At 38.3% G+C, this 140,067-nt stretch overlaps 12 protein-coding genes and 1 long non-coding RNA gene across 26 annotated transcripts in view; 9 read left to right on the top strand and 4 right to left on the bottom strand.

Moving 5' to 3' along the window:
- Positions 1-5,744, bottom strand: part of LOC113638136 (CUB and peptidase domain-containing protein 2-like) — a 9,149-nt gene extending 3,405 nt beyond the window's left edge. Inside the window, exons 1-8 of the mRNA XM_047801140.1 lie at positions 5,331-5,744; positions 4,524-4,544; positions 3,944-4,106; positions 3,480-3,748; positions 3,092-3,231; positions 2,740-2,996; positions 1,898-1,979; positions 1-63 (exon numbers count right to left, since the gene is read on the bottom strand). The exon at positions 1-63 is cut by the window's left edge and continues 13 nt beyond it. Of these exons, the coding sequence (XP_047657096.1) occupies positions 1-63; positions 1,898-1,979; positions 2,740-2,996; positions 3,092-3,231; positions 3,480-3,748; positions 3,944-4,106; positions 4,524-4,544; positions 5,331-5,391 (1,056 nt within the window). The 5' untranslated portion in view covers positions 5,392-5,744. The remainder of the gene's footprint in view (positions 64-1,897; positions 1,980-2,739; positions 2,997-3,091; positions 3,232-3,479; positions 3,749-3,943; positions 4,107-4,523; positions 4,545-5,330) is intronic.
- A 2,403-nt stretch (positions 5,745-8,147) lies between these two features.
- On the bottom strand, positions 8,148-12,677 carry LOC113639621 (dual specificity tyrosine-phosphorylation-regulated kinase 4-like). 2 transcript variants are annotated; one of them, XM_047800534.1, is made up of 12 exons: positions 12,444-12,677; positions 11,964-11,990; positions 11,547-11,586; positions 11,071-11,202; positions 10,820-10,958; positions 10,054-10,185; positions 9,515-9,644; positions 9,318-9,390; positions 9,042-9,211; positions 8,887-8,947; positions 8,657-8,786; positions 8,148-8,392 (listed from the first exon to the last, which is right to left on the bottom strand). In XM_047800534.1, exons 1-12 carry the CDS (start codon positions 12,477-12,479, stop codon positions 8,323-8,325), a joined length of 1,140 nt encoding a protein of 379 aa, XP_047656490.1. In that variant the 5' UTR covers positions 12,480-12,677; the 3' UTR covers positions 8,148-8,322. The 2 variants fall into 2 exon arrangements, with proteins under 2 accessions (XP_047656490.1, XP_047656489.1); XM_047800533.1 differs by having other exon boundaries at positions 11,964-11,993; positions 12,444-12,673.
- A 405-nt stretch (positions 12,678-13,082) lies between these two features.
- LOC113639622 (serine protease 27-like) lies at positions 13,083-18,669 on the bottom strand. The gene is made up of 6 exons (XM_027141608.2): positions 18,510-18,669; positions 16,944-16,964; positions 14,949-15,111; positions 14,427-14,698; positions 14,011-14,156; positions 13,083-13,913 (listed from the first exon to the last, which is right to left on the bottom strand). The coding sequence occupies exons 1-6, from the start codon at positions 18,568-18,570 to the stop codon at positions 13,647-13,649; spliced, it is 930 nt and encodes a 309-aa protein (XP_026997409.1). The 5' UTR covers positions 18,571-18,669; the 3' UTR covers positions 13,083-13,646.
- A 2,851-nt stretch (positions 18,670-21,520) lies between these two features.
- taok2a (TAO kinase 2a) lies at positions 21,521-40,341 on the top strand. 2 transcript variants are annotated; one of them, XM_027141499.2, is made up of 20 exons: positions 21,521-22,059; positions 29,111-29,251; positions 29,400-29,471; positions 29,844-29,945; positions 30,043-30,088; positions 30,318-30,414; positions 30,527-30,640; positions 31,376-31,467; positions 31,736-31,829; positions 32,907-32,988; positions 33,407-33,574; positions 33,707-33,913; positions 34,085-34,228; positions 34,413-34,649; positions 34,783-34,911; positions 35,419-35,622; positions 35,769-36,008; positions 36,305-36,517; positions 36,840-37,022; positions 37,123-40,341. In XM_027141499.2, exons 2-20 carry the CDS (start codon positions 29,120-29,122, stop codon positions 38,059-38,061), a joined length of 3,495 nt encoding a protein of 1,164 aa, XP_026997300.1. In that variant the 5' UTR covers positions 21,521-22,059; positions 29,111-29,119; the 3' UTR covers positions 38,062-40,341. The 2 variants fall into 2 exon arrangements, with proteins under 2 accessions (XP_026997300.1, XP_026997299.1); XM_027141498.2 differs by having other exon boundaries at positions 36,305-36,526.
- A 1,594-nt stretch (positions 40,342-41,935) lies between these two features.
- cdipt (CDP-diacylglycerol--inositol 3-phosphatidyltransferase (phosphatidylinositol synthase)) lies at positions 41,936-46,118 on the top strand. Its single transcript, XM_027141363.2, has 6 exons — positions 41,936-42,186; positions 42,512-42,646; positions 43,651-43,804; positions 43,922-44,003; positions 44,374-44,455; positions 44,972-46,118. Exons 1-6 carry the CDS (start codon positions 42,144-42,146, stop codon positions 45,115-45,117), a joined length of 642 nt encoding a protein of 213 aa, XP_026997164.2. The 5' UTR covers positions 41,936-42,143; the 3' UTR covers positions 45,118-46,118.
- nlk1 (nemo-like kinase, type 1) lies at positions 45,297-63,276 on the top strand. Its single transcript, XM_027141362.2, has 12 exons — positions 45,297-45,434; positions 55,871-56,391; positions 56,500-56,629; positions 57,263-57,318; positions 57,439-57,545; positions 57,975-58,060; positions 58,455-58,664; positions 59,863-59,964; positions 60,369-60,455; positions 60,630-60,828; positions 61,015-61,108; positions 61,200-63,276. The coding sequence occupies exons 2-12, from the start codon at positions 56,081-56,083 to the stop codon at positions 61,246-61,248; spliced, it is 1,431 nt and encodes a 476-aa protein (XP_026997163.1). The 5' UTR covers positions 45,297-45,434; positions 55,871-56,080; the 3' UTR covers positions 61,249-63,276.
- On the top strand, positions 47,292-54,203 carry LOC113639494 (myc-associated zinc finger protein). Of its 7 annotated transcripts, none has more exons than XM_027141356.2 (9): positions 47,292-48,488; positions 48,613-48,769; positions 49,683-50,065; positions 50,278-50,343; positions 50,429-50,763; positions 51,550-51,613; positions 52,023-52,194; positions 52,567-52,923; positions 53,090-54,203. In XM_027141356.2, exons 1-8 carry the CDS (start codon positions 48,456-48,458, stop codon positions 52,896-52,898), a joined length of 1,542 nt encoding a protein of 513 aa, XP_026997157.1. In that variant the 5' UTR covers positions 47,292-48,455; the 3' UTR covers positions 52,899-52,923; positions 53,090-54,203. The 7 variants fall into 7 exon arrangements, with proteins under 7 accessions (XP_026997157.1, XP_026997159.1, XP_026997155.1 ...); XM_027141358.2 differs by having other exon boundaries at positions 47,293-48,488; positions 48,628-48,769; positions 52,567-52,965; XM_027141354.2 differs by having other exon boundaries at positions 47,293-48,488; positions 52,567-52,965.
- A 3,563-nt stretch (positions 63,277-66,839) lies between the features above and the next one.
- Positions 66,840-78,455, top strand: tlcd3ba (TLC domain containing 3Ba). Of its 4 annotated transcripts, XM_027141287.2 has the most exons (9): positions 69,029-69,046; positions 69,141-69,228; positions 69,870-69,994; positions 71,127-71,287; positions 72,039-72,122; positions 72,822-73,038; positions 74,475-74,570; positions 75,237-75,346; positions 75,694-78,455. In XM_027141287.2, exons 4-9 carry the CDS (start codon positions 71,163-71,165, stop codon positions 75,944-75,946), a joined length of 885 nt encoding a protein of 294 aa, XP_026997088.2. In that variant the 5' UTR covers positions 69,029-69,046; positions 69,141-69,228; positions 69,870-69,994; positions 71,127-71,162; the 3' UTR covers positions 75,947-78,455. The 4 variants fall into 4 exon arrangements, with proteins under 4 accessions (XP_026997086.2, XP_026997085.2, XP_026997088.2 ...); XM_027141285.2 differs by lacking the exons at positions 69,029-69,046; positions 69,141-69,228 and adding an exon at positions 66,840-66,911; XM_027141284.2 differs by lacking the exons at positions 69,029-69,046; positions 69,141-69,228 and adding an exon at positions 68,779-68,966.
- A 1,625-nt stretch (positions 78,456-80,080) lies between these two features.
- Positions 80,081-96,519, top strand: rundc3aa (RUN domain containing 3Aa). Its single transcript, XM_047801291.1, has 11 exons — positions 80,081-80,522; positions 91,374-91,489; positions 91,593-91,726; positions 91,983-92,068; positions 92,801-92,890; positions 92,999-93,079; positions 94,093-94,258; positions 94,474-94,631; positions 95,276-95,395; positions 95,486-95,592; positions 95,788-96,519. Exons 1-11 carry the CDS (start codon positions 80,416-80,418, stop codon positions 95,928-95,930), a joined length of 1,308 nt encoding a protein of 435 aa, XP_047657247.1. The 5' UTR covers positions 80,081-80,415; the 3' UTR covers positions 95,931-96,519.
- LOC113639704 lies at positions 84,122-88,436 on the bottom strand. Its single transcript, XR_003439871.2, has 2 exons — positions 88,165-88,436; positions 84,122-86,032 (listed from the first exon to the last, which is right to left on the bottom strand). It is a non-coding gene; the product is annotated as an uncharacterized LOC113639704 (long non-coding RNA).
- A 1,719-nt stretch (positions 96,520-98,238) lies between the features above and the next one.
- fam117aa (family with sequence similarity 117 member Aa) lies at positions 98,239-113,737 on the top strand. Its single transcript, XM_027141664.2, has 9 exons — positions 98,239-98,388; positions 98,673-98,801; positions 102,448-102,596; positions 105,904-105,999; positions 106,931-107,050; positions 109,658-109,774; positions 110,037-110,157; positions 110,795-110,948; positions 111,906-113,737. The coding sequence occupies exons 2-9, from the start codon at positions 98,687-98,689 to the stop codon at positions 112,159-112,161; spliced, it is 1,128 nt and encodes a 375-aa protein (XP_026997465.1). The 5' UTR covers positions 98,239-98,388; positions 98,673-98,686; the 3' UTR covers positions 112,162-113,737.
- A 679-nt stretch (positions 113,738-114,416) lies between these two features.
- slc35b1 (solute carrier family 35 member B1) lies at positions 114,417-123,189 on the top strand. The gene is made up of 9 exons (XM_027141744.2): positions 114,417-114,939; positions 116,903-117,006; positions 117,100-117,230; positions 118,000-118,030; positions 118,157-118,317; positions 119,590-119,716; positions 121,272-121,378; positions 121,479-121,632; positions 122,549-123,189. Exons 1-9 carry the CDS (start codon positions 114,818-114,820, stop codon positions 122,599-122,601), a joined length of 990 nt encoding a protein of 329 aa, XP_026997545.1. The 5' UTR covers positions 114,417-114,817; the 3' UTR covers positions 122,602-123,189.
- Positions 123,190-125,384: 2,195 nt separating this feature from the next.
- ndufa4a (NDUFA4 mitochondrial complex associated a) lies at positions 125,385-129,348 on the top strand. Of its 3 annotated transcripts, none has more exons than XM_047801292.1 (4): positions 125,385-125,417; positions 127,943-128,031; positions 128,442-128,502; positions 129,046-129,348. In XM_047801292.1, exons 1-4 carry the CDS (start codon positions 125,400-125,402, stop codon positions 129,100-129,102), a joined length of 225 nt encoding a protein of 74 aa, XP_047657248.1. In that variant the 5' UTR covers positions 125,385-125,399; the 3' UTR covers positions 129,103-129,348. The 3 variants fall into 3 exon arrangements, with proteins under 3 accessions (XP_047657248.1, XP_026997556.1, XP_026997557.1); XM_027141755.2 differs by lacking the exon at positions 125,385-125,417 and adding an exon at positions 125,825-125,983; XM_027141756.2 differs by lacking the exon at positions 125,385-125,417 and adding an exon at positions 127,643-127,696.
- The last annotated feature ends 10,719 nt before the right edge of the window (positions 129,349-140,067 follow it).

The raw sequence follows: 140,067 nt of genomic DNA, 5'->3' as shown, positions 1-140,067 counted from the left end.
GAGTAGTGTGAATACAACGCACAGAACTTTTGACAAGTAAATATCCATCACCTCCTGTGTCCTCTTGTGTCAGGTAATCATATGTCTATGAATATCCTGTGCATGTAAATCTACTCTTTTTACCCCTATGTAAAGGGTAACCTCCCCAAACTACGTCATCTGTTTGTTTCCTCAAAAGACTTTATTTTCTGTGTTGATCTAGAACTGGTTCTCTAGGTGAAGGCATCACTTGAGACATGAGTGGCTCTTTAAAAAAAGATATTTGATCAAACAATCAGTGTAACATATGCAGTTAAGTCCAAAGGTTTGCATACATCCATGCTAAAGACATTCGATGTAACTCAACATGTCTCATTTTATCACATAATTACATACAGTACAGTGTATATAACAAGTCTACAGACCCCTGTTAAAATGGCAGATTGTTGCTGTGTAAAAAATAAAACAAAGATAAATTATGTCAGAGCCTTTTATAACTTTTATGAGAAATTGCAACCAATATATTAAAGTGGAAAATAATAAGAATAATTTTAGGAGAAATAAAATTAAAAATTAAAAATTAAAAATGAACTGGTTTATCTTTTTTCCCTAAATGATTCTTATTGTTTTTCAATTTAATATATAGTTTGAAATTTTACAGTAAATGTTCGAAAAGTTTCTGACGATTTATCTTGGCTGTTTTTTTTTTTTTGTTTTTTTAATTATCACAAAACATGTCATGTTAATAGGGATGTGTCTTTTTATATCCACTGAAAGAGTTAAATTTGAAATATTAGCTAACAGTCTGATTTATTTAAGCTGAGATTTTAAATAATGTTTCAATGGGTCAGAACCTTTTATGCACTTTGTGCATATTTGTAATGCACATTAGATTTATCACATTAGTTGACTTGAATTTAAAAATATCAGTTTAATTAATTTCTTTTGGGGAAGTAAGAAAAGAACACAGACAACATAGTTTTTACTAAACCAAGTGCAAATACAAGTACATTATTTGGATGCCTTGCTTTTTTAATTTGTTCAACTTGGATCAAACACTTGTTTTTGCACATTTCTTTTGGCAGTACTCAGTCGGTTCACAGTTTTACTCTGGGTTTCAGGTCAAGGCTTTGTCAAAGACATTTTAGTAATTTCACATTGATGTCCTTAAACCATTTTTGTTACTCTGGAGTAATCCTTTTTGTCCTGTTCAAAGTGCAAAATGTTCCCCCTGTTCTTTAAACCATAGCAATTACAAAACTTAAAAAAGCATTTTTTGTTTCACCTGACCAGCAGACACTCCTGCAGCAGGCTAGGTCTTTGTCCTGCTGATTGCCTGCAAACTTTAGTCTGGTTTTATTTTGGCCATTTTTGACTAGGAGAAACATTTTTGTGCAATACCCTTTTAGGCCATGGCATCGGGACCCTAATGGTATACGTACTGTACATACTTTGGGACCTGATGCCTCAAAAGAAAGATGTCACCGTTCTGTGCCATTTGATTTAACTGCACTTGATCTAATGGCGCATTCTCTGTTGCTGCTCAGAGAGGGATACGATGAGTCTTCTCAAAGCTTCTGAATCTCTTTAAGCTCTTGCTTCGGTTAGTTTTTGTTCCAGATAGACAAAAACTCTGGAGGTCTAAGTTTTACTGCAGGGCACAAATTGGGCACAATGAGAAATACTCTGCTGGTTTGCCTTCATGTAATATATCACGGTCAGTTAATTGGTGTGGTTTAAGCACCAGTTTGCTAAAACATTTCTATAAAAATAGGTCATATGAGCAAAAACCCCAGGTTGAACCACAACCACCCCAGAGTTTTCACGGAGAGAGCGCCCAGGAAGGAGGTTTCAGCTGAGTACTTCCCATCAAGTCTCCATTTGCAAACAGGGCAGCAGTACATCCACAAATTCATACAGCCAACAGTTGTAGCACCAGTGTAGCAGAGTTATACTCTGCAAGATTCTTATCTGTTCTGGCGCCTAGGTAATGGAATGAACTGAAAAGCTGAGTCACAGGGAAACAACCCGATGTTCCAGACAAATGTAGAACCTTTGCCAAGGTACATTGATGACTCTCTCATGACTCATGGTGCTTTTATGCTTCTATGCTTCTATTACGACTTCTATTTATTTGCCAAATGTATATACATCTGAGTTTCATTATCAGATGTCCACAAACCTTTGGACATTCACTGTATATATGTTTAAGCTCAAAATACATGTGTTACTAAATTATGCAATTATTGCTTTTTCCATGCTAATGAGATTATTCATGTGTATTGTAAAAAATCACATACAATGTAATACTTTATAAAATTAGATACAAAACTGAATTACATGATCAAAATTCATTTAATAATGGCATTTTGACATTATTATTTTATTAGACTTGGTTGTTCGGTTACATAAAGCTTATCATTGTAAATTGCTACAGTGGCTACAAGGAACAACTATAAAACTGATTAAAAAAAATAAAACAAAAAATAAAACAAATGCTATAACACATCAGATTGCAGAATTGCAAGCTCGAAACCTGGTGTTGTAACAGCCATTACCAGGAGTGCAGAAAAAGGAAATTTTTGTGATCTATAGATAACTTTTTCAATTACATGTTATTAAAAAGGAATTTAACTACAGTAAACATGGCGAGTTCTGTTTTGATCAGTAAAGAAGGCAAAATGGACAGAGTAAGAGCTAAGTATGCATCTACTGTAAGACAGTAATATGTGCATATATGATTAATTTGACTGACATGACTAGAAGTTGCAGAGGAAAAAGATGAAAAAGAAAAAAAGGATTAGACAGAAGAGGTTAGGGGAGCCACAAGTGCTATTTGATGTAACAAATCCAATATTGTTGCTGCCGATGTTGCTGTTAATCCAGTCTTGGTACTGAGACACCCTGGTGTACACACCGGGAATATTGGGTAAAGCGCAGCCATGGCCAAAGCTCACAATCCCAGCCTGAACCCAAACTCCATTCCTTTTGACCACCAGTGGGCCTCCAGAATCACCCTGCATGGACAACAAGCTGGTAGCTACATATCTATTTGCTCTGTTTTGTATAACACCGACCTGTGAGCAGAAATACTATGAGTTGGGTTTCTTACCTGGCATGAGTCTTTTCCTCCCTGAGCTAAGCCAGCACACAGCATATTGTCTGTGATAGAACTATATTTTGTTGCACAGTCACTGTTACTGACAATTGGCACCTGCACCTCCTGCAAGGTTTGAGGGGACGGCAGACTCACTGTGAATGTCAATGATGAACATTTTATCTTTTTATATAAATGTACAATCCACCAAAACACAGTAGGTATTTCCCAGTATATATATATATATATATATATATATATATATATATATATATATATATATATATATATATATATATATATATATATATCAAAACAATATTATATATATATGTCAAAACAAATTAATACATTAAATTAAATTACTTTAACGTGCAATCCATAGGGTTTTGGGCATTTTTACCTTCAGAAGCAATAGTACCCCATCCTGTGACCCAGACTTCAGTACCAGCAGGAAAAGAACTGCTGCTTGCTGCGAGGCACACCGGCTGGATATAATTATTGAATGTCACTGAAGAAGAGAGCTGGACCAGTGCAATGTCATTGTCTTTTGTAGTAGAATCATAATTTTGGTTGATGATAATACTACTAGCACTTCTTTGCTGCTGATTAGAGTTAGTTAACTCCAGACTTTCCATTCCTAATTTGATTGTGATACCAGATGTTGAGGAGCTGAAATTAAAAGGAAAAGATGTCGAGACTGATATTATGATGTACTTTTGTCACTCCCCATCCCAAGTTATTTACAATAAAACAGTAATAACTTACTTACAGATATTTATGAAATACATATGAAATATGTGTTGTACCTACATTATTATTGTTTTATTATTCTAGCACAGCTAGAGCACAGCAAAGCACAGCTACCTTTGGAAACAGTGAGCAGCTGATAAGACCCAGTTCGCATTGATCAGGCTGCCACCACAGAAATGGCTGCCACCTGATTGAATGCTGACCTGCCAAGGCCAGGATCCAGGAGAGGCATCTGCACCACCCACAATCTTGTTGTTCAGTGGAGGCCGACCACAAACTGGAAGAAAAGAAAGAGATCACAGAAACAAACATACTCATTCTAACATTAAGAACAACAACCATTATTACCATGAATTGAAAGTAATTTTATTTATATTTATTTAAAATACTTTAAATATTTTCAGACCACTGACATTAGTAGCCATTACATGTAGACTTTTTAAGCAATTTGTGCTACACCTGATCTCTCACAGTACCCACAGTAAATTATTTTTGCAAGACAAGTTGCTTTGTGTATGTATCAGCACTATGCTCTAAACTCTGACTCTTTTACTGTGGTAATCATCTTTAAGCTTAATACTGAGGTAAGGATTTTAGTTCACTTGGATATCAAGTTATCACAAACGTGCTAGTGGACAAACTGGTCAATCTAGTATGCAGCCTTTATTTTAAAAACAATGAATCAAGAACTTACCATCCTGCTGGGCAAATGAGTCTAATACAGAAAGAAGAGAGAAGCACAGTTTCTAAATACATGAATATAAATAAGCAACATAAAGATTATAATTTATTTTTATTTAATTTATTATTAAAAAATCTAGATAAAGCTTTTTTTCTGACATTCTGAGATTAGAAAAACATCTCAGAAATGATGGTTTGGAAGGTTGGAGGATGATTATTAAGCAGATGAACTGATTGAGCTCACTAAAAGATTTGGAGATACTGTTACTGCACCAGTCAAACAGGTTCAGTGCCAAACAAGTCTGAAATGTTTGATTTCTTTTCATCAGTAACTTCCTTAATATCTAAAATATATTTTAAAGTTAGTTTGCTTTTTAAAAATGACATCTTTGCAAGTGAATATATTAAATGTAGTATAGCCAATTACAAAAATTACAATGTAATAAAATTTTAATTTTGTACATGTAGGTATACAGATATAGATATAGCAGTCTAAATAATGTATTTTTTTTAATATCTAGAACCAAATCAATGTAATGAGATTTTCAGCTAACTGCTCTGTATAGTATGTGTCATGTGAGTGTTCAACATCAGAACACCAGCTTTTTGGCTTTATTACATATGCAAAGTTGTCAGTGTTTAATTAAGGCATAAAAAATACAACTAACTAGTAACTATGATATTTCCACTTTTAAAAAATGAACCTATTCACTTGTAACATCTTGAATTAATTGCAATACATTGATTATATAACAGATTGAATGCAATATTCACCAGCACCTGTACAACATAAAAGGACCTACACAACCAATTCACTTACCTGTAGAATTAAGGACTACAGCAAACACAACACACAAGACCTTCCACAAATGAATCCCCATTCTCTTGTGTCTGCTTCGGTTTCAGGATGTCTTCTGTGTCTTGATGTTATGTGTCTGTAAATGTTTTGTAGTATATGCAAAGCAGATGAAAACTGTAACCACCTCTAGATTTATGATTTGTTACATACACTCATGAGGGGTTACTTAGAACACTGATAAAGAGCTAGTACTTCTACCAACATCTTTAACTCAATGAAAGCAAAACTGACTTGATATCTGCATTAAAAACAACATACCATCCATACAGTGCATACCAGGGAGTGGTTCGTCGAGTGTCAGGAGAATGGCTGTAGTCAAAAGCATTTAATAACATGCTTAGAATTCAATTGTAATGAACTTGTGAGACAAGTAGCTTATGTTAAATGTATACAGTCATAAAAGTCTCTCTAGAAATATTCTTGAGTCACATTTCTTTCACATTTAAATTCACAAGTTTTAAAATAATTTATTGACCAATCTCATCTCTGAATGACAGACAACATGGATGCAAGTATGCCTTCTGTACATGCTTCACTGATACTTTTTAATATGTAGAGCTCTAATGATCTGCAAATGTCCCATTAGAATGAACAGGTTGTTAGTAAATTTTTCATTATTCTCTTTGATAAACATTTTCACTCTACAATCTAAATCTCAGGATTTTTTAAGCATGCTCTTGTAAGTTTACATTTTCTGCTGCTCAAAAAGAGGTTTAAATTGAGTTATGGCTTCTCAAAGTGTCTACATTTGGATTTCTGTAACATTAAATACAGATAAGAAAGAAAGCGTTTGTGTGTTGTTCAGTCTGCCACACCCAGTCACTGAAACTTTTACACTTTAAACTTTTAGCTCACTCATACCAAAAACATATGCTAGTGATAGGACTAGTTAACAGGAGCTTATTGATGATCTGCAGAATTCTCACCTAGACAAACTGTTTGAGAGGGCTGAATGTGCTGGAGCTTGTTTACACAAACATCCCTGACGCCTACTGTGCAGAGCCCTACACCATCTCGGCTACTCAGACCACATTTCTGACCACTTTTACCATCTCTGTTCTACAGCACTGTTTTGAGCACAGTGACTCATGTTCAGGGAAGCTGCAACAGACAGCAATTCCACCGACTTGGAGGAATACACAGCATCAGTGACCAGCTACATTGGCGAGTGATGACAAGAACTTTACACAGAATTAACCAACAGTAAGCTGCTGGACCAGACAATGTACCGGGGAATGTGCTGACCAGCTAGCAGATGTCTTCCCAGTTGCTGTTCATATACTTTACTTCAGCATTTAACACAATCATCCCTCAGCACATGACTGAACTCCCTCTGCAAGAATTTTTGCACATTATAATTTTTATAATTGCTACTACAATTATTTTAAATATGCTATTCCAATGCTGATATAAACTGCTGCTGTCACACTTTTGCATATGTTTATTTGCACTAAAAAACATATAGTATAATGGTCTGCACTGCTTGGCTTTATGTATCTGTATTGTCTGCACTTTCTCTTGTCCTTTTGCATTTACAGTATTTGTCAGACACCCTTATCCAGAGTGATGTACAAAAGTGCTTTTAAGTGTCCGGCACTGAATACATTAACTCTGGTTCACTACGTTACAGACTTAAGACAACATGAGCCTACAACACTGTTCAAAGTTTTTTTTTAATACACACATATAACAATAATGGCCGAATCCTTCTAATGTTGTGGAGAAGAAACCAACATGAGCGACATTAGCAACATGAAAGGAAAAGGACAGTTGATTGTCCATAGTTACCCCAAGGTTGCGAGTTGTGGTTGAAGGGGAGATCAGATCGTTGTGCTGGGATATATTGTAGCAAGGTCATGACCTGAGGCCAGTTGTTCAAAAAATTTAATCTGGATCAAAATGATCCGGATTTGGAAATCCCAATTTTTTCTATTCAGGATCAGGTAATCCGTCTTAATTTTACGTCGGTTTTTCAAAGCAACATTGGATTGGATCACCCGGATCCACATACACCGTTTTCAAGATGACCAAATCCGGATTACCTGTGCTCTAAATGGGACAACATATCATAACGTAGGCTACCAGCTATGTGAAGAACAGGTAGAAGAGCCAACATAGGGTCACCGTAAGAGTTTTTTATTTTGAGACAAAACCCAAAAATAACAAACATCCACTTCCATTCATAATTTCTTTTATGACCCCTCATCTGAGTCATAAAAAATAAATATACATTAACCAATACATTGTGGATATTTTGAAAACATCTTAAAAAAAAATAAAATGGCTAAATGTCCAATAGTTAACAAAATAAAGAATGTTCAGGGTTCTTTTTCATCTGAGGAGGAGAGACCAGCATTTCCAAGCTCTGCTTTTAGGAGGTGGATCTGAAGCTTTGTTTTGAAGTTTTACTACATTTTCCTCCTGGAATCCACCTTGAAATCCTACCCCCTGTTGGGATCAGGATAATCCTGGGTTTTTTTGGATCAAAGTTATCCGAATCCTTCTGACAAGTTTTGAACAACACAAACTGAAGGTTTGATCCAGATTAAAACTAGGATTGGATTTCGTAATCTAATCGTATTTCAGATTCCTTCTTTCCCTTTCGAACAACCCATTTTCAAGATTTGATCCAATCTGAAAACCAAAATCCAATCAGCTTACCTTTGAACAACTGGCCCGATATGTTATAAAGAGATGTATCATGCGTCTGACATCCTTCCCTTTCATTTAGTTGATGTAGTTGGTTTAGATGAAGACAATGTTGATTTTTCCAAAACGTCCACTTGAGAAAGTTATTTGTTTTTATTTTTTATTATCTGTGGTTTTGAATCAAACAGATAAATTAAGTAGTTTGTTTGTCCAAGCCATGTCTTTATTACTCAAGGGTCTTAAAGGTAACTTGAGAGGCTTGGTAACTGCACTACATTAGGGCTCCTTTCCCGGTGCTACACCTCTAACTTTTACTCTGAAGCCACGGGTGCTTCATAGCCTCTGATGGAGTGAGGCGCTTCGCAGGGTTCCAGCTGTTGGGATAAGTTATTAACAGGTGTTAAAATAGGCTATTAACATTTGATAACAAATTTAGCTTAATACAGTAATGCCTGAACACACAACACACTGGAATTTGTATCAAGTTCCACAATATGTGTCACCATAACAAGAACTACACAACCAATGCCTACATCTTGGTACATGCCCCTGTAGTCTGAAAAGTCAAGACTCCTCTAAAGGTCAACAACGTTTTTTTAAAACATTTAATCATTTGGTATTTGTAAGCGGTTGCATACCTTAGGCAGCGTTGGATAAAGTCTAAGAACTGAAGATCACCAGTACCCAGAATTTTCTGAAGATTCTTAGAACCAGGCTTTATCAGCACGTTGTTTACGTCATAGAAATCCCTCCATTGTCCTTTATCGTCTGTATGAAAATACAAGACATATTTCGGGTGAATTTATTTTGCAATATATTTTTATTTTGCATTGTATTACAAATCACATTTGTCACATGGAGCACTTACCATAGAAATAATTCCAGGTATTTTTGTCCTTAAAAAAATCAGCTGGAGGCTTTCCAAGCACCTGTCCCATTACATCAAAATTATATGCAGTTATATTGATATGTTTATATAATGTGTTAAATGTGTTAAAACAAAAAAAAAACTGAAGGTTATACCTCCATGATGAGGGCTATTTGTTCAGCATCTGCTCCAGAAAAAATATACTGGCCAATGTGGAGCTCAGCCAGAATACAGCCCAGACTCCACATGTCAGTAGCAGTGCTACAAGGATTTTTCAATATCACCTCTGGAGAGCTGTAGGTATAAGTGACAGCCCCAGGGAACTCTGCAGATGAAGAATGATTGGAAGGATGGAAGAAGAGAAGTTTAGAATGGCCTGCATGGTACATAAATATGTTGAAATATGAATGAAAAAATGGAGTTTTGCTCACTTTTCTTCTTCTCAAAGCTGCTGCCTCCAAAATCAATCACCTTGATGCCATTCTTTCCGAGCACTATGTTCCCCTTAGACAAAAAAGAGATAATGTTACCCTTTGAGTTTAACAGATTAACACCCTCATTGAGTACAGGAGAATTATTTTCTTATTTTATTTATTATCTGTATGCATTCTCACTTTGATAGACTCACAGGTTTCAGGTCACCATGGATAATTTTCTCTTTCTCAAGCAAACGCAAACACTTGAGAATATCTTTGCAAATGTGCTGCAGATTAGCACTGCTGAATCTCCGATGTTTTTTTAGCTGATTTAAAGATGGCCTAAATGGAAAAGTAAGAGACATGTTAAGCCGACCATCGATTACTTATCACACATAATAATAATAATAATAATAATAATAATAATAATAATAATAATAATAATAATAAAAAAATGTAATCAGATTGAGTAGATTAGTGATTACATTCAGTTTATATTGACTTTTTATATTGACAGTTTAAATTAAGACTGATTTGTTTATTTGAAATGAAAACCTCCTGTCACATTACATCCCATATTTAATTGTACGTAAAACTGTGTACATAGACTTGTCACTACAAAGATCCTCAAGCATTGAGACTTGAAACTTGACATATATTGGTTACTTTACATATCTTTCAAGTATGTTTTATTTTTAAATAAGACAACCTTGATGAGGTCAGACATGCCCATAGGTTCAAATGCACTCACCCAAGGAGATCATAGACGATGCAGAGTTGTTTGCGGAAGAAAAAGTTGTTCTTCATTAACACAATGTTGTAGGAACCATTTCTGTCCTTTTTCCTCAAATAGTCCATGATTTCCACCTCTTGCCTATAGGATCTGAATGTAAACCAAATCAAATTTATTTTACAACAGTAATTTTACAGTAAATGCTAAAATGTAAGAGCTTGTCTTGTGAATATATGAGCGTACACATTTTAGCAGTTTAGATTTAAAAGATATATAAACAACATATAATATTAGTCAGTTAGATTAAGGGCCTGATGGGGAAAATGACAGGAGTTCACTCGCAACCTGCCCATATATGCTCACAGCAGCAAAAAAAATTCCTAACCTAAGGAAAAACATTAAATCTAATGTTTTAGATTAAATCATTCTAACATTATAAGAAGGGTGTTGTTTCAATTTTGCAATATTTATTTTTCTCATAATCACAGTTCTCTCAAACTCTTCTCAAAACCTAGTACTGTATTTTCATTTTGTTTACCAATCTGCGATTTTTTATCACTCTCACTTTCAAACTTACTGCCTTTATACATTTCACTAATAAATAGATGTAATTATACCACAAATTGTAAATAATTCTGAGTGATCGATGTACTGTACATTACACACTTACATTACACACATTACACTCAATAATTGAAGCCAGTGTTTCTTCCATTCCTAATATAGTAATTCTATGTAAGGCATTTAAAATTATTCATATTAAAGCAAAGTGGAATATTATTACTTAAATTTTTTAATGATCTTCACAGCCACCATCTCATTTGTCTTATGATCCAGACACTTATAAACTGTTCCATAGGATCCTTCTCCGAGCCTTTTCAACAACTCGTAGCGGTACGCAAGGTGATTGTTGGAGACCTGCGAACACACGACACGATGCAAAACCAGAACGTTAATGATGCTTCACTGATACAACGAAAAAAATGTTACTCAACTATTCATTAGGTTAAAAATACAGCCAGATAGTTACCTACATGTTGTCGTTACTTGATATATCATGGTGATTGGAGCTATCAATTTCCTTACCCAAGTACCAGAGCTCACGGTAGGAACTCATCTCTTTCACATTGGAATGAGTCAACCTGTCCCCAAACTGCCTGACCACCTCTGGGACACACAGAAGGTAAATAATTTGTCATTTTTTAGTATTTTTTACTGGTAATTTAATTTTACTAATCAATAGATGAATACTTAAACTTCTGTGAAATTTCACAATACTTGTTATTCCATCCCAGTTCATTGATAGCTAGAATAAGGCTTAAGACAGAATAAGATTTTTAGTTATGTTTTAAATTTAGCCTAATTAATAGGAACTAGGCTGCATCAAATAATCCAGTGCCTCAGCTGGGTTTGTTTGTTTCTTTGTTTCTTTGTTTCTTTGTTTGTTTTCTAAATCATGGTCATTGATAAAACTATCAAATACTTTCCTTTACTCTGAGAAAATTTTGTACCTGCGGGGGTCATGGGAAACCGAGGTCTCTCTTTGTGCTCCTGTTGGTTGAAATACAGTAAATGGCATTTATTAGATATGCAATACATGAAATATCTGCAGTGTAAATTTATGGAAAGCATCAATGAAATCTTTATAGAGTTTAAGATTATCTAAAGCATATAACATTAATAAAGAGCCTAAATAATGACACTATTTTGCATGCTTAACACGTATGTATGGAAGACTCTGGACCATATCCCTAGTTAACCTTTCTTTTCTATCTCTTTTTTGCTCTGCCTGATTTAGAATTTAGAGTCAATCACTGAATCAAACTCAAACGTACACTACAGGAACCTCATTCATATTGTGGGTACACAAGCTTTTATAAATCAGATTTTGTGTGGAAAATATATATATACTTGACAGAAATACTCACATGACCATTCTCCAGGCAGACTCCAACCTTCTTTTTAGAGTGTTGTATACATGGAATTATACATGGAAAAACATGACAACTGAACTCATTTCACATTTCATTAACACTTAACACTTCTATAACACACAACCATACATACTCATCACACATTTATAATGAATAATTAGTTACTACATATACAGTATACAGATGCTGGTCATATAATTAGAATATCAAAAAGTTGATTTACTTCACTAATTCCATTCAAAAAGTGAAACCTGTATGTTATATTCATTCATTGCACACAGACTGATATATTTCAAATGTTTATTTCTTTTAATTTTGATTAAAACTGACTTTATAACTGACAACTAAGGAAAATCCCAAATTCAGTATCTCAGAAATTAGAATATTGTGAAAAGGTTCAATATTGAAGACACCTGGTGCCACACTCTAATCAGCCAATTGACTCAAATCAGCTATAGTTAGTTCTCCACTTACCCTGCTTTTAAACTTCTTAAACATTTTTATGATCATTAAACTACAACTATCATGCAGGAATAACTAAATTGCAGCATTGCTTCTGTAACTGTAAATTCTAGAATCTCTGTATTGTGTTCTGTTGTGAAATAATTCTGTTCTGATGACTTCTGTTGAACAGCTTTACTGAGATCCCATACAACACTTTAATGTTGGTCATTATAACACACTGGACTGAAATTTCTTTAAATCACCAATGGGAAGCGGAAATATTCTGAGATAGTGGTTATATCTGATCAGGTATTCATTTGTATGTATATATATATATATATATATATATATATATATATATATATATATATATATATATATATGTATATATATATATATATATATATACTCTTGCCTTCATCCTATGATGAAACATTTCTCCTGATGCTTCGAATATAATACAAATCATAATGCATGGCCCTCACAGTCATCAGACTTCAACCAATGGAACACTATTTGGGGATTTCAGGCCTCACACTCCAACACCATTATAAAAACATACTAGCAGATGAAATAATGATGTTCTTCCCTCCAGTGGAGTCCAGCAACATGTAGAATCTTTCTCATGGTGTACTGATGTTGGGTCATGGTGCTCCAATAATAAGACACTTTATGTTAGTTTTGTTTATTTGTTTTCTTTTAATTTGCCATATATGTGTATGGACTTCATATTCTATACAAAAATGCTGATTTACTCAAAGTAAGTACTTAAGGTAAATTGGTAAATGTTAGCAATGTATTGCTCGTATGTAGGACAGATAAAATGTCTAGCATACAATAAGCTTAGCTAACTTTCTGTTAGATGCTCTTTAAACTTGACTTTAATTTTACTTGATTTTAGGTTTTACTTCTTTTATTCACATACAGTTCAACTGTCCCTTTTTAAAATGTATTGCAGTAAAGAATGTTATGTACTCAAGTAAAAGTTAAATGTGGACATTCTGTAAGACATAGAAGATAATATAACATTCATTCATTCATTCATTTTCTACCGCTTATCCAAACTACCTCGGGTCACAGGGCATCAAGGCAGGATACACCCTGGACAGAGTACCAACCCATCGCAGGGCACACACACATGATAATATAACAGATAAACTATAATAAATAATATACAGTAATGTAAGTTTACTCCTTTCATTTGTGCTTGTGTGTAAAATTTGACTGACATCTCTAGAAGACAGAGAGGAAGGGAAGGAAGGGGATGATAAGAAAAGAAAGGAACAGACAGAAAGGTTTGGGGGAGCCATGACTGTTGTTTGATAAAACAAATCCAGGATTTTTGCCACTGATCTTGCTGTTGATCCAGTCTTGGTACTGAGACACTCTGGTGTACACACTTGGGGAATTAGGTTTAGCACAGCCATTGCCAAAGCTCACAATCCCAGCCTGAACCCAGGTTGTGTTTTGCTTGACCACCAGTGGACCTCCATCATCACCCTGCATGGACAATAAACTGTTAGCAAGATGTCTGCTATGCAACTCCATTAGACTGTCCCTTGTCCCAAATTAACATGGCAGGTTTTAGATTTCTTACCTGGCATGAGTCTTTTCCTCCCTTAGATAGGCCAGCACATATCATATTGTCTAAGATAATATTCGATCCATATACCTTTGTACAGTCACTGTTACTGACAATAGGCACCTGCACCTCCTGCAGGGTTTGAGGGTATGGCAGACTCACTGTGAATATCCATGATTAAGTTTTACCAACATGCTTTTACATAACTTCCTTAGTCATGTCTATGATGTTACATTAGTTGCAGCAGTTCAGAAACAGTGAAAGATCTTGTACTTGATTGATCAGCTTGGATTGAAATGGCTGGCCCATACTGGATTTTTCTAGCAAGGAATGATTCATTTGCTTCCTGGATTTATTTTCAAATAAACTTGACACGTTGATATAAACTAAATAAATAAGCAGGTGGCTTTGTGTCACTATGTGTCACTCACCATTAGAAGCAACTTGACCGTATCCTGTGATCCAGACTTCAGTACCTCCAGGAAAAGAACTTTTGCTTGCTGCGAGGCACACTGGCATGATATAATTATTGAATGTCACTGAAGAGGAGAGTTGGACCAGTGCAATGTCGTTGTAAAGGGTAATGTTATAGTTATAGCCTTCGTGGTTGATAATTTTACTAGCGTTTCTCTGCTGAATATTAGGGTTAGTCCCCTGCACATTTGCCAGTCCTAGCAGGACTTTGACATTAGATGCAGTAATACTGAAAATGAAAGGAAGAGATATTGAGACATAATAGGAAGAGATATTGAGACATAATAGGTTTATCATTTAATTTGTCACTCCATATCCAAAATCTGTATATGTTTTACATTAACAATAAACAATAATAATTTACTTACTGTAAACTATGAGATACCTTATGTGTTGTAGACTATGAAAATGCAAGTACCTACAGTACATTATTATTGTGTTGTTATTCTAGACTTTCTAAAGCACAGCTCTGTATATACCTTTGGAAACAGTGAGCAGCTGATAAGACCCAGATCTCATTGATCAGGCTGCCACCACAGAAATGGCTGCCACCTGATTGAAAGCTGACCTGCCAAGGCCAGGATCCAGGAGAGGCATCTGCACCACCCACAATCCTGTTGTTCAATGGAGGCCGACCACAAACTGGGAGAAAAGAAAAAGATCACAAACATCCTTATTCTATCTGAAATGTTACTGTACTTTAAGAAGAACAACCATCATTACATTATACCACAGACACCGGATTGTAGTGAAAGACACTTTATTTGAAAATATTTTCCGGCCACTGACAAATTTGGTCATTGTGTGTGTGTGTGTGTGTGTGTGTGTGTGTGTGTGTGTGTGTGTGTGTGTGTGTGTGTGTGTGTGTGTGTGTGTGTGTGTGTGTGTGTGTGTTCTGTGTCATCCTGTTGGTCTGGCATTCTGCTATATAGTTGTCGACTATATTATGCACTTCTCGGATATTTTGGACGCTTCCCTAACAGACCAGCAGAGGGCAACCTTGCACGTTTAAGTCTTTTTTGTTGTATGTTTCATACATAGTTCAGTTTTAGTAATTAGTCATGTAGTTAATAAGTTACCTAATTTAATCATTATTGTGCTTTGTTTCTGTTAAATATAGATCTAGTTCTTGAGTAGTTGTGTGTTAGTGTTTTGTTTTCTCAAACACAGTTCCTATTAGTAGTTTCTTTAGCACTGCAGTAAAGGAAATGTTGCAATAGCATCCAAATATTAGCAATGCTAAAATCAGCTAAGCTCTGAAATAGCTAAAATTTCACTGAGGCATAGTGACATAGTAAGATTTAAAACCATTTTTAAAAAATCCAGAAAACAGATTAATATACACAGTGTAATATTACACATCACAGCTACATTACATTCTAATGACACTACAGGATGGACTTATTAAAAAGTCTTAAAGCCTGTGTTGTACAGTTATATACACATTTTAACCATATTTATTCAAATAAATATATAATGCCAATGTTTCCACTGAAGAAAAACAAGAACAAAAGAGAATTATGTGTTATCTGTTAAAATGTCAGGCTAACTAGCAACCATGAGAACCTTTGCTAGGCTAACAATGGCTAAATTTACCTCCGGTTTAACCTTGAAGCACTGACCTGCTTAGTAAAATAATTTAAACTAAGCTTTTTAGCACAACTTATGTTAACAAAATGATGGAAAAAAATTGCCAATACAATATTTGTTTTCTGCTTTAGCTAAATGCCTCTGGTTAGTATTTTGGTTAAATTAAATCCATTACTAAGCCATATGTTTTTTCTGTTTTCTTCCTATTTCTTTTGATTTAAACTTCTGTTTTTTACGTTTGTCTGTGTCCCTTATTTGGATTGTGTATCTTTCTTGTGTAACACTAGATTTGGATACCAAACATAATTTCTAAAAGATGTAAATACATACACAAATCACAATATAATAACATATATTCATATAACAATGTAATAATGTACTACGTTAGTGTATTTATATGTTTCACTGTTTCCAGTTTTGGAGATGTGAAAAGTGAGGAAGAGAATGAATCAATTATCTCAAGTATTTCACAAAATAATTCTTCATTTTTATCAATATTTAGATTGCAGCCATTTGATTTCCAGAATGCTTATGGTCCAGATAAGAGCATGTACACTATGTGGTACTTTTTCATAGTCTTATACTGTCTCAATGTTTGTTTTGTGCTGTTTGTTCATTACAGGGATGCACTGTTCATTTATTTACTTTATTATTGAGTTAAAACAGTGAGACTGGCAATATATAAACCCTGTGAAAGTTACAGAAAACTGACCATGTGTGATGAATTAGCACTGTTCTGCAAACTCTGACTCTTTCACTGAGGTAATTAACTTTAAGATTAATTATATGATACTTTCATGTTACTTTATTGCAGATGTGCTAGTTAACAAACTGGTAAATATAGTATGTAACCTTTGTTTAAAAATGATAAATCAAGAACTTACCATCCAGCTGGGCGAGTGAGCCTAATAGAAAAGGAAGAGAGAAGAACATTGCTCAAAGCTAAATAAAAGATGTCAGAGAGTTTAACAACTGTATATTTAGCTTTTGTTTTCTAAATACCTCATTAGCTAACATAAGTAAAAAATATCATTAATAATAGCAAAATAACATTAGTAATAGTTTATGGTGGTAAATAAACCAGAATCATTAATTACTGCCTAGGATAGTTTGTGTAAAGAACAAAGTGCAACATCACTGACATAATAAGAAAAGTATTGTGTTCTCTATAGGGTAATGTTATTTTTGCAGTTGATTATTTGCCACAGTTTTTAGTTCTCTTCATGATTAAAACAAATAATCAATTTATTATGGTAAATTTAACAAATTCCATTTACATTTAAACATCTATAGAGTACAACTACTTTGATTTAGTTTTTTATATTAAAAATAAATTATACAAAGGGGGAAAAAGAGAATATGGAGCGAAAACAAAATACATCAAGTAAAGACACTCTGTGTACAGTATCTCAACAAGAGTTAGGCCTTTATTTTGATCTTAGTTCTAAAGAAGTTTATAGTTTTTGCTACCACTAAGTGGTACCAACTGATAAGGCTGACCAGGCTCAAAATTACAGCAAGATCAGGTGTCTCAAATATCTGAAACTTTTTTCTTTAATTGCTTCCTTCCTCTTTGAAGTATATTTTAATGGTATTTCATGCTGCAAAAAAGATTCAAAAAATCTTTGCTAGTGAATCAAATAGAGTAAATTACAGTTTTCAAGTTAACTAGTATTTTCATTTATAATAAACCATTCATTCATTCATTCATTCATTCATTCATTCATTCATTTTCTACCGCTTATCTGAACTACCTCAGGTCACGGGGAGCCTGTGTCTATCTCAGGCGTCATCGGGCATCGAGGCAGGATACACCCTGGACGGAGTGCCAACCCATCGCAGGGCACACACACATTCTCATTCACTCGTGCAATCACACCCTACTGACAATTTTCCAGAGATGCCAATCAAACTACCATGCATGTCTTTGGATCGGAGGAGGAAACCGGAGTACCCGGAGGAAACCCCCGAGGCACGTGGAGAACATGCAAACTCCACACACACAAGGCCGAGGCGGTATAATAAACCAAATATAAGATAATGTAAGACATTTTTTTAAAGTAGAAGCATAAGAAAAAGAAGAAGAAGAAGAAGAAACATTGTCTGTCAATATCTATTCCTATTTTCACTTTCCAAGATTTCTTTTTGCATTGTAGTTATGCTACTAAGTAGATGGCTTAAAGTGGAAGAATTTAAACCATATTGTTTTAACAGAATCATCTTTCTCAAAATTCCAATTTTTAACATCAAAACAGTTGTATTAAGTATGCAAAGTTAACAGTATTTAATTAGATATTATTGAATTAGATTACTTGTTTGTATAAAAAATGTTTTATATTGTAATTTCTAGTACAAAATTACAACAAACAAGTCTTTGATATATTTACAGGTTGATCATATGATAGATTAAATGGAATATTCATCAGAACCTGCATTTTCTATTCACTTACCTGTTGAATTAAGGAGTACAGCTAACACAACACACACAACATTCCACAAATGAATCCCCATGGTCTTGTGTCTGCTAAGGTTTCAGGATGTCTTCTGTGTCTTGATTTTATGTCTGCATATGTCTTGTATTATATGCAAAGCACATGTGAACGAACTGTATCCACCCCATTACTGTATTTGTCACTTGTTACACACCCTCATGAGAACTAGAACTAGTTCCCCTACCCACATCTTTAACCTATAATCACTTGATGAAAGCAATACAATACAATCTGCATTAAAAAACAACATACAATCCACACAGTCATTCAATATATTACATAACAGGGAGTGGTTCCTCAAGTGTCAGTTGAATTTGTGTTTAGCTGCTTTATGAAAATTTCTGTAGTCAAAAGCATTTAATAACTCACTTAGAATTAAATTGTAATGAACTTGTGAGACAGGCAGTTTATATTAAATGTATACCGTCATATAAAGTCTCTCTAGAAATATTCTTGAGTCACATTTCTTTCACCTTCAATTTCACAAGTTTTAAAATAATTTACTGACCAATCTAATTTGTGAATGACAGACAGCATGGATGTAAGTATGTCTGCTGTACATGCTTTACTGAGACTTTTTAATATGTAAGAAAATTAGACCTCTAACTATCTGTGTAATTCTCATCAAAAATAATGGGTGTTTTCCATAAAGGTTTCTTTTAATAAACAATAAATGATCATATTTTTACTAACGTCCCATTCTCTCTCTCAGAGGGTAAGAATGAAATTTTTTTTTGTGTGTTGTTCGTTCTGCCACACCCGTTGAGAGTAACAGAATGAGTATTCAGAGTATCACTGAATTGTTTTTAAGTGAGCTCATTCATAGGACAATAGGACAAGTTAACACTACTTCAATTTCATTGTTACTGCCTAATAATTCATAACTGCTAAATTTTGCAAAGTTTCTACTGTTAATTTACTGCATGGCTCATTCTATGCTAAATACCATCAGTAAAGCGTTACTGTATATATCATTTTATGGTAATAGAAGTCTCTTGAGCAAATGAAAACAACTAAACAATTTAAAATTTCCTCATAAATTGTCTATGTAAACAAAACAAAGTTTAACTTGCTTCTTTCAGTTTAGCCACTGTCACATTTCTGTCATACAGTCATCTTTAGCTTTAAACTTCTCATTTAATTATTGACTTGTTGGTACTTTTAACTGAATTACAAAGCACTCTGGATGTCTGTGTAGCAGTGTAGGGTACAAACCATAAGATCACCCCAAAGTCATTTGAACCTTAATGCTTACAAGGTGAGGTTATCATTGAAGCTTTCAGTTCTCTCATGCCTTTTGCTGAACTTAGCAAAAATACAACCCTAGAGATCCATTTGGCTATTTGTGTAGGCCCTTAACACACTCCAGGGACCTTAAGAGACTCCAGGACAAGGTGGAGAGCCCATTTTGTGTAGATAGGGACTTGCCACTGTTTAGCATTCTCTGGAGAGAGGTTGGTATTTTGGGTATCAGATCAGAATCAGAATCAAAAAGAGCTTTAAGTAAGCTTAAAGTATGCTTGCACATACAAGGAATTTGTTTTAGTGTCATACGCAGTACAGAGACAAGATGAGAATGCCAAAAAAATAAATATATGTAAAAAAAATAATAAAATAAACAATTTTTAAATAAATTTTATGTACAGTTGTGCTATAGATGGTAGAATGGAACAGAATAGAATGAGATGCAGGAGTGTACTTGGATGGAGGTGGTAACAATTAAATGTAAGTTTATTGCACTGATATTGCATAATGGGGGAACATTATGATAGTGCACCAGATCCAGTCAACTGGGTGCACGCCATTTCTGGAACAGCTTCTATGTGAGAGTATTATACAAGGGCCATGTGCAGGAGTGTTCAGAAGTGTTCCTGGATCGTTAGCCCACAGTACACCATCAGTATGCACTTTGTGCAGTCTGTTGTCTGGTTCCACAAAAGGAGAACCACAATCTGCATCACAGAAAAGGTCCAAATGCACTTACACCATTTCTGGGTGCCAATTGTTCTAACAGCTCAAGAGCATCATTGAATTACGTCAATGAATGTCACAGACTAATATTATCTTGAAATTAAAGAACAAGAATTCAATTTTATTTACCTCTGGGAATAATACTGGCGCTTAACCTGCTCCAGTTTGGGGAAAAAAGTGTTTATTTTAATTGCAGACATTTAGTTTCAAAATCAAACTGCACCTATAAATATGCATAAAGGAAATTTGTTTTAATTAGTCCATAGATGTTAGTTGTTTCTGCATCTACCATGGCTCATGCCATCAGAAGCTGGTGAAACTTTCTGACGTCTTATTAAAGCGCCTGTCTGTGTGCGCATGCGCAAAATCCCGTTTATTTGAAATCACCATGTGGCAATACGACACTTTATTATTTTTATTTGTATTAATATTAAATAAGACAAAAATTAAAGTCCAGTACTTTTTTCAATGTAAAGCTACTTGGGTTTATGATGTTTATTATTTAACACCTTAGGCGTTAGGAAACCTGTATAAACTGTAAAAACATAAATACGTGTAAAGTTTAAAAACATGTTACATATTATAAAAAAAGAAAAGAAAAAAGTATATAAAATTTTGTAAAAGTTAATTAAATGATGCAATCAGCTTTTTTATTTTTCATTCAGATCTCTGCGTCCCTTAAAATATAATATAATATTATTATTACAACTATTATTATTATTATTATTATAAATGGATTAAATAGAGCTAGTAAAATAAATAAATGAACACATCATTAACACGCTCCTTCAAAAGCAAATCCGTCTTTCTGCCTTTCTTAAAATGGCAAGTTTTATGGCACGTCGAGGCCCAAATGCCACATTTTTCCTTAAATAGACACCACGTCTATTATCATAGATATCTATGGTCTATTATGAGATGGTGTCGTGCGCTATCTAGTGTACTATCTATCTGTTTGGGATTCAGCCCCACAGGAAGTAAATGTTTGAGAGCGTGACCTCGCGAACCTTCTTCCGGTTGCCTCCCGCCCCACGTAGCCATCTTCGTTTCCTGAACAAAAAAGGGGCGAGATTTTGGTTAGACAATCAAATAGAGAGAGTCACTCGGTCTAACATGATACAAAGCACTCGGGAACACGGCTGTAACTGTACAATATGATAGGAGACGGAGTGGGTGAAGAGGAAAACCAGCCGTGTTGAGACTGGAAACCGTTAGCTAGCTAAGCAAAACTGCTAGCTAGCTAGCTAACGGACAGTTAGTAACGTCACAGTGGGATCAGGATTAGCTTAGCTAGCTGGCTAACTAGCTAGCTTGTTTAGACCACCAAAGCAAGACGCAAGGCGTTAGCTAGCCAGCTGGCTAAGTGTTTAGCTAACGCATAGTTGGGAAAAGGGAAGCACACGTTAGCTAGTTTAGAGATTATGGGTGATATTTTCATGTGAGTCATTCCAAGCAGCACTAAAAACAACACTGCTGCTGTTTTGAAGGGAGACGAATAAGGATTTATTTTGTACGACGGGATCAACTGTAAGCCGTGGTAAGCTACATTGTGGTTTTGTTTCTTGTTTTTAACCCCCGCAGCTTTTCCAGCTCGCGTGTTGACAGGACGTTCAGTAAGATGAATTTGCAGGATTCCATCTCAGGAAAGTTGCACACGGGTTTGTTATCAGACTTTACCAGGAAGGATGACATTAGTTTGCAAAATAGGGTTTATAGGAAGTGTGTCAGCTTGGGATCTTCTTACTAAAAGCCAGGTCCAGACAGCTGTGTCTCCAGCTTCAATGCAGTGAATGTTTTTGTTTGATTTGTGGCTTTGACCAACCAGTACTACTTAAACAAACTTGGGCATAAAAATAAAAATAGGAACGTTATTTAAAAGTATTCAGTAATATATAGTACCTGTTTATTGGAATCACTGATTATTTATATATATATATATATATATATATATATATATATATATATATATATATATACACACACACACACACACACACACATTTTTCTTTATTAATATTTCTGACATTTTCAGAGAAAATTGGTACCTTTTTGTTTATTCCTGGCTTAGTATTTTAAAGGGTTCTCGGTTTGTCATGTCTTGCCTAAAAAATTGCATGTAAAAGTTCTATTTAAAATACGAGTACATTTATGCACTCAAATCATTTTAAAGCCATACTGTGTTCATATTTACATGCAAAAAAAGTACAAAATATTATAAGCACAATTGATTGTATCACCTAAGCTACAGAAAGGAATAAAAATGTTTTATGAGCCAATAACAGTTTGGGAAAAACCCAGGTAGCATTTGATGTTACAGCGTTGGTGGTCCTTGCCTGAACCGACTTTTTTGCTCCTTCTAAAGTACCAGATGTGCTTTCTTTTCTATCAGCTTCGGTACAACGATCGTTTCTGGTAGCATTTGAAGTTTGATTTGGCAGCACGAGACAGAATGGGCTGTTGACTGGGGTGCCAGCTTTCCATTTTTAATGGAGGAAGGGGTTATTTTAAAAGTGTGCTTCCTTCCAATGACTCCAGTAAGAGAGATGAACACATGTTGGTTTGTCTGGGACCAATCAGCATCAAACCCACAGGAAAAAAAACCCTGTGGTGGATCCAGACGTCAGTGGAAAACACATGGAAGCTGGAATTACGCTCTCCTAATTGCACATGTGCAGAATGTAGGGTATGAATTATAACTTCTGTACCATACAGCGTTATTTGGGACTATGCTGGTAGTGTTCATATAGATTACTGAGCCTCTTTATAAAGGTCACATGACAATAAGTACATAATAGAAAGAGGTTGAACACAGGCAAGCAGCTCCTATTGTGTAGGCCTTTGACTTCGTTTCCCTCTCATGTCATGAAGCCCAGTACAGGAAATAACTTGCATCCTTTAACATTTAACATGTTTGCTTTTTTGTAGGTCATTCCAAGCCTTTTAATACTGCTTTGTGCTGTCATAGACTGGGCACATTGTTGTAATTCTGATAACTTGGCTTCCTGGATATGTGTATTGGCTGTGGCGGTAGGAGACAAAATTTGCATGTGAACTGCCTTTAGATCTTGTGAATGGATGTGAATAGAGGGCTATATCACAGTGGCCCATCCCCACGCTATTGACTGCACTTTTAGCTGCTTTTCACAATCCTGATTATTCACACTTGACCCACTTATACTCACATGAAACAATAAAAAAAAACAAGAAGTTACAATAGTTATTAGTGTATTACGAAAGTTATTAGTGTATTACACTTTGAGTTTTCGGTCTTAGGCTGTTTACAAAAATAAAGTGAAGTGACGTGACATACGGCTAAGTATGGTGACCCATACTCAGAATTCATTCTCTGCATTTAACCCATCCAAAGTGCACACGCACAGCAGTGAACACACGCACACCGTGAACACACACCCGGTGCAGTGGGCAGCCAAGGGCACCTCAGTCGTGTCCGGCCCAAGACTCGAACCCACAACCTTATGGGTTAAGAGTCAGTCTCTCTAACCATTAGGCCACTGAATGACTGAATTCAGGTTTTTCACAATTGCACTCATTTTGCTTGCAGTTTGTTACCCAACCTGTATATCCCAGTACATTGTGTGTATCCTAGAACTGCAATATGGTATTTCTGCCATGTCTCCAACTCATAGTCATAGTACACATCACATCGCCATAAAAAAAAATCACTATTTCAGCATACAGACATGTATGTAAAATAGCAGAAGTATTCAAGTGAAATTTTGGAGGTTTGTTGGTGTAAAAATTTAGATCTCACACACTGTATATGATCCTTACAGGAAAGGAGTTCAAAATGCGGATTGTGTAATGTGCTTCAAATTGATATGATTTTATTTTATAATCACAATATAAAAATAATTCATGCCATGTTCTTTTAGTTCTGAAATTGACCCATGTTCTTATATCAGGAGGAGACAGATTACATGAAATCAGGAAGCTCTGGGGATTGTATTTTTGGCACAGGTTTTTTTTTTTTTTTTGCTGTCTGATTCAGCCTGGGTGTCATTTATGACGGAAATGTGTCCCACTGATGATTAACATAAAAGCTCTTACAGCCTTCACAAAAGTCTTGTTTAGCATGGGCTCTCATGGGAAAGCAGTGTGGAATTGCCTTCCCCAGAACATTTTTGCTGTTGTATCTTTGAAACTTCCACTAAAATGCCTCTCCCAGTGGACTGTCCTGGAACTGGCTCATTTAGCCTCTCTTCCTGTTTTATGCCCTGTTGTGGAGATTGTGCTATTTCTGTCTTTTGTTTGTGGTTCAGTGTCTTTTCTTTTGTCATGTGTCCTGTACCAAAATGGGACTGTATTAGTACATTTGCTACAAAAAATTAGATAATTCATAAAAATATAAGACTTTTTTTTTTCCTCCCAAGAGTTGGGCTTGAATTAAGTAGGTGGATATTAATGATTTTTTTTATTATTATTATTTATTCCTGAATGTGTTCACAAATCTCTGCTCCCAGGATTGACTGTGACATGTAAAGTGTCTGTAAAATGATAGAGGAGCCTCAGTTTTAATCAAGATACTGACAAATAATGAGCGTGCCAGCGTCAAATTTACCATTTCATCTGTCACACCTGTTGAGTAATTCCGACTGCCAAATTACTCATTAATCAAGTCAACTGTCTTTTAAACATGTACCAAGTTAAATGTAGAGCAAATAAAGGAACTAGCTAAACCTGATTCTTTTTACGTGAGATGTGAAACATTACTGGGAGAGAAAAAAACGACAACTCCGTCAAGACAGAAAACGGGTGAGTCACGGTGAAGCGTTTCAAAATGAGTCTGACGCCTTTATTGTTACTCACCTGATCGCAAAATCTTTCTCTCTTGGCCACTGACTTATTTGTGTAGGATATCATGTGAGTATGCATTGTACTTTCCTCTGAGGCTAAATACCTTCACTAGCCATTAGTGTTTGACTGTCGTTAAGTGACGCTTTTAGTTTGACAAGGACAAGAATCTACACTACTGGTAAAGAAGTAAAAAATGACCTTATGCTGACACTTTGGATGAAAACATCCACAAACCCAATACAGCATAGCTGTTGATATGCAATACTGTCTCTGAAATGCCCTTTCAATGTAGAATTTCTGGTAATAATGTCTGATAATAATGAAGCGACTCTTAAGCAAATTAGTTAAGTTTATACCTCATGACTTGAATAAGTATACCCCAGGGTTAAAATCCTATACAAGGTTGCCATGTCCGGTAATGAGAGAGAATCTAATTTAATAAAATAAATTAAAAAATAAATAAAGATCCTCACCCATCATAGCAGTGCAAACTTGTCTGTTTAAGTCCCAGAAGACGACTTTGTTTTTGTGGAGAACAGTGCTGCAATCGTGACCCCAGACGTAACTCTGAAACGTTGGGTGAAAGACGGATCATTTACCATTTGTTTGAGGCTGTTTGTGTGTCTGAAATCTTTTTGAAACCCACTTAAATACAGAACACATTTTTGATTTATGATAGGATTTCTTCCATAACATCCGTGTGCTTGAAGATTTCACCCATGTCAGTAACTACTCCTTAACTTCCTAATAGCTTCCAGCATTTCTGGCCTTACAGTTAATTAAGCAAAAATACAGATTGTAGATACAGCCAGCTATCGTTTGGTATTTTGTATGTAAATATTGGTAAGTTTTCCTGATATAAAGATGTAACGTGCGTGATGTGTTGCATATATCTACAGACGGAGACACAATGCTAATTTACACACAACCTCACAGGCCTGCTGATGATTATACAGTACAATTAGTAAGCATAGGGAGATGATGTTCCTAGAGTTTTATCATGATCGTGACGAGCAGCTGTTTCCCGATCAAATACACAGAAGTAGATCTCCATGTTTGAAAGCACTTATGTACATGAACAACTGTGGTCCTTAATGAAGCTGAATACAGTTGACCGATGGGAGCATATAGATGGTGCTTAGACGGTAATATCTCTCACTGGCCAAGACCTTTCTTGTAAGAGCCATTTACTGCTTTATGTGGATGACAGTGCAATTAAAATGGGTTACTTGTGCAGAGGAATACTCATTATAACCACAATCCCACCTTCTTTTGGCTCATCCACTGAAATGGCGATAGTCTGATTTTTACACCTGGTGTCTGTTGGAGCAGCATTTATCATATCTTTAAGAAGACTCCTTTTAATAAACTTTTAATAAACAGCCCAAACTGAGGTTATCCAAACACTATGAATATTTTACAAAAGAAAACTACACGTAGCCTATTAGCATTTGTAGTCTGTTAGAGCTAGAGTTAGGTCAGTGGTGGCTCAAACGGTTAAGGCTCTTGGCTGTTGATGTGAAGTTCGGGGATTCAAGCCTCCATACCACCGAGGTGCCACTGTTAGGCCCTTGATCCAGGTCCTTCAATTTCTCTGCTCCATGGTACTGTATCATGGCTGACCTTGCACCATGACTCCAACTTCCTAACCTGGGACAGGCAAAGAAAAGTATTTCACCGTGCTGTAAGGTATTTGTGATAGACTAATTCTTCATCTTTACTTTCCATCAGACTCAGGAGAGGCCAAAGTTATACTAAGGCCAAAGTTATGCTATCATTTAGGTGTGCAACACAAATGCTACGCCTTTCATACTTTCATTTGATGTGTCTATTGTTCACATAAAAATTACTTTTTATGTGCATCATGGTAGGTAGGTGCTGCTCCTACTCTTTTATGGTTGTAGACTTGACTGCATTCATGTAGGCATTAGTTTCACCTTAGGAAGTGGGATAATCTTATCACAGGAGTAGTCTCCACCTCAGAGGTCTTCCCCCCCACGCATGTCTAATATCTTTTGTACACTTCTCTGGCCAAAACCTTCTCAATGTTAAAGATTGTAATCTCTCAGCACTGCTATACAAGAGATTCCAGGTGGAAAACATTTGAAAAGTCTTGACACAACCAGCATTTTCACAGCTAGATAAAGTGACTGGACTGAAAAAGGGGTCTTGAGTGAATGTTAGTGGAGACAAAGCAAGTTAATCTTATGTGCCTGCTGACAGATTATGGGAAACCTTCTGTGGCTGGCAGATAAGTTTACGGTATGGACGCAATATTGACTGCTTCTGAAGCCATGTGCTTTATAACGCAGTATAGACCTTCAAAGGGACTTTTGTCAGATGAGCGAAATATCTGGTACCTTTAGGAAGCCTATTGTGTTTTAGATTTAGAGCAAATGCTGCTTATCCTGTTCAAATGGGTCACACTGATTGCAGGTGATATTTGTACCAGATGAGATTTCAGACAGTTTAGACTGCAACAAAAATAATACAACTAATTATTGTGTAGCACCAGTTACAGGGCACACACATTTTCTAAATTCCTGGTAGATCTCCTGGCAGGCATTTTTCAAAAGTTAAAGTAAAAAGCAAGCACACATTCAGGCACCGACTGAAAATCTACCATTGTAGACTAATTCTATCACGGAGAGAATCATACCAGAAAGAGGACAGGTGGTCCTCGGTCAGTCCCTAGTGTATAATTTTGGAGGTTTAAACACACAAAGTGGGTCATGGTCGCATACCGAAAGAGAATGATGATTTTTGATGTGGTGTCCTGCCAGGGCAAAATGAATGTAGCAGAAATGCTGTCCCTATGAAGGAGCCTGTCAGGTAGGGCAGAGACATTTTTGGTAGCCCAGCTGGAAGACACAACAGTAGTGTCAGGCTAGCGATTTTGCTGATTTAAGTCATTATGTCTATTGCTTACAATTTGTTCCTGTACTTTAGTACGAAGATATTGTAATATCAGCCTTTGCAGCCTTGATGTCATTGACAAAATTGAAACCATTAACCCTTAATCCATTCGTTCCATTCTTTTGTGTCCTGCAAACATCCTTTCATAATCTCAGTTGTCTAAACACAGTGTGTGTGTGGGGGGGGGGGGACAGCAAATGAATGGTTTTCCTAGAACTGATGCAGTATTTTTAGAGCAAAGGTACAAGGAGATCTGTCAGAAGTCATTTCGTATGTTATTTAGTACGTCACTCAGGCCTGATTATCACCTCAAGTATGCATTAGGTCAGTGTAAGATGTAGAGAGGGCTGAGCCTGTGTATGGCATTTAAAAAATTAGCTTTACTGAGGGCATGTCTTTCCGTAGCTTACAAAAACATGGGCAAATATGGGAGCAGCTTCGCTAAAATAGACCATCATAAAACTGTGTTTGAATAAGGCATTTGTTCTTGTTCATACCATGCGACCTGCCTCGGGCACTAATGCATCATCTGCACCAGATCAGAATGAAGATCGGACCAATGTATTCATCTCTTGTCCAGTAGAATTCTTTGAATTATTATTTTACCCTTTACAATCTGTTAAATAATCTTCACTGATTATTTAACAGATTACTTGATTTAACACTGATATTACTTGTTTTTATCCTCATGCATTATATAAAGACTTATTAGACAGTCTCGCTTTTTTAATCCTATTAAAACTATTGATATATGAAGAATGATCAAAGTTTTGATGTATACACAATGTACACAAAATACAATATGATTTTAACAATGCTTCATGATTTCTTTTATGCATTTTCATGTGTTTCTTTAGGAGCTGGCCATGCCTGCGAGTGTCCGTGCCGGGAGTCTGAAAGACCCTGAGGTAGCAGATCTCTTCTACAAGGATGACCCCGAGAAACTCTTTACTGACCTCCGTGAGATCGGCCATGGAAGCTTCGGAGCTGTGTATTTTGTAAGAGCAAGAAACATAGTGAAATGTGTTGGTACATTCAGTAATCTTTAATAAGTTGCACAAAGTGCTATAACAGTAGGTCTGTGATGTTAAGTCGGTGTGTGTTGTCTTGGTATTGTAGTCTTCATTTAACTTTTTTGTCTGCTAGGCACGAGATGTTCGCTCCAACGAGGTGGTTGCAATCAAAAAAATGTCTTACAGTGGCAAACAGTCTAATGAGGTGAGCGGCTAATGCTACATATTAGCATTTTATTCAATGACGATCTTCCATCTGTATAACTGAATGGCATTTTATCAAATGCCAACAGTCTAATAACTGAACAGGGATAAAGCCAAACTGTAGGCATCTGTGAATACATTTATGACCAATTATATTATCACCTAATGCAAACAATCTGATTTATAGAAGTAAAAAAACTGCAGAAATGTCAAAGCTTAATTAGATGCAAAAGTTTTATCAGTACCAAGCAAACAAAATATTTCAGCCATCAAACTGAGAAATCAACAACTATTAAGTTAGCCCTTTTGTTCAACTTTTTGTCCTACCCTAAGCAGTTGTTTTTACTCGTCATCTGTCTGTATTTCTTTGTAGAAATGGCAGGACATCATTAAAGAGGTGAAGTTCCTTCAGAAACTTCGACACCCCAACACTATTGAGTACAAAGGCTGCTACCTGAGGGAGCACACAGCATGGGTAAGTGTACACATGCAAGTTTTTCCAGTTGTGTGTAATTCAGTGTATAGGTTTTGACCTGTTTTTCTCTCTATTCTTTGGTCTTTCTCCCTCATAGCTGGTGATGGAGTATTGCTTGGGTTCTGCCTCTGATCTTTTAGAGGGTGAGTAGAGATTTCTTTCTTCCATATGTTAATTCTTTCTTCCACATTTTCTCTTCTCTCTGATTTGCCTGTCTGTCCAGTTTCCTGTCTCTCCTGTGTTCTTCTTGCCATCCATCTTATTACACTTGGAACTCTGAATGACTGCCACTGTTCTCTCTCTCTCTCACTCATATATTCAGTATATGTTTGTGTGTGTTAATATAATTTCTTAATCTGTTTATATCTGCAGTCCATAAGAAGCCCCTACAGGAAGTGGAAATTGCTGCTATTACCCATGGTGCACTGCAGGGTCTGGCCTACCTTCACTCCCATAATATGATCCACAGGTGCGCTATTACTCAAGATACAGACAAATGACTACACACTTTGATGATTTTTGTAGGTTGAATTGTTGTGAATGCATCGGAAAACAATAAACTCTCACTATCTCTCTCACAGGGATGTGAAAGCAGGAAATATTTTGCTAACTGAGCCGGGTCAGGTGAAGCTTGGAGATTTTGGCTCTGCCTCCATCGTGGCTCCAGCCAACTCTTTTGTGGGCACACCATACTGGTGAGACACATTTCTGCACATAGCTCAAAATTATTCAAATTTATTTGTATAGCACTTTGAACAGTTGACATTGTCTCAAAGCATCTTTACAGAACATAAACAGAAAACCAACAATTGATATAAAGATTAATATAAAGATGAATGTTGGATATACTTAAAGGTATTTGTATTTATCCCCAATGAGCAAGTCTGAGGTGACAAGATTTCCAAACTGTCATTTGTTAGATGCTATAAACTATATAATGAAACTAAGTGTGAAGTTAATCCATGTTTGTGTGTGTCTGTGGAACCAGAACAGCCAACAAGGTCAAAATCATACTGAAGGCTTAGAAAATGTCTATTTGAAACAGAAAAGCTTTTATTTGAAGGCTTGCCCAAGAGGTGCTCTGGGCCCTATAAATAAACTTGTTGAAAGTCCACACCCTGTCTCAGACTGCAGCACCCACAAATAATTACTGCTTCCTCTTCCAAAGCAGACTTGTGAGCCATCTTTATGCGAATTCTATAGGCTAAACATTAGGTCTCCTCATGCTGCCTAGCCTTGTGTCTTTTCTCAAATATGCATATACAGATAGTTTTACCTTCTCTTGTTATATTTTTGCATTGCAGTTCTAGTCAATTATTATATAATCCACATGCACTCAGTATAGCTTAGCTCTGGCAGGATCTCTCACTGTGACATTGCAGTATGATTTCCAGCAGTGTGACATTTTCCCTTTGCACCCTAATTTACAGGATGGCCCCAGAAGTGATTCTAGCGATGGATGAGGGTCAGTATGATGGCAAAGTTGATGTCTGGTCTCTAGGAATCACCTGTATAGAGCTGGGTGAGTGCAGCTAATGTAACACACAGTACTACAACACATACTGTGGGTGTTCGTCTTTATAGACATTAAGGGCAGTAGGGTGGCGTGCAAGACATTGTGCCTGAGAGGCATCTTGCAGAGAAGGATTTGCCATTCTGGCAAGCTCAATCCTCTCCCTCACTTTTTGTATGTCTCTTCAGTTTGCCTTTTTTTTTTCTCCTATTGTATTCTCTTATGCATTGTTGTGTTCTCTTTTTTTAATTCTGTTGCTATGATTTTATCCCTCTAGCGGAGCGGAAGCCTCCCCTGTTTAATATGAACGCTATGAGTGCCTTATATCACATTGCTCAGAACGAGAGCCCCATCCTGGCGTCAAATCACTGGTGAGCACCCCTTCATACATCTCTGTATTTCTCGTCATGAGTCTCTCCTGTTGTCTATTTATTCATAGGGCTGATTTCTCTGCTTATTCCAAACCATTTACTATTTTATTGATCACATACCAGTAAAATTAAACTGGGGGTCGGCAACCCGCGAGTTGCAAATGGCTCTTTCATCCCTCTGCTGCAGCTCCCTGTAGATTTGAAAGATAAATATTTAAGTTTTTAATTTTAGTTAGTTAGTTTTTAAAAAAAAAAAAATTAAATTCTAAGATTATGATGCTCTTGTAACATTAAAATAAACTGTGTTTAATTTTTTTGTCGCTCAAAATATGCGTCATAACTGCCGACTTGCGAAAACCGACACACAGAAACACACATTTTTGGTTTGCTGCAGCCGGCAAGTTAAAATTTTGATGTCATGAATACGGAGAGGACTCAATTAGACATTGAACATTTTATTTGACAGTAACATTCAACCCAGCATCTTTTTTGTTAAGGTTAGTTCCAACTGTTCAAAATATTTGTTTGCTTGCAGAAATAAAATTGATTTCATAAATGCAACACACTACAGTTTTTTCTATACTTTCCATAAAGGTAAAAAAATGATATATGCAGTGTTATCTTCATTTTAGATATCAAAAGGGTTTTGTGGCTCCCTGTGTTTTTTTTTTTTCTGTGGGAAACAGGTCCAAATGGCTCTTTGAGTGTTTAAGGTTGCCGGCTCCTGAATTAGACTGATCCAGTGTTTATTGACTAATTATTTTTGATGAAATGTTTAGTGAAAGAACACCCAGTTCAGTCATGTTTTTGTCAAATGTTCTAGAATATTTATACCGTGTCCTGAATTTGACACTTGTCACATTTAATGAAATTTGATTATTTTAACAAAAGGCTTTAGTGTGTAAGATTGTTTGTTTTTAAAATCAATTTGTCATTCAAATCAGACACCTTGGATTCAGGTCTGTTGGTTGTATTGATCCATAATCCACACTAACAAAAGAAGAAAGGTCCCACAAAAGGGACCCCCAAATTCCAGTTGCTGGCTAATTGTCACTATTGTTTGTGCACTTTTTTTAGGTCAGATTATTTCCGTAACTTTGTAGACTCTTGTCTACAGAAGATTCCTCAGGACAGGCCTACCTCTGATGTGCTGCTCAATGTAAGACACATTTCTCAGAACACTTAATGGCTTTTGCTAATGGACCATTAGTGACTTTCTTCAGTCTGACCTTCTACATTTGTTGAAGTTTAATTCTCTTCTGTTTTGCTTTATGATCATTTTAATCAGTTATATTATTTGGGTGCCATAAACCCGCCTGTCCACACGCATGTTTGAAAATATGCTGTTGTTGAAAGGCTTGAAATTAACTCTGATTTACAATATACACACCCTAGGTTTTATTTGTTTTGTTTTTTTATTCTTGTTACGTACGTCATTGATTTAAAGTGCAATGTTTTTTGGTTTGTCACATCTGTGACACCTTTCTAATAATGATTTCTTTTGTCAGTCAATATAATTAAAATTATGAATGTCAGTTATTTGGTAGACAAACCTGTTGGATATTCTGTGCCTGCAGCATCGGTTCCTGTGCAGAGAGCGCCCCCTGTCTGTGGTGATGGACCTTATAGTGCGTACAAAAGATGCCGTAAGGGAACTGGACAACTTGCAGTACAGAAAGATGAAGAAGATCCTCTTCCAAGAAACGCACAATGGCCCTGCACAAGATGGAGGCGAAGAGGAGGAGGCATGTCTTTCGAGCAAATATAATATATCTATCTATCTATCTCTATCTATCTATTTATTTATTTATTTATTTTTGTCTCTTTTTTGTTTCATGAGAACCTGGTTTGGTTACTTCTCTGCTGTGTATGTATAGGATGTGGATCAGTATTTGCTGCGGATGGGCACAGTCAACAGCATGGAGAGCTCTCACTCTGTCCCCTCCATGTCTATCAGTGCCAGCTCCCAAAGCTCGTCGGTTAACAGCCTGGCTGACGGCTCGGATGATAGCGCTGAAATGGCCATGATGGGGGAAGGCGAACACACCGTAACTTCCAACAGCTCCATCATACATCGGCCAACTGTGAGTATATCTGTATGTGTGCGCGTGTATGTGAGTTTATTTATTTTAGCTGTCTGGTGTCTAAGCATGTGGGAATGTGCACTGATTACATGCCTGTTTTTGAATGTCAAAGCACAAGGGTAATTTCCTATGTGTCCATTGTGTTCCTGTGTGCGCGCGTGTGAATCGCAGGGTCCTGATAATATATACGATGACCCATACCAGCCGGAAATTGACTCCCAGCAGCCGCAGCAACAACAGGTGACGTCCGCAGCACGCAGGAGAGCACACTACCGAAACCGTGACCACTTTGCTACCATTCGCACAGCTTCACTGGTGAGAAACTTGACATTCTCGTGATTTTTACCTAACTTAACATTAGATTGTCCCAGTGCTTGCAGATGTTTAACTTTTCACTGTTAATAATATATGTTTGCTAGAGCTTGTTTTTAAAGTTACTTTTTAATATTGCCATTTTATACTGATAATCTGTCTGCCGTCTCTCTCGTTTCCGTCTTAGGTGACACGGCAGATCCAGGAACACGAACAGGGCTCAGCACTGCGTGAACAGATGACCGGCTATAAGCGCATGAGGCGACAGCATCAGAAGCAGTTGCTGGCATTAGAAAACAAACTCAAGACTGAGATGGATGAGCACCAACTGAGGCTGGACAAAGAGCTGGAGAGCCAGAGGAACAGCTTCAGCAGTGAGGCTGACAAATTGTCCAAGAAGCACCAGGCTATACTGGAGAAAGAGGTGAGCGGTTACGCAGGATTAAATGGAGGCTTGGAAGAAGCTGTCTTGAGAGAAATTCTTAAACATTTTAGACAGGGACGAGAGTAAAATTTTTCAGAACTAAATTGCTGTATGTTGTTGTTCTCACCCTCAGACTAAAGCTGCACAGGCTGAAGAAAAGAAGTTCCAGCAGCACATTTTGGGTCAGCAGAAGAAGGAGCTCACCAACCTGCTGGAGGCACAGAAACGCCAGTACAGGCAGCGCAAGGAGCAGCTTAAAGAGGTAGGGTTAACCCTTGTGTGATTGACAAGAAATTAGAATTTCTAGGTATCGGCTGATAATTGAAAGAAATCTGATACTGATATGAAGCCTATAACCATGCCGGCTTTCTGCAAGCTTCTGTGGCAGCAAACTAAGACAAAGACTAATTGTCCATGGTTGCTTGATCAAAAATATAGCAAATTTGAACCTAAATTGATCCAGCATTTCAGTCCAGTATCACATTGATACTGATGTTTAGTATGGAATAAGTACCTACACACTGTAGTGTTTCTTGTATTTAACAGGTAATTAAGCGATTATTTGTGCACATACTTAGTAGCAAACATTTATGTGGTGATTTTGAAAAAAAATGACTTATTATACAAAAGTTATATCTGGTCCAGTAATTTGATTAAACAATCGTCATGTTATATTGAGTATAACAGAGCTTTTACCAAACTGATTTTGCTTGTGTGATATTGATTAATTATATATAATTTTTTCACATTTGGTCTTGTGTGTGTTCAGGAGCTGAATGAGAACCAGTCCACCCCTAAGCGGGAGAAGCAAGAATGGCTGGTGAGGCAGAAGGAGTGCCTCCAGCAGTTCCAGGCGGAGGAGGAGGCTAGTTTACTGCGGCGCCAGAGACAGTATTATGAGCTCCAGTGCCGACAGTATAAGAGGAAGATGCTGCTAGCACGACACAACCTGGAACAGGATCTACTCCGAGAGGTGAGACATGGCCTAAGTTAAGATCACAAGGTTGACCTGTTTTATCTGAAAGATGCTAAACAGCATACCAGGCATCTCCTGTGAAATACAACATGTGGGCATTGCTTCCTCCCTTTATCTCTGTTCCACCTTGTGTCTCCCTGTAGGAGCTGAATAAGCGGCAGACTCAGAAGGATCTGGAGTGCGCCATGTTGCTGCGGCATCATGAGTCCACTCAGGAGCTGGAATTCCGTCAGCTGGGCCTGGTGCAGCAAACACGGGCCGACCTTATCCGCACACAGCACCAGAGTGAGCTGGCCAATCAGATGGACTACAATAAGCGGCGTGAGCAGGAACTGCGGCAGAAACACAGCATGGAGGTTCGTCAGCAGCCTAAAAGTCTGAAGGTAAGAGAGCAATGACTCTTCAGAATGCACATGCAGCAGGTTTTTATTGTTTCTTTGTGTATATGTGAGACTTTTTTTTTTGTTTTGCTTTGTTTTGCAGCAATGATTTTCTGATTAGCAAATCATAAAATAAAAGGGCCTGTTGTCTCTTACTGTGCAAAGGTTAAGTGTACCTAGGAAGGGGGTGAATACATGTAATCTTATTAGGGTAACAATGGCCTGTTATGTTTTGCAAATTAAGTCCTATCATCCTTATTGTCCCCCTCTCACACTGTCACTTTTATATCCTTTTACAGACTAAGGAGCTCCAGATCAAGCGTCAGTTTCAGGACACATGTAAAATCCAGACCCGACAGTACAAGGCCCTACGAAACCACCTGCTGGAGACTACACCCAAGTCTGAGCATAAAGCTGTGCTGAAAAGGCTGAAGGAAGAACAAACACGAAAGTTAGCAATCCTCGCTGAGCAGTATGACCACTCCATAAATGACATGCTGTCCACACAGGCTGTGAGTAAGGCAAGGAGATACCACTTCTTAACATATATACTACATAACACATCAGAAAAAAGCCCAGTTATTTTCATTATAAGTGAGTTTTTATATATTTTGAAAAGGGGAAGTGACCTACTTTTTGCTGGTGCTGGAGAAAAGTGGTATAAGCAGCTATTATAATTCGTTGAGTTATACCTTGGTTGATATTCCTGTCAATTACAGTAGCTATTGACTGAGCAATAGGGTCACCACAGATAACTACATTTTCCACACCTTGCTACTTCTGGCTTCAGAATTTGTCTCTACTGACTTCCTTCTCTTGGGATCACTTTTGCAGTTGCGGCTGGATGAGACGCAGGAGGCGGAGTATCAGGTGCTGCGAATGCAACTGCAGCAGGAGCTGGAACTACTGAATGCATACCAGAGTAAGATCAAAATGCACACAGATACACAGCACGAGAGGGAAGTTAAAGACCTGGAGCAGAGAGTATCCATTCGCAGAGCACTGCTTGAGCAAAGGGTGAGTTGAACAGATAAGCACAGTCATGTTTTTTATATTGCAATTTAAAACTTAAATATTAAGAAATCAGTGATTGATTTAACGTCATATTTCTTTTTAGATTGAGGAGGAGATGCTATCCCTCCAGAACGACCGATCAGAGCGAATCCGAACGCTGCTAGAGCGCCAGGCTCGAGAAATTGAGGCCTTTGACTCTGAGAGTATGCGTCTGGGCTTCAGCAACATGGCGCTAACAGGAATCCCAGCTGAGGCCTACAGCCAGGGCTACGCTAACCCACCCTCATCAGGTTCAGGTGGGTGGCCGTCACGCCCTGTACCCCGCTCAGGCAGTCACTGGACCCACGGCGTCCAAAACTCTGGAGCACCGCCATCCTGGAGAAGCCAGAACAGCACTCCAGCATTCAGCCGAGGGGAGTCAATATCGATCTCAAGCCGTGAGCACGAAAGGGATGGACATAGGGATTTTGACACTCCAGTATCACGTGGCCTACCCAGTTCTCTGTCATCTGCCTCTTCTTCATCGTCCTCGTCCTCTTCTTCTCATCATCGCCTTCATTACCTTGCACAGCAGTACCACCATCAGAGCACGCCGCACCTGTACCGTGAGCGAGAGCGAGAGAGAGAAAGGGAGAGAGAGAGGGAGCGGGAACGGGAGCGTGAAAGGGAGTGGGGGGGCAATGGAGGGGGAAGCCACCGCTCATCCTCTTATGCCCATGCTCACTCACGCCATCTCTCCAGCCATGCATCTTCACAGTCTCTGGCTCTGCTCCCTCCTCCTCCACCACCCCCACCAGTCTCTTTTTCACCCTCGTCCCCACCATCATCATCTTCCTCCTCTTCTTCTCAGGGTGGCTACGGGGGAAGGAATGAGGGTTTGGTAGTGAGGGGCCCTAGTTTAATGGCCCTGAGGAACAGCCCAGGCCCACTAAGGCGGACGGCTTCAGGAGGAGGGCCTGGTGGATCCGGCGATGCAGGCTTGAGCCGCAGCACCTCCGTCACCTCCCACATCTCCAATGGCTCACATCTCTCCTACTCTTAAAGCATGTAGGCATCATGACACATTGAGCTTAATCAACAAGAGACATGCTGGAGTTGTATTTTTAGTATTTAGAAGGCTGATTACTCCTTTGGGTAGTGTTTTAGTGTGGAATTAGTGATCTTTATTCCACGCCTTTAACTGTAATCAGGTAGCTATACCCTGAGGCTGTGACTTTGGCTCTGAGTAGTGTTTCATACAGCATATGGCAGACATCACCTATACTCTTTTGGTAGATTGGTAGATCTCTCAGGGTTACCAATGGACAGGTTGGGGATGAAGAATAGCAAGAAAGATAAGTGTGGCAAAATAAGAGAGGAATGGTAGGTGCTTGAGAATCTGTAATAGAACGTGAGTATGTGAGCAGTGCCAATACTGTAGGGCTGGGTAGCCATAAAGTGGCTCTGCTAAGGGATGTTTGTAGTCCTGGAATCAGAAATTTCAACACACTACCTCCGTTTTTTTTTTTTTTTGTTTTTTTCTGCTTGATTTGCTTACTCTGTAGTGGTAGCACACCTTCATAACTAAAACAACACTAGTAATGAACTGTCAAGCTCCACAGGATCTACATAACAGTAACTGTTACATTTTACAATACTAACGTCTCTTCAACACTTGAGCAGGTGGAGAATTTCTATTAGGCTTCATCAGCAAATAAAGCTTCAAACAGAAATTGCTGCAACACCAGTTTTTGGTACTGCAGCTGTAGACACTACACCACCACCACCACAGGTACTACAGAGCAAATTCTGGTGCTGTGATGGTGCTGTTTCAGCAGTTTCTGCTTGGAGACTTTATGGTCCAGGAATTTATACCAGAACTATTTAATGTGAGCTTTACTATTAAAGGAGAGGCATTAGTGTCATAATTCACACAGTGTTGGTTTAAAGACTAACCTGAAACTGGGAGGGTGCTTAAAAAGTATGCCATGTAGTTATGTATATAACAAAACTATACTAAAACTTTACTAAAAACATACTGGTCCATTAAAATGCACATTTGTAATAGGGACAAGGAGATTTAAATTTTTTGATTTGTTGTATTTTTTTATACCATGCTCACTTCGCACACTGCCATCCAGAGGCCTGACTAACCTAAAGCTACTCTGCCTGCTGTCCTTATATAGACATGCTGCCAGTTTCATTAGCTCTGGCTGAGCAATAACTGTCAATGACTTTTTTTTTTCTCTCCATGGTTGTATTACATAGTAATACACACCTACGGTGTTAGTATATTGGAAAGAGCAGTATATAACAACAGTCAATGCATCTCCTTGTCTCTGTTTACAAAGGCAAATGTATATTTGATGTACATGTCCATAAGAGAGCTGATTGCAGTTCAGTGCATCAAACACTAATGTACAGAGGCCATTTGTATACAAACGTACACATTGCACATTTATATATGAGTGAGTATCTATGTGTATTATACCTGTCAGATTTGACAGCCAGGTTTAAGATTGTTCACTGTTCAACACTTTTGACCTATATTGTACTTATATAATGTGTGTGTACATAAAAGCACTAACTCAAAACTCTTGTATAGGATAATCATAGTTTTGCTATGGAAACTAGTAATTGGAAAGTAAGAGATGGATAAATACTGTTATTTCAACTACTGCAGTTGTAATTGTTGTTCAAAACTAATTCTTTTGTTTTCTTTAAATTGCATTGTTGTATTTTTTTATTATTATTATTTTTTTATTTTTATTTCCTTTCTTGCCAATGTTGACCACTAGTTGGAAAATGCAAGTGATCTTACTGTGATGGAGAACTTGAGACAGGTCTCTTTTTTTTTTTTTTTTTTTTTTTTTTAGGGAAAGGGCAAAAAAAAAGGAAAGACTACCTATCCCAGCATTCCTTATTATGTCTCAGGGTAGGAGTCTGTTGAGCAGTGCATTGAAGGGATTGTAGTATTTTAGAGCCAGTATTAAATGTGTACAGGACATTTTAAGAGAATTTTAGTGTATAGAAAGTTTTTAGATAATTGTATATGTTTACACCGCATCCAGCATGTTTTGTTGCACCATTTTGTGCTGGGATTTATTTTCCTTTTCTGGACAAAACTTCACTGTTTACAATGATAACTCAAACGTTTTGCATTTTGTCCCACATAACAGAAATTTTCACATTAAACTGAAGCAGGCTCCACACTGCCAAATTCTCACAGGCACCAGCTTTTACTTGAATGTGATTTCTTTATTTCAAGGTGCAATACCACACATGCAGTGTGTGCCAGGCCTCTTTTGTTTTGTTTTTTTTAATAAATTTTCTTTTGCTCCAATTCTGTCCTGCATTTCTTTCTTCGGGACTTAGTTTATTCATTTTGGCCTGCTCCCTTCCCTGCTTGTGTTACAGCAAAACATGCTGGATTCATAATGGTGTCTGAACTGAAGGTTATGTTTCCAGGTCTAGGTAAAGCCAAGAGGAGGGACTGGTCAGAAGAATGTGTGATTTAAATTGCTGTTCTAAAGGAAATTGGAACCGCTGATGTCTAAGACCAATGTGTGTGTTTGGCTGTGTGTGGATACACACAGGATGGAGTATGTCCTCAGTGGATGTTTGTATGTAAAAGCATGTTTAGAGAGGGGGAAAAGTGATTCTTACAGAAGTGCTATATATAAAGAGGCCAAACAATGTTCAGGTTTAACAAGAGCAGGAAATCTCAAGAAATGGCTTATAGAACTTGTACAGAATTCATTAACGAGTAATTAAAATGCTTAAAAAAAACAAGCGTTTTGTCGTTTTTCATGTCTCTTTCTGTTGTGATCTACATTGTGTAACATTGTGTAAATATAGTATGTTAATTATGTCTCCTTGTATTTTATTTTAACATGCAGTACTGAAAGAACCAGATCAGTGTCCAAATAAGGGATCCACTCCTTTACTGTGAAATTTAATATTAAACGTCACCAAAAATCACATTTGTCCCTCTAGGATCCTGAAAAGCACTGCTTTTGTATAATGTTTATATTAAGCATTTATATTAAAACCACAATTTGAACATGCATTATACATGTATAATGTTTTACTTTGGCAAATCCGCACTACGACAGTAAGCATCGTGATGCTGAAGATGCAAAACAAAACCCAGGAAACTGTTTCCATAGAGACCGAGTAATGTTCATTCTTAATTACTAGTCAGTTGTTAATAATACTTAATTACATTAAATTGGGACTTAACACAAAAATATCCATCACTCTAAGGCATCACAAATGTCAAGCACAAATAAACCACAGTCTTTACAATAGCTTCCCATGTAAATTATACCTATGTGGTGGTTTGGGTTGGTTTTATTTGTGTACCATTTTTCACAAGCAGCTTAAAAATACAGAAAACGTACTCAATGTAACATAAGTAGTGTTTGAACAATTAAAAACACCTGAAATATATATATTTAACATGCAGTACTGAAAGAACCAGATCAGTGTCCAAATAAGGGATCCACTCCTTTACTGTGAAATTTAATATTAAACGTCACCAAAAATCACATTTGTCCCTCTAGGATCCTTATGCACTTATGTACGTCGCTCTGGATAAGGGCGTCTGCCAAATGCTGTAAATGTAAATGTAAATATATGAAAGATACCGATGTTTCAAAGTTTGTGTTTATACTTGTATAGCATCCCATAAATGTGTGTTTATACTTATATAGCATTCCAAAAATGTTTGTGTTTATACTTATATAGCATCCCATAAATGTATATGTACACATAATTTTAACCCCCCACCCAACACCCCCCCCCCCACCCCAGCGGTTATACAGATGTGCACGGACGCGATTCTGCGCTACATTGTTTCCTCAACGCCGAGCGGCTGCAGATTAAAGGGTATGTCCACTGACGCATACTAGCGTACTAAAGAGTACGTCGAGCGATAGAACAGCGTCGTCGGTTCTCCTACACTGTTTAGTACGCTAGTATGCCTTGACGCTGCAGGGCGCGTTTCCTTTAAGCTCGCGAGCAGCAGGGAGCCGGAAGTGTGACGTCTTCGACACAATCTTCGAGGAGAGACAGAGAGAGAGGGGTTTTGGGTCACTGGTTATTACTGGAGCTCCGAGTTGAACCGAAATCACGGCCAGTACGATGGCCGAGGAAAATATCTTTTTGTTTGTCCCGAATTTAATCGGTAAGTAATGACTTTGTATTACAAGCAGCTGAATTCTACTCATATCAACTCAACATAAAGTTCTAATTCTTCTAAATAAATTCTTTTTTTAATTCACTATATGGGTGAATGAACAGTAAATGAATGTAAATAAATGATGTATTTTATTATTATAAATGTTATCTATATATATATCTACAGTGAATGGCTAACAGGATGTAGCTTAGCTAACTAGCTAGTTCACCTGTTCACTCTAGTCTTGCTAATAACAACAGTAGCAGCAGACTTTAGTATGTAGTTCTACACATGGGGTTGAAATGAAATGATTTCCTGCTTCCCTCCACAGGTTATGCCCGAATCATCCTGGGTTTGTTATCCTTCTGTTTAATGCAGTGCTGTCCTGCTCCTGCTGTGTTTTGTTATCTCTTAAGTGCACTGTTAGATGCCTTTGATGGACACGCAGCTCGAGCCCTTAATCAAGGTAATTTTAAAATCAACCTTTTATCTAAGGTCTATTCAGGGTTGCCAGATTTGCATCCACTCACGACCCAAACGCTCTCATTAATCATGAGATCAAACTGCAATACGTTCAGATTTAATCTGGCAACCCTGTCGACAGAGATCCCGATTTTAGATGAAAATAATGAGTGACAAGTAAAAACTCAACCGTTGATTGTTTTCTAGCAAGATCACGTGCTGAAGTCTTTTATTCCACCTGAACCACATTTCATTCTATTTATTATCTTGGTCGTGGTTTCAATGGATCCAAAAACTTTCTTTTTCTCACTCACATATAGGGGAAATTGAACAAAAAATAATTCACTTACTGTCATGTTTTTTGGGGTGGAATAGAACTGGTGAACACGGAAAATACAAGCAGACAAAAGGAGAACCCCATAATGTTCACACACAGCAACCTGAGCTCAGGATCAAGCCATGAGCACCAAAGATATAGGCAACGATGCTAGATGCTTTGCCACTGTGCCACCCTTTATAATATCATTTAAAGTCGTGGAACATTTAAAAGACAAGTTCTTGTTATTTCTTGCATTATAGCAGCTATAATTAATTTACCAGACTTTATTATTATTATTTTTTTATTTTTGTATTTTATCTTGTCATATGATCACCAAAAAATTATAAGGTTCTCATATTACAGTAGAAATAAATACTGAAATTTATTCACACATTTTCAATAAATATTAACTAAGTTTCCTTATAGCAAACATCATCTGACAAAATCATACATTTATTGTTAAATAGCAGCAAAATTTCTATCTATTTATTATTACCTTTTAGATTATTTTGAGAGTCTTTCCCTTTAAATGAGTTGTTACTCTAGACATATTGTGCATTAAATGCATTATTCTAAACCTGTGATTTGAATTAAAAACAAGCAATTTCGACATAGTTTCTGCAATTGTGCCCAATCAGGCCTTAGAACAGTGTTCACATTTTTTGTCTTCATCCCTTGTTTCAATCTAGGCACTAAGTTTGGTGCCATGCTGGACATGTTAACAGACCGCTGTGCCACTATGTGCTTGTTAGTAAACCTGTCGCTTCTATACCCATCCTACACCTTCCTATTCCAGTTAAGCATGTGCTTGGATATTTCCAGCCACTGGCTGCACCTGCACAGGTAAGTCATTTAATATTTACAGTTTGTCCAAATCTATGTTCAGACAATGTATGCCACAAAGTTTGTTAAAAATTTCGTTTCGTGTTTCTCTTGTCTCTCCCATTGTTCATCTGTCAGTTCTGTGATAAAGGGAGCCACCAGTCACAAGACCATTGACCTTTCTGGCAACCCCATTCTCAGGATCTATTATACCTCCAGGGTAAATGTTTATATCTCATAGTGATCAGCATTCCTCTTGTGAGATACAGATTCTCACTCACTCATTGATGACATTTGGCAGACGCCTTGGCTGTCCAGAGCAACTTACATTTTTATCTCATTTTATACAACTGAGCAATTAAGGGTTAAAGGCCTTGCTCAGGAGCCTAGCAGTGGTGAGTTGGTAGACCTGTTGTTATTTGAACTCAGAACCTTCTGATCAGTAGTCCAAAACCTTAAGCACTAAGCTACTGCATCCCCCTAACAGATAATTTGTATAAAATTTGACATTCAAATATGGCAGAAATGCACAAACACATTCTCACCTAAACTTATTCTAACTCCTTTCTATTGTGTATGTTCCCTTATAGCCAGTGCTGTTTTTCATGTGCATGGGGAATGAACTGTTTTACTGTCTTCTTTACGTGATCTACCACATCGAAGAGCCACAAGGTGAGTTTCACCAATGACTGTTTCCTTCTTGTAGGGCAAACACATCTCTCTCCCACTGTCTTCGACTCTTCCTTTCTCCTTCTTTGCAGTGTATACATTCTCTGTTTACCAAAACTGTTTTTTTGTCACTGCATCACTTTTGTCACTTTTTTCTTTTTTTTTCTTCACTACACTGGATGTCTCAAAGATGTGAATATTTCCTTCCAAAAATATGGTCACTACACATATCTATTTGCAATTAACACTGATGTTTTTAAACACATTTAAAGAATTTACTATGGCATGCTTGATAGCACAATCATGATACAGTATGAAATGGCTTTGTACCAATGAAGGAGGTGTGGCCTTTGTGCCTGTTGGCTGAATTGTAATTACTTCTTAACCTCTAGTCTACATGATGCACGTTTTAAATCAGTGCAGTTGTTGTAGTGTGAATTTTCACACAGATTCAAGACAATTATATGTTTTTTTTTACAACTTTAATAATATCATTTAACTCTGTGTATTTGTGTGTAGTGTGGCTGCGGTGGCTGCTGGGATTGTGTGCTGTTGTTTCCCTGTTGAAGTCCGGCATAAGCGTCCTCCACCTCATCACCGCCTCCCGTAACATGGCTGCCATCGACCTGGCCGACCGTGAAAGTGAGAGGAGTAAGAGCAAATGAGAGAGAGAAAGGAGGGGGAACAAATCTAGTGATGTGGCTTAATATGGGAGAGGGAACGGGTAAATATAACGAGGGAAGACATGTGGAGCTGGAAATGTAAAAGTGGTCAAGGGCCAGTGTTCATAGAAATAAATTGTGGGACCATTTGGGCACTGATGATTTATTTATTTATTCATAGACTACTAGGAATAATGTTATTATTGTAGCAGAATGCTGCTGTTTTCATCTGAATATTACATATTAAATATTGTTTGCATTTTCCCTTACCTCATTCACATAGTTAAGGTTTGCGTGTGTGTGTGTGTGTGTGTGTGTGTGTGATATCACATATTTAAATTGTGGAAAAGTAAAACACCTTACTACCACTTCTATTACCTTACCCCCCTTTTCCCGTAAACAGCCATATTCTCCTGATCACTCAGACATGTGCATGTACACTTCAGTCCAACTGAAAGGTGCTTTAGGTTTTGTTTATTTGATTAAATGTGATTATTGTTATTTTTAATTTTTTTTTGCTGTTTTTATTTGCTGTTTTTATATTTGAACCTTTCATTATATATCCTAGTGTGAATCGCTGATGTGTGAGTACCATAGTACACAAATTTGTGTATTCATGACCAATTATCCCAAAAGGAGCAATATTCCTCTGTCATCTATATCCTAATGATTGTATTATTGGATCATGCTTAGAGTATTCTTGAATATGATTGTACTCTTTCTATTGTATTAGGTTGTATGGCGATAATTATCTTTTCATGGTTGGACTCAGTGGCTATCTACTCCTATTAGTTCTCTGTTTGTTTTAGACTAAATGAAAGTACTTTCATTATTATTATTATTATTATTATTATTATTATTATTATTATTATTATTATTATTATTATTACAAGGTTATTGCTCACAAGGTCAACAAGGACCTACAGATCAACCACAGAAGGACAGAGCACTTACTTGCCTGTAGATGTACTTGTTTGCAAAGTAAACGTTATATCTTCGTTGCACGTATTTTTTATTGTTTGCACACACCTCACTTTTATTGTTTGCACACACTGCTCAGATACAGGTACATTGCAGGGCACCATGCATATGTACAAATTCCTCCTGGTTGACTTTTTGTATTCCCCAAGTTTTTAATGTGCACCAGTCAGCACCAGGCACCCTTAAGGCAATATTTATTTATAAATCTATCGTATAATATACATTATCAGTTAATATTTTGTAGTTTATGAAACCTTATTTTAATGTTCTCTCACTAGAGAGTACAGAGCAGAATGTTTTTTTTTGTTTTTTTTTTTGCTTGCAGCTGGTTCTATAATATTGGAACAACTGGTTTAGTTGTCCTGAGGCTAGGCCTAGATGAAAAAGTTTTTTAGTGAAATACAAGCCTAGGTATAAGAATGGCCAGGCCCACAACACAGTTAATGACTTTTTGAATTGTGATCCACTGGAAAGGAGCATTATATAGCAAAACATTTGTGGACACCTGACACACCTGACTATAGGTGAATCTTTCTTAAACTGTTGCCATAAAGTTGGACGTCCTCATCCTCGGTCGGTGTCCTAACTGATCGCCAAGATGTTCAGCCAGTAAATCGTGTCACCGTGTCTACATGAAGCATACTTCCTTCACCAGAGCTAAAGGCTGAAACCTTTTCCAGCATAATACTTATGTAAAGAAAGTATGTTTTATGTAGACACGGTGACACTGTTTACTGGCTGAACATCTTGGAGATCAGTTAGAACATCGACCGCATCCCAAGCCTCTTCACCCTACATCTGTACCAGGGCTTACTATTGCTCTTGAGGCTGTAAAATCAAATCCCTCAGTCATGCTCCAAAATTTAGTGCAAAGCAAAGGGACTAAATATGGAATGGGGTGTTCAGCAAAGCACATAAGCTCACAAACCTCGGGTCATATTGTGTCCATTGTTCATTTTTTGAGTCAGACCAAGAGTTCGTATTTATTTCAGAGTAAATCCCGACGTTTCTAAGAGTACGAAACAGTAATAAACAGTCCACTACACACCCGCACTACGTGGAACACTATGCACTATCCAGTGCGCCACTGTGCGTTTTTTGGGCATCGTCTTATGCTGCGTCTGCGTGTATCGTTACCTTTAAGGACCTGCGACATTTTTTTCCACTTTTTTTTTTTTTTTTGCACATTCGAATGTCCGGCTTCCAACAGCCGAGGATCCGTCCGTACTGTGCGGGGAGAGGAGTTTAGACTTTACCAAACAGCAAGCTGATGCTTTATATTTAGCCATCGTGATTTCATTTGGGATTTTGCGTCGGCTAAATAATACTTGTCTGGTCTGCAAGGGGGAGGGAGAAGGAGAGTGAGGGAGAGAGAGGGAGAGGGAGAGAGGACGACGGCGCTCGGGAGAAGAAACACACACACGCGCGCGCGCACACACACACACACACACACACACACATCGGGCCGGAGGAGGGGACGAGGACAGAGAGGGGGGAGTTCACTCCAAATGCTATCCCTTTAAAACAAGGGGGACACGGCGGTGGGGGAAGAGAGCGATAGCGGCGCGGAGAAGACGGGATAAAAAAAGAAAAGGGAAGAAAGAGCGAGGGCGGGAGGGAGCGTGTTACAAGGGAAAAAAAAGAAAGATGTCATCCTCTCGATTGAAATGCCGAGGCGGAGCCATGGACCACGACCGACGAAGCGACTCAGCAGACAGGGATGAGATTTAACGCAACACCGAGGCTCGTATACAGGCCCAGAAGGCGAAACCTTAACTACAATAAAATAGGTTGCTTTCTTTCCCATCCCGAGCGACTGCTGAGTACAAAGCCAACGTCTAACTCATTTTTATTTTATATTTATATATAAATATAAATAACGTTGGGTTCTTTTGCATGAACGATTTTGCACATGTCTTATTGATAAGCCACTATTCCAGCAACAAAATAATAATGACAGCATTACTGTATACGTAATGTATCGTATTAGGCATGAGAACTATGTTATTTTAATGTGCGAATGAAATCTGGCTCCGTGTTCGTTTAGATGGGTTTATATCATTTAGATTATGTTTCATGATCTGTTTTTAAAATCCAGTGACGTGTTTAAATTATTAAGATCACGTCGGTAAAGCGCTTCCTTTAAAAAAAAAAAAACATAATAGTCCATCATTGTTCTTGGTGTTGGGTTACTTTTAGCTGGATACTTATAAAAAAGCACAAATCCGGGGGAACCTTTTTAGAGAATTCACTTCAAAGGGAGATCAAAGCCTCAGACGTAACTGATTCGATTGACGTCACAACACGTCATTTCCCTCCCCCCTTTCTCCCCTTCCTCCCTCCCAATCGAATTCTTCAAGATGGACGCTGCTTGGAGCAATTTCCTCTTTCAGGTAAAACTGCAAAAATGTGTGAGAAGCGACAGACATAGAGACAGACTCGTGTTCTAGAGTCAGTTTAAAAAAAAGGGGGGAAGAAAAATATTTAAAGTCTTATTCTTACGTCTGCTAACTCCAGACCCCGCCTTCACAGTCCCAAACTGAGAGCACCCTCCAATCAGATCTTCTGCCGGAGCTCACGGACGCGCATCAGGACACGCCCACCGAGCACATAGCCCCGCCCCCGTCTACCGTGGACACAGCGGCGCTGAATGAGGAGCCAGAGCCAGAGCCAGGTGAGGGAGGGGACACCCAGGTCACGACTCCTACTGTGTCAGTCTCATACTTGTGTATTCAGTTTAAAATTAAACTAGCAGTAAGTATTTGTACGACTGTACAGTGAGAATACATACTGTCATATGCAAAAGTTTAGGAACCCCTGACAATTTCCATGATTTTCATTTATAAATATTTGGGTGTTTGGATCAGCATATTCATTTTGATCTATCAAATAACTGAAGGACACAGTCATATTTCAGTAGTGAAATTAGGTTTATTGGATTAACAGAAAATGCGCAATGTACATCAAAACTGCATGCAAGGTGCATAAATTTGGGCACCCCAACAGAAAAATCACATCAATATTTTAGTAGAGCCTCCTTTAGCAGAAATAACAGCCTCTAGACACTTCCTATAGCCTGTAATGAGTGTTATTTTGCATACGTCTGTAATAAACTGTTTTGTTGTGTTTTTTTTTTTTGTTTTGTTTTTTTAACATATAATTTTTTGGAAATCCCATCCCATATAATACAGCATATAACGACTTTAAATGCAACAATGGTCCGTGTTTTTGTGTAGAAAACTTCCTGTTAATTTCAGTTCTTCTATTTTGCTGTTATAATAACGTCAACTCAGAAGGCTTTCCGCTAGATTTTGGAGTGCGTCCGAGGGGATTTGTGCTCATTCAGGTCAGGTACAGGTGACAGATGATGAGGGCTGCATTAAGGTTTGGATCAGTGCTCTGTGCAGGACAATCCAGTTCTTATGCTCCAACAATGGATGTCAGGTTCAAGGTTTAGGCCAAACATTGTAGGTTTAATGTTTATTGTTTTTATGATGTTACGTTGCTACCTTTTACATCATTCTATTTATTCTAAATTCTCTCTCTCTCTCTCTCTCTCTCTCTCTCTCTCTCTCACTCACTCTCAGTTAAGCCTGTGTCTCGGCCTGCCCGCCCTGCTCATATATGCTCCATATGCAACAAGCAGTTTAAGAACAGCTATAACTTGCGTCGCCACCAGTCAGTCCACACTGGAGTGAAAATGAAAGACAGAGCAGCCCGAGAGAAGGTGGACGCAGCGAAGGCAGGTCAGCGAGTGGAGAGGCAAACCATTCCTCTCTCCCTCCTCCAGCTCTCCATTCCTGCCCCGATCACAGTGGCTACCGATCCCATGATCCACCCATCCCCCATCAACAACCAACAGGTGGAGACAGTCGCAGTATCTATCACTCCAGCAACGGTTGCCATGACAGCAGCTCAGCCTCTACCTGCAGCTGTAGTGGTTACTGGGACAATGGTGCAGGTTGGCTTGGTTTGTGTCTTCTTTGTCATATTTTACTTCTATACACTGCTGCTCCACCTCCTAATCCTCTATTTTAGTTTCTTGATTTATCCATTCATCAACCTTAGTTCTTGCCATCTCAGCCTCAGTGCAGAATAACATCTGTCCAACCAAGGTTGTATCAAAAGCCCCATAACCCTCCCAATATCAATGCAATACTGACCCATTGCCTCACTCTATAGATTGGATATTCACAGACACTGATGTCCGATGATGTGTGTTTGAAGTCAAAAGAAGAGTATTTTCATGTATGAGATATTTTTTTCCTTCTCAAAATTCACACACTGTCAAAAATTCTGAAAAACTATAAATCTGTTCTTTGTTCTCTTCTAGGCTGCGCCAACCAACAACACCGGAGAGAACCCCAGCCTTCCCAACCCAATTCAGATTTCGATCCCAATCACAAACCCACACCCTATTCCTACACCAAACCCTAACCCTAACCCGGTACGGAAGAACCATGCATGTGAGGCATGCGGAAAGGCTTTCCGGGACGTCTACCATCTGAATCGGCACCGGTTGTCCCACTCTGATGAGAAGCCGTACTCTTGCCCCATCTGCCAGCAGCGTTTTAAGAGGAAGGATCGGATGAGTTACCATGTCAGATCCCACCAAGGCGGAGTGGAGAAACCATACGTGTGTCCTCATTGTGCCAAGGGTTTCTCACGGTGAGGAGTCATATGAAAACATTTCTGTAGCTCTACATACCATGTGCACTTACTTTTACATCTGTAGAACAGTACTGGATGGGTTAAACACTGCTCTTCTAAAAGATATTTCCTCAACTCGTGTTTTGTTGATAGACCTCAGTCCAAATTCTCAGATGTTTGTTCAGATGTGTCAAGATCTGGTAAATGTGAATTTCCCAAAATCATACTCCTCAAACCAAGACACTCCAGTCATGCACAGTTTGTCATCGTCTCTTTCACCAGTGCTCCATTTCTGAAAACTTGTAGTAGCTGGATATTTGTGGTTATTGAACTGTTTCTAAACCCAGCAGTTGTACCAGTACCATAATATCTTCATATGCTCATATATGAGGCTTACAACAGACAGGTTGCAGCCAGTAAATGAATCTACAGTGTGGCACACTACTGCGCTCACCACGGGTACTGTACTGCTGTGTCCCCTACCACAGAAGCCTAAAATACAGCCATTTTATGAAAGACAGTGAGATATGCCCTGATTACTAATTTAAGGCAGAAAATGGGTCAATATGACAAGAGAAAAATGACCTTCCACCTGAATATATCTCCATATATAACGCATTTAGAAACTCATATATACTGAATGTACACTGATGTATGCAGACCGTAGTTAGATTTAAAAAAAACAAAAAAACACTGTTTGCTCTGCTTGCGTTAACAGACAAACACACACATTTATACACAGATTTCTCTGCCCCTTGTGTATTGTGGTACATTATGTGCTAAAGCTCTCTCTGTCCTCTCCAGGCCTGACCATCTTAACAGTCATGTGCGGCAGGTGCACTCCACAGAGAGACCCTTTAAGTGTCCGGTAACGTCAGCACCTCCCCTCCCCTCTCCTCCTACGTTTCACTGTCTGTTTGTAGGCTTTGTAAATTTTTCAACCAACTCTTACCTTGCTTTTTTATAATCTGTTAGATACTCTTCCTTCTTGTTGTTTTAATTTTATTATCCACCTGCTATTCCTGTTTGCATCCTTTTTTTTTTTTTTTTTTGCAAAACATTGTTAACTAAAATTAACAGAACACATGACCAAGCAGTGCATTAACTTTATTAAGCCTTGACACTACTCTATGTTCGTGTTAAATTACTGAAGCAATATTTTCGGTAGGACCTAACAGAGTTATGTGTACATTATGTATTTGAGCATAAGAAAGATACTGGAGGAAGAAATTATGCAGATTTGCATGTGTTAATACCCTTCTTATCACTTTCTGTAGACATGCGAGTCTGCATTTGCCACAAAGGACCGGTTGCGTGCTCATATGATCAGACATGAGGACAAAGTTCCATGTCATATCTGTGGCAAACTGCTCTCTCCTGCTTATATCACGGATCATATGAGGGTACACAACCAATCCCAGCATCATGTGTGCCACTTGTGCAACCGAAGTAAGTCTGAGCTTTGCAGATGAATATGAATTAAGTTAACTCCCTTTTTTTTCTATTGGTTACAGTTCACTGTGGTCATCTTTGTTCAAATTTCACCATAATATACATAAAAAAATCCTGTAAAAAGTTTTAGAAAGCATTAGGAGCATTAGAAAATTGATTAAACACCCTGGTAGTATCATATAGCATGCATTTAATTATCTGGCTCTGGATTTAGGTCGGTGTAACTAGTTTTATTTTTGTCCATTTATTTGTCTTATTTTGTGAACTAAAGGCAGTAGATATGAAATGACTCTCAATTTGCAAGAGCTGTAATTATTTTTCAATTATTTCAATTCTTTATTTTGATTCACTATTATTATTGCACTCCAGGCTTTACCACACTGACATACCTGCGTGTCCATGCTCAAAAACACCACGGACAGGAGTGGAAAGATAGCAGCATGGGCCGTGGCTCGGGACCTGGTGGGGTGCTGTTGTGCCAACTGTGTGGGGTCCACTGCAAGACTCCTACCCAGCTTCAGGGTCACATGGCCACCCATGCCAACCAGGCAGACCCTGCGGTACAAGACCCCATCAGCAGCAGCAGCAGCAGCACTTTAGCGGGCACAGTTTCCACGGCAACCTCTGTCTCCAGCCCTGCAGCCACTGTAGGCCTGCTAGTGACTGACTGCTCTAGCATCGCTGCCCAAAGCCACAGCTAACCCCAGGCTTTAGGGGCATAGATGGGTAAGGGCAGGGAAGATAAAGCACATCAGTAAATAGGAACAGGTGATGTCCCCATGCAAGAACTGTCCGGTTTATATTTATTATATATAATTTACTCTTTGAGCTATTTGGATGTGTCTAGTGCGTGTGTGTTATAAATAAAATAACTTTTTAATCTCTCCTATAGGCCGTAGCTTTGTATGAAAGAGTTGCTTTGGAAATTTTGCACCGTCCTCCATCTATGGTGCCTCAGACACTGCAAGCAGTCAGCATGAGCTAACTGACTTTTTAACAGCAAGTCTGATAACTCAAGAAATCATTTGTTCATTTCAAGTGTTCACAGACTACTGGCCAGTCCCACTGGTACTGTGTGGTTTGCTCTACTTTGGGAACTGTTCTACGAAGACGGACAGTTGGATTAAGTGGTGCAACGCCTCCTAATTACGTCAATAGCTTCCCAAAGGAGGATGTGATGAAATGAAGACTGTCAAGTGTTGTCCCACTTTATTTATAACCTGTCTCTCATGATCAGGAATCTAGAATGTTGAAAATTATTATTTTTAGATATCCAATTGATACCCAGTATAAGTTACCTTCAGTATTTCAACAAAACAGCCAAATAGGATCAGGTAACACACCCATATTCCAGTACATTTAAGCAGCCTCTGTGTAGGTGAGCTGCAGCTGTGAGAAAGGGGCTTACAATGATGTATCATTTCCTGCCATAAATTCCAGATGCCTGTAAACCGTTCATTTAGAGTTAAATGTACAACATAGGAGTCACTTGTATTGTTTGTGTGGATATAATTAACTATTGTTGAATATCTTTTTTCAAGGAATCTCATTGATGTTAATTTATCTTTAAGCTTTTGACTAAGGATGTGAACTTTGATGTCGCTTGAGAAGCTACATAATGCTCTATCCTTTGACCCATGTTTGTGTTTGAAGCTTTGTTGAACGCCAAAACTTTGTTGCTGTCGCTGTGACAATATCTAAATTAATCAATGTACAAAATGACAAATGTGCACCTAATTATACTTACTTTAACTAAACCTGGTGATGCTTGTCAATTATATTCAATGGAGGAAGGATGAGCCCAGTGTGTTTAGGGTTTGCTTTTCTCCCATTGTTGATTTATATAATATAACTGGGGGGGGTGATGATTAAAGGTGCAGCAGCAATCTTTTTTCTCTACTTCTGCAAATTATCTGGAAAAAAATACATTTTTAAAAACAATGTATTAAGACATGCCTTTAATAAAGTTATATTAAGTTGTGAGAGAAACTATTTTGGAAAACAGACTTCTGGTCCAGAAAGCTATTTATGACCATAGGGTTGTGGCTGTGTTAACGTGAGTGGCAATGGATTAGGCTGAATGAGTGAAGAAAATTATTCGGATGTCAACTGTTAGACAGAAATAGACTACTCTTACTTCATGCATCTGTAAGTTAACATGCTTTCCTGTAAATTACAAGACTAAGCTAGCCAGCTTGATTACAAATCTTAAAAATGCTTACATATTTCATGATGCTGCATATGCAATGACAGGGATATAGTTTGAATCAAAGGTTCAAAAAGATACCACTGCTGGGCCCCTGAGCAAGGCCCTTAACTCTTAATTGCTCAGTTGTATAAAATAAAATTATATGCAAGTCGCTCTGGACAAATGTGTCTGCCAAATGACAGTCAAGAAATGGTATGGCCTATTGTAGGGGTGTTCAAAACAATCACTGAAAGGATGTGGGAAATAATTTGATATTCACTTAAATATATTGAATATTTGTCATTTTATAAGAACTTCAACAACTTCTGTTCCTTTTTTTTTTTTTTTTGTAAAATTAAAAATGAATTTCTACTACAAACCCGTTTCTTAGACTAGTCTGCAAATCCAGAACGCGTACTAACATACTACAGTTACAGAGTATAGTATGGACTGTATTGGTTTGATGTATAATACCATACTATTTGTCTGGAAGTATGCACTTTTGGCTGGATCCTACGTGTTGCTAAATCGCATTTAAACAAACCCGCTTGTTTTTCGAAAGTAATAGCATAGCCATTCTATTGTGTTGAATGTGTAGAATGCTAAAATTAGGGTATTGAAATGGTTAAAATTTGGCCTCGTGCCTTGTTTACACCGGTAGTTTTACCCTCCCCCATTTTTCACTTCGTATCCATCCCCCAACTCCTCCTCCTCCTTCCTCATCCTGCCACTGTTTCCAACAGCTGATTGCAGATAAAGAGAAAGCCATAGAAGGCCCGGAGTCCACGTAAAAAAGGAGTTGAGGGGGGAAAAACAACACAACGATGGACTACAACTATCACGCATTCAGAATAATGCGTGTTTTGCCCGTTTGACCCGGGACGCCGTGGCGCTAGCTCCGAGCCGGCTTACACAGTAGCGGATTTGCTACCGCTAACTTTACAAACATCCGAAGATAAGAAACGCCGAGGCGTTTTCAGCTCTATGTATAGATGATTCTAAAGGCGTGAATTTGTAGTTACGCGTTTATACACAAAGATAACGACACACACTTGTAACTTATGTGTTTTAAATAGCCGCTGAACCAAAAGCCGGGCTACGGTTAGCTAGCAAACAAAGATGATTAGCTAGAATTGCGTTGCCAAACAATTAGGTTACCAGACGTGAGTTCGGTTTCCTAAAGTATCGATACGACCACATTTAGTTGTGTTGAGCTAGTAAATGATTTCCGTACACTTATTTGCGCAAAGTAATGTTATATTTACGTTAGTTCGCTATCCTGTCGCATATTATACCGATTAGCTAACTAGCTTAGCTACTCAGACTAAGGTTTATGGTGTGGACAGACAGACCGCAGTGTCTTAGTGATTATTTTGTTTTAGAAGCGATGCCATATGCACCATCTGTAGTGTCTTATTTAGCTCTAAGTAAACCTTAACTGACCGTAGCTACCTCAACGAACCTTTAGCTAGCTAACATATCTAGGTGTGTGTGTGTGTGTGTGTGTGTGTGCAGGAGACTATGAGCAGTTACAACGGTATTTAGCTGCGTTTGTTGCTGTCAAATGTGAGCAGAAAGATGGCGTTTTAACACCTGTACATGTTAATTATTCGCAATATTGCGTATTTTAATGGGATTAATAAGCGTGGCTGAACGTAGCCAAACCTCCTGGACAGCCGGCTCGCTCTAACAGAAATGGCCTTTCATGGCTCCGCTCGGCCCGCCGTGTGTGGAAACTTGTTCCCAGCTTCGGATTTGGGCCACAAATATTTCTGTGTGAACAGTACAGGGAGTACCGCAGCCTGCAGCGGCTTAAACGGCTCCCAGAACCCAGCCGGGCCCAGTCAGCCGGTCGAGACACCACGACACCCGTCGAATATCGGAGGGAGCACCGGCGGAGGAGCAGCGGTACCTCAGCCTCACAGCAGCCCGGCCAGCGAGGTGCCGTGTCCGTCCGAGATGGAGCCAGACAGGCCGATCGGTTATGGAGCGTTTGGTGTTGTCTGGTGAGTGCAGCAGTTTCCAAGGTTTTAACTAGGTGCTCTTGTGTTTGCTTTCTTCTGTGGAAGACCGTTCGTGAAGCACAGCGATATAATGTGTCTTTAACTCACCAGGTCGGTGACGGACCCTCGGGATGGACGGAAAGTTGCTCTCAAAAAAATGCCTAATGTCTTCCAGAATCTGGTCTCCTGCAAGCGCGTCTTCAGAGAGCTCCGCATGTTGTGCTTCTTCAAACATGACAATGTAAGGGTTTATTTTAAGCTTTAGAAAGGGCCAGTGGATTAATTTTGCGCAGTCTATAAATTACTACATCTGTACACCAAAACAACCATCATTCATTATTCCCAAAGCTTCGGTTCTGACCCAATTCAGAAGCATTTAAATTTGTTCAATTAGTCTCCTGATGTTGTGGAAGTTTGGCTGCTTGGAGCAGGGTTTAAAGGTTTGTGCATTCTTAAGTAGCATTAATACTGCAGACAGATGAATTCTTTAGCGGTGTTTGAATGCATAATATGACATGCTCACTGACTGGCAATGTAGTTCCCCTGCAACCAGAAACAGCCAGTGATGAAGTACTGGAAGTGTCTTTTCTTCCTATTAAAATGCGTTTGTCTGCTGCTATGATGCTTGGATTATACAGAACTTGTGGAAGTTATAAATACAGTAGTAGCAATAGCACAGTTTTGAAAACACAGTTTTGATCCATCTGGTGTCACCTACATAAGGATGGGTTCTCATTTGAGTCTGGTTCCTTTCAAGATATTTTCCTCATATTTTCTACGTCTACGTCTGTCTATTTATAGAACCTCAGATAACAAATGATTTATAAGTTGAAAGTAAGTTGAAGTTTGACTTGAATGTGATTTATGTTTTCAGGTGTTGTCTGCTCTGGATATTCTGCAGCCTCCACAGATTGACTGCTTTGAAGAGATGTATCCTTTCTTCTTTTACATATGCCTTTTTGCTGTTTTCTAAGACTGTACGACCAGATCAGTGGAACAGAGGATTTTGTTTTTATTGAAACATGTGCCTTGACTCAAGTTGTGCCATAGATATGTGATCACAGAACTGATGCAGAGTGATCTGCACAAAGTTATAGTCTCTCCACAGCCTCTCACCACAGACCACATAAAAGTGTTCCTCTACCAGATACTCAGGGGTGAGTTATTATGGGAAACATGAGTGGGGATGAGTATATGTCATTTAGCATGTCATTTAGCCTATTTGTGTCTGAAATCTCTCAGAGGGGTGGCAGTTAAAAATAGTGTGGAGTAATATTTTATAGTCAGTCGTGCCTGGCAATTAGTAAAACAATGTATGATATCTGAAGGTGGTGCTAGTTCTTTAGGCTTTTTAAGTTTGGAGATGTTTAATGTGGCACTGTTTGTGAAACTATATGGGGAAAATGGCCAAGTGTTTTTTTTTTCCCCACATCACCTACGTTTCCACATTCATTGCACTGTGTTACTTTAAGGCTTAGCTATACTTAAGTTATTAGGCAATTATAAACAACCTTTATGGATTGCATGGAATTAAGACTGTACAAATTCCAGTATGTCATCTGATGTGATTTTTTTCCCCCCCTCAGGCCTGAAATACCTGCACTCAGCTGGAATTCTGCACAGAGACATTAAACCAGGGAACCTGCTGGTCAACAGCAACTGTCTCCTCAAGGTACATGACGGCTTGTTAAATTGGACATTGGCTGTTGAGAATATGGCCAAAGGTTTGTGGACGCCTGACTATCACATGCTTTTTGAACATCGCATTCCATATTTAGTCCCTCTTCTTCGATGGCTTTCCTTTAGATTTTGGCGTGTAGCTGCATGGATTTTTCATTTAGGCAGAAGAGCATTAGTGAGGATCTAATGCTCAGGCACTAATGTTAGATAAGGAGGCAGGGGCCAAGCGTCCACCTACTTTTGGAAAAGTTATATGCAAGTGGGATAAGTAGTTTGATTCAAATGATCTAAATAATGTTGAGAAATGATGGTGCCGTTGCTGTATTTATGGTGTATTAATCATAAGTAATGATTTGCATCATCTCTTTAATGTCTTATTTGACCAGATTTGTGACTTTGGGCTGGCTCGAGTTGAAGAACCCGACTCCTCGCGTCACATGACCCAGGAAGTTGTGACGCAGTACTACAGGGCCCCTGAGGTTCTAATGGGCTCACGCCATTATGGGTCAGCCATAGACATCTGGTCTGTGGGCTGCATCTTTGCCGAGTTACTGGGTCGGCGAATCCTGTTTCAGGCCCAGAGCCCTATTCAGCAGGTACTGACACACTGCAATACACAGCGTGGACTTTTACTTCCTGCATGGTCATAATTAAACATGCATTGTGAATTTACGTGTAAATTATCCTGATATTTGTGTCTATTGTGTAGTCTTTTTTTTTTTTTTTTTTTTAAAAATCAGGACTATGGACTAGTGTCTTGTGTAACTGCATAGGAACATGGGTTGTTGGTAATTAATAATATTCCTCACTGAGAATTACAAAACAAGTATTGGCTTATAGTCATTCTTGACTTGAAATCATATAGACTACTTGTTTGTAATATAGTTGTAATACTTTGATTATATGCGTTATCCTTGCATGATTGTGTGACAAGATAAACCAACACAAATAGATTTGTTTATGAGCTAAGTCCAGGTTTTGAATACAGCAGATGTTTGAACAAGGCAGATGTTCTAATATTGTATAATGGTGTTATAAAGCAAAATCTGGTCAAATTAAGTATACAATGGGATAAGAAATGCAAAATGTCTAAGGGCTCTCGAGTGATACAACAAAACAGCATTCTATTGTAGGTGGGTTGTAAGTTTGAATCCTGACAATGTCACAGGCATCTGTGGCCAGGTGCCAAGGATGCAAAACTGCCTGTGCTCTGTGGTAGGAAGGGATAGTCGCACACAATCATTTGTGAGTTCACCTGCATAGATATGAGCTGGTAGCACTTTGAACAGTGTTACACAGAATAGTGCCTTTCTGTGCACAGTAGTTAAAGGATGTGGTAGCTTGCTTCATGTCCCTTGGAAGAAGCATATGGAAGTTCTCACTCTCTCCAGTTGCTAGATGTTGTGTGCTGGGGAGAGCTGGCTTGTGGGTGGGATTTGCTTTGTGTCTGGAAGGAATTAGTGTTAAGCTTATAATGAACTCAAAAATTATGTTGACCTATAAGTTCGTTAGGAGCTCTTGGTTGCACAATTCCACTTGACTATAAACTGTTGTAGAAAGAACATGGTCCAGTGTCACTCAAAGATTGGTTCTCTTCTGATCCTGGTTCCTCACAAGGTTTCTTCCTATCATCTCGGGAGTTTTTCCTTGCCTCCATTGTTTCAGGCTATTTATTAGGGATAAATAGTAACACAATTTTATTGTTTCTTTATTTCTCTAAAGCTCCTTTGAGACATTGTGCATAGTTAAATGTACTGTACAGCTGAATTGAATGAATTTTTCTTTCCTGTGTAGCTGGATTTGATAACTGATTTATTGGGAACTCCTCCACTGTCTGCCATGGTTTCTGCATGTGAGGGTGCTCGAGCGCACATCCTAAGAGGACCTCACAAACCGGTAACATGTCATTCTTTTGTACTTAAGAATAGATGTGTAATCAATTACAGTCACCTGGTTTTCCTGATTTGTTTTAGTATTTGGTGTTCATGTGCATGTTGGGGGGTTCTCCACGCTAGAGTACTACTGATGAATTGTAATACTAGCCCAGCTCCAGCGTTGTGATGTCCTCTTGATTATGTCCTAGAATACACAACTGAAAAATCTGGTCCAGTGCTGTTTGTATAATAACAGTTTTGCTTTTCTTTTGCCTTTCATTTTTGCAGCATGTACAGCAACCTGAATCAGTTAAAAAAAAAAAAAAAACTTGACATGCTCCAGTGTATTACTCAGTGACCCATTGTTTGCTTACATTCAATTTCTCTTTCTCTCCTTATCTCCATGTCTGTCATTTTATCTACTAGCCGTCACTGTCTGTTCTATACATGCTGTCAGACGGAGCCACCCACGAGGCTGTTCATCTTCTGTGCCGCATGCTTGTTTTTGATCCAGTGAGTACACACACATACACAATGCTTTATAACCACCATTTTGTTAAACCACTCTCAATCTTTGGTCATAGGGTGTTAGGGAATAAAATCGGGTCAGACTATGCTGTTAATGTTATTGCTCAAACTATTTACAGTGACATGCTTTTGATATGTTTATCAACATTGTGTGTGTAGGCTAAGCGGATCTCTGGCAGCGACGCACTCTCTCATCCATATCTAGATGAGGGCCGCTTGCGGTACCACACATGCATGTGCAAGTGCTGCTACTCGGTACCCAGCGGCAGAGTGTACACCAGGGACTTTGAACCTGCTGCAGAGAGGCCCTTTAGCCACAGCTATGAGGAGAGCATGCTTTCTGTCTGGCAGGGCAAAGGTGAATATCCTGTCATGTGTCATCCTGTTTGTTTGCGTTGCAAAATTGAATTAAAAAATTAGGACAATAAAAGAATGTAGCTCTAACTAAATATACCATATTTGCATGATCATCACCTTGGGTCATTTCAAATTATTTTTCATGCTTCTGATTATTCTTTAACAATTCATTATTCTTTTCTTTCAGAGCTTATCCACCGTTTCATCACTGAGCACCAGCAGGGCAAAAGAGTGCCTCTGTGCATCAACCCTCAAAGTGCAGCCTTCAAGAGCTTCATCAGGTGAGGAAAAAACAATGAAATAATTTTTAAACATTGTTTCTTAAGTTTGCACATCCCTCTCATCTGTCTCTTTTATCTTTTAACTTCTCAGGTCCACTGCTTGGCATTCCTCTAAAGTATCGAGGAAAGAAGAGAGATGAGCTGAGGAGGTCATTATAGGAGTCATGGGAGATGTAGACGACTACAGAAGCATGCTTGTGCTCGAGATGAATGACTGTTTACATTTGGTTCTTGTCAGATTATGTAGGTTTGAATGCCTAGGCCTGGTGCTAAGTTTGGCACAGGATGAACATCCTAACATTGTCCAAAAAAAACCCCTACAGTACCTAATTCTGTAGACATTTTTTTCAATAGTGACAGTCCAATTATGCTGCTGCAAACATTTTATACTGACTGAGTTTGAGGATTACGAATACTGAATTTCCGAAGAAACGCCTTTTCATGGACTGAAGACAGATAAGCGTTGATTATGATGATGGCACATATATATGTGTGATTGTGTGTGTGTTGAAGTCCCTCAATGTTGTGCAATACCAATATCTGGGGGGAGGTTTCAGTATTTGTGGGCTTCAACTGCCATTCAGAATTGTTCTTATGTTTTGTCAAAAGTCTTATTTGTTATTTAACTGTTGTTGCAGTAATTAGTTTTTCTAATTTTGCAAGCTTTTCTTTTATTTCCTGTAACTCAACCATATTTCCAGTATTGCATTGTGTCATACAAATATGGGTTGCTTTTAATTTTATTTTATTCTATACTTTTTTTATATATAGTTATGCCACCGAATTCTATGTCACTGAATCGTAGATTAAGATCACATCAATGTGTAGGTTCTTTTGTATGTCTGTGTACCTCCCCTAAGCATTATGTGGAAGGGTTTCAAAATCTTATTTACTTCTTGTAAGCTGAACAGCTTTTTTAAGGTTAGGTAAGAGTGTTCTTGATCCGACTGTGTAATTGAAGCTAGAACATGCACACTTGAGTGATGCATGAGGTATATGAGCGTGTGTGTGTGTTTGTTTGCGTGTGTGTTGTTCAGGAGTGGAGAGCGTTTAGGGGATGTGCAGTTTTGTGCTATTTCACATTCATTACCTCACATAAACCCACTGTGCACTGGCTGAGTGTACTCAGACTAAACCCAACTATTAACCATGTACTGTACAGGGATCTGTGCTAATCACTGAACCACTATCCCTACAAATCCCCTTTATCTGTCTGTCTCTCTCCCTCCTTGCTCTGGCTGATGCACATGTCTCAGATTGCTTTTGGAGGAAAATGCTGCTGTTCATTTGATTGACGTTTTCACTTCAGTCATATCTAGTGTTGAGCTCAGGTTTCATATCGCAGACTCTGCTGTAAACACACAGGGACTCGTATCCGGGCCACAGCGGCCCTCTCTTGGTGCTGTGAACTGAAAAGGCCCCGTTTTGCTCTACCACCTCGAGACTCGTGCCTGTTGGCCACCACTAGGTGGTGGTGAGCACCCAGAGCACTGCTGGACAGACACCGTTCTCAAGGACGTCTGCTTAAAACGTATCCACACGTGGATAAGGACTTTGCTTAGGGATTCTCACTACTTCAGGAGTCCAGTGATCTTACAAACCCCTTGTGCTGTTATTTAATTTGGTCATAGGAAGATATTTTCTTAAATTAAGTTTTCCTCCTCTTTTATGTTGATGCGTTGTGACCAATTGAATTTATTATTTTTTTCTTCTTTTTTTTTTCTTTTCTGCCTTTTTGTTTGTTTGTTTTTGTTTTGTAGTTTGACCACTTGGCTATTGTGTTGGTAGAAGAACTAGAAGTATAGTGACATGAAAAGAACTTCTGTCGGTCTAGGATTTCTTGTACCGACATCTAACTACAACGTGAGAATGTTTTAGTTAATGGTGAGATTTGCGTTAGTCATGAGCTCATAGAAGTTAGACGTTTTATGATGGAAAAAAAAGAACTTGATATTTGTGTTGAACTATTATGGTTAGTAATATCAAACACTTGTTTCAAAAGATGGCTGTTTTGTTTTTTTGTTATTTATTTTTTGTCATTTTATTGAAAATGTTTTTGAACTTTGTGTTTACAACAGATGCTTGAAATTTTTAGGGAAAATAAGTGGTTTAGAGTGGAACTGTCAATAAAGAGCGAACACTGGAGACAAAGTGCCATGTCAACTGAATGGATAGGAGTCTGTCTTTATTGTTTTCCTATCAGGTAGAGTTATTATTTGTTTTGAAATATGTCTTGCTTGGCATTAAGACAGTCCACATTTTTCATTTTACATTATTTTTAGAATCCTTCATTTGGTAGAGAACTTAATATACATGTGATACAAGCATGATCCAGATAGGACCAGCCAACACTTTCCAATTCAGAAATAATAGAGAACAGCTGTAGGGGATTAGGGAAGAAACTTCAACACAATGCACAGCGCTATATATATAAACAATGCAAGAAGCAAATGTTTGATATATTGTTATGCAGAGTAGCCGGAAGCAAAAGAGCTTTATGATCAAATGATCCATCAGAATGATTTCCAATGCTTTCTGAGGTTGTGAAAAGAAAGTTTAAGCTGTGTTTGAGGAAAGACAGGCTTCTGTGAATCTTATGGGGTGAGTAGTAAAACGGCTCTAGGTGAGGAGAATTTATAGACTATATTGGATAGCCTTGTGTTAAATGAAGGACAACAGGTGCTGTTACTGTGATGGCCTGAAAACGGCATAAACAGATCTCTATCTAATGTTTGTGTGAAAACCACAGACTAGCATTTTGAAGTGAGTTCAGAGTCTATACAGAGAAAAGAAGGTAAAAATTGCTTGTTTGTGGTTAAAATTGCTTGTTTGTGTCTATAATCATAGCCTAAAGGTAGTGGTTGTAATCCATTAGTTAACGTATGATACTAATAATATTTTACTTATATAGTGCAATGTGTATACCTTGTAGCTACAGCTTAAAGTGCATTACAGTGTGAACTTTGGGGAAAAAAATCATCTATAAAGCAGGTAAACTGAAGTAAATAATAGCAGTGACAGAAAACAGCTCATTAAAATCTAAACATACAAAAAAATTTAAAAGATGAGAAATTTTAAGCAATAAATCAATTGTAAAGATAACATGCTGATTAGGCAAATGAAGCTAGTTAACTGACACCAGCTATGTTTTTATGCTTTAGATTTTCACTTGGACATATTAAACAAAATGTAAACTTGATAGGGCTGCATTGCAATTCCACATGTCCACTTTTAATTCTAGGTGAACATTCTAATCAATAGCTATGATTGACACTCATGGATAACTAGAATAACCGAATAGACAACAAATGTGCATTTGATATTTTTTCCTCCATCCCCTCTCTCTCTCATATATAAATAATCTGTGTTGTAATAATTGTTAGCAGACCTGGGTTGTTCCCAGTGTCCCTATTGTGTTTTTTTTTTTTACCTTAGTACTGAAGTTTCCTGCAAGCAGCTATCATGCATGATATAATGAAAGGTGTAAAATGTGCTGATTTTAACTTGAAACATGTTGGAACTCTGGACAGTAGGGAGGTGTAATAGCCTGGTTGCTATTGATGACAAAAGCCAGGACTTGCAGTGAACAACACATTTCAACATCAACATGCAATGCCTAATCAATGCTATTCAGAGTAAATCTGCATGACCAGGAGGTCTCGGAAACATAGTCAAAGGTCAGCTGGAGGTCACTCAATAACCCATACGTCAACCTAAGCCTTTAAACCTACAGTGTGATATTACAGATTCTAAAGAGCTGAGTCTAACAAATTAAGTACATGCAATTGTGGATTTACTCAAAAATTAGTTTATAATCACATTATTTGAGTATTCTCTGGGCATATTGGGCTCAGATAGTAAAAAAAAACAAAAAAACAATACACACTGATTCACCATAATATTAAATACACGTGCCTAATATTGTGTAGGTCCCCATTGTGCCACAAAAACAGCTCTTAACTGGGTCAGAAGCATGGTCTCCACAAGACCTCTGAAGGTGTTCTGTGGTATTTGGCACCAAGACCTTCACTGCAGATCACTCAGAATTTGTGTGCAGCACATCCCACAGATGCTCCATCATACTGAGATCTGGGAAATCCAGAGGCCATGTCTTCACTTTCAACTCTTTTATATTTCTCAAACCACTCCTGGGAGTATTATATTGCTGAAGGAAGCCTCTGGATTAAATAATAACATTACCATGAAAAAATGTACATGGATTGAAACGTGTTAAAGGAACATCCACATGAATGTCAGGACCTGAAGTTTCCCAGCAACTGGTTGTCTAGATGATGTAAAAAGTCTACCTTCTTCTATTGCCTGTTGCTTGGTGGTCCAGATCTGTTGCTCAAATGACCATTGTAGGTGCTTTAATTGGTGTTATTCCTGCTTCCAACACATAAACTTTAAAATTGGACTGCTCACTTACAGCCTAATATATGACACCCCATGGCAGGTGCCAGTGTAACGAGATATTCAGTATTATTCACTTTACCTGTCAGTGGTTTTAATGAAATGACTAGTCGGGGTATTTCCAGTGGTTCCATTGCAGAGACCAGATTACACAGAAAATTCTGCTCATAGGTAACGTGATATTAACTCTGTCATTCTATGGACACTGAATCACTACAAAATCAGTGAAGTTTTGCTTGCTTGCTACAGCTACGACTGTCCCTAACTATCGTTTAATCATAAATACAAAGAAAATTCACAGAACTCACAAAATATCAAGTACTCGATAAATCCCCCAGTTATGGCAAGATTTTGTACTGATCTGCCATGTTAAAATCACTGTGATGTAATTTTAATGGGAATTAAAATTTAATAGCATTAAAATTAGACCAACTAGGTCATGTTCCTCCAAGACTGCCTCTCATTTATTTGGCAAAATATAACCTGATTATGTTTGTTTTTTCAGGTTCAAATATGATTAAATATTTAAAATAAAAATCTTCCCCATGAATGAAAATGGAAATGTACTAAATAATGCTTTTGAGTGTTGATACTGTGTGAAACCTTTAGATGTTATTACAAATGATTTAGGGTAAACTAAGACCACTGTGTGCTGTCTTTCTGTCAGCTGATTTAATAGTGGAAGCATCCTGAATAATAAAAATATAATAACATTTAGTACGTTTTAGATTACTCTAGATTATCTCTCTCTCTCTCTCTCTCTCTCTCTCTCTCTCTCTCTCTCTCTCTCTCTGTGTGTGTGTGTGTGTGTGTGTGTGTGTGTGTGTGTGTGTGTGTGTGTGTGTGTGTGTGTGTGTGTGTGTGTGTAAAATTTCCAAAGGAAAAATGAAAAATAATAGAGCCAATATAATTTCATATATTAAAAAATAGAGCCAATTAACACCAATGTAAAAGTATAAAAATAAAACAGAACATGTATAGTAAAATGTATAATTAAATACTTACTAGGGGAATTAAATTATATTAATAAGAATAAGGATTATAATCCTAACATAAAATACGTCTAGGTCTTTAATAACCGATGAAGGACTGATAAAAACTTACAAAAAGGTCACCATTCTTTTTAGCACCATCAACATGGATGTTACAAATAGCTATCGAACGCTTATACCGTCAGGTCACTTTATTTTGACTTACGATTGGGTTGGAGTCCTGTCAGTTAAATAAATTCTCCAATAGCTTAGGTGCAAACCAGCAGACTGGGTTTCTGACAGCCAATCACCGCTCGCCTCCCGCCTCCTGCGGCGGAGATTTAAAAGTGAAATGAAGCACACTGAGTTATATAGTAAAGCGGTGAGACACTGAATAACTCGGTAGCTGTGTTACACAGGTGAGATTTTTTTTTTTATTGAGTATATCTTAATGTCATGTGTGCTTAACCAGCTAATTGCCCAACTACTATATAACGTGCATTACTAATAAGAAGAGAGACTTATAATAACCTATATAATATAATTGATATATTATAGATAGATAGATAGATAGATAGATAGATAGATAGATAGATAGATAGATAGATAGATAGATAGATAGATAGATATTGTGATGATAGACAGACAGACAGAGATAGATAGATAGATAGATAGATAGATAGATAGATAGATAGATAGATAGATAGATAGATAGATAGATAGATAGATAGATAGATATTGTGATGATACCTCTGGAGCTATGAGTTATACTTTCTAACACCTTCAGTATAACTAGTACACAGTATCTTAAACTGTAATACTACCATTGTTTTACTTTTTAATGTTTAGTATATTACATATCTATTAATAAACCTAGTTAGCTTTAAAAACAAATACTTTTACCATTGTATCTTACACATCTTAATTATGCCAGATCATATGCCTATGGCTGATAGTTGTGTTAGTAAAACTATGACATGTTTAATGTTAATAAGAATACATATCACATTTATTACACATGCAACTTTTTATTTCTTTTGTTACTAACAATTACATTTTTATGCTATATAAGACAAATAGATTTTGAATAGCCAGCACCACAAATGCCTTGACACTAACTAAGGTGTCCAATCAGCATGTTACCTATTTGACTCTGTATTTAACAGTCAAATGTGCCTCAGTGCTCTACACTTTCTGCTCACATCTTATCCTCTGTATTCTGGACTCAAATAGGTCAAGAGAGAAAATACTGCTTACTAGTAGTGTATATTAACAAGTTTACATGCATTTAATGTCAGTATAGTTGTGAGATATAGAAAGAATAACATATCACAATTCACATTACTACCCCCGCATCTCTAAACAAAATACTTCTCACTGTCACATTAGCTCATATTAGTTATTGTTTTGTGGCATTTGGACAGACAGACAGATAAATAGTTAAATAGATAGAGGCACAGACAGACAGACAGACAGACAGACAGACAGACAGACAGACAGATAGATAGATAGATAGATAGATAGATAGATAGATAGATAGATAGATAGATAGATTTTAATTTAATTATTTTATTATCTGTATTTTATGATGTACAGCACATTGTGTTCAGCTTTGGCTGTTTTCAAAGTGCTTTATATTTAAAGTATTATTATTATTATTATTATTATTATTATTATTATTATTATTATTATTATATATTGTATTATCATTCCTAGATGAAATAAACTTTGGTTATTGCAGGTGCTCATTATATGGTTTCTTTAATACATTTTTAAAAAATGTACACACACTCAACACTAATTGTTTGCTAACCTTCCTGTATAATAATGTTAACCTGCATGCTGTGTTAGTGCTAGATGATGTAAATAATTTTAGTTAAAGGGGAATTTAATTTAAGTTTTTTATATGATAATCTAGTGAGTTATGTATCCTGTTAGCTGTAACATTATTAATGCTTCTGCTCACTATCTAATCCAACATGACTGACCTCACTGAGGTGATGGGATGGGATTGGATGTATGACTAGTTGCTGCAAGAATGATTAGTTTAATTCTAATTTAGGTTGAATAAGGGTGGTGTTTATTACAATGTAACACGAGTTAAGTATATAGGGCGCAGTGTTGTTAGGGAGGATAAACGTGAGGAGGCGGATGCTTGTGAAACCCACCTATTCTAGCTAACGTTGTCTCTCTGTGATGCTGAAGGCGGCCGAGTCCTAAACGCACCTGTACTCCCTGCGTAGCGTCACTACAATACGTTCAGATGCACTATTACCCCAGTAGTGCACTTGCTGTGTAACTGGGTGACGTTTGGGAGGCGGCCATGGCGCGTCACGTTGTCTCAGCTCACCCCTAGCTTTGTAATTTTTTAAATCTTTTTTGATTTGATGCTCATTTTAAAAACAAAAACAAAAAAAGCTGTGCGGATGTTCAAACTCGATTTAGACCTGGTAAATCAAGTGGACTCCCATCAGGTTTGTGCATGTGCACCGGCTCGGCTGGAAAAAGGGGGGAAAAAAACCGTCTCCCGTTATTGCTTTGGCTTTTACATAGAGTCTGTCTTCTCACTACAGAAAATACCATATACCATAATACTCGTATCTGATTAATTGCCGGGTTTTGTGGTAACGTTCTGTTATTATTCCTAGAACAAACATCCCGTCTGAATCCTGTAGCGTCTCGTGCAGGCGCGCGGGCCTCAATATTCATTTAACGATGTGATTCATTGTAGGCTTTGTATGTGCTTTTTATTCTTCGTATGCGTGCAGTTAGAACTGTTATCTAAAAGGCAAATAGATAGATACATAAATAAAGGGCTGTTGAGCTTTTAGTCAAGCATGTTAAACGTGTGTGTTTTTATGCGCAGCCTGTTAAAAAAGCTTGCATTTGTTTTTGCCGCACGCGCCGCCGGACTGCTGCTGGAGATGCAGTGCCATGGAAACAATAGGAAGCATTGCGCTACTCTTAGCTAGCTAATAACTACAAACACGCCGTCAGGGTGATAAATCAGTCTTACATTAAAACCTAGGAGTTAATGTGCTTCGTGATTTTTAAATCCGTGACATATGAGTAAAAAAAAAAGATTATAATATTTCTATTTCGTTCTTCTTCTTCTTTTTTTTTTATAACAGTGGTAAAATAAGTGATGAGTAACGCACCGTGAACTGCAGTTTAGCTAGCTATGGTTCATGATTTTGTTAAACACAGCTGTTTCCACGTCAATTAGTGGAAAACGTTTTATTGTTAAGCTTTTATTTTGCTCTAATTTGATTGTTTTGGTGATAAAATGATCTGTTGGCTGAAGTTCTCGTCTGGTGTGTGTGTGTGTGTGTATGTGTGTGTGTGTGTGTGTGTGTGTGTGTGTGTGTGTGTGTCAGGACTGAATCAGGACTGAATGAAGCTGTCCCATCTGCGGCTGCAATGCAGAAACAAACACCATGGTTTTGTTCCATCAACGCTTCACATCACTGCTGATTCCTTCAGGACGTTTCTGCCAACTTTAGTGCGTAACGTTTAACATTTACTCTTGTTTAATTTTCACATTTGGCTTGTATCATTTTTATTTCCGAGATGAGTGTCATGTTCTGCTGCTGCTGTTGTGCTATAATGTGTTTTTCTGCGTTTTGTAGAGGCCTCTGTTTGTAGTGCTGCTGTAGAAAGGAAACAAAACACTCCCTTATATCCATCCCACCCTTCAGTACCATCCTCCGTACCACATCTACCTCACCCCTTTTCTTTCTTTCTTTCTTTCTTTCTTTCTTTCTTTCTTTCTTTCTTTCTTTCTTTCTTTCTTTCTTACTTAGCCCCCTCCCAAAAATAAATTATCAGGAAGATTGCTTTCCATAACATTGATCAGGAAGATTTCTTTCTTTTCTTTTCTTTATTTACCCCCTTCCCTTCCTATGTACACCTGACACCCCATCATGCCATGCAGTAATCTTACAAAATCTCCAGCAGGCTAATCCTTTCCAAGTCTATTTTGGTACCCCCCCTACTGAACATGGATTACAATAGAGTTTCCCAACTCAGGTCATTTGCTTATAGAGGTTGCTGCATTTTCCTATCTTGCAGACTCTTGGACATACGTTATTACATGACACAAATTTAAAGTGCCTTTATTTGCTGGTACTTTTACACAGACACTGGTTTTAGTAAGTTTGAACTTTATTGACCAAGTTATGAAGTGAGGGCATTTTTTTCTTCTTATGTGTGAAATTTAATTATTATTTTCATAAATAGTGTGTGTATATGTATTATAGTATACATGTAATCTGCAAATGCATGTTAATTAGTAATTAGGCTAGTAACTAGTGTATTAGTATACAATTCATGTTTCTATTATTTACATCCAATTTCTTGCTTTTTCATAAATCTTTATGTTTATACATTATTTTTTATAACCTTTCTTGCTTATATTTATGATTCTTTTCAACTAGTAATATGCATAGTGTGAGAATATTCCTTTAGTACTGCAGAGCCACACTGATGTCCAGCAGAGCAACACACCATGTTATTTCACAGTATAATATTTATTTCCATATTCAAAAATATGGAAATCTGAAATCTGCTTTTCTAATCACCCCCTTTTTTTTTAAATAATGTTTTGTCTTAAAGCCTATGATTCCACTTCTTAGAGATAGACAGAAAAGCAGAGCAGTATTGAAAGGACCATGCTCAGCATCCTAGCAGCCGGCTCCATATTCTTCCCAGGCCTTTTCCTGCTGTCTAAAAGATGTCTGAAACAAGCACCGATGCTGAGGTGGAGCGAGGCCGATGCCGTCATCGTCTCCGCAAGGTATATTTCAAATCAGTCTTACACACATGAAGCGAACAGTCAGTTTTTGTGATATAAGCTGGAATGCTGTAATGGTGCCATGTGTACTGAGTGTGAAGATGAAGGAGATAAATGAATATAGCCTAGAATACATCAAGAAAAGAAAATCGACAGACTACAGTATGGTATATTCTCCATAAGGCATGTGAAATTAAAACAACAAATTTTAACCTCATAAGTGCCTGGTGATATAGTACACAGCCCAACGGTATCACTCACCTGATGCTGTGATTTGGATGGAATTTTTTTCCATCCTCTATTGAAACACCTTTCCATTTCTGACTGTGCACACTAAGCACTTGGGCAGGGTAAAAATAATATTAACCAGTAATAGCAAGTTTAACCTTCTCTTTCTCATACCCTCAGGAGTAGATATCCAGGCTTTTTTTTTTTTATAATGTGGTTACATTCAAGTGAATTAAATTATTTCCACACTGAAAATACTGCTTCAACAGGTTATGATCCATCATCTGCGCTTTGTAACAGAAAAAATATTTAGGGCTTATTAGCTTCAAAAGGAAAATAAAAGCGGCGGCAATAACATCAGCACTAAGTATAACTACAATGATTAAAAAGTGCCTTGTATTAGTCTTTATTTAGGAGAGAAACACTTTGAGATTTAATTTTGGTGTAAAATAAACAGTAACTAATCACACCATATCTCTTACATGAAGGTATGGAATTGTTTCATTTTCTTACTATATTTTTACAGGGTAGTGTCCTCTACTCAAGCAGTCCTGGCTTCCTCAGCTGGGTTCATCATTGCATCATCTTGTAAAGATATCATTGAGGATCAGTAAGTGTTTGATCTAAAGTCATTTTTGTTTTTTCTTTTGGGTTTACAGCCGGAGTGGATTTCTTCCAGTGCAGAAATTTACTATATGCATGTCAGTGTAAAGTTGTGTAAAATGAGCTTTTCTAAGAATGTGCCTTCAGCTCACCTTGTGTCCCTTTAATCAAAATAGGCTCTCAACCTAATTAGTTTTCCTATGTAAATCCACTGTGGCGTTCTAATGGCCACAGCCCTGTGATGAAGCAGAGCTGCATCTCTGCAGTGAATTTCACTTTGTCACGGCTTCAGTCAGGGCCTCAATTTATTACTCAGCTGCAATACGTGCATATGTGTAGGTGGGTTAGGAGGATTCAACCAGAAAGGGAAGGTGGACAAAAGAGGGAGGATGGGAAAGCAAAACACTCTGGATGTTGATTTTGATAGTCAAAGTTGAGGAGAAGTGGGAGCAGTGGTTAGTTTGAATAGTGCCATAGCCCCTCCTCCTCTGCACTGCATTATGCTGGCCGTGTTTGGACAGGTGTGCAGTCCTAAAGTAGGATCCACACGGCAGCTCTTAGTGGCATTTAATGTCAAGCACATGAATAATAGGTCGGTCGTGGTTATTCAAACCTCAACAATGCATTGAACTGCATGACAGACATGGCTTTTTGTCTTCTCCCCCTCAATCCTTCTCTTCTTCTCGTTGGTCTTCTGTGTCTGCAGGCACTGGCTCACTAGCACCTACATCCTGTTTGCGGTTCCTTACTTTATCTATGACATCTACGCCATGTTCCTCTGCTACTGGTACAAGATGCAAGTCAAAGGTCATGAGGAAGCTGCACCAAAAATGAGCACGGCCATTCGCAGCTACCTGTGGCGAGAGTTTCTCATGGTGCTTCATCATGTTGTCATGGTTACTGTCTGCTTCCCCGTGTCTGTGGTGAGTTAGAAACAGGATCGCTCATGTTTCATCGTGGCGTAGACCAATGGCATAATGCAAACTTGGAGGATCCTCCACAAGCCTCTATTGCCCTTTTCCTATTTAGTTATTTCCATTCAAAGCAACTATTCAGAGACCTTGATAAGCACAAGCCATTCAACACTTTATGTCCATGATGTAACGGTTGTCTAATTTTAGCCTCTGTAAACATTTCTGCAGCTTTCACATCAAGTTTGCAGACATGCCTGTTTACCCTGCCAAGTATACCTAACCCTGACATCCTGCTTTTAGACAATTGACTCCTAATTTTAATAGGTTTATTCGATCTTTCAGTGGAAACAACAAATAGAGCTGGAAAATGTCTGAGCGCTGACACAACAATGAAGAAACAGGGGGGAGAAGGGAGTGGTGTTTGAAATAAGCCAGACTAATTGATTTGATTGAGTCTGTCTTTTTACCTGCTACAGCACATTATTGTATTATGAACTGAATGATGTCAGGAGAGGCAGAGCAGCAATATGCTCCCTCATTTTGGGGTACTGTTTTTTATTTATTCATCACTAACATCTGTGGAAGCATGGACTGTCTGTCATCCATGTGGCACTATGAGATTACTTTTGATAATGCAAACTATTTAAATATTATATACTATTGCACATTTCTGTGGGCCTGGCACCCAGCAGATTTTTAGGTTTATTCTATTCTACTCAAGTGCTATTGATTAATTTAGAAAGTGCTGCACGGTTCAGGAAAAAAACAAAACTCTGATGAGCTGAATCCCATACAGTGCACTTTGAAGGGGATTCACTGTTTATAACAAACAGCTTATATTTATTGTAAATCTTCAAAAAGGTATTTTTCTAATGTAACACTTAATTTGTGTTATGTCGTTTTTATGCGGAATAAGAAAAGGGCTGCACAAACAGATGATATTTTATATATGTAGGTCTTTGATGTGGATTTTTTTGCATCTGTAAAATTTACAGGTTAGGATTATACAAACAGCAGCCTAAATAAGAGTGTCGGTATATTTTTGTTGCTCAGACCATTTGTTCATTATGATGCTTATTTCAGTGCACATTAGTGTCGATGAGTGTGTGGCTTTAAAAGACGAGGTTTGTTTTATCAAGTGAAACTAGCAGTTCAGTTGTGCATTCCAAAAGGCTGTTACTTTTGACTGCTATGGATGGAAGACACTTCTGAGTTCTTACTGTAAAGAGGCGAGCCTTTGAAGGAAATAACTTCAGAATAGACTGCAGTCCTTGTAAACATTTTGGAGAAAAAACAAACAACACTGTAAGGAATTACAAATGTAATGTCGCATTTAATGCACTTTGGACTTATAAACGGACAGGACAGGACATGGATTTGAAATGGAGTAGTGAGTAGTGTATGAATAATATATAGTGAAAATGTAAATGGTTTCTTTCTTTCAGTTCTGGCGTCAAGGAAAGGGGGATTATTTCCAAGGTGTCATGTTCCTAGCTGAACTCAGCACTCCATCAGTTTGTCTGGGAAAAATACTCATTCAGGTAATTTCCCATTACCACTGCTATACCCAACATTACTTTCTCCAACAACCGTTTATCTACCCAACACCACTTTATCCACCAACTCATCTACTCAACATTGCTTCATCCACCATCTTATTTTCTCAGCACCACTCATACACTCATTTACAGCGCATTTTCCATTATATACTCTATCTATCTACCTCCCTCTACCTAACACTGCTGACTTGTACACATTTTTCTGCACTACACTGCTTTTCCAACACTTTATTTTCCATCAGGCATATTCATTTGCCCAAAACCTCACTGATGTTCCATTCTTCTACCTAACACCACTTTCTTCATCTACCAGCATCTTCGCTATCACCTCTTCATTTTCATATCTATTATTCATCACACATTCATCTACCGAACATTTGCTCCATCAGACATTTTTCCTTCTCTGTTTCCTGCTTATGTTTTTTTTTTTCTTTTTAAAGCTCAGTTTACTTAAATGCCTTCTCCTTGTGTGGTATATTTACCTCTTTCTTATGAGATTCCTTGTGAACACTGCCCTTTCCAACGCTCTCAAGAATACACATACACAGCAATGTTCTTCATACTGTTGGGTCTCATGATAATATGCATGGTACTCACCCCTGTATCTCCCTTTCTCCTGCCTTTTCTGTCTTTCTTCTCATGCTTCAGTACAAGCAGCAGCACACTCTTCTTCATAAAGTTAATGGAGCACTCATGCTGATCACTTTTTTCGTCTGTCGAGTTCTTCTCTTCCCCTACCTCTACTACGCCTATGGCAGGTATGTTCTCTCTCATACACTTTCTTTAGCATTGATCATTGGGATGGGGCTCTATGATGTGAGTCAAAAAACAAACTTGGGTTTCAGTGTTTGTTGCACTTATTCCCTTTGATAATGCACAGTTACATGCAGTCCATGAATCTAATGTGCTATTGTCCAACACCTAATGTGCTATTGTGGTTCTTCAAAGTTCTTTGACATGCATCTGCTATGGAAGAAAACAAAAACAAATAAATAACAGAATAAATGTATAGTCTATTGTAATTAGCATGGTACCTGAAAGCCCCAGAACACTCATGCAAATGTATGTGTTTGTGTGTGTGTGTGTGTGGGTGTGTTTCTGGTAGGTACGTGGATATCCCCATGTACATGGTGCCACTGTCCATTCCGTGGCAGTATAACATGGGTGCTGCTCTGCTCATGGCTCCCCAGGTGTACTGGTTCTCTCTGATCTGCAGGGGGGCTTTTCGCCTCTTCACTCGGGCCTCTCGCCATCATCGTCCCCCAGTCTGTAGGGATTCTGAGCCCAAAACCCCCATCATGCCCCTAGCCAATGGCTACAGTCCCTGTGATACAGAAAGAGAGCCCAACACACACTGAGAAACACAGAAGGGCTGGAAGAGAAAGATGGTGCAGAGGCATTTTGTTTCTTAGGCCTCAATTATAATGGGAAACCTGAGGTTAAATACTAATATATTACAAATAATATATGTCCTGCTGCTCCATTAGGTGGGTAGGATAGAAGTAAAGGGCAGAGGAATCAGAGGAGGAAAGAAATAGAGGGTCTGAAGATGATCATCTCCATTCTTTGTTTCCCTCTAAGGAAATGCAAGAGCATGCTAATAAAGCCTGTGTCATACTCCTGATGTAAAACCTCCTGATGCGGCCAGACGCTCGGATTGTATTCTTCATCCCAGTTATATTCCATGACTAAATTTCAAAACATTGGGGAAGGGGTATGTAATATAATGTACGCAAGCACTTATCATTTGTACATGACCATTATCATACTAGTTGCAGAAACAAAACAACAGACAAGCTGTGGGCATGTTAGTATTCCAAACTGCTGAAGCACCATTAACAGAAATGTGATGAGTGATAAGAGAGGATTCCATCTCTTCAGTTCCTCCTTCCCAGCCCACTCTCTTTGCCCCTGTATTTCATAGAAAGGAAAGGGTACAGCTTTTCTGTCAGGGTGTACATAGCAAATGTTTAGTGTCAGTTTAGATTTAATGATTTAATTTCAATGAATTATTATTATTTATATTGACAGTTTTAATTTGAATTTATTTGGTTTTATTATTTATTATGACTTGATTACATAGAAACTATTGGCCTACTCTAGACTTAAGATTTAAAACGAAAGGGCAAAAATTGCTTTGAGATGGATTTGTCTTTTCTGTAGTCTCTCCCCAGTCAGACATTTCACCCTGAGCACTTCCTGTAAAGTACCCAGGGGAACTCCGTTTGTTTTGTGACATGTCTGAACTATTGCACCTGTCCTTTTATGAAGCGTCTGTTACAGTTTTCTGTGACCACGACCCACATATTGAGCTTAAAATAACCCAGCAGGGCTTTGGTGTTGAAGTTTGGAGGACTGCTGACACACTGCCCTTATAATTCTGCTCCAGTCCATGCTTTGCTCTTCTCACCACAATATTAATCGGACCAAAACAATATTTGGAAGACAGGCAGCATGTACAGTACTGTTAAGTTATTTGTGATGGGTGCTGGACATCTCTTCATCACTGAGCTGCTATCAGAAAATACACGGCACTGCAAATGAGGAGAGGACTGTGCACATTTACTGGATCAAAGTTCCTTAAAGGAATACTCTTACATTTTTTAACCTAATCGCTGTTCACAGTATCTGTAGTGTATGTGCATTGTTTATGGATAAGAGGTTTCCCTGTACTGAGAAAAGCATGGAACATATGTTGAAACAACTAACATAGAATGGAAGTCTAAAGGCAACTGATAACACCAAATTTTACAAAACAAGGAGATTAAAATAAGTGACACAGTTCAAAGTTGCAACCATTAAATTTGATAATATAGGATGAGATATGAGCTTAATCAGTCTTATCAGTGAAAAGTTTATGAAAACATATGTACTGTATTTATTGAAATACAGCCCCATAGAAATGATTGACTGCAGCAAACATACATGCTACAGATGTGATAGAGATTAACTTGAAAAATGCAGATGTGTTCCTTTAAGTCTTAAATGTTTTCTTATTTATTGTTTTCTTATTTATCTTTTTTATTTATTCCCTGTGCTGAATGCAATCTATGAAGCTAAAATGGGTTTGTTTTCATTTATGAACAGGTGATAAATTAAAGGAAAATCAATTGCAAAGTTTCTTAGTAAGATGTTTGGGCCACCAACACGAATGTGCTAGTTAAGATATGCTGTCTGTGAAGGTCATAGCACCTGATTTACATCATTTTACATACTCATTAGACTAGTGTGTTTTCATGTCCTGCAGATTGGGGCAGGGTCATCCTAAAAGAGACCACTCCTCTAAGGACAGGTATGTTTCATCATAGGATAAAGTTAATCAGTCAGAACAAGTTTGCAGTTAAGTTCCAGTAAAGCTTCCCTCTTAGGGGACAAGTGGATGCAAGCCATGCATAACAGAGCCACTGGCTTTTGCTTTAATTTGACACCTGTATTTACTTTGATTGGGTATTTACTTTGATTGGGTATCTGCCCATTGGAACATGAACTGCTTTACTATGTTTAAAAGGAAATTTCACAGAACCCTACACAGAACCCTTTAATAGAACAGGATTTCTATTGTAGAGCTTGCACAAGCTTTCAGACTGAACACTTATCAGTTTTGATAAGGGGCCCTCTATAGGGTGAAGGTAAGGGAGTGCTAAATAAATGGGAAGTCAAGTCATGTAATGTGACAGTATTTTGCATTTATTGATTTATAATTTATTTATTTTCGTGTTTTATGTTATTTATTTGGAGAAGACTGAATGTACATATGAACACATCTAAATGTTCTGTTGATTGGACATCTGTGGCTGCCTGGCTAAAGGCTCTTCTATACTCGTCCTCTCAGCTACAATATACTCTACTGTCTTCTACTATACTCTGGCACTGTGTGTGAGACCCTTTTTTTGTTGCAACTTTTATAAGTCATTGTATGTGTATATGACACAGTATGTACCGGTATGAAAAAAACAGCATGCCTACCTTGATATACACAAGACAATTATTAGAGCATGCTCTCTGCACTGAGTAACACAAAGAGTTTTCTTCTGATAAATCAACAAGGGAGGAAGCTCATCGACAGTAGTTCAGGGCGATTAAACCCTAAATGAATTAAAGGAAACGGAAATTTGTGGACTGAAATGAGATCAAATTAAGCCATATTTAAGCATCATTTTAATCTCATTAAGGGTTTAGTTGATGAGTTTCCTGTTTAAGGCGGGATACCTTTGTTGTGATGGACTACAGCCACTATTTCGATTTTTCTTATTCTGCTTCAGCATTCTTCTGTATGCTGGGATGTCAAACTTCAGACATGGTTAACTCACTCCCTGTTTAATTGAATTTTAAACCATTCAAGTGACTGAACTCGAATACTGTGGAATAGAGATTATAGGAATGTCCACTTGAGGGTATGTAACTGAAAGATAAACTGTGAAATGCTGCCCCCTGGGGGTTAAGGTTTGTATTACGTGTTTGAGCCTGTCCTCATCAACTACCTTCTAAAATAAAATAAATAGATGGATAATACACAATGCAACAACATACACAGATTAGTACTTTAATAAGAAAATCCTATAAACCTATTACACTTAATATTAGTGATTACTATTTATGAAGTACTTGAATTACCCCTACTTTAATTAAGAAAAGAAATTATATAATAAAAAAATTAAAAAAGGTTCATGCTTTGTGTGATTTGTTTTGTTTTTTTTTTAATTAAAGATGGCATTAAAGAACAGATACAATATGTGTAAAAGAAATGCTTTCAAAATCCCCAGCTCCTGGTGTAGGATTCTAGTTTAAAAAATAAATTATAAGAATATCTTGTTTTCAAAATAAACTGGGCAAAGAAAAGGAGTTATAAAAACAAGCAATTTAATAAAAAAGCAAAAACAAATAATAAACAAAAGCCTCATATTGGACTAACAACCAATCAGCTACTTGTTACTAGGCAGATTAAATCTGGCGTGTGAAGTAGCTTGACGTAACCTGGTGTTTTGAAATGTCCATTACTCCAAACTATTTGGGTTTTACTATTTAGTTAAACTATTAAACTATTTATATCAAATACTCTCTCTCTCTCTCTCTCTCTCTCTCTCTCTCTCTCTCTCTCTCTCTCTCTCTCTCTCTCTCTCTCAGTCTTTATGAGTCACACTATATATATACTCTGTGTGTGTGTGTATATATATATATATATATATATATAAATATATATATATATATATATATATATATATAGACTCACGCTCACACACACACACACACACACACACACACACACACACACACACACACACACACACACACACACACACACACACAGTCTTTTCAAGATTTCTAAGGTGAATTCAACATAACGTATCAGTCCTACTCAGATAGGGAGAGTTGAAAAAGTACAATGTCATTGTATGTATAGAGGAAATAATTTAGGTCTTTAAGGATGCAGAGACTTTTATTTAGCAAAATGATTCATCAAGACACAAAGACTCTTGCATCTTAATCCAAATAAGTAGATAAAATCACACACTAAAATATAATGATGTTAGCTGTAAGCTTCGAAAAGGCCTACATGGTTGATCTGGGTTTGGAAAAAAGGAAAAGAGTTTGTATGTTAAAAGCAGGTAGAATGTCTGTAAACAAAGGGTTTAGTTGGAATGACACTGCAGGTATGTGGTCAGAGGGAGACCTATAATTCAGAGCATCATGTCAGTAATCCGGGGAAATGTGCAGTTTGTCGTGTGTGTGTGTGTGTGTGTGTGTGTGTGTGTGTGTGTGAAGCGTGTGTTTTGGTCCAAAGGGAGGGGTTGGAGGCTCACGGCTCGAAGCGTTAAGGCTCCATCGGATGGAAGCGTCTTGCGTCCACATCGCGATGGCTATGGGTCTAACGTCGAAAAAAGCGTCTAACAGAAACGTGGCGGTGGAGCGAAAGAACCTAATCACTGTCTGCAGGTAAGATTTAATTTTCATACATCATCCATGTCCACCAGGAGCCCGTGGGCTGAATGAATAAGCGATTTGGCTGAACGTCATTTGTGCGCGTCAGTGTCCTGCGTTATGGGCAGATTTGCGCTTCAGTCTCAGTTCATGTGAAACGTGACGCTTATTTATTGACAAGGGCGAATATTCTATCAGGCCAAAGCGAGTTTCTAAGTTAAAATATGGCGCATTATCTGTGGGACACCTGAGTGTGGAGGGTGAAGGTAAATCAGCAAAGCAATGACTCTTTATTTCCAATGTGGTGAATGAAAGCTTTAAATCTTTAAATAGAAATGTGCTTTAGGGAGAAACACGACAGGAGGTCCAAGCACAGCAAAATACATTCACCTTCAGCTGATCTTCATCATCCATTCTTCATCATGAATCCATCATCAACCTTCATCACGTCTTCAGAAGGACGAAGGTGCTCATAATACGTGACACTTTGGAGTCAGTGTAAAATCAGGATCCCCCCCCCCCCCCCCATAACATTAATCATGACACTGCACTACACTGATATAACTGTATACTGTATTCTCTGTTAGGTTGGAGATGGAGGGCTGTCCCTAAGTTCACTGGGTAATTGCATAGTTTAGATGCATCACCTTTCTCTGATAACAGATTATTGTTTTATATGTGATTATCAAGAGGCAGAAATGATTTATGATGGTAACAAAAGTAGTATGAAGATATGAATAGTGTACAATAGTGTGGGAAAGTAGTATTTCACAAGTGGCCTTCATCCATCCATCCATCCATCCATCCTTTCTTTCTGTCTTTGATTGATTGATTGTCACGGGTGTATTCCCACTTCAGACCCAGTATTCCTTTGATAGGCTACATAACAACTGTGGCTCTCACCAGATTAAAGTGTTTGCTTGAATGTTAAAGTAAAAAAAAAAAAATCAGTTCAATCAGTGATGCTGAGCCCACCATGACTGATGAATATTATTAGATGGTTATATTGTACCTGCACATAAACTGCATACTAAGTTAGCTAACTTAGCAAATAATAGTGCTTAACAAAAATGTGGGCATCATGTTACATTATGTCATTCATGCTTACTGTCAAATAAAGCAATGAGAATAGAACAATTAAAAATCATGACTTAAATGCTGAAATGCCGCTTTTGTCTGTTCTTGAACAATGCAAGCTACTTTATGAGCAGTGGCCAGCAGGTCAAGTATTTTGAAGGCAAGTGTAGACATTTCCAAATTGTATATTCATGTGTATTTATGAATTGTGGCATTTTTATTAAGGGCTTTGATGATGAAAACTAGATTAGATTATAAATCATTACGGTTTCTACAGGCTGAAAAGATATAACATTACCAGTATGAGAATCTGTTTGGAAATCTATGCATGCAATTAAGCAAATTAATGTCTTCTTGTTATCCTTTATCTCTACAAGCATAGCAGGTCATATTTTCCATGCCACCATGTTCAATGAGTTCTTAGACCCCCTACGTTTACTAGTCGGACCATATTATATATTGAGGTTATAGTCCAGCTTTATAGATGCAGCTGTAAGCAATGTGATAATTTCCTTATCCAGTATAAATGGGATAACTGACTGAATTTTCTGTGATCTAAATTTGTGGCTTGAGTCACAAATTGAATCTTAACATTTTAACATTCTCAGAGATTCGAGTAATCATGCAAGAACCTTAATGTGACAAAACCAAATTGCAGCTCAAATTTTTCTTGCCAACCTCAGAAAACTTGGCAAGAAGTTGCGATGGTATGTGCCTTTGTCTTAGGGTGAGTTCAAGAACCATTAGTGAATAAAATAGTGCTGAACAAGTGCTTTTTTCCATATATTGTTTACATTTACGGAATTTGGCAGAAGACCTTATCCAGAGCGACATATATATCAGTTCAGTAGCAGTCATCTGCCAATGGTGGTTTGTCTTTGTGTCTTCTTTTCCACTGTGTCTACTGATACAAGAGTGCTGAAAAAACAGCAGGATAGAGCATAGTCTGTATCATTTTCACTAACTGTAAAATCTATGTATTTCTTAAGAACAGCAGGATGTAAGTACAGTTACTAAAGTAATCACAGACACATGATCCTGTGAGCTCCATGCTTCAGTAAAGTGAAACACTAGTTAACTTTTACAATTTATTCATTATGTTTGTATCAGAACTGTCTTACAACTAAGACAGTATACACACTTATCAGTTTTATAGATTTAGGGCCTGTTTTATATGGTTTGGCAGATTTTAATGGTTTTGAATTTAAAACTTCTGATGAGTTTCTTTATTTGTATGTTGCAAAGTGAATGAATCATGAATCATCATCTGTATCCCGTGGATTGAAATGTTGTACCTGCAAGTCGAAACACATGGGGATTACTGACATATTCTTTGACTACTTAAAGGTCCCAGCTTTCTACTTGGAGCTTCCTCTAAAATGAATCATTGTTCTAGGTTTACACATAAATCATGTAAGTGTTTGCAGAGATCTACAAAGAAAAAAGTGTACTAGATGAAGCTTTTAAAAACATGTTTCTAACAAGACATTACAGGTAGATCCGTACATGAGTCTACAGGACATCTTGGAACAGTATCATAATGCTTTTTGTTCAGTATGTTCAATGGGCATAGAATATTTCCCAGACACCCAAATCAGGTGTGACAAAGGAGTGCTTCTAGGGGGCACAGGCCTCGACAGAAAATTTATAAAAGTACATTAGTTGCATTAGATTTTAGGTCCTGTGGCAAGATCCCAGCTCTCTCACAGACTAGGCCTAGGTTTGATTCCTGGGCAGGAACTAACACAGCCGCTATGGGTTAATGCTTAGTACCAGTCCTAGGCCCGGACAAAATGGGAGGGTTGCGTCAGAAAAGGCACCCAGAGTAAAACCTGTGCCAAATCAAAGTATGCGATTCGGATGATCCACTGCAGTGTCACCAAACAGCGAGTAGCCAAAGACAACAACAACTTAAATACTTTTTAATACCACTTTTTTAAAAGTTGAGGCTATTTTAATTTGTGCCAAGCAAATCAGAACTGGAAAATAGGATGTCCTCATTCTACTAAATACATATTTACATATTACTCATTAACACAGATATGAGTTAGCCTGGTAGTTATCTCTTCTCAGTCCTCAGCTTCTATGTCATATTATGAATTATTGTGTGAATGACAGATTTATTCTAGATTTCCACGAGGAAAAGTGAGGGGAGGAGAAGCATAGCGAGGGGGTGAGGTGTATGATTGAAGATGATGTGTAGGATATTTTCACTTTAGCTGGCATTACAATCAAACTTAATGTTTTTAAATAATTCACCTGATGTAAATGATGATGAGCAGCGAAGTCTATTTTTAGACCTATCTACAGTAGAAGGTTCTGGTGACACCCCTGGTCTGAACTCTCTACATACGCTGAATGTACACTTATAGAACCTAGAGGTCTATAGATCAACTAGCATCCAGTCTTCTTCCAAATAGCTATATGTTGTTCGGTGCCCTGTTCCACTGGTGAAAACTTAATATCTTTGAGATATAGTGGTTGTATGTCTGTAGATTTATTTATTTTTTTGACATAAGAAGAAAAAGACAGGCAAAAGTAAGCAACTGTTTATTAAAAAAGCACTACAGTCAGAACCTTACTGTCCAGGTGTCTGCTGAACACTGGTTAAACATAGAACATAGAACACAGCAAGAGAGAAAAAAAAATTGAAAACAGAATTTCAGTAAACACAAAGACTTTTCATTGACAAGAACAGTAGTCATTTTGTCCTCCAGAACTCCTACTTGACCACATGAAGACCAATATGATCTCAGACATTTAAAAGACAAGCCATATAAGACAAGGACTTGAATAGAATAAAATGGTTAAATCCTGAAATTTTAATTAATAGTTGCTAGAATAGACATATCAACAGTAAATGACTGTTACCTGCATTCTACGGTAACTATAACTATATATTAGTTCTTAAGGACTCTAAAACCTGATGTATCTGAAACCTACTGTGTTTCTTGGTCTGGTTTTCAGCTTGTTTGTCCATCTTCTTTGAGTCATTAATAGACTGTGTTTGCCATTGACTTGCCCACTCATTGATCAAATATTTGCTAATTTTATTGTTATGCAATGAAATGCTTTGATATCAGAGATCTCAGAGATCAGCAGTTGCTTAATGTCTTACCATATATGTTTCATCTGGTTTTCTGGATTCTTTAAAAGTACTGGTCAAAACAAAGGCTTTTCATCATCTCCAAAGCCTCTAGAGGGCAGCATAACACTGTTTCTTTTGATCTAACTGGCCCTGGTCTTGCAGAACCCTCTGTTCTGCACAGTTTTCTGTTTTCCTTGCTCACCCATGTCAACTTAGAGCTCTTTATTAGCTGACTAGCTGAATCTGATGTGTTGGGATAAGGGAAAACACTAAAATGTGCAGGACATAGGGTCCAAAACCAGGGTTGGAAATCTTTGTTCTAAAGGATGGTACAGGATGGAAAGTTCATACAAGTTCAATAGTCCAGTCATTAGTCTGTTTTTCTATAGAACAAATTAACCAGCACTACTGTCTGAATAGGCTTGTTGGCTACGACTACACACGATGGCACATTTTGATGTTCAAAAACACAGTTGGTTTAAGTAAGCCTTTACTTGTCCTTGCCCAAACCGTTCCATCTGTGGTGGATCAGCATTAATGTTTAAAGTATTAGTTATGATTTTTTTTTAACGCTTCTACCTTTCACACATTTCACAGATATAATCCAGACTACACACAGTTATACATGGTGACACGGTTTATGTTTACCTTTCCGAAATAAAACAAGTATTTTTAGGATATTTCATCTGTATCAGTGCCTTACAGCACATTCTACAGAGGTGCATACGTCTGAAGTCATAGGTATAGAAATGAAGAGACTATGCTAACTGGGATCAGTTTTTGGCTTTCATTTCCCAATGTTATATAGAGAATGAGGGGGCTGATCCTGTCTCAGCATGAGTGACTATTATGGTCTCCATTTATATGACACGAATACAGTGATATAAAACAATACACGGACAGTAACACAGGAGTAAATGGTATAATCATCACAGGGTGATCTGGGGCTTTTGCATGGGGCCTGATGACTTCTGTTCCAGGTCAAAGTTGAGAGGTGAGTTCCAGCAGGTCTGAAGAAAGTCTCTGTTTTGGCTAAGTCTCCACATGTTTGTGGACTGAATGAAAATTTGGATGACATGATTTCATCAAGAATGTAAAGAAAACATTTTGAGCTTAGCATAAAATAAGTCATTTCCCTGAATTTACTGATTCCTGGAGTTGCAAAGAAAAGCATATGTTCAGGACCAATAGCCCTCGATCAAAACATTGTGTAAAGATGTGTAAAAAGACAAAGGCTGTGTGGAAACTAGCCAGAAGGTGCAGGATGTTGCATAGATGGAATAGAAGTAATTTGTCTCGTATAGAAGGCTAATTCATGCGGCTGACGTTTAGGAAAGTTGGTGCTGGCAGCATGTTCAACCTAAGAAAAATAAAAATTGTAACATTAATATTGTCATTTTTTTTTTAATTAATGAATTTGTATTTCGTAGTTTTTCCTCCCATCATGAAGGAAAACCTGGGATTAAGCTTAGAAGGAATAAATGAATAGTTTTGAAACATGTAGTAACATGGTATTGAAAGTGAGCCACTTGATATTTGAAGTGTTTTTCAAACAAAGAGGTAAGGACTCTTTAGTGCGGTGACTTCTTTCCTGCTCTAAGCATCTCCTTCATTAGTTTAAGATCATTTCAATGCAGTAACTAAATTAACAATGTAGGTTAATTGAAAAAAAAGAAAGAAGAAAACTAATTCTTGTACTATGGAGTGGATTCATGATTTGTGCAAAGATTCATTATTCTCATATAGTCTCTGTCCTTAAATCACAATTATATTTAGCCCAACTGCTTGCTTTCTGACTTTCATAATATTGATCGTTCATCACTCATTTATCCAAGCTATGTTCAATACAGGATGTCACACCATCTAATCACAGCCTCTGTCAACCCTCAGAATTTACATGCATTTGCCTTTTAATCAACACATACAATGGACATTTAACTTTAATCATACTTGATGGAAAACTGAATATTGTTTGTTAATGGCATCACTCCCAAACTGATATAAAGAAGAATAAACTGAAATCATATTTATAGTTTCTGATCAGGTGTGGTCTTGTCATGTAATATGGAAAAGATTTGGAGAAAAATTTTAAATGCTGATCTTAGGTCTGCTGTTGAGCATCAAGAATGGTGGCACCCCATAATGCCAGCGGATCCTGCAAGTACTGGGAAAGAAAGACATAGAGAGACAAGGATGGGGAGGGAAAAAGAAAAGCATTGTCAACTAAAATATATAAATATCAACTGAGAAATAAATAGGGGAAGAATATATGAAGGATGGTGAGACGATTGCAGAAGAGGAAAAGAAAGAAAGATGACTGACTACAGTATGTAGGAGACATAATGAGCTATTGGAGAAGAGGAGAGCATCGGCAGCATGTCTGGACTGAGAAGACTCACTTTTAATGTTATTCAATCAAATATGTAGAGGGCAGCTTCAAAGTGCATTAAACTTCCATAAACTGCCTTTCTGAGGGACTCTTTCAAAGGAGCACAGCATGGCTTTCCCTTGGCATGTTGCCATGATGGACAAGAGCTGAGGCACAAAAGCCATTTGTTGTGCCTGTACATTTGTTTGTCAGTGTCAAATCGTACCAAGAGCATCTTTCTGCCATTCACCAATTAGCATTTGAGGCATGCAATTTTTTCTTCAGCTATCTTTTTTTTTTCAAAGAAACAAAGATTTGGCCTTGCGTTTGCCCACACTAGCTCTGAGCTCTACATATTTACGCCTCCATCCCATACATGAGTTTTTACGTGAATAGATTTCATGCTTTGAAAAAGCTTGTTATCTCTGTGGATGATTATACATAGCAAAGTTCCCCTGGACTTTTTTTTTTTTGACTTAAACTCAAACTAAAGTTTGACTTTAGTGGTCTTCAATCCTATCGACAAAGGGCCAGTGAAGGTACCGGTTTTCATTCCAAACAAATAGGAGTGTTACCAGATTCCACTTGCATAATCAGTGGTTTACAAGTGCTATTAACTATTAACATAAACTATTAATTGTGGCACCTATTTGGCTTGAATAAGAACTCTTTAACCACATTGCCACTTTTCAAAGAAGGGTGACTACTGTTCTTATTTTTAAGGGACAGATGATTGGTTTGACTTATATGTTTGATTTTTTGGTTTGTCCTTCTTCTATCAACAGCCCCAAAAGCCTAAACATGCCAGTTTACCATTCAAACACTATATAAGTTTACTATATACATAATGCTATATTTTCCCATATCCCCCAAATTTAATAAAATAGATTTATACAGCAAGAAATGTAAAATGTGCAATTTAAATATCAGTCTCTTTGATCATTAATGTAGGACCAGTTAATGCACCTGAGTCTAAAAAATCCTCAAGAAGAATATTTAAAAAGACATATACATTGTGTCTTAAAAAAACTAAATGTCTCACTCTGACCAGTATATCTTTATAAAAGAGAGAATATAACATGTTACACTGGAACCCGATTTAGCAGGTATCTTGAAACACTAACCTGCATCTTTGACTTAATCCAAAGCGGTTACTGGAACAGATGAAACTTTGATATCAAATTCAATCCCACAGTTTCTGGGTGTCGAAAAAATAAATAAACTTGATGCCCAAAATAAACCCCTCAGAATTCCGTTGTGATGATGCTTTGGCTTCAGTTTTCTTTAATATTTTCTGTATTTGATACACTGTAGAAAACTCCCCTCCACTTTCCTGGTGCCCTACTCACTCCCCATACACCCTTGAACAGAAAATTTGGCCCCACTCCCTGTTAAAGAGTCTTCCTTTTGGGCAAGAACGCCTTTCGGAAGGATGTGGTCTTGGTGCCGCTGCTGTAGGAAGCACTCCCCAGGGAGATCTTGGTCTTGCCACTAGTAATGGTTGAGGAGCCCAAAGATGTAGTGCTCTTCCCACGAAAGATTGAGGTGTTACCCATCAAAATCTTGCTCTTCTCCCTCTTGATGGATGTGTTTCCCAGGTTGAGGGCTGTCCTGCCCTCTGTGAAGCTGGTGTTACCCATGGTGGAGGAGAACCAATTCGTGGTGGAGGAGGAGAAGCAGAAGATGTCCTCCTGCAGCAGCCAGTTTGTGAGATGTTGAGCTCGTTGGGGTTAAATCTTGTCTCTCTTACCTAGGGAAGTTTTTTTGCTTCTTTGGTTTCACAGGACAAAGATGTAATGGCTCATCACATAACCTTATAGCAGCACACTCGCACAGACAATGCCTGGCAGGGTGTGACGGATCCACGCAGCAAGTGCTGGGATGAGCCCAGAATGCTAAGCGCATTCGGTACAACCCCCATGTAGCAGCAAAAAGCCGTTGTTGAGAAGGACGACGTGGGCTCCAGAAGGCCACATACCTCCCCTGTATATATTGAATGGATAGAAACTTCTGTAGGAGGCCGCAGCCCTATCTGGGGGTCGGTAGGACAGTGGATTCCATTGTACCGCTGGCAATGCGAGGCCGTGGACCAAACTGAAGGACACATTGTTGGAAAATACAATCGGTGGTGACATCACTAAGTTCCTTGGCATTGTTTTCTGGTAGAACTGTTCTCTAATGGTGTCTTTGGTGATACTGTACATGGGTAATAAAAGTGTGGTTACAGATATAGGGTTGGCATTTTGATTTCAACAACCAGCAAAGTACAAACTAACAAAAAAGCTGGGAGGATTGGATTTGATGGATTTAAGTCAATTGTAAAATGCGGTCAATATCAATTTTTTGCTGTCATCAAGCTCTTATTTGTTTGTTTTTAAAAATAGCTCAGCATAGAGAAGTGCGATATTCTATTACTGGGATTGTGAGGGGAAAAATGAGAGAAGCAAAGTTTTCAGCTATATTAAAGTACAGTTTATTAATGTTTATTACCCTAGTTGAGTTTTTCATTAGCACATTGACATTAATAAAGCCAGATGTTATGATCTGCATATAGTTTCATATACTTTCTGTGTGGGTTATCTCATAAATCTTTTGTGCTGTTGCCATATCAGATAAAACTGACTCTTAAAGTAGACTCTTTCATTATTGGTTCTTTTCAGACACATGACTTTTTCGTTACACCATACCAGCTGTTTCTGGCTGGAATCCCGCCAGCATACCAAGCATACAAACACTTGCTTCAAACAAACTGTACACTCATGACCTTAGAATCAGCGTTTTTGGCTGATTCCCAACATTGCATAAATTAATTGTTTAAATCAGCTCAGACTTTTCAACCATATTCCATCTCAGGAACAAAAATTTCATATAAGACTTCAACTTGATTTAAGGTACAATAACAACTTATTCTACCTCATCTTATCAGACTGGCAATACACTTGCATCTAACATATCAACTAACTTGCATGAACGTTCTTTATTCCGAAGTCTATTTGGTAAATGTATTTCAGTCAAAGATGAAAATCCCAGTAGAGGTTCCATTGAGTGTCTTTGCCTCTTTTGACGGACGTTTTTACTACAGTTACAGACTTCTTTCCTTGACTTAACGTGGCCTTGCTTAAGGAACTAGTGGTCTCCCCATGTGTAATTGTGGTTGTACCCACCGTAAATGCTGTCTCTCCCGTCCGCAATTTGGTCTTGCTTCTAGAGACAGCGGTTTGACCCCATGAGATGGCGTTTTTGCTCCTCAGCATTTTCATCTTTCCTTTTGTGAAAGAAGACTTTCTCAACAAAATGGATGCCTTTTCTCCTGTTCTGTTTTCCCTTGTTTCTTCCTGTTTGTCTGTTTCCTCACTGTCTTTGACTGTCCTCCTCAGTTTTGACAACTTGCTCTTCATTCCAGCAGTTGTGGTGCTTTTTGCCATTTAAGTGGTTCGGCGTTTGGACATCAGAGCCTTTCCAAAAGAAGTTGTGGTCTTGCCTCTGCTGAAACTTGCTCTGCCCAGGGAGATGGTAGTCTTGCCTCGTGTGATGGTGGAGTCTCCCATAGAGGTTGTTGTCACACCGCGGGTGATGGAAGACTTGCCCATGGTGATGGAGGTCTTGCCACGAGCTATAGAGGAACCTCCCAAAGACAGGGCTGTTTTGCCTTCAGTGATGCTGGTGTTCCCCATGAAGGCATGAATGGTGCTGCTCCAGAGATGCTGCCAGCCCTGCTTCAGTCTCTCTCTTTCTTCTGCACTTTGGTTGTGTAGGAGTAGGTTAGTGCAGTTGCTGCATACCAGAACCCTACAGGTTTTCCTGTGCTATAAAACCTTGTGAGACTGAGGAGATTCAGAGTAGCTGTGCTACTGCTGAAGGCAGCACTAAATAGATCAGGCCATCGCTTTTTCAGTGAGTGGGTGGAGAGATGTAAAGTGTGTGGGTGTTTGTTTAGGGTATTCTGTCATTTTCTCACTGTGAAGCTGAACTTATAAAGAAGGGGGAAAAAGAATGGGACCCAGGCAAATGGACAAAGGTCCTCATACCGACAATAGCATTGCACAATTGGATCGGGCTACAAGGACTCTGATTGTGATCACTGTCTTGCTAATAGAGGCAGGGCTTTGAAGAGGTGCATTGTGTAGTACACAAGACAAATAGAGGTGACCTCAGTTGCCTGCCATGGCACCATTCCCAAAAGCTCCAAGTCCTTCAGTTAGAGTGGAAAACTGAAGCCTGTGTGTGCATGTGGATAGTTTTTTTACAGCATTTCTATGTGAATGAATATTTATAATAAGAAGGAAATGTGCAGTCATAAACGATTTTACCCGTTGTCCTTTGCTTAATTCAGGTTTTCAGTAAAGACTCTGTTGGAGAAGTACACAGCCGAACCCATCGATGACTCATCGGAAGAGTTTGTTAACTTTGCTGCAATCTTGGAGCACATACTCAGTCATCGTTTCAAAGGTGAATATCTATCTCTATCTATCTATGAATATATTTTTGGGTACATAAATAAGTGCTTTTAAAAAATCACAGGTTCTACGTTTGTTATTTGGTGTTTAATCAGGTCCAGGGGGTTGGTTCAGCTCAGATGGACAGAGAAGTTTCTGGGATTATGTTCGCCTGGCCTGCAGTAAAGTTCACAACAACTGCATCAGCAGCATTGAGAACATTGAAAACATCAGCACGTCCCGAGCCAAGGCAGAAGTCTTAAATATTAATATTCCTATCATCACATGATAATTGCCTCTTCTAATTTGTTGAGCCCTAAATAATAAATTCTGTAATTCAGCACTAAATGTGCCATAATTTTATGGTCTCAGTAAATCTGAATGTTTAATGAACTGGCCGAATTGCTGTTGTAGCAATTCTTACTGAACACTTTTATATATATATTTGTATATTTTTACTTTTTGATGTCCTTTATCTTCAGTAATTCTTTTCATCACTTCTGTAGGGCCGGGCATGGATTCGCATGGCCCTCATGGAGAAGCGTTTGTCTGAATACGTTGCCACAGCTTTAAGAGATACTCGGACCACAAGGTTAGATCTTACAAAAAAATTGTAGCTTAAAGACCTTGGCAAACAGGCATTTTAAGACACACACAAAATAAATTGGATTTAATTTTGAAGTTCTATGAATGAAAGTACCAATGCTGTAGAGAGTACAAATTCAATATTTAAAATATTGCAGAATGTCCTTAAATATGTGCCCCAATATATTATTGTTGGGTCTGGGCCACTTTAGCTAGCTGTGCGTCTAAAGTAACAGATACATGAAGCATCGCATTAGTTCTGGCAGGCCATGTCGTTGAGCGTGCATCAGCTGTCAATCAGTTGTCCACGACGCGCACCAATCCGGTTACGACATCCATATTACCCGACCATTTAAATTCCCATTCATAGAGCCGTTCTAGCACGATCTAAACTTCCTCCTCCAACCAGGACTCCGCCATGAGGAACCCGTGTTCGCTGTACCAGTTTACATCATAAATCTCCACATATTTTTCTCTATCTCTCTCCCTCTCTCTCTAATTATTTAATTATCTATCTATCCATTCATTTATTACTTTCCAAAAACGCGTAAGCGAGCTATCAATACTATTCTATTTTCTAGTCGCTGCTCTCCCCTCTCTGTCCATGCATGCACATGGATGGGCGAGTGGATTCTTGCCCGGAACAGAACCATACCGCCAACACGAACTGTATGCATATCATCTACTAAATTCCCTTGTGACAAGTGGTCCTGACAGAAATAATATACTATGTGTGCAGGAAGTTTTATGATGATGGTGCCATCATGCTCAGAGAGGAAGCTACAGTCCTGACAGGGATGCTGATTGGACTTGGTGCCATTGACTTTAGGTAAAAATAATGGATCTACAGGGAGATTAATCACTATACTTCAGGGATAGACAGGTAATACAGGATGCCTTTGCTTCTGCACTATAACACTCATGTATTCTCTTTCAGTTTCTGTTTGAAAGGAGAAGTATTGGATGGAAAGACACAAGCAGTGATTGATTATACACCATACCTGAAATTTACCCAGAGGTGAGGGAAACTGTAACACATCAACATATTTATGTTTCTGCCGGAATTTGATTTCATTATTCTGACCCTAGTGTAGCCCGTGTACAAGCTTCTAGGTTCTGACAAAATCTTTTAGCAGTTCTCTCTACAAAACATGGCAATAAACCTATTAGTTTGCATTAGTGTGACTTAGTCAATAATGCAGTAAGTCACACCATAGGCGATGTGAATGACCTAGACCACTTCTTTAGATAAGCAAACTAAGACAGTGTGAACCAGGAAGACCTGATTTAATAGTTGAAATCAACTGCCTTAAGGACACACTGTAGACAAAATGTACCTATGTGAATCAGTGTTGACATTAATTAGAAATTTTAGGACTAAAAAAGGTAGGCCAGGCTTGCACACTACAAACCATGAGAAGTGGTTTGTCAAAGAAATGACCAAAACAACTGGCTAAGTGTGAACAGAACAAACTGACAGCCATGTCCTATAGCTTACAGTAAGTGAGTAGCCTTAACCACAGACTGATTAGAGAACCACAATTTTAGTAAAGAGAAAATTAAACTGTAAACAGAATAAACTTTAAATTTTATTAATTTCAACTGTACTCTCTACTCTCTGAAAACTTATTCTCAGTAATTATGACTAGTTTCACCAATATCCACTATATCAGGAGACAAAGAATATTTTATCTTTAAAAGTTTCTAATGTGCTATGGTGTGAAACTTAATACTGATCAAATGGAAAACACAAATTTAATATGTTTTTAAAATGTATTAATCAATACATTAATTCATGCAGAGTGTCCTACATTCATCCCTTTGAATGAACTGGTACTTAATACATTATAATATTTAATGCTAATTATTATAATTATTATTAATATTACTACTACATTCTTATGACAACATGCATTATTTTCTCTAGTTGTGTTCATTAAAATCATTGTCCTGCATTATTTATCCGCAGGGAAACTGTTGCTATGGTTGCGCTGTAGCTCTGATTGCCATATTGATTGTTACTCTCTGTAGTTATGACTACCTGAGTGACGAGGAGGACCGGCGTAGCGTGGACAGCAGTGCGAGTGAAGACAGCGTGGCTGAGCATCCCTACATTCCTCTAGTCACGGATGAGGAGAGCTGGAGCAACAGGTGTCGCAAGATGGAGCAGAGGTTTAAGATTGTATACGCTCAAAAGGTAAACACACATTACATACCAATATGTGAAAGCTTGAAGGAACACACATGAGCTTAATGTAGCAAGATTTATATCAATATAATGTCCAATGTATGGTAATGAGTTTGGGGTTGCAATAAAGCTCATATTAGATTATTTAAGTGTCTTATGCTTTACTATAGACATGTATATGAGAAGTATTTTGTTTAGAAAGTTTGTATTGTGACTATTTTTAGGGCTATCTGGAAGAATTGGTGCGACTGCGAGAGTCACAACTGAAGAATGTAGAGACAGAGAATAAGAGACTGAATGCGAAACTGGAGGATCTGCAAATCCAGAGCCAACAGGAGAAGAAAGAACTTGAGGCTATTATTCTGGAGCTACAAGCACAACTGTACATAGAAACAGATACAATATTTTCAAAAGTTTGCATTTGCATGGTTTCTTGGTTAAAAAATAAGTGTTAGCTTAAAAATGAAAGGTTTATCATGTAGCAAAGTAACAGTCCAAAACATGAGGCAAAATCAACAGAAAAGGAGTTTTGTCATGGCCCTAGGCTTGATATGAAGAAGGCTTGCAGAACAAAACATCTGGTGGAGTTCCAACAAAAATGTCCACAAGAAATAGGAGACAATTTTTTTCAACTGAGAACTTCCAAAATCTGCTCAGAGGACAGATGCATTTATAAATGCAAAGACAATATGTAAAACCTAACACACTAAATATCTTGGTAAATGGTATTTCTTTGTCATTTTCTCCTAAGCATGTGTAAACATTTGCACTCAGCTGTGTTATACGCATGCACACACAAAAACCTTCTACAGAAATATATCCGATGCCATAAACTTAAACAAAAGCATCATTACTTTTTGAGCCATGGCATCTTATGCATACCAACTCCTACCCATACAATCATGATTCTCTCTCTCTCTCTCTCTCTCTCTCTCTCTCTCTCTCTCTCTCTCTCTCTCTCTCTCTCTCTCTCTCTCTCTCTCATATATATTCTTTCTTTCTATTTGGTGTCTTGTGTTACTGAAGGACTGGTGTTATTCCATGTGAACCGGCCCATTTGTCCAAAGATCTGTCAGTCTCCTTGATTAACCAGTGGCCACCTGCACACGCTACAAACAACCAAGGGGATGTAAAGATATTCCGCCGGTGAGTGTATAAGTGTGTATTGGGTTTGTGTTAATGTAGTGGAGTTATGTATTTATATGTTTTCTTTCTGTCATCAAATTGTCATCAAAGGAGAAGTTTTCACAGTTTGAGTCTCTCTGGTGAAGTCAGCCTAAACTCAAAAGAGTCTCTGAAGACAGATGGGAAACAAAATGGGGACACTGACTGGTGCTCAGGAGGTAAACACAAGCAAACACACACAAACAGAGTCATATCTATATAATGATGGCCTAAGAGGCCAAAACGCACAAGTCTTAGTGGTTCTGTGGACCCTCGTGTGGGTGAAGGACTGCAAGTCTGCCAGTTCCACTGTGGGAGAAGAATCCTGTTTCTCGCATGTGATTATGCTTGTTTTTTCTTTCCTCTCCTCCCAGTGAAAGACACTACTCCATCTATGCTGGGCCTGTGTGGGTCTCTGGCCTCTTCACCAAGCTGCAAGTCTCTGGCCAGTCTTAAATCCAGTGAATATTTGGTGAACATCAGTGCCGAGCCCAGCCCTGCCCTCTCCCCCAGCTAGGGCTCAGAAGAGTTCATCTGCACTAGTGACAAGAAAACATTGAACATGACCACCCCCATTTTTCCATTTGCCTCTGACTAGAGATTAATCATCTCGGTCTTCCACCACTGTGCATCCTCATTTATTCTTATTCTCCAATCATCTCATTAATAAGTAGTAGTCTAACTGTTCTGGAGAGGCATGTCTTTCTCAGTTTGTTGCTTCCTTACTGAGAAAGTGTTGAATACTGGCATGAACCACCATTATCCCCCATTTTCTGATCAAAACCATATAATCACTGATCACTATATTCCTTACATCCACCACTCTGCTTCATTACATCATGAGAGAGAATGAAATTGTGCTTGTTTGCATGAGATCAGACCTCTATCCTGAACGACATGCATTCACTGATGTGCTTGTGCCACCTACAGTTATGCCTGATGTTGTGTGTATGTGGAGGTAGCAGCAGATTTAAACTCCTGTGGTTATTTTATGTTTATAAAGCTTCGATTGGCTTGGGGAATTGTGCTGCATTGTTTATACATATGATATATTTTGTTATGTAGTAGTAGTGCTCTTTGTCCATCAATAAACAAAATAGCCCTCATTTTCATTCTAACTTGACTGATATTTTGTCCGCCGCTTGCGTTTCTGCCTTTCTTCTTTAATTGAAGTGAGATTACTGAAGGTATTTCCAAAAATCTTCTTTATCAGGAATAAAGCTCAGACTATTGCTTTGTGAACAAGAAGTGTTCATTATGTATTTTGAAAAATAAAAGTTAAAGATGTATGGAAAACTGTCTGAAAACAGTGTGTTTGTGTAAAGTAAATACAAATAACATGGACTACAGTACATTCATGCAACCTGCAAAACAAGGTGTTTATTGCCAAATCTGGATTCTTCTTAATCTAATAAAAATCACCCACCCATTTGGTTCTGTTGACTCGATGTGACCTCTAGTGGACAAATCATGTTAGTGCATACCACTGCTTTTCATTTTAGGTGTAAAGAAAGCAAAAAGGCGAGAAAGTAGATGTGTTATGCAAGTCCAGAATTAATCATATGTTATTTATAAGGATGTATGAATTTTTTTTTTATTTTTTCATTTTTTCATTTTTTTTTTTTTTTTTTTTTTACAAATAATTGGCTGGTAACTGGCACAAATACAGGCTGGGCAACAGAAAGCATCAGTAACATTACATTTGTAAAATAGATTTCAGCCAGTAATTAAAGATGCTTACAAATGTATTAGATGTTAAGCTAAAATCTACCATCTTTCTATAGCATTATATCATGAAGTCTCTTTAATGGCATGAGAATGCAGGGAAAATATCAAACACTTAAAAACACATAGGCAGCTGTATTTTGATTTTGATTTCAGTTCCATATTTAAAGTCAGGAACTGAATTCATTATGTATTTCTTAGGATGAAAAAACATTGGGGGAAAAATTTAACCCTGGCTATTCAGAAATGCTAAATTTTTTTCTCTACATGTCCTTTTCCCCAATGTGTACTATAGTATACAATATGTGCATAGTCTATCTAAAGGCATTCCCAAATGGGGATGAAGTCTAGGGGGCATTTCAATGCCATAGGAGTTACTGGTAGAACTGGGATGGAATAAATTAACCCAGGCCTCCTAGTCTATTTATTTCACCTGTCCAAGGGTAAACCTGGCATTTTAAAAAGTGACATACTGTACTAAGAATTTATTCTGCATAGTCTAAAATGCTACAGACCTGAAGTTTAATAAAGTTTATAAGTTTATAAATTTAGTATATAATGACATTTATATATTTTAATGTCATACATTTTTAGATACTTTTAATAAGTGTTAAATATTTTTCTATATTTTTAACAAGTGTTAAATATTAGTGTAAGTAATTTAATTTCTTTATCCTTCACTTTATCCTGGTCCAAAACTCATACCATGAACAACGAATGTAAACATTAATATTAATGTTTGTAGACAAATAAGTCTATCTATCTATCTATCTATCTATCTATCTATCTATCTATCTATCTATCTATCTATCTATCTATCTATCTATTAGTTTATTTGTTTGTTTGTTTGTTTATTTATTTTACAACGTAACAAATAAAAAGCAGATCTACAAATCATGGAAACATACCGTGTATAGTAGGAACTTGTTAAAGTATGGCGATATTGTATTTTACTATATAGATATATAATATATATCCCACCTCCAGACCGGAACCTATTGATACACTCACCGACCAATAGGATAGCAGTAGTATTTTTCCGTATCCAATCATAGGCGACGCCCCGCCCCTCCCCGACACGAGCGTGGAGACTGGCTGTTGTCAGAAATCGGAGTGAAGAGAACTTTGGCAGTCCACCAACAATGTAGAGAAACTTTAACCATTTTCACGAGCAGGTTTGCGTGTATAAACTCGTGTAACAGTCGATTTAGTCATGTTGGATTAGATACAAACGGATATTCTTTAAAAAGGTAGTAACGATGTTGCTTTATGGTTATTTTAATAACAATAATAAAGTTAGTTGTTTAGGCTTTAGCTGTGATCACAAAAGAACTTAGCTGGTGTTAGCTAAGCGTTAAACAGCTAGCGTTAACGGCTCAGATCTCCGTCACATTTGTATACAAAACACCTTAGGAACCGATAGATGAAGCAAACCCAGTGATTAAAAAACTGGTAATTAGTAGTTTTAGCGAATAAACTGACATAAATACGCGACTCTCCTCTTCCTCCTCCTCCTCTTCCTCATCGTTGTGAGCTCGTGCGCTCGGGATGTCGTCTCGCGGCGGTCTGCAGCCTCTCCGAGCTACAGTCCCCTTTCAACTGCACAACAACAACAACAACACCACGAAAAACCCAACACAGAGATGGAGAGAGGCCAAATCAGGTATGCAGGATTCCTGCTTGTAAATAAAACTTGTGGATTTAAATGCCTGTTATTTAAGATCCTTGAGCCGGTGTTTTTTTATGTGCTTCATCTTCATCATGAATGTGCGTTGAAATATAACAGAAGTGTTTGTTATAAACACTTTGTTTTTAACGATTTGGTCATATATGTGCAAGAGCAAGAGAGATGCTGGAGGACATGAAAGAAGGGAGTGTCTGGGAATACTCATGACACACGCTTTCAGTTGGTGTTACAGTGTGATGTTTTGCAAACCCAGCATGCAACTGTGCAAAGCATTCACTGATCATTTCTTTATATATTCTCATTATGCATGTATTTTAATTCATGTTAGTATTTGCAAACAAACGAACTATGCACTTTAATAGAGCAAAGCAAAAAATCTTTCAGGTAGAGATCATATGAAGGCTATTTAAAGCCTGCTGACCTTGTTACAGTGAAAATGTCCAACTTTTCTCTGCAAGTACAGAGGCGTGTGATTCCCTTTAGCGGTAGTGTGTCGGTTTGCTTTTGCAACACTGTAGTTTGAGTCTATCAGGTGCTGGGTTTGCATTTTCTATGTTTGGCTATTAAGCCTGAGATCTCACTTCCCTTTGCATAGCAGTTCATAAAAACACAATGACGATAGAATGCTTTTAAGGTGTTTCTGCGTTTTGTGAATATCAAACAACTTTTTAGCTGCACTTGTGACATTGCCAGTGTAAAGCTGTTTATATTTATTTTGTTAGGTTTTGGATGGGGTTTTGCAAGCAGAACACATTGTATTAGCAGGTCTGAGTTCTTGTGGTTCTGCTCAGTTCAGAACGGAGCCGTGTGTGTGTGTGTAAGCAAAGTCCTTGTGCCAGGACATGTTTATTTTAGTAACCAACTTGCTATGCTTGCAGGGAGCAGCACTCAGGGGGGATGGGGCTAAGACAAGCCTAGTGGGACATTACACAGGGGGTTTGTGGTGTTTTGCAACATACAGAACACCGCACACACGCTTTACTTGGGGTTTAACATCTGCTGACAACGAGCAAGCTCTCAGCGGTTTGTCTTTAGCAGCACAATGAATATGGACAGCGTGACAGCGAGGGCTGGGGAAAAGCGCTGCTCTGATGGAGTCTCAAGACCACAGGGGTGGAGACAAACTTGTCATTCCATGTCCTAACACTGGGGACTAGACAACACCTGTCTCGCATATTGAAGCCTCTGTGTGCTACTAAACGATGTCAAAGACACGGTTGAACACGTCTTTAACCTTTACTGAACTTGGTGGTAAAAAAAAAAAAATTGTAATAGCTCAAACCAACGGCAGGTGCAGGTGGCCACAGAAAACAAAAATGTTTATTCACTAGATTTCCAGCTGTTTGATACAGCGCACACTCTTAATTTTCTTAAATTCATGCTGTCAGTCTAACATAAGAGATTTATCCTTTATAAGCTATAAGTACCATTATAGGCTATAAGCAAATTTGCATGCAAATTTCAGATACGTCCCAAATATATTTAATTATATAATGTTTATTTAGAATAAATGTGTGATTTAGAATTAAACGAATAATTATTTACCAGATGTTACTCAGTTCTGGAAGTCAGAGCCACATTACATAGTACTTTTAAGTAGATGGCCGAGCAGAATAAAGTCTTCTGCGTTCAGGTTTTTTTTTTTTTGTTTTTTTTTGCATGTGCTAATGTTTTTCGTATTTTCTCTTGCATTAGTTAAAATTACTTTAGCACAAGAATAGGCAACACTTTTTCCTTTGCCATATGATACTGAAAGGTTGAGTATGAGCTAATATTATTGATACCCATCTAATATCGTTTTCTGTAAAAACTACTAGGCGTATTTTTTTTTTTTACACAGTTAAATTCTTTCACATGAAATTCATGTACACTATGATTACTCTGATCAGCCATAACATTAAAAGTGTCACAGGCGATGTAAATAACATTATCTCGTTACAATGGCACCTGTCAGCAAGTGAACAGTCAGTTCTTAAAGATGTGTAGATTTAAGGAAAATGGGCAGATGTGAGGATCTGAGGGATTTTAACAAGGGCCAAATTGTGGTGACTAGATATCTGGGTCAAAGCATCTCCAAAACAGCAGGTCTTGTGGGGTGTTCCTGGTGTTCAGTATTCGTGCCTACCAAAAGTGTCTAAGGAAGGAAGACTCGGTGACCCAGCGACAGGGTCATGGTCATCGCTGCATGTGGAGAGTGCAAGCTACCCAACAGGTCTGAACCTACAGAAGAGTTACTGTAGCACAAATCGCACAAAAAATTCATTCTTGCTATGACAGGAAGAGGCATTTTTCTGGATGCTTAGTGTTTTGCAGATGCCTGTGTTTGGAGCTGTGTAGACTGGACAGATTGTCCATCCTGTCATCTGTACACTGAAATAAACACCTACAGTGGAGATGTGAGGCAAAGTTCTGCTCATAATCCTTGGATCCAGACATTTATGTGGATGTTCTTTAGACACGTACCACTTACCTAAACATTGTTGCAGACCAAGTTTCACCCCTTCATGGCCACATTACTCCTAAATGCACTGGCCTCATTCAGCAGGATAATGCACACTGACACACTGCAAAAACTGTACAGGAATGGTTTGAGGAACATGACAAAGAATCGAAGGTGTTGTCTTGGCCTCTAGGTCCCCAATGCGATCGAGTATCTGTGCGATTTGCTGGACAGGAGTCCAATCCTCAGAAGTCCCACACCACAACAATCAAGTCTCTTTTTATTCAAATATTTCCAGTTTAAACACATTTCATTCCAAGTCCAATACTAATATTTGGCATTTGTTACAGGATTTGATATTTGATGTTTCCTGTGATATCTGCTGCACTGTTATTGCTGGTATTGGCCAGACAATGATATTGGCATTGAATTGGTGCTATCTCTCTGACTGAGTCATAACATGTAGACTTTCTGCCTCCTTGCTACAGCAATACAGGAGACACCAGAAAACTCAGTAACCAGTAACTTTCTGCTTTTTCACATCTGTCCGACAAACAGGAAAAGACACAGGACATTAAGCACACATCATTCTATTAGCAACTACATTCACTTTGCATGGACTTTGATTAAACTTTGACCTGTGACTTCCTTCTTGGCTTTTTGAGCCAGTAGATACCAGTCGGTGCTGCTGCAACTAGATCAGCCACAAACCAGGACCACTTCTGCTTTTCGTGTTAATGTTTGTGCAGGACGCTTCAAATATTTGACATGTTTGAGTTTAGCTTTTTGAACAAAGTCGTCTTTTTTTCCCCAAGGGCTCAATAAGTATATACATAATTCATATCTCATCATTTGAAATGTATTAAGTTATTAGTCAATTCATTCTGTTATCCTGCACGTAACAGGTTCGTCATCATTACCACCGCCTGAGCCGACTGACTGATGAAATCATTTGTACTGCTCTGTACATACAAGTTAAATCTACTCTGACTACTCTGAAAATGAGGCACTTGTTGTTCACCAAATGTTCTTTTGTCATCCACAAAATATTTAGTGCAATTTCATTCTGAAGCCTCTGTATGAACCATGATTACAGTCACATGCTTCTCATTCCACAGTGAGAATTTGTTGTCAAATTGCAGTTCATTACCTGTCATGCACTGTACCGCACTGTCTTTCCAGTTGAAACCAAGACAAAGGCTCGTCCCCCAAAGCCGACGCTGAGACGGACGCTTTCCCTGGACACGTTAGTGGGACCTTACCTGCAGGGCCAGTGGCCCAAACAGCCCGAGAGCCAGAGTGTAACCTGCGTCAATGACAAAGCCACACAGGTACAGCGTTCACATAGACATCAAATTTGGAGTTAGTTTCAGTCTCATATGAAAATCCTAAAAGTTTACTAAAGTTCTTACTGTAGATTTAGTTGGTTAAGAATTCCAGCAATTTTCTGGAACAGTTTTATGCTTTTCCCCTCAGATTTCCCAAATATCTGAGCATATATTGTCTGCAGTGGTTGGAAGTTTGCACATTTAATAACGGCACTCTAGTGAACTCATTAGAAGTAGGGAATAAAGCAAGGGCAGGTACACTGTTGTGGGTAAATATGATGTGGGAAAAAGAAAAGCTGATGCAGTCAGTTTCTGTAAACCTGTTTCTGATTCTATACCCTAGCACGTCAACAACGAGTACAGCTTCGTGCTGATTGAAAGATTGTGACATTATACTTTTATCCATTTAAAGTAACAGTTTTGTCTTTCCAGTTTCAGAAAACGTAGTTACCGTGTTACAAAATCCCCACAGCGGCGGGTTTCCCTGTGTTTTACGTTTCTCTGTGTAAGAGGTTGCTATAGGAACAACAATGTATGCAAACTAGTGCATTAAATAAATCTGTGAAATGAAGAAACTGAATCAACACCTCCTGACCGTTCACAATCAAATATTCAGCAGATATGTAGGCCGAAAGTGCATTATTATAGGACACGGTGAGGTGTCTTAAGGCCTGCTAGCCCTTGCTATTTATGATGTTAGGCTAACAGTTATAAATGTACAGATCAGAGAAGACAGGTCTGTAGTTTCTGCTGTGTGCAAGAACAGTGGTTTCCTCTCACTTTACCTCCTGCTGCATGCAATTGTTCATATAGAAAGCAGCAATCGTCCTTGCAACGTCACAGAGAGCACAGAGTTCTGTCCAGCCTTCCGGCTGGTACTTTTCCGTTTCTTTCATTATTTTTGTTTTTATGATTTTAAATGTCATTGAGTTTTGTCATATATTTTAATATAATTATTATTTATCTATCATTTAGATAAAAAAAAAATATTGACAAACATTTTTAATTTTGCCCATAAAATGAACACATCATCTATCACTGATTTCACATGAGGTGAACGTACGTGAGAGTATTCATTCATTGGGTCTGATTTACGCTCATAATGCAGTTAATGCACCAAACAAGCCAGGGATTATGGAATCGGTTGGGGTTTGGGAGCCTTCAGATCGTTTGGCTCGCCTGTAAAATTGCTGTGAAAAGGATAACTTGGATAAAAGCTTAATAAATGTGGTCCTAACGGGCCTTGGATCAAATCTCAACATGTGCTGCTTTAAAAGAAACATTCCCCATATGGCCAGAGGGCAGGCCGTTTGATTTATGAGGCAAGAAGATTGCTTATACACCAGAGCCCTGTGCTTTTTCAAGCTAAGATTTGATGGTGGAGGGATTTGTGTGAAATATCAGCTTGGCAGGGAAGTCACGTTATATAAACTTGAACTTGGATGGCCATTTAGAAAGGCACTGTCTTTCAGAATTTGTTCTATTGTACTGTAACTCTTTATATTCAGTTTGGTACAAATGTGATGGATTGTTTTTTTTTTTTTTCTTTTCGTTTTTCTCATACAGGTAAGCATGTATAAATCATACGGAGGCTGAAGATGCAGTCATTGTCATTGATTGTTTAAACAATTTCTTTAATTTAACTGATGACGTTTTCTACATTGTCAGCCCAGAAGACAAAATACTGTAACAAATGAGATATTCCTGAGTTATTGTTTGGGTTTGTGCACAAACTCCACCCGAAAACTGCCTCATAAAGTCAAATCCACTCACCCCTCTGAAACTTTACCCTCGTCATGCTGTTCTCTGCATCTCGCTCAGATACTGTGGTTCTGTTTATAGCTGCTGACCTGTGATCCTGTTCTCCTTATTTCATTAAGGGTTGGATTGATGTTGAAAGGCGGGGGGGTTGAGTCTAAATTTAAAATGAGTGTTACACAGGAAGGGGGTTTGGCACATGACATTCTCCTGTGCGTCCCACCTCCGGTTTCCTGATCCACATATAAGCAAGAGGTGCAGCATCAGTGGCAAGTGTCCCCTTTGTGACATGGTAAATTTATAGATCGCCTATGACAGCATGTCATGACTTCATCGTGAAGCGCCGTGAAACATTCCTACTCCCGTATCAGAGAAAGACAGAAATGAGAATGTGAGCGAGAGAGAGAGGGAGAGAGTGAATATCCATGCAGCAAGCTAGTACACATCATCTACAGGCTCTGACACACACTCGCACCCAGAGGAAGCGTGATGCAGCTGTTGCAGGGTGACACTCATGTCGGTAAAGCTAAACGGTCGCTACACTAAAGGCTTTCTGCAATACTCTCATCCTACCACTTCCTCTCAACAAACCAAAGGCCTGAGGTGTCATGGCGGTATGTTTGTGTGAGCGTGCCTGTGTTTTTGTTTGAGCGTGCCTGTGTTTTTGTTTGAGCGCGCCTGTGTTTGTGTGCGCGCGCCTGTGTTTGTGTGCGCGCGCCTGTGTTTGTGTGCGCGCGCCTGTGTTTGTGTGCGCGCGCCTGTGTTTGTGTGCGAGCGCGCCTGTGTTTGTGTGCGAGCGCGCCTGTGTTTGTGTGCGAGCGCGCCTGTGTTTGTGTGCGAGCGCGCCTGTGTTTGTGTGCGCGCGCGCCTGTGTTGGGTGCGCGCGCGCCTGTGTTGGGTGCGCGCGCGCCTGTGTTGGGTGCGCGCGCGCCTGTGTTTGTGTGTGCGCGCGCGCCTGTGTTTGTGTGTGCATGTGTTTGTGTGTGCCCTCATGTGCATGCTGGGGTTTAAAATGGGTCTAAATCCATAAGGGTGATCCACCACACAGATATGGATTTGAGAAAGAAATGGTACAGTAGGTTAACTTAGCGTCAAGCATACATTGTTTTTTGTTTCTCTCTTAGCATTTAGGCAGCTGTGTGAGTGTGTCACAGGTGCGTAGCAGGTGTGTTACTTGTTCTTTGTATGATATTCAAATAGAGTCAGTGAGGTAAGGAAACCTCTTTCACTTCCATCCAAAGCTGTAAGATTCTTAACTGCCGGATGCTTTAATGTGATCTGGTGCATCGCAATGCAAGATACACAATAAAAGCAGGATTAGTCATGTCGTGTACAGTACTCAACAACTCGCCCAGAACGAAGTCAAGGTTGCACTGAAAAGGTTCACTCCGAGATCTAATTGCTGCCTTATTTTGGACCTGCTTTAGCAATAAAAATGACTTTTGCTTGTGTTCCAGGAGTTTTTTTTAATTAACGTGCTGAAAATCTCATTATTATGTCCTACACGGTTGATCATGCATGAAAAACCTTCTACTGTTTCTCTCCTTCGTAGACCCCCAGTTCGTGGACAGAGGAAACGCGGGGGAGAAGAGGTGGGGTGGGGCACAAGCGCTCGGCATCATGGGGCAGTGCCGAGCACCTCAGAGAGGTCAGTGAGAATCATTTTGGTTTCTTGTGATTCCTTCATTTTCTATCCATTTTATTCCTAGCCTGTCACCAGGGTGTAAAATTGTTAGGAAATTAATTACATTTGACAAATGAAAACCTTCAAGTGTAAATTGTCTTACAAGCTTACAGTTATTCCATTTTTTCCACTTAACTGATGAAATCTGTGTTAAAAACATATGACACAATGGATAATAAGGGGTCACTAGTCCGAGGCAGGGCTCTGTAGTAAATTAAGGCTAATGAGATGCTTACATTGAGATGTGTTTGTGTGAGGAAATTCAATTAAAAGTGGCCAGAGAACTGCAAAATCTGAAGAACTGCCAGAGAACCTTCTGATGGCAGACATTTGGAGCTCATCTGAGTAACATTTTTTCTAACAATGTTGCAGAAGCTATCCATCTATTATAAGCGATACGTTCTACTTGGGTCCAAAGTGCTGGCTTGATAGAGTAAAGTAAACTATTGTAAGAAATTGTACGAGTTTCATGATGTTTGTTTGTGGCTTTGATTAAAGAAAAATGATCATTTTATAATCTGATTGTCGTGGGGTCCTGTACTTTGATATGATTAAGTGAATAAAGGAAAATATCACGGTAAACTGGCTAGGGGAAAAAGAATCCAGACACATGACAAACAATCGGAAGCATACAAAAATGGGCAAAATATCTCCAGAGCTCCTTAAGGGTAAAATGCTAGATCTGCTGAATGCTGTACTGCAGAACTCACGTTGCTTGTTTTCTCATGAAGAGTGTATTTGTACATTGTGTGGCCTAGATGATGGATTGCTGTTAAACTTTTAACAAAAGGTTCAACTTGAACTTGGACTCTTTTAAAGGTCTCGATCTCTGTGGAGTGTAGCATATTCACTCTGGCATTTCAAATATCTACTATCTCATATTTCTCTGTGACAGGTCGCTAAGCTGAGGCACTCATTACAGAAGCGCTCCAGACATGCGCCTCCCTCCACTGGCTACGAGCGTCTTCATCAGCCCTCACCTACTATCCATACACACATGCCTGGAGCCACACAGGTAAAAATACACACCTCATACACACAGCATTTAAAAGTTGCACAGTTGTCTGTGTCTCTCTGTGTGAGTCTCTGTGTGAGTCTCTGTGTGTCTCTGTCTGTCTGTGTCTGTGTCTGTGTGTGTGTGTGTGTGTGTGTGTGTGTGTGTGTGTGTGTGTGTGTGTGTGTGTGTGCGTGTGCGTGTGCGCGTGTGTGCATGCCTATTAGCTGCTGGTTAATATACAGAGTGAGGAATGTTAGTCAGGGGATTGTGCGTCAGGTGGGTTTGTAAGTGTTCTGGCGTTCACACCAGTTTCACATTGATGTAGCAACAGAGTTGTAAATAGAGCCGGTTTTATTTTAGGAGGTGGTGTCACAGAGCTACAGTGATTGACACTTCACACACTGTACACACTCACTCACATACAGACGCACAGAAAGTTAACACCATTACATAACACTACCATTCCAGTAGTATTAAAGGTGCGGTTTGTAAAGTGTGGTTGTGTAATTAACACATGATTTAAAAGATACAGTGATATTGCTGTGCTGTGCAGAAGATCATGTTGTTTCTTCACTCCAAAATTCTATTTACATATCTTTTTTTTCCAGCCCATAAGTGTCTCCCTCTACAGTTCAGACCTGTTCTGTGCTGCTCCTTTATTTTATTAAAAAGTCAAATAATAAAAAAGCGTGTATATTTGTAATAGGGATGCAACAATACAGTTAGCCCACGGTTCAATACATACCTCGGTTTTTAACCACGGTTTTCGGTTTGGTTCGGTTCTGATGGCTTAACACATAAAAGTGTTTTTTGTTATTCTATGCTTAGGCAATAGGAACATTTAAGAGGTTAAGAAGAAATAAATAAAAACGATTTTTTGCGATACTCCTTTATTTTACTTAAAAGCAAAGAAAAGTCCACTGGTTCCTAGTGTTTTGTATAATATAAACATTTTTTATTTTAAAATTAACACTGACATCTCAGCTGCTGGTAGCCCATGTACAAACTGGGAAACACATAAATTCCTAAATTTTGAAAATAAACATACATGTGATGTTAGTAAACATAAATTGACCCTTTTCAAATAAACATACTTAAATAAATAAACCATCTTAATTAAACTTAACAGTACTCCAGTACAGTATCCTTCATTCAGAATGTAAAGTATCCTTCAGCTTTTCATTTCCCAATCCGACATGCAGTGAACAGTTACAGTGAAGTAACTCACGGTTGCCCGCGAGGTCCAACCATCTGTAGTCAGAGCAAGGCTCTGTGCTTGAGCCAATTCGTACACAATACTGTTGCATGTCTTTTCATAGAGGTCGGGAATTATCTCGATGCTGAAAAAAGTGCGAGTTTTTATAAGATGACAAAAGCCCGCATTTCCAATCACCGAAAACGGCTGCAAATCTTTGGCAATGAACACCCCCACTGCCTTTGTTATTTTCATCAGTGTTGTATAAAGTATTAGAAAGCAAAGATCAACTCTGGTAATAAGAATAGTGACATTTCACTGCTTTTGGTTGCCGCCATTATAGATACCTGTAAATGCCTCCAGCTCTGACTGCGCGTGCACGCTGCGCGTACCTGTGCGTCTCCGTACAGCGTGCGGAGCTGCGTAATACAATCTAGGAGCAGTGATTCGCCAAACCTCCCTTATTGCAGTCGCTCACATTTATTCTGATTTTATTTTGTAGTAAAAAATAACAAAGATGCTTAGGGGAAATATAACGGAGTAAAAGTATACATTTTATCTAGGAAATGTAGTGGAGTAAAAGTGAAAGTTGACATAAATTTAAATAGCGAAGTAAAGTACAGATACGTGAAATTAGTACTTAAGTACAGTAACAAAGTATTTTTACTACGTTACATTACAACACTGATTTTCATGTGTCTCTCGGAACCAGTTGGGTATGTATGCTGGAAGGATTCAGCGAGGGACTGTTGTTTTTTGGAGGACTTTATTACCTGCTCTGCTATCCTGCATTCAGACATTGATATTGCTGGGTGATGGCGCCGCGGATGTGCAATCATATTGGAAGTGTTTCAGTTTGAGTAGGCTACACGTGTAAAACAATGCTTGCAGACAGTCATTTTTTTTTTGTTTACCGTTTTTTCTTCCTCTGCGTTATACTCAACAGCAAAACCGAAATGTCTCCACACCACAGATTTAAAAGACGCCGGCGCCTCCTCGTATTGTAGCCTCGCTTCATCACCGCTCGCCATGTTAAAGTGTGGAATGAAGGTTTAACGCCCCCTAACTTTAGAGCATAGTGATTGAACATTTACTCACTGGGAGGAGTTTCCTCATCTCAGCTCGTAGACATACAGGCACACACAAACAGTCAATTCGGAGAGAATGAAAAGCACATTAATTATTTAAACGTAAAACCGAAAAAAACGCAATTCACAAGCACGTATTGAACCGTGGATGTCGTACCGAACGGTTCAATATTATATTGAGAATTGTGGCATCCCTAATTTGTAAGATATTTAGTACAATATATGTGTCCAAAAATGTAAGATATGTAGTAAAATGAAGGCTTTTCAGTGCTCGTCACAGCAAAGGGATTGCAAAAAAGTTTTAATTTATACTTATTCGTGTGTGTGTGTGTGTGTGTGTAGACCATCCCTCTGTTGCCTCTAAGTAGACTGGCTCCCAGACTGAGGCGCAGTGTAGAGGGGCTTAACCTGGAGCTGGAGGGGGTCTTTGTGTCTGAAACAGCAGAACAACAGCTTAAGGTCAGACATTATGTACACATGATTAAGCATCAGCCATGTTATCTTTAATATTAAACATATATAGAGACATAATACATGCACATCCTTAAAACTGCTGTAAACTATATTAGATAACATGTTTCTAGGGTATATGTTTAACTTCAAGGAACATATCAAGATATATTTACGGATTAAAGCCATGTTTCTTTTGTGAAACTCCATTGTGGCTACTATATAACTGTGTGTGTCTGTGTGTGTGTGCGTGTGTGTATTTACTGATCAGATTTTGGATGTACCAGATGGTCACAGAGCCCCGGTTCCAGTGCAGAGGTGCAGTAGTGGCTCTCAGAGTGACCTTTCCCCTGGTCTCCTCACCCCCTCACAGTCACCCTGCCCTGAATCTGGTACGTCCACTGACGGGTTGTTGACACGATTCGATCGGATGGGGAGGCCAAAAATCTGTTGCTCCATTTCTTACGCTGTGACCTGTAGCTGACAGCATTATGTTGAGGCAGTTTGAGATTTTTGATTAATGTTGTACTATCGAGCATGTGGGTTCTCTAATGTGGCTGATTCTGAGTGTTCAGATTCTGAAAATGCTTTTCTAAATGTGCCTAGTTTTTTGGCTTTAAATGTACAGCACCATTTTGTAAAAAACTGATTAGGAGCGTGTTGCGTATTAGCTCCGGTTATGACCTGAAATACAGATTATTAGCGGGCGACATGCTATCCGGACAATGATGAGGTGCTTTACCAGCTTGTTATGCAAACCAGTTAAGTAATTTTGCAAATGTTAATGCTTAATAAAACTCTGCAACCTAGCCAGTGGCCTTCTGACAGTTACTGTTAGTTATAGCAGAAATTCAGAGGGGGTGGTGCTTGCAGGAGGGTTTTTTTTTCCTATTTGCATATTCATACATGTTAATATGCACTGGCATTCTAAATGTGAGTAGAGTTTTTATATTTTTATTTGTGATCATTTTAATTGCAATGCTTTAGGGCAATTAACCAAGCAGTTTTTGCACCCTCCTTGTGCGTTAGGTATGGTAGTGTGTGGGCCACTGGATCCCTCTCCTTCTCCTCCTCTATATGTGATTGACGCACCGTCCTCATCCCCCCTCCCCAACAAGACCTACGCTTTCCAGAGAGAGCCTCCAGAAGGCTGTGAGAGAGTGCGTGTGTGTGAGGAAGCCTTGTGAGTACATCACTCTTTCTCTTTTTCTCTAACATGCTTTTTCCATGCTTTCAAGGGCTCACACTGTCACTACTTCTTTTGTTCTTCCTGTGTAGCACCTAAAATGTCCAAATTAACCACACGGTTAGACAGGTGCATCAGACATAAAGGAGGAAAAGCACAATACGCCATTCTCTTTAGGCCAACATAAGCAGAATATTAATATAAACCATCCAAAAACTGCTGCTAAACGTCAGCAAATTATATACAAACATTCATGTTCAGTAAACCGCCTGGTCAAGGTCATGGTGGATCTAGAGCTTATCCCAGTAACATGAAGGAATGAGGCAGGAAACACACACCACTAATGTGTGCAGTTTACTTTAACCAGAGTGCACCTGCTTTGAACAGCTATGACAGGAACACTGTGGGAATATTACACAAGCTAATCAGTGGAAATATAAAGAGGCCGTTGTTAAGGCAAACAGTGGGCATACAAGATTCAACAGCGGATATTAAAATTCCACACAGCCCTGTTACAATGACAGGATGTTAAAAAGTATCAGTAAGATAAATCATGTCAGATCTTTAAGATTCTTCACTATAATGACTGAATACTGTATTATAAGCAAACAAGCAGTTTGTTTTTCACTTGAATTTTGATGATCATATTAAAGGTGTAAAAAGACGTGATTGAGCTTAATCTCTGCAACATTAACACGACTGTGTTGATTTTTTATTTATTTTTATGTCCATTGTACATCATAAACTTTTTTTAGTTTTTTTTTCCACAACTAATATTACCGACACTATTTAATTATATCTGCTACATTTCTTGTTTTTTGCACTTTGCTATATGAGTATCTGAGAAACTCTGACTGACAATGTATTATATTTATTTTCAATATAAAATTAAATCAGTGATACTTCTACTCGACCAACAAATCACCTCCACTTTTTTCTTTGCCCTCTCTCTAGTTCTCCATGCCACGGTGATCCCCCTGCTCAGCCTTCCTGCCCCGACCCAAACAAAGTGAACTTTACTCCTCACGGGGGCTCAGCCTTCTGCCCTGTTAGTCTTCTGAAGCCTCTTCTCCCTTCAATGGACTTGCTGTTTCGTGGCCTGTCAGTCTCACCTGTGACTGGCTGCACGGGACAAAACCCCTGTATGACAACCGCAAATCCAGGGAGCGAATACCTGCCCCTCCCCGACTCTACCCCCTCCTCCATTTAAAATCATGGAAGATTTGAGATTGCAAAAAAGGAGGAAGTAGTAACCAAAAGATCAGAAGATTGGTCTGTTTTGTACGATCTCATCATAGAACTGACCAAGTAATGGCTTACCAGTAGAGGTAGCAAGCACTAAGTGTTTACTCTGTTAGACTACAGGAAAGACAACCTCTCACCAAAAGACAGTAAAATAAGAGCTCTGTCACACTCAGGACAAACCTTCATATTTCATTCGTAAACAAACTCTTGAACCATAAGGGAAACTACCAAATGTGCATGCAATGCTGAATATTCTCTGCTCTACTGTTTCTCAGTTTAAATAATGGCTTTTTCCCTTCATCTGCTTGTCCAATAAGGTTTAGTGGATTTTGAACATGCACCTACAGAGCATACAGAGACTCCTAGTGATGTCAGCGTTAATTCAAATGAAAGCCATTACACGTATCATAATGCCTTTTTCAATATAGAAGTCCATTTTGCTCCACTTGGCCCTTTTGTACTCGACTTTGGAGTAGACAACTGACAAGATCCCCACAATGGGTTCATTTATTTTAGTCCTTTATATTTGTTTTACACAACACAGCTGACAATCCTATTATTATTATTCAAAGTCACCCCTGAGCTTTTCAGCTTCACAGTTTCACTTAGCAAACTGTCAACATCAGCCTGTATGGTTGACCAGTTAGGTTTACGTTTACTAAATGATGTGAAAATGTTTTGATTGAGTATTCACGTGGATTAATGAGCGTTTTTCATACAAGGACATATTTGATATTAACCAGAAAGAGCAGATGTACATGGATTTGAATGAAAAGCTTTCTACGTAGTGTTAACCTGAGAAAACAAAATGCTTTCAGTTCAAATTTGAAAGTAGAAAAAGGCACTGATACCCTTTTTTTAACTGTATTTTTGATATGTAGAAAGAATATTTTTGTTGGTTTGTCTATTTTCCAGTTATGAAAAACTCTTTCTCTTGTACATTTATCAAGGTAAATATCTACATTAGAATGTAGCAAGTACAAGTGTGTTTGTATTATAGCACTAAACGTTCAGTGGAAATTCAGTATTGTGTTCATTACGTGAATGAGTGTGTGTGAGCGAGAGTATGTGTGAGCGAGTGTGAGTTCACACAAAGTAGCAGTGCAAACGTCTTTGCACATTTTAGACCTTTGTTTTGTTTTATATCAAAGTAGTGCCTTTTTTTTTTTTTTTTTTTTTTACTTAGAACTTGTCATCATCCCAGATCTCAGGGTAGTTTTGTTTGGATTTGGTTCCGTTCTGAATTTCAGGTCAGACGATGTGCTGTGTGAAGTCACATGTAAATGAATGGTTATCAGGGTGTTTTCTTCATAAAGGGTCTTTTGCATCTTTATTTTTTGTTCTCTAAAAAAGGTGCTTTGTTAAGTTGCATCTTAGGTTTACATAATTTCTCTTTATTTGTTATTGTTTGTGACATGCAGTAAATCAACAATGTCTTTTCTTCCCAGATTGGACTGCGGCAAAAAAAAAATGTTTGCTTGTACTATTTTCAATTTATGCCATTTTTTTTGGATGACATAAAAGAGTCAAATGACGCAAAACGTTTGTTGCTTTTATTGTAATAAATATGAATCTTTGCCGACTGCCGGTTCGAACACACAGGTAATAACTTGTTTACACGGAACTCCGATTACTTTTCAAGACACGTGTAGTTTTGCGGTGCGACTTTTAAGTTACGCCCATCTCTTTAATCCCTGCACTGCTATTCGCTAGAGCCGGTAGTCCCGTGTGATGTGTTGGACCAATCACAAAGCTCCACATGCAAAGACGTAAAAATTCAAAGCGCACTCTGTCTTGAAAGACCCTCTTAATTTCCAAACAGTCGCCTTAATCAGATGCCTGATTTAAAATAACAACAACGTTACAAAAAAAAAAGTTTAAAACGCGTTTTGCTTTTTAAAAAAATAAAATACTACGTTTGTGTAGCTTTATAAAACAGGGACGACTTAAAGAGCTGTCGATCAGTTTGTTGTGTTTTATTTAAAGGCGTTAATGAGTCACTAAATGATTGTTTTCAAGATTAGTGATGTTTAACCAGAAGCTCTAAATTACCAGGGAATATTCAATAACTGAGTGTTTTAGGAGTTAAAATACTAACATTGCTCCAGTATAATAATACTGTTCAGAGTGTTTATTTATGTGTTATTGTGTTTGGGACACACGCAGAGGATCAGGCGGCTGTTTCAGGCACCTGACAGCAGCATCGCAGGTCTTTCAGCTCAACATCACAACACCAGAGCGTCAAAAATACCGCTAGAAGTCGGATTGTGATGTTTTAGTTTATGTACTTTTTTTTTGTTAGACTTATTATTATTATTATTATTATTTGGAAACATGATCAGAAATCTTTTATAAGACCCGGCTGACTTTCAAAATAATAATAATAATAAAAAATAAAAAATATATGTGTGTATATATACATATATCTATTTTTTTATTTAAATATCCTGAAATCCAGGATCGATAGAAGCATACAGCCTTGAGGGATACCGTAGCGCGTCATCATTGACGGGCTCGTGCCAGCCGGTAGAGTGGAGCGGGACGTGGGCTCGCTGTCTGCGGTGAGCGGCTCTGGCTCGGTGTCGGTGTCTATACCTGTATTAACGCTGTTCAAAGACAGCATGGTTGCGGGAAAAGGCGTCGTGAAAGCCTCGCTCTGGCAGAACGAACGTGTGCGCTTCTTCGTCTGCTTTTTCGGAGTGTTCGTGTGTTACTTTTACTACGGAATCCTCCAGGAGACCATGTGAGTACACGAGCTGCTCAGTAAACATCCCATAATAATATACATACAGTGTGTGTGTACGTCTGCAGGTTGTAACGGAGACTAAACTGGTGTGTGACACTTTTTTTTTTTCACAGTACAGTAAACTATTCTAAATATATCACGATTTCACGGTATGTTAAACAATACAGTGGGTGGAGGGGGAAAACACCTGTTTATATCGTTGTATAAAACTAAAGTGCGTGTGTAAAATAAATATAAAGTTATATTGTGAGTACATCTGACCATCAAACCCATGAGTAGGTCTTACTATAGAACTGTTGCCTATAGAAGTCATTATATATATATATATATATATATATATATATATATATATATATATATATATATATATCATACGAGATGAAGGGGAAGCAGTGTGTTGTCTTTGCCACAGATCACATGCACTCTACCTTTACTCTTCCATCTGTATTTGATGCAACAAATCCCTCTATATTTGCTCACATCTAGTTGAGTTGTTGTATGTGTGAAAGCCCCTTTACATCATCACGGTGTGGTTTCAACCCTGAGCACAGGTTTTCCCCCAAATTTCCTTTTGCAGATGAATGAAAACTTCTATCTGTTTGTTTGTCTGTCTGTCCGTCCATCCACACATCCCGTCCACACGTCCTATCCAACCCTCTTATACATCAGTCCATGTGTTTACATATATGAGACACACAGCCATGGTGCTGTAAGGCCTCAGGTTAAAAAAAATACACACAGAAACACAAAAAATCCAGTAGTTTGTTATTGTACATGATTCATAACTATACATAGCAGAGAAAAATAAAGTGATTATAAGACAAGGTTAAACAACTCGTTACAAGTTCAAAACCACAGCCCATAATTATAAATACTAGAGTGCTTCAGCTTCGTTTCCCATAAATAGTTTGTTTTCATTAAATTCATGTAATGTATGCAAAACCACACTAACCACCACCCCACAGCTGTTACCCAGTTTCTACAGTCAGAAATCCTAATCCTCTGGAGTAAATGTGTTGTGGCAGACGAGCTTGTAGCACATTCAAATAAATGTGTGTGTATTCGTGTAAGAGAGAGAGACATCTCAAGTCACTTGACTGTGAACATGCTGTATACAGTGTCCTCTGAAAGTATTGGAATACCAAGGGCAACTCTTTTAGCTTACACACTGAAGACATTTGGGTTTGAAATCAAAAGATGAATATGAATTCTGATGGACCTGTAATTCTACTTTGAAAAATATTTGCATTCAAACAATCAATCAGAGAATAGTGAATTATGTGAATGGCAGGTATTTCTTGTTATGTGGGACTAGTTTTTTGAACAATGAATACCTACTTTTAGTTGTAGCCCTGGGATTGGCCTGTGAAGAATGCATTGTTGTTAAAAAGCATAAACAACAATAAAGCCTAGAGCTGTTTTTGTGTGGGTCATTTGAACAGAGTGGGACAGTGTGGGACATTCAATCAGAACAGAGGGAAATGTTTTGAAGGTATCAAAATCCACCAACTGTAGACGATTCAGAGGTCAGAAACGTAGAGGCCTTTAATAGAAAGGAAGAGTGTCATACTAGCTTGACCAATGAGCTTGTTTTGGCACAGATTTTGACTTTCTCCACACTTTGGGCTTGGGCTTGTATGTCTGTTCTGGAAAAGACATCATATTTACATTTCAGTAAATATTGATCTTCAGACAGTATTCTATCTTTAACATATCTAAATAAGTGTGATGGTTAATGGATTTGCACCATTTGATGAGCCCAGCTTAACACTACTTTGTCCTTATTGTCAATTTAACAACAACCGAGGGTATGCCTGTGTGATGTTTATTATTGTAGGACTTGTGAGCTCTTATTTCGTGGGCTCTCTAGTGACTTTACCCTGTATTAGTGTGTTGAAGAGGTAGGAGCGCTCATTCTATAACTGTAACTTCATCCCACAATGCCTCTGTTGTACTTCAGAACACGAGGAGACTACAGCCAGGGGGAGAAAAAGGAAAGGTTTCACTATGCCACTACACTCGTGTTCATCCAGTGTATCATCAATGCTCTTTTTGCCCGAATCTGTAAGTCTGTCCCTCATATCACTCTTCATTTCCCAGTCTCTTTAACTTTTCTTGTCACTCATTTTTTTCTACGTTTATTTCATCTTCACATAGTGATCCAGTTTTTCGAGGGCTCCAGGCCGGACCACACACGGAGCTGGCTCTATGCAGTGTGTGCTCTGTCCTATCTGGGAGCCATGGTGTCCAGCAACTCTTCTCTGCTTTATGTCAACTACCCCACCCAGGTCAGAGCACACATCTTCTCTATCTCTCTTTTTCCTCTACTAGTAGGAGGTCCATCCAGATGTTTTTATAGAAATTTGTGGATTTGTGCAAAAGAAACAAAGAAGAAAGTTTCAGTATCTAAAGAGTAGTTAGCCATCAACACATGATGAATGTGACTTGAGTATGTGGAAACCTGACCTGAAATCAGAGAATAGTGAATTATGTGAATGGCAGGTATTTCTTGGTACAGGTCACAACCTGTAGGTGGTTCTTTTCCAAACTGTTGCTGTTTTAAACTGTTGTTTTATGCTGTAGCATTACAGTTTCCCTACAGTTCCAAGTAGCTCAAACCTTCCAGCAGTAACTTGTACAGAAAATGAAAACCATGAGGTTATGTTGTGTCAAGGTTGGAGTGGAAATACTCGAGTGTCCTCCACAGAGCCCTGACCTCGACCCCACTGAACACGCTTGTGATGAAGACATAACCAGAACCTGTCCTCACTGATGCTCTTGTGCCTGAATGAGCACAAATCCCCACAGAAACACTCCAAAATCTAATGGAAAGACTTCCCAGAAAAGGGAGGATTAAATAGGATGTTCAGAAAGCACATATATATGGTTATAGCAATAGTTTTATGGTCAAGTGTCCATAAGCATTGGGATGTATATCATTGGGATGTAAAGTGTAGAACATATAAAATATATTAGTTAGTTTGTAAGTAAATTTATTTTTAACAACCAATTATATCTGTGCATTAACATATTAATGTTTTGTGTTTTTTTCCCTAGGTTTTAGGGAAATCATGTAAACCTATCCCAGGTAAAAATAAAAAGGCTAAATATCTTATCTTTAGATATACTGTATATATTTTTAGATTATTTATTTGGGTTTTTTTTTACCTTTTTTTTTTTTTTACTTGTCCGTGTTTGTGCCTTGGTTCCACAGTCATGATCCTCGGTGTGACCATTCTGAGGAAGAAGTACCCAATGGCCAAGTATCTGTGTGTGCTTCTGATTGTCAGTGGTGTGGCACTTTTCCTCTACAAACCCAAAAAAGGCTCCACCTCTACAGATGAACATGTGTTTGGCTTTGGAGAGATGCTGCTGGTTAGTTCCTATCTTTTTTTTCCCCCATGTTCCTTTTTCCATCTCGCAGCATGTTTACAGTCTAACTGGTTATCTAAAATATCTGAATAATCTCTTAAATTAAACACCTTAATAAGAATAGAACAAACTCAGTGAGGGAGGTGAACTTTCTATCTGATCGAAAGAAACGGTGTGACAAAAGCAGCCCGAGCTCAGGAACACAGTAGAATCAGGGAGCGATTGCACCTGAGCGTTATCGAGAGCAGCACCTTAATTAAATGGAAATGAAAAAGCCAGAAAGAAAATAGCCGTCTGCTTCATAAACTTGGGCTGCTTTCCAGCTTTGTTAATCTGTATAGCAACAGGCTCACGCTCGCTCTCTCTCTCTCACTCACACTCTCTCTCTCTCTCTCTCTCTCTCACACACACACTCTCTCTCTCACTCACTCTCTCACACACACACACACACACACACACTCTTAGTTCACTGTTAGTGAAAATAAAAACAACTTGTTAATATACTCAGCCCAGATATCCATCAGGTGTGCCTTGTTAATTTGCTTATTCCCAAACCCTTCCTGTGGAATCACTCCCACATGCCACAGGTGTATAATGTTTTATTTCCCAGTGCAGTTGCCTTACTAATTTGGAAGGAGGCATTAATGAATTTTCTGTAGCATCATGATAGGCTTATATTAATGCACTGTTCTCACACATGATTGTTTCTATAGTAACAGCTCCTTCACAGGGATTTGTATGGTGGACAATCTACATTTATGTGGTATTTGATTAAAAATAAACATGTAAATGTTGCTCTTGTAAAGCTTTACTTAAGAAGAGGAACCTCGAGGTTCAGCAAACTTATAACGGTCATTGGTTTGAGAGGAGAAGGATTTATTTATTTTTTGAGCAACATGAGTGTGATGAGTAATAAAGGGAAGTAAGTTATTTTGCAGACATTTATTTAAATGTCACCTTAATTATAAATGGTTAAAAATGTTGACATGGCATTCAATAATATATTTATAAATTGTAAACATTCAAAACTGTTAGCTAAAATAATAATAATGGCCATGTCAGTGTATTTGTGTGCGTTCACACTAGAAATAATTTTCTGTGTGTGTGTGTATACATTTGTGTCACAGTTCGTGAGTATTCAGATACTGAAATCACTATCCACGTTTTCACCATGTCCTAAAACCGTCTATGTCAGTATTTTGATCAGAATGTGAGACTTGGCAGAGACAGTAACTAATGAACTACGGCTCATCTTGTGCTTTCTTTTGGATGCAGCTCCTCTCCCTGACTCTGGATGGTCTGACAGGTGTAGCTCAGGATCACATGAGGGGTCGTTTCCAGACAGGAGCCAATCACATGATGCTGAATGTGAATCTGTGGTCAACACTGATATTGGGTTTGGGTATGTCCTTTTCATACAGCAGATAAGCGAGGCATATTGTAATATTTAACAGACTTCAGACCCACATAGTGCTGCCAAACTGTAATTTTGGTCTCTTTTTTCATTATAATTCCTGTTTAAACATTGTCATTGTACTACGCGTCTTATCTCGATTCATACTTTTAGTGTATTGGCAGCAGTAAAAAGTTTTTTTTACTTGACACAAATTCTAGTCACCCTTTATGCTTTTCTGCTTATTCATCAGCTTCAGCAGGTGATATTTACAAGCACACGGTAGCTTCCATGATACTGTACTCAAGGATGAAAGTCTTGGAACGCGTAGCTTAGTAAAACCTTTCTCAGACCATCTGCTCTCCTGATCAGATACACATCTGTTGTGAATGGACGCAAGAGAAATCACATCAGTTGTTTTTTGTGCATGATCTGTGTTCTGACAAAACAGCCAGCTGTAAATTGTTTTATTTATTTATTTACATGTACATGTGTACATGCACAAGAAAAACATCTGAATAAAAAAAAAATATTCAGTTCAACTTTTATGTTATGATTAAATTTGTCTCCAGATGCCATCCTCATCATAAAGATGAAAAAGATTAGTCATCTGTCATGCATGAAGCTTTAAACAGCAGTGAATCTGTGTAGCAGATAGGGTTGGGAACCGAGAACCGGTTCTGTTTTTTAACAGGAACCGGAACTGCGCGGAATTTTTAAGTTTCGGTTCCAAACGCGATTCCGATGCGATGACAGGCAAAGCACTGGGAGCGGTCACTTTAAATAGAAGTCTAAAAAAAGTCTAAAGTTTGGATTCATTTCCAAAGCTACAACATTGAAGCAAATTTACCCCCTCTGAGAGGGTTTTCTCCACAGCTGGAGATACAATAAGCCAGGAAAGGTCTTGTCTTCTCCCAGAGAAAGGAGACATGTTCATTTTTCTTCAGAAAAATTGCTAACTGTTTTGCTAAGTTGTAATTCTGGATGATAAATTTGATGTTGGATTTATTTAAATTTAAATTGATATGAATTGAAATGCTCTGTTTAAAATATTTAAAGAGTGATTAATAAACACAAATGGAATTTTAAGTATTGGGCATTATTTTTCACATTTCTTTTATTATGGAATCGGAACCAGAACCAGGAATCGTAAGGCAGAACTGGAACCGGAATCGGAAAATTTCTTTTGATACCCAACCCTAGTAGCAGAAGCAGATTTTTGTCCCTGTCATTCTTAGCAGTGCTCAGCAGGGGGAGCTGGAGTTCCAGTGTAGCTTTAGTAGTGCTGTGTTTTTCTCCAGTCCGTGTTAAAGACAGCTGGTCAGACTCGGATGAGTCCAAGCAGCATCTGTTCAACCGAGTTCTTGTTTTTAATCTTTCAGCGCTGCACACTCTACATAATCTCATGACTCACTCTCGGTGGAACCATGAGACAGATTATTTTTTCTTTTTTACAATGTATGAAAATATGCCAGAGAAGAAAACAACTGCTTTATTTATTAGTCCATGTCTGTAAGATTTCTTGTGTGCTTATCGAGTTTCTCTGATTTGCTCGGTTTCCTAGCTGTGTTGTGGACCGGTGAGGTGTGGGAGTTTCTAAGCTTTGCTGATCGCTACCCCAGTGTCATCTACAACATTTTGCTCTTTGGTTTCACCAGTGCTCTGGGACAGGTAAGACACAAGATTACACACACCTGCCCCACATAAATCTCTCTCATATTACTTTGTGTATTGTTTCAGTAACAGTGCTGTCCTCCCCTTCCTCTATCAGACCTTCATCTTTATGACAGTTGTGTATTTCGGGCCCCTCACCTGCTCCATCGTCACAACAACAAGGAAGTTCTTCACCATCCTGGGCTCGGTGCTGTTGTTTGGGAATGTCATCACACCCTTGCAGTGGCTTGGGACTGTTCTTGTTTTCCTGGGTGAGTGTACTCTTATTACTCCCCCTTTTCCCCTTACTACTTAATGTACTTAATTAATTAATTTATTTATCTATCTATCTATTTATTTTTTATGAGGAATCTTTTGATATTGTTAAATATAGCCATGTTACCTAGTTAACTACAGACAAGGGAAAAGCCTGTGTGTCAGTCTTGCTCTGGGGAAACAGATAGACGGAGCGGTTTTTGTTTACCAGTCTCCGTGACTCATCCCTGAGTCATGGCAAAGTCAGACAAAGTTATTCAGACAGATTACTTTTATTCTGTGGTGAAACATTTCTATCCTGCTGGGAGACGTTCAGATTGACCACACGCCCAGGCACAAGGCACGAGGACGCAACCAACACTGACCTCGCCATCATCACAACAATAATATCTGTTGGAAAAATAGAGCTTATCATTCCAGTACAGTTCATAATTGAAATCAGACCCTTTATTTTACTAAATTATTTTCTTTTTCTTTATTAGTTGCCACAAGTAGAGTTCTTGTAAAGATTTCAAGCGTAGCTCATATGAACACTCGCTGAGTCTTGAAAGTTTGAAGTTTTTAATACATAGTAAAAAAACAAAAAACAATTGCTTGATGAAAGAATAAAACGTCTTGAAACGTCTCACTCCGAATGCAAACCCTTCCTCTTTTCCTGTCATACTAAGGTTTAATGTCCTGTATTTGCATAGCATGATTTGATGGGCTCTCATTTTAGGACACAGTAACTACCTGTCTGTTGTGTGTTTAGAATTCAGCGCTCCCTGTTTTTCAGAGGAATGCAACAGTTTTCTATTCTTTCAGTTTCTTTATATTGTGTAAATGTGACGAAAATTCTGTGCATCATTTGATCATATAAGATAGCACAGACCTAAGAAGGAAGATCACAGCCTCTCTGTTTCTGTCTCACAGGTCTCGGCTTGGACGCCAAGTTTGGCAAAACACCCAAGAAGACAACACACTAAAGCACAAAGAAAACATGTGTGTAAGCATGTACTGTACTCATGGACAGAAAACTTGAAACGGCTAATCTGAAAAACATAATGTAATTATTTTTATGCTTTTTTTTTCACCAACGAATGGCTGAAAAAGAGGTTGACTGGATAGTAATAGATGGTAGAAAAAAAAGAAACTAAAACCATCTGTCAAAATACCACACACTACTTTTTTTTTTTTTTAACTATACTTCCAGGGAGTTTAGAGGGCATTGAGCATGATAAGATTAGATTTTACACACTTCAGACAGCAATTCAAATCCAGCTCCATTTGTTAGCATCAGTTTTACTCTGAATCAAGCCAGACGACTCTTCTGTGGTTCTTTGTTTTTTAAATGTATAATGCACATTCATGTGTATATTTAAGTGTGTTAGGTCTGTCACTCCTTCTGAAATGTACATCTTTAATGTTCACCTTGTCCACTGCATCTAAGCCATATCAGATTTACTCTGATGTACAACGGAAATTCTTTCATGTAAAACATGACTTTTTTTTTTTAATTTATGTTCCTGTCTAGTGTCTTGTTTACTATGGGAGTAAATGAACATTGTCTCTTCCACACGTTTCTGAGAAATAATAGAATAATTTGACTTGAAAAATAATTAGGTTTTAGTGTCTTTTTGACCAGTTGGAAATGTACTGAATATTTAACTAAAAGGGAAAATCAGCCAGACTATCGGGGGTGTGATGACCAGCTGTTGTATGTGAACATTGTGTTCGAGTCTGCCAGCGAAGCCGTGTTGTCCGTCTGTCCATCAAGGGGTTGGTGTGGGGGGGAATACAGCCAGATGGCATTAAACTTATTTTGGACATGAATAAATCCACCATCTTTGTCTTTACTCCATGTCCAGATTTTACTGTACAGTACTTAACAGATTGTCTTGTCAAGTTTGATGATTTCTTTTTCGTAGACTTGTCAGTGTGATTGCAGATGAGTATTGCTTTAAACCAGGTCAAACACCCCTTGTGGGAGAAACCCTTTCTAGCCACTTCTCCTATTCCTGACATTGCTGTTTGCTTCTTGCTTGCTTAACCAGGACTCGCTGCAACGAAAGGTTAATGCTCAATTCAGAGAAGAAAATGAAATTGCAGAGAAACAAACACGAGTGGGTGTCAGGGAAGGTAATCTGATTAAAAGAGTCAGTGGAGGAAAACAGGCAGAGCAACAAAACCCCTGCTCTGCTCTTTTCTCACTCCAGCATAAAGGCTACAACCTCGGGTCATAAACAGAATTTGTTTTTAGAGCCATGTAACGTCTTCAGAAAGGAGCAGGGTAAAAATAATACTAAACAGTGTACAAGTGATCTACAAAGATTCAGTTAACTCTAGAATTAATTAATACCTTATTAATATTGCTGTGAAAAATATGGAGAGAATATGGAAAGAAATCCAATCTTAGAATGAACACTTGCTATTATTTTTTTCCATACACAGCTTTTAATATTATGTGCAACATTTCTTTGGCAACATAAAACAGAACAGATTTTTTTCAGAGCAAGGCATCTGAGCTCAGTCCTTAATACAGAATTTCTTTAAGTGAGGAAGATCCAACCATGACCCAGTTGTAGCTTCTCTGCAGTGAATGCCAGACTGTCATTTAAAATCCCCTGATAGAGTCCATGATGGAGGAAAAACATAACACATGACCACGAAATAGTTGGGAAATTGGTTCTTTTCTGTATAGCCATTCTTCTTTGATAATTATACGATAAATTCACAAGATGCTTTCTCATCTAAACAAGAGAACCTAGTTCTTGTCAGGTAATGTTTAACAACTATGGGTGTTTGTTTATGGTTAGATGTATTGAAAGGCTTTCATAAAAATAGTTTGCTGCCAGGAAGCTGGAATCTAGGAGTGGATTTATAGAGATTTACTCACCCCAAAATCTGCAATTGTCAGTCTTTTACACTCTTCCAAAAATCTCCAAACCTTACTGAAACACTTACTAACAGTACTTGCAAGAAAAGAAAATTGTGTCCTCTTCCAGGCAGATTGATTACAGCTCATTTATTGCTTATAGTCTTTACCTTCTTACTTTGTGCCCTAACAGTGATTATGGACATTTTCAAATATTAAGATATTTTCACCCACTGCTCCGGGTGTGTGTTCACTGCTCTGGGTGTGTGTTCACTGCTCTGTGTGTGCACTTTGGATGGGTCAAATGCAGAGAACGAATTCTGAGTATGGGTCACCATACTTAGCCGTATGTCACTTCACTTCATTATATGCTGTTGCCTTATTTATGCATCTTTGTCTCAGTTTATTTAGTGTATTCTATATTCCTTCTCATATTGATGAAACCTTAAGGGAATATGTCCTCTGTGTCACCTCATTTATACAGCTTTATACAGAAACAGGATTTTTTGAATGGCTTTGCCTAAATATGTTAATAAATAACATTTGAGAGAAACCGAGAAGGATATACTAGATCAAGCTTAGGTTGCGAATTGTACACGTACTCTTTTAATACTTAAATCAAGAGTAATTTGTTGTGCATAAGAAACTTGTTAAACAACTTAGACCATTAAAATACACTATTGAATGTTTAAACATGTAGATGTCCCAAAGACTGTGCCATCACAACCATGTGTCGCTCTGGATAAGGGCGTCTGCCAAGTGCTGTAAATGTAAATGTGTGGTTCTTCATAAACAGTTAACACGATGCTGGAAGCACACAATTGTGTATTTGGATGTTTGGGATGAACTTGTACACTGTCTGCAAACCAGACCTCCTCAAACAACGTGGAAAGAGGGGACACATCTGAAATGAGCCCAGTGGCTATGGTGAGTACGTGTTCACAAACATTTGGCCATAGTGTCCTGTTCACAACAGAATATCCAGATTTCTAAAACATTATGTTCAGTTATGAGGCCGTGTAATGGCTTATGTGCTTTAAAAAGTTAGTTAGTTAGTTAATTAATCGATCAATCAATCAATCGATCGATTAATTTAAACTATTCCTGTCCCCATGTATGCGTACTGCAGTTCTCAGTGAAGTAAACATTTCAGCACAATATTGGCAGAATTAGATGTCCAAGATATCGCCTTTCGAAAATCGAATAAGAGATTAACCATAAATAAATAAATACTTTAGACAGAGGAATTATAAATATGGTTGTTAGTGACTATCGAAAAAAGAAATAGCTACAAAAGAATTTAAGAACGGCACATTTTAAAGTACCTTAGGAGGTCCTTAGGAGACGTCACCTCGTCGCTACTAGTGTTAGCTTAGCCACTCAGTGTGACTCTTGTTAAGGCCGCAGTTGAAGTTGTTCCTGCTCTGTGAATTATTTTGGGTGAACAAAAAATGTTGGGCACAGTTAGTCGACAGCTGAAAAGCCACCCGGCTGTAAGTATAACCAAACGCGACACAATACGAACCATCTGTTAGCGGTTTATCGAGTTTAATTAGCTGCGATAAGATTAGCTGTCATGCTAACTACGGATTAGCTCGAAGGCTAAGGAAGCTAGCAAGGTGGTTAGGTCGCGAAATTAGTCCAGCTCGAGTGAGCACATTTGTTTAATACGTAATGGTATATAATACGATGTTTTAAAACATCGAACGGTTTTTATTTTAAATAACAATTGAAGAAAAATGTTTGAAATAACATTTGAAAAAACCGTCAATGTAACGGGCAGCTCGTGGGTTGTGAGAAAGTTATGTGAAGAAAGAAAAGTAAATGTTGTCAAACGTTTGGTTCATTCGGACTATTCAGCGTCGGATATGGTCATGGATCTGAAGAACAAAAAGTTCAGTTGTTGATTTTGTTTTCACAGCTGAATTAATGTAAGTTGTTAGCGACGCAGCTGAAAGCTAACATTGCTAACTGCTAGGACATAAAGGGCACGCAGGGTGTAAGCTGAGGTCAGAAAGTGGCGCAGACAGCTGGTAGCTGTGTTTTAATCACGTCTGTCTGTCTGTCTGTCTGTCTGTCTGTCTGTGTTACACACTGATGTGAGCAAGTACAACTACATCACTTTTCCTGATCTAATTTGGCCACTAACTTATCTAACACCGCACTAGGTCGCAGTGTTCTCAACTCTTTACAAGGGGAAAGCAGTTGATGTTCAGATTAAAGACATCACGGATTAATTTGCCTATTATATTATACCATCATCAGGTGCATGTTAAACAGTTTCATGAAGAGAGGGTACTTTTAATAGAGATTTTATAAGAATAGAAGATGAGTAAAAGGTTCGCATCACTGGTCATGCCACAAAAGAGTAACTATGAACGTGGAGTAAGAGAGAAAGAAAAAAAAAAGTTTCCTTACCCACGCGTTAGTAGACAAACAACGGTGATTAGTGAATTGGAGCAGTACAATCTATGTCACCAGGATCCTTGATGAATAGCGATTAGGAACAATGGTAATGGGTTGATTGGTTTTGGTTAATGGTGATTAGTTGTTGGGAATAATGGTGTTTGCTGATTAGTTGTTGGTAAACACACAAAAAACTGGCTCAAAAACTGGCTCAAAAACAAAAACTGAGCTGTTCAGAGTGCAGGGCAGTCTCTATCCTCTGCTCAAAAAGTTTTTTGTCACTAGGGTTTTTAAATACAATTACTGACAGTCTCTAAAAATAGTCATATCTTGAACCGGTCGTTAATTTTGCAATTAACAGAACAGAATTGCTGAAGCACATAATGTTGTCTTGTTTGATTCTATTAAATCGGTTATTTTTTTTCGTAGAATAAACAGAACTCATTATGAGTATTAAAGTATAAAAACTCACTCAAACCGCTACTTTAAAAGATACTTTACAGAAAATTTAGAAGGAAAAATATGTAATGCAGACTTGTTTGGCTTTATTTATAACCTTATTCTGCACACAGCATCCCTAATGATGATTGCGCTTCATTTTCCCTTTTCTTAGTCCAGTTAATGAGCTTAAAATACGAGCACTGAAAGTACGTCACAGATCTTTTAACAGCCTGAATCTCATTACAAACTGATCGTTTAGACATTTGTTTGTCTTTGACATGTAGCTATCACACAACTTGATTACAGCCTATTTAAACAGCATGATCTGTACAGGAATTGAGCAAAGGCAAGCTTTTAAAGTAAATAAAAACTTTTGTCATTTTGGTGTAATAAATGTATGCTATAGTTTAAATGTAGGTGTGTTTGTTTTTGGGATTATCTCAATGTTCAAGTCTAGATCATTGAACATAATATTGCCATCAGTGTTGTGGGAGTTTTAATCAACCACTTTCTTATCTCCTTTTTTGTTAAATGGTATAAAATTCATGAAGGTCTATGAGAGGTGGATTGCAAAGTAAAATGACTAATTGCCTTTCTCCCTGTAGCTGATCCCTCTCTTTATCTTCATCGGAGGTGGCTGTACGATGTCTTTGAGTTACCTGGCAAGGCTGGCTCTCCGTAACCCAGACGTCTGGTAAGATCAACAGTGCCTCCAGCTTAAAGCTACGTTTCATCAACTTTCTATTTGTTCATGCATTAAATGGCTGATATCTGTTAACTGGAGGGAGCCCTTTTATATGACAGCATAAAATAAAAAAGCTTTTTACTAAAGGAATTAACTTTTATGTTTGCACTGTAAATCTACTCCTTGTTCCTCTTTTCAGAATGCCAGTAAGATGAACATTTAAGAGTCAAACCAAAACGTTCATCTGTCTCTGTAATGTTAATGAGCAATTTTACATGCTTCCTTTACTCTAATGAGTTTGGATGGTTGTTAGATTGCATAATTTTTTTCTCTCTTGTGGTTAAAGGCATTAATGCTCCATCGAGCCTGTTTTTTCAAGCATGCCTTCATTACTCATTTATCCATTCATTCATCCACAGCTGGGACAAAGCAAACAACCCTGAACCCTGGAACAAACTGGGGCCCAACGATCAGTACAAGGTAGGAAGATGGAGGCTCACCTTTTTAATAATTTGAGGTTTTGTAATACCTTAAAATAGTCTTTTCAAAAATCCAAATGTTGTTAAAAAGGGTAGTATAATACATTGCCTTACATTGCGTTATAGATCTACTCACATCTCAGAAGTTTTGCTGCTGAGCTAAGTAGATCATTACACTTATGTAATCTGAAAGCAAAGATTGGGGGCTCCTGAACGTGTGTAAGCCTTGCACTGTTGCCATGTTGCCTAAGGGGATCAAATTAAGAGTTCTGGCAGGAGCGAATGACCGTATCAGAACCCAATCTCCAGCCTTAATGAGTTTAATTCATTAAACCTTGCATTAGCTCATTTTATGCAAGCTCCGTTAGTAGTCACAAATCTAATCAAGCACTTGCCTTAATGTGAATTTGATACAGAGTTGAGTTAGACACTTAAACAGCGTTCGAAGTTATTGAATTTTCCAAAGATCTCGTTAAGGCAGCCAGTTGTTTCTAAATTGGGAATTTAAAATTGTTTTTGTTTCGTGCTTGTTTTTGTTGCTCAGTTTTTCGCTGTGAACATGGACTACACCAAACTGAAGAAGGATCGGCCTGACTTTTAAATCCATCGAGTTTGGAGAAGCCTCCCCTTCATGCTGATGGACCAAGGGCTTGAGGAAAATGAAAAATAAAGAAGCATTTTTCCCCCCTCCAGCTTTTTCCAACCCAACTTAACAAATGTTGTCTGTAGTCATTTGCTAAGACCTTTTTCTAAATTATTTGAATCAAAATTTTCCTTGTATTTTCTCATTCTTTGTGGTTATCTACAGCAACACAATAAAGGAGGCTTATCTCCCTTGTACAGAGAACATGATGCCTCTGGGTCGTGCTTATGTTTGTGTGAGTTTGTCGGTCTCAAGTCTTTTAAAAGTGTCCCCGGTTTCTGAAGGCAGAAGTCAGAAAAGTCATCCCTCTTAACTAATTAGCTTCACTGTTGTCATCCTGAATAGCTCCTGCCAGCATAACCTTTCAAAAAGTGCCAAGTAATGGCTGTGTTCCAGAAGATAGAATTGTACAGACAGACATTCCTGGAGTCCCTGCAGAAAGTCTGTAGTATTCTTAGCTCAGGGAGAAGAATTGGAGAAAAACCCTTCTCCTCTTCAGTCCCTTCCTGCTGTGGGATTGTGCTTTGGCATGTCCTGACTGCTGGCTGTTTCTATAATTAAACTCTTCAACCCTGTGCTTTGGATATTTTGTCTTGCTCTGATGTCCTATTTGAATAAAGCCATTCGTCACTAAGGAAGTGCTTGACTGCATTTATTGTTAAATCTGGTGTGCTGTCCAATTACATGCAGTATTCCTGCTTCTGTCACCAATGGGATTGTATTCCCCTGAATGTAAAATTGTATTAAGCTTAATGCTAACACACTGGGTACCCCTGTTTGTCCTGAACTCGGGTTACGGCCACAAATTCTTAACATTCAGAATGTTTTAATGTATCCCCAGTAAATGTTTTTTTGTGTCAGTATGGTAAAAGTACTAGTCTTCTATAAAATAAAGGATACTGTGTAGAGTTAGCGGAATAAAAAAAAAACTAGTGCCATTCCCAAAGGAGTCCCAATGAAACGATAAAACAAGTAGCTCTTTAACTGGATCCTCTTCATAGGAATGACATTTTTTCCTGTAGTAAATGTCACTGGGTCGCACTTCGCTTTTCTCAGACAAGCTCGTGCGTGGTGGAGGATGAGAAGCTTACACGACGCCACCAAATGTCAAGAAGACACACTTTAAAAACTTCACCTGCCCTCCCAAAGGTTATTAGCCTACTTGTTTTCATTGCTAATGAAAGAAGTGTTATTTTTGTCTTTAGAGAGAAGAAAAAGTTTTTGATTATAGGCTTCAAGAAAAGATTTCTGACTTAAGAGAGCTGAAATATCTGAAAGGTTGGCAAACACAAGTAAACAGCTGCTTTTCCTTTCACATTACTTTTCAGCTTTAAAAAAAAAAAAAAAGCAAAAATATAAGTATTACTTGTGATCATTTTTTTTCTCTTTAAACAAAAGTATTTTAAACACGTTTCAGAGATCTCCTGGGTAATTGTCTTGTCTTGTACAGTCATTTAAGATTCCCACCGGCCTGAGCTGACAGCCATGGAGGTTTCAGGTGGCCAAAAATCAGCTATTTGGTGTCTGCTGGCTGTGAGGTGTCTGATAGGTCAGTCCAGGTGAGTCTCCCTGACCTCTCATCACCACCTGACGACAGAGGAGTTTGTGTCTTCATGGAGACAGTAGTGATGAGAAAAATAATGAGAGCATGAGGAGTACAGAGGGCCAGGAGTGCTGTAAATGGCCTGCTGCAGGTCACCAGAGGATCGATGTGGTCTGAAAATGTGCACGTACACACACACCACATTACAACACCATTTGTAAAGTAGACTGCAAAGCCAATACAGGAGGGAGCTCTTTTAGATACAACACACTTAAAACCTTTGTCCATCTACTTTAGGGAATTACTCTCTCTCTCTCTCTCTCTCTCTCTCTCTCTCTCTCTCTCTCTCTCTCTCTCTCTCACAAACATATACATGTAGTCTCTCAATCTCTCTCTCACACACACACATGCAGTCACTCACTTAGATACACATATACATGTATTTCTCTCTCTCTCACTCAAAATTACATATACATATTGACATGTGGTCTCTCTCTCAATCTCACTCTCTTTCTTTCTCTTTCTCTCATTCACACAAACTGTCTCCCTGTCCTGTTAACTGGCAAGCCATATACTAGGTGCATGCATCAATAAGGAGGATCTATATCCATTTATCTGGACATGTTATGACAGCTCCAAAGCCATCAGAGGTGAGATGGCAGCCAGATTAAATATTTAAAAGAGTCAACCTGGACCAGAATCAAGCCCAGTGCAGCTGTCAGTTAAGAATGAGTTTAGACACACATCACTTTCCTGGTGGAAGACAAGTATGAAATATGGACTCGTTTTATATGAGTTTAGGTTTTGTGTAGATACTGGACATTCCCGCATCTGTGATTTCTATCCATCTTCCATACACTGCCTTTCATAAACATACAGAAAGTCATAAACATACAGAAAGCACCATCTTTATTGCAAAGATAAAGCAAGCTGGATCATAAACCCCTAATGTTTAGTGCTAATCATAGGTGTGAATTTAATTTAACAGTAGGGGGGGGGGGGGGCAATAAATATAAAATTTCTCATGAGCAATTTTTTTTCCCCAAATTGTACTTATAAAGACATGTCCCCACAGTGAAAAACTTTGCTTTTATCATTATTATTAGTAGCATGGAGACTGCGCCATTATGGTTATTTTCAAAGTTTTCCTCAGGTTCAAATTTTCCTTTTCTCCGTCATTTTATCTAGTCTTTATCATTTTGACACTGCAAGGCAAGTTTATTTATACTGTGGCACATTTCATACACAATGGTAATTCAAAGTGCTTTACATAAAGAAAGTATAACTATCATAAAAAAATAATCACAACAATAAAAACAAAGGTTTCAAATTTTATTTAAAATCACTTAAGAGCAGAATAGAAATTGATTATACAAAAAAATACAGTGAGGTCAGTTCGTAGCACAGTGATCATTTAGTAAATGCACAGCTAAACAATATGCTAATTGTGGCCGTTAATGTTAAGTTAACATTATGCCAAGTCGTCCCAAATAAAACAATGCATGGGAAACGGCTTTGGCGTGTTAGTTACAGTGCACTATGTCACAAGCTATTGTAAACAAGCTAACGTCAACTAGGTATATATGTAAGATTTTAATCGCTAATATAGCAGATTCATGGAAAATTACATCGGTAATCAGCAATTTTGCCGCAACTAATTTATGAATGAGTCTGCATCAACTACATTAAAGAGAATCGCTTTATTTAATGTGAATAAAATCTCCAACTTAATGGAGTTCAACATTAACTGAGCCGCAGCCACACACCTGACTCGTGTGTGCAGAGTAGGTGAGATGATCTGGGAAAACAGGCAGTGGGTCAAACCACTGTGAGGAAGGGGAGGGGGGGACTGTTTCTAAATGCATTTTTTGCGTTTGTTTTTCTACTTACACAATTATTTAGGCATACACGCATATATTTTATACAATAGAGAGTGCGATGTTTTTTAAATAATTTTTTTTGGGGGGGACAACCCTCGGATGGGGGGTGGGGTGGGGGTGTCATGTCCCCCCGTCCCCCACAGGATTTACGCCCATGGTGCTAATATGGCCATGCTAGTTATTCTGAATTTAACTGAACTTGGTTTTACTTGCTGAAGAGATGACTGACATGTGGCAGAGTTTCTGTCTTACAGGCCCCAAGTAATCAAATGCAAACTACAGGCACAAAATCTGACATGAGGCACAAAACACAGTGGGGCTTCTTTTGTAGGTAAATAATCAATGACCAACTGGTGAAGTTATTTTCCATTAACAGCGTGTCCCCAAGTCGTTTATTCCTCTTCGACCCTGTTCATTCGCCACTACTACTTTTTTTTTAAATTCACAAGTAAAATAATTATATTTAGATGTTCTGTCCATTACAAAGTTATATTTAATGTGCTGAACTATCCCTGAATTGTCATGCTATTACTTTACGTGGAGCTATAAACAATCAGTCCACCACTAACCATGTCTTGAAGTCATGTTAGACTTTAAGTGCAGAGCCATTTGACTTGAGGACATTCCTATGCCAGGAAAGTTATCACTTTACCTCTGACTGTTATAAAGCACTGACACTGTACAGTCCTTATATGAACGCTATATGAACACCTCATCAAAGAAAAAGTCACTCAATCATCAATTTCCCACTTTCTTAATCTGTTTTTTAGTGAAGCATCTAGGTCCCTGTGCAAACTGTGACTATATACATCTGAGATTTATCTTCATCTTTATCAGGCAGAACTGCCCACATTTAGGACATTACTCAACGTCTTCTGACCGATGACATTTGAGAGCCGAGTTATTTTCTCTGATAAAAGTAAATTTTTTTCCTTTGGAAATCAGGGTCCCATAGTCTCGAGGAAGAGAGGAGAGGCACACAACCCACATTGCTTGAGGTCCAGTGTAAGGTTTCCACAGTCAGTGATGGTTTAGGGTGCCATGTCATCTGCTGGTGTTGGTCCACTTGTTTTCTGAGGTCCAAGGTCAACGCAGCCATATACCAGGAAGTTTTAGAGCACTTCAGGCTTCCTGCTGCTGACCAACTTTATGGAGATGCAGATTTCATTTTCCAACAGGACTTGGCACCTGCACACAGTGCCAAAGCTACCAGTACCTCGTTTAAGGAGCATGGGATCTAATTATATGACCAGCACATGTATATCTGTTGCAGTACACAGTGAAATGAGACAACAGTTCTCCAGGATCAGGGTGCTACATAAAACAAAGACAGTGCTAATGACTTAGTAAGTAAGTCCTAGCCACATAAAGTGCAACTGTGCAACCTGGTGCAAACAGTGCAGGACAAGACAGACAAGACATGCAAGACAGTGCAGGGCAAAAGACAGTGCAAACAAAAAAATACTAGACAATACAAAAAATACAATACACAAAATCCAGAACAACGCTGTCGTACAAAACATAAGACATTCCCCAAATGTGAGACAAATGTACAAAGGCTTGTGGCTCCTATATGGTTTGATGTCAATACCTTTGACCATTTTGTATCCAACCATTTATACACTTTCACCAGAAATTAGCCCAGTCTAATCTAATCTCATGTACTTTTGGGGAACTTCTTCACAAACAATAATATCGCAAGACTTCTTTTGTGACTACATTTATAGTTTGATATCATTAAAGTAGTTTGTTCACCTTAAGAATGTTCCGGAGACGGTATTAACCAACGGTGCCTGTGTGTATTTGGTTCAGGGCTCGGTGTTCTCTGGGTTTAAGTCTCCTCTGTTGGCTTTGGATTATTCTATCTCTCAGAATAGCAAGCTCTTATTCAAGTGAGTGGATGGGCAAATATTAGCTGTGTGGAACATTCTTAGCCTTTCAATATTATTTTATCAGTTCCCCCCCCATTTCATTAGACTTTGCTAAAGTAACAACTTATTACCAGAACTTGTACTCCCTTGTTACACTGGAAGATCAAGACTAGAAGATGCCACTGTTTTTTTTGGCAGCAGGTCTATCCACACAGATGCACAAGACTATGAAGTAATAACCCTTGTTTGTGCTGCCTAAGCTGCTTTGATATTGTTGAATATATTACATTATGAACAGTGATAGAAAAGGACTTGATCATCGTGGAAATTTTTTGGGTTGCTTCATTCAGAGCAGATTTTGTGAATACAGGTGGATTAAAGGCTTTTGATTTGAATGATTTCATCACAACACTTCAGAATGAAAAGTTACAGAGATTTACATTTATGAATCTAAAATTGGCAAACTCAAGTTTACAGCCTGCATTAGCATTCTGCATAATTTCAGGTCCTTTTTATTTCAAGTCAAGTGGGGTTTTAATTGTTATTCCTTTATGTCTCTTGTAAACTAGTGAAATGTTGCAATAACTATCTGTTTAGTGCTTCAGATGTTTCTATCTGATTTTGACTTTCAGCTTGAATTAGTCAAGTCAAGTCGAGTCAATAAGCTTTTATTGTCATTTCAACCATATACAGGTGCTGGTCATATAATTAGAATATCATATAAAAGTTGATTTATTTCACTAATTCCATTCAAAAGTGAAACTAGTATATTATATTCATTCATTACACACAGAATGATATATTTCCAGTGTTTATTTCTTTTAATTTTGACAACTAAGGAAAATCCCAAATTCAGTATCTCAGAAAATTAGAATATTACTTAAGACCAATACAAAGAAAGGATGTTTAGAAATCTGGGCCAAATGAAAAGTAGGAACATGAAAAGTATGAGCATGTACAGCATTCAATACTTAGTTGGGGCTCCTTTTGCCTGAATTACTGCAGCGATGCGGTGTGGCATGGAGTCGATCAGTCTGTGGCACTGATCAGGTGTTATGAGAGCCCAGGTTGCTCTGATAGTGGCCTTCAGCTCTTCTCCATTGTTGGGTCTGGCATATCGCATCTTCCTCTTCACAATACACCATAGATTTTCTATGCGGTTAAGGTCAGGTGAGTTTGCTGGACAATTAAGAAAAGGGATCCCAGGTACTTAAACCAGGTACTGGTAGCTTTGGCACTGTTTGCAGGTGCCAAGTCCTGTTGGAAAATGAAATCTGCATCTCCATAAAGTTGGTCAGCAGCAGGAGGCATGAAGTGCACAGACAGCGTCAGAAGCCTCTCACCTGGGCTAAAGACAAAAAGGACTGGACTGCTGCTGAGTGGTCCAAAGTTATTTTCTCTGATAAAAGTAAATTTTTTTCCTTTGGAAATCAGGGTCCCATAGTCTCGAGGAAGAGAGGAGAGGCACACAACCCACATTGCTTGAGGTCCAGTGTAAAGTTTCCACAGTCAGTGATGGTTTAGGGTGCCATGTCATCTGCTGGTGTTGGTCCACTTGTTTTCTGAGGTCCAAGGTCAACGCAGCCATATACCAGGAAGTTTTAGAGCACTTCATGCTTCCTGCTGCTGACCAACTTTATGGAGATGCAGATTTCATTTTCCAACAGGACTTGGCACCTGCACACAGTACCAAAGCTACCAGTACCTGGTTTAAGGAGCATGGGATCTAATTATATGACCAGCACATGTATATCTGTTGCAGTACACAGTGAAATGAGACAACAGTTCTCCAGGATCAGGGTGCTACATAAAACAAAGACAGTGCTAAGGACTTAGTAAGTAAGTCCTAGCCACATAAAGTGCAACTGTGCAACCTGGTGCAAACATTGCAGGACAAGACAGACAAGACATGCAAGACAGTGCAGGGCAAAAGACAGTGCAAACAAAAAATACTAGACAATACAAAAAATACAATACACAAAAGCCAATAAACAGAAACAGCACCGACCAGTGTAAATACTGTATGTTCAACAATATTGCGTGCAGTAATACTATAATGAATACAGTATTATAGCAGCAGGGTCCCTGAGATTATGTAAAGATTTGTGCAAAACACTGAAATGTTAGACAGTATTATACAGATGTATTTAAGTGTGGTATTAAATTCTCTCACTCACTCACTCATTTTCTACCGCTTTATCCGAACTACCTCGGGTCACGGGGAGCCTGTATCTCAGGCATCATCGGGCATCAAGGCAGGATACACCGTGGACAGAGTGCCAACCCATCACAGGGCACATACACACTCTCATACACACTACGGACAATTTTCCAGAGATGCCAATCAACCTACCATGCATGTCTTTGGACCGGGGGAGGAAACCCCCGAGGCATGGGGAGAACATGCAAACTCCGCAGACACAAGGCGGAGGCGGGAATCGAACCCAACCCTGGAGGTGTGAGGTGAACGTGCTACCAACTAAACCACCGTACCCCCCTGGTATTAAATTATTTTTGTGAAAATAATAAATATGAACCCTACCACTTTGCCCCATATCACCACTCCTCACCCCTGAACATCACTGAAAAATACCCCAGAGGTAGAAGTGCCAGCTCTATCGGCATGTCATAATTAAAGGCTGTAAATGCACTGCACATCCTTATTGTGCAACAGAATCATATCAGATGCAGTGCAAGCGACTTTCTATAAACTACAAAAGTGTTTCTACAAAAGAAAATTGAATTTCAACATCAATCAGAAGAATTGACATAAAAATAAATTGAAAAGACGTTTGTCATGATCCACTCAGCACTCAGTTTCCAGACAGAGTATATGACAACCGCCATCTTTACTACAGAAATGCCAGGAAGATAGGGAGGAGAAAGGATATGTGAAGAAACTGAGATTTTTCTGCTTCTTTCACATACATTGTTTTCCCATTGTTGAAACCTAATACACTAAATGTCTTGCTGGTGCGAATGACATTTCTGTATTTTATCCTAAGGCTATACAAATTTTAGCAATCTTCTATACATGTTTTCTTTCAAGATAGTAAATTTTATATATATATATATATATATATATATATATATATATATATATATATTTATATATATATATATATATTTAAATATTTTTGTTTTAATTTGATCTCGTATCTTGAATACGAGATACTCAGAATGCATACGTGTGTCATTTGTCACGAATAAGGTGAAAATCCCTCTGCTTTTCAGGCACAGTACAGAAGGAAGAATTGAGTTGAGCTGTGGATCCCACTCGAGAAACGGTCCTGACTTTATCCTGCTTGGCGTGCTGCGAGTGACCTGAGATGAGTTTTGCATGATGTCTTTCTGGCATCAGCTCAATGGTGATGGCTGGTAGAGTCAAGTGCCATGTGGAAATGCTCACTTCTGATTGGATTATAAGCAGAACAAACTTGCAAGTGATTGGGTTATGCACCAGGCACAGCTTACGGATGATTGGGTTAGAGTGATTGATGCGCTCGAGTGTTGACAGCACTGCATATCTGTCTATCCAACTATCTATCTGTCTAAGGAAATTTAAAACCCTTTCTTCAATTATGGAACATAACTATATTTTCATCTTGTCTATAAAAGGAAATTAATGTTTTACTTGTTTGTTGCTACAGTACGTCCCAACCCTCATTATTCTGGGGTCAAAAATCTAAACATGAAAATATATCGCAAAGTCTCTCTCTATTTCCCAATATATCTAAAACCTTAATATGACTTGAAATGGTAAGTTCTCAGATGGATTTTTTGGGGGTATTCTTAAGGGACTCATAAGGTTCTATGTAAAACCCAACAACATTGTTTTATGTTAATAAGGGTCAGGAACCTTCTTGGAATATTTACTCAACTAATGAACCCTTTATACTCAGAAATAAAGGTACAACACTCTATTTTTCCTTTTCACTTGGTTTATATCTTTTATATGGTTTAACTTTAATAGTAAAATATTTCCTTTTAATGAAAGTATGTCCAAAACCCCCCAGAACCAATCTATCCCATTTCTTTCCCCAGTTTGGTCGCCTGCTAATTCCCATCCACCAGCCAGCTCTCCCCATGACACGATAGCTACCTACCTAGTCAAAGCTTATACCCTCTTTCTCACAGACCAATCAACTGCATCTTATCAATTACAGAGTAAGAGCCACACAGGAAAATGTTACCTGCATATCCTTTTCTGCATACATGACCTCGCAGATGCATGTGATTGGCTAGTGTCACTGTGGAGGAAATGGGAGAGAGTAACACTTCACTTTGACCCCAGCTTCCTTATAAGCTGGGATATGCTAAGAAAAGAATTTCACTGTGCGGTAATGTATAAGCGAACAAATAAAAGCTATCTTTCAGTCTTGATGCACGTCTGGCAGTGGTTGGCTGTGGCATTGTTGGGCAGTCAAATACTTCTCTGTTGCACCACTTGGGAAAGATATGTATTAAAGTTAAAAAAAAAAGTGTACTATTGATGGCACCAAACCAGCAACAAGGAAACAGTTGTGAATACAGTTTCGTACCTTTATCTATAAGAGTGCCTAAAGAAGCCTTAAAGAACTTTATTTCAGTGTATATATTTGTATTCTCTCTCTCTCTCTCTCTCTCTCTCTCTCTCTCTCTCTCTCTCTCTCTCTCTCTCTCTCTCTTGCTGCATCTCGACAATAAACACACACACACACACACACACACACACACACACACACACACACACACACACACACACACACACACACACACACTTAGAGAAAGGTCAGCCGTGTCCCAGTAGTTTGCCGTGAAATATTGGTTGCTAAGGTCTCTATACAAATTCCATGATAAAAGCTACAAGCTACTGGTTGAAGCAGTGCCGCAGTCACACTCACGATTCATTCATTTGTACAGATTTTTTGCACAACCTTGATGCTATTTGCATACAAGACATTCAATAATTAAAAAAGCTGTGTGAATTCTGTCATTTTGTATCATTGCAGTGAATATTGGTGTTGATTTTCAGCGAGCCATTGAGCCTCCGAGGGAACATACTGTGGGAGTTAAATAGGGTTAAATCTCTCTTTGCTCTCTCAGAGAGCAACACAATAAACAGCCCCCCTTCTGCCTTCTTATCTATCCTAGCATCTGTGCTGGTGTTGATTGAAATCTCGTCCCCTCCCCACCACACCACACTCCACTTCTGTTCTTCATGCATAGTGGCATGCGAAAAGCAGGTCAAAATTTAAATAGCTGAAAATAGAACATCTGGCAGGGGCCTGTCGCTCAGCAGTGTGTAATGAAATATGGAAATGGGGGAGGGTGGTGAGGAGGGGGCGCTCTTCAAAGAACGCTGGAGCTTCTGCATGCCTTGTGCCCCTTTCACGGGCATTCCGTCTCACCGCCTGTACTGCTTTCTCGCTGCACGTGCCTGGCATCCAGGTGCCCTGCTCTTTTGGCATCGCCAGCTCGTTAGTGCCCGCAGGCTGGCAGAGTCGGCAGCTGGCATCATTAAACTTCAAACTCCAAGCCGCCGACCCGGGGTGCCACAGCACCGGGCTGAGACCGCCTGCTCATCCCATGCTGCCAGCAGCTGATTAGCGTCATGCTAATACAACTACAACCCTGCCACCTAAAACTC

Source organism: Tachysurus fulvidraco, chromosome 15 (assembly GCF_022655615.1).
Source record: "Tachysurus fulvidraco isolate hzauxx_2018 chromosome 15, HZAU_PFXX_2.0, whole genome shotgun sequence".
NCBI classification, from domain to species: domain Eukaryota; kingdom Metazoa; phylum Chordata; class Actinopteri; order Siluriformes; family Bagridae; genus Tachysurus; species Tachysurus fulvidraco.
Note: the sequence above shows the minus strand (reverse complement) of the source record. Positions and strands in the feature narration are given on the sequence as shown.

What these genes read in the sequence shown, in the direction of transcription:
- LOC113639621 (XM_047800533.1), bottom strand. Translation starts at nt 12,479, where the DNA reads ATGATCATAAAAATGTTTAAGAAGTTTAAAAGCAGG. An exon ending in TCTGCCTGGAGAATGGTCAT is followed by an intron (nt 11,587 to 11,963) that starts GTGAGTATTTCT and finishes TTCAACCAACAG; the next exon opens with GAGCACAAAGAGAGACCTCG. An exon ending in ATCGTCTATGATCTCCTTGG is followed by an intron (nt 9,645 to 10,053) that starts GTGAGTGCATTT and finishes TTTTCCATTTAG; the next exon opens with GCCATCTTTAAATCAGCTAA.
- LOC113639622 (XM_027141608.2), bottom strand. Translation starts at nt 18,570, where the DNA reads ATGGGGATTCATTTGTGGAATGTTGTGTGTGTTGTGTTAGCTGTACTC. An exon ending in CTCACTCGCCCAGCTGGATG is followed by an intron (nt 15,112 to 16,943) that starts GTAAGTTCTTGA and finishes CTTTTCTCCCAG; the next exon opens with TTTGTGGTCGGCCTCCATTG. An exon ending in GCTGCTCACTGTTTCCAAAG is followed by an intron (nt 14,699 to 14,948) that starts GTATATACAGAG and finishes TTTCATTTTCAG; the next exon opens with TATTACTGCATCTAATGTCA.
- taok2a (XM_027141498.2), top strand. Translation starts at nt 29,120, where the DNA reads ATGCCTGCGAGTGTCCGTGCCGGGAGTCTGAAAGACCCTGAGGTAGCA. An exon ending in GCTTCGGAGCTGTGTATTTT is followed by an intron (nt 29,252 to 29,399) that starts GTAAGAGCAAGA and finishes TTTGTCTGCTAG; the next exon opens with GCACGAGATGTTCGCTCCAA. An exon ending in AACAGGATCTACTCCGAGAG is followed by an intron (nt 35,623 to 35,768) that starts GTGAGACATGGC and finishes GTCTCCCTGTAG; the next exon opens with GAGCTGAATAAGCGGCAGAC.
- cdipt (XM_027141363.2), top strand. Translation starts at nt 42,144, where the DNA reads ATGGCCGAGGAAAATATCTTTTTGTTTGTCCCGAATTTAATCG. An exon ending in CACTGGCTGCACCTGCACAG is followed by an intron (nt 43,805 to 43,921) that starts GTAAGTCATTTA and finishes TTCATCTGTCAG; the next exon opens with TTCTGTGATAAAGGGAGCCA. An exon ending in CCACATCGAAGAGCCACAAG is followed by an intron (nt 44,456 to 44,971) that starts GTGAGTTTCACC and finishes ATTTGTGTGTAG; the next exon opens with TGTGGCTGCGGTGGCTGCTG.
- LOC113639494 (XM_027141356.2), top strand. Translation starts at nt 48,456, where the DNA reads ATGGACGCTGCTTGGAGCAATTTCCTCTTTCAG. An exon ending in GGAGCCAGAGCCAGAGCCAG is followed by an intron (nt 48,770 to 49,682) that starts GTGAGGGAGGGG and finishes ACTCACTCTCAG; the next exon opens with TTAAGCCTGTGTCTCGGCCT. An exon ending in AGAGACCCTTTAAGTGTCCG is followed by an intron (nt 51,614 to 52,022) that starts GTAACGTCAGCA and finishes CACTTTCTGTAG; the next exon opens with ACATGCGAGTCTGCATTTGC.
- nlk1 (XM_027141362.2), top strand. Translation starts at nt 56,081, where the DNA reads ATGGCCTTTCATGGCTCCGCTCGGCCCGCCGTGTGTGGAAACTTGTTC. An exon ending in ACAGCAACTGTCTCCTCAAG is followed by an intron (nt 58,061 to 58,454) that starts GTACATGACGGC and finishes TTATTTGACCAG; the next exon opens with ATTTGTGACTTTGGGCTGGC. An exon ending in CCCAGAGCCCTATTCAGCAG is followed by an intron (nt 58,665 to 59,862) that starts GTACTGACACAC and finishes TTTCCTGTGTAG; the next exon opens with CTGGATTTGATAACTGATTT.
- tlcd3ba (XM_027141285.2), top strand. Translation starts at nt 71,163, where the DNA reads ATGCTCAGCATCCTAGCAGCCGGCTCCATATTCTTCCCAGGCCTTTTC. An exon ending in AAAGATATCATTGAGGATCA is followed by an intron (nt 72,123 to 72,821) that starts GTAAGTGTTTGA and finishes CTGTGTCTGCAG; the next exon opens with GCACTGGCTCACTAGCACCT. An exon ending in CTCTACTACGCCTATGGCAG is followed by an intron (nt 75,347 to 75,693) that starts GTATGTTCTCTC and finishes TGTTTCTGGTAG; the next exon opens with GTACGTGGATATCCCCATGT.
- rundc3aa (XM_047801291.1), top strand. Translation starts at nt 80,416, where the DNA reads ATGGAAGCGTCTTGCGTCCACATCGCGATGGCTATGGGTCTAACGTCG. An exon ending in AGAGATACTCGGACCACAAG is followed by an intron (nt 92,069 to 92,800) that starts GTTAGATCTTAC and finishes CTATGTGTGCAG; the next exon opens with GAAGTTTTATGATGATGGTG. An exon ending in CTTGGTGCCATTGACTTTAG is followed by an intron (nt 92,891 to 92,998) that starts GTAAAAATAATG and finishes ATTCTCTTTCAG; the next exon opens with TTTCTGTTTGAAAGGAGAAG.
- fam117aa (XM_027141664.2), top strand. Translation starts at nt 98,687, where the DNA reads ATGTCGTCTCGCGGCGGTCTGCAGCCTCTCCGAGCTACAGTCCCCTTT. An exon ending in ATGGAGAGAGGCCAAATCAG is followed by an intron (nt 98,802 to 102,447) that starts GTATGCAGGATT and finishes CTGTCTTTCCAG; the next exon opens with TTGAAACCAAGACAAAGGCT. An exon ending in CGTGTGTGTGAGGAAGCCTT is followed by an intron (nt 110,949 to 111,905) that starts GTGAGTACATCA and finishes CCCTCTCTCTAG; the next exon opens with TTCTCCATGCCACGGTGATC.
- slc35b1 (XM_027141744.2), top strand. Translation starts at nt 114,818, where the DNA reads ATGGTTGCGGGAAAAGGCGTCGTGAAAGCCTCGCTCTGGCAGAACGAA. An exon ending in GGAATCCTCCAGGAGACCAT is followed by an intron (nt 114,940 to 116,902) that starts GTGAGTACACGA and finishes GTTGTACTTCAG; the next exon opens with AACACGAGGAGACTACAGCC. An exon ending in GCTTTGGAGAGATGCTGCTG is followed by an intron (nt 118,318 to 119,589) that starts GTTAGTTCCTAT and finishes TTTTGGATGCAG; the next exon opens with CTCCTCTCCCTGACTCTGGA.
- ndufa4a (XM_027141755.2), top strand. Translation starts at nt 125,942, where the DNA reads ATGTTGGGCACAGTTAGTCGACAGCTGAAAAGCCACCCGGCT. An exon ending in AGCTGAAAAGCCACCCGGCT is followed by an intron (nt 125,984 to 127,942) that starts GTAAGTATAACC and finishes TTCTCCCTGTAG; the next exon opens with CTGATCCCTCTCTTTATCTT. An exon ending in GGCCCAACGATCAGTACAAG is followed by an intron (nt 128,503 to 129,045) that starts GTAGGAAGATGG and finishes TTTGTTGCTCAG; the next exon opens with TTTTTCGCTGTGAACATGGA.